We start from the raw sequence: 144,179 nt of genomic DNA on the forward strand, positions 1-144,179 counted from the left end.
TGCTGCAGTGAAGCATCTCCAGAGCATGTGAAACATCTCCAGAGCCTGCTGCAGTGAAGCATCTCCAGAGCATGTGAAACATCTCCAGAGCATGATGCAGTGAAGCATCTCCAGAGCATGATGCAGTGAAGCATCTCCAGAGCCTGCTGCAGTGAAGCATCTCCAGAGCATGTGAAACATCTCCAGAGCCTGCTGCAGTGAAGCATCTCCAGAGCCTGCTGCAGTGAAGCATCTCCAGAGCCTGCTGCAGTGAAGCATCTCCAGAGCATGTGAAACATCTCCAGAGCCTGCTGCAGTGAAGCATCTCCAGAGCCTGCTGCAGTGAAGCATCTCCAGAGCCTGCTGCAGTGAAGCATCTCCAGAGCATGATGCAGTGAAGCATCTCCAGAGCCTGCTGCAGTGTGGCATCTCCAGAGCCTGCTGCAGTGAAGCATCTCCAGAGCATGTGAAACATCTCCAGAGCCTGCTGCAGTGAAGCATCTCCAGAGCCTGCTGCAGTGAAGCATCTCCAGAGCCTGCTGCAGTGAAGCATCTCCAGAGCCTGCTGCAGTGAAGCATCTCCAGAGCATGATGCAGTGAAGCATCTCCAGAGCCTGCTGCAGTGAAGCATCTCCAGAGCATGATGCAGTGAAGCATCTCCAGAGCCTGCTGCAGTGAAGCATCTCCAGAGCATGCTGCAGTGAAGCATCTCCAGAGCCTGCTGCAGTGAGGCATCTCCAGAGCCTGCTGCAGTGAAGCATCTCCAGAGCATGTGAAACATCTCCAGAGCCTGCTGCAGTGAAGCATCTCCAGAGCATGTGAAACATCTCCAGAGCCTGATGCAATGAAGCATCTCCAGAGCCTGCTGCAGTGAAGCATCTCCAGAGCCTGCTGCAGTGAAGCATCTCCAGAGCATGATGCAGTGAAGCATCTCCAGAGCCTGCTGCAGTGAAGCATCTCCAGAGCATGATGCAGTGAAGCATCTCCAGAGCCTGCTGCAGTGAAGCATCTCCAGAGCCTGCTGCAGTGAAGCATCTCCAGAGCATGATGCAGTGAAGCATCTCCAGAGCCTGCTGCAGTGAAGCATCTCCAGAGCCTGCTGCAGTGAAGCATCTCCAGAGCATGATGCAGTGAAGCATCTCCAGAGCATGTGAAACATCTCCAGAGCCTGCTGCAGTGAAGCATCTCCAGAGCCTGCTGCAGTGAAGCATCTCCAGAGCATGATGCAGTGAAGCATTTCCAGAGCCTGCTGCAGTGAAGCATCTCCAGAGCATGCTGCAGTGAAGCATCTCCAGAGCCTGCTGCAGTGAGGCATCTCCAGAGCCTGCTGCAGTGAAGCATCTCCAGAGCATGTGAAACATCTCCAGAGCCTGCTGCAGTGAAGCATCTCCAGAGCATGTGAAACATCTCCAGAGCCTGATGCAATGAAGCATCTCCAGAGCCTGCTGCAGTGAAGCATCTCCAGAGCATGATGCAGTGAAGCATCTCCAGAGCCTGCTGCAGTGAAGCATCTCCAGAGCCTGCTGCAGTGAAGCATCTCCAGAGCCTGCTGCAGTGAAGGATCTCCAGAGCCTGCTGCAGTGAAGCAGCTCCAGAGCATGATGCAGTGAAGCATCTCCAGAGCCTGCTGCAGTGAAGCATCTCCAGAGCATGATGCAGTGAAGCATCTCCAGAGCCTGCTGCAGTGAAGCATCTCCAGAGCATGATGCAGCCACTAACATGCTTCTCGGTGTTTTTGATGTTGTGCGGTGTTTGGCTTATCCAAAACATAGCATTTAGTCTGATGGCCAAAGAACTTAATGTTGGTTTCATTAGACCATAGAACCTTCTTCTAGCTGATTCCAGAGTCTCGCACATTGGCAAACTCTAGCTGAGATTTTGTGTGAGTTTTTCTCAATAGTGTCTTTCTCTTTGCCACTTTCCAAAAAAGTTGCAACTGGAGAAGCACCTGGGCAACCTTTGTTGTATGCACAGTCTCTTCCATCTAAGCCACTGAAGCATGTAACTTCTCCAGAGTTGTCGTAAGTGTCTTGGTAGCCTCCCTCGCTAGTCCTCTTCTTGCATGGTCACTCAGTTTTTGAGGATGGCCTGTTCTAGACAGATTTACAGCTGTGCCATATTCTTTCTATTTCTTGATGATTGACTTAACTGTATTCCAAGGGATGTTCAGCAACTTGGTAATGTTCTTGTATCTATCTCCTTACTTGTACTTTTCTATTACCTTTTTGTAGAGTTAGTTGGACTGTTCTCTTGTCTTCATGGTGTAGTTTTACTACAATCAATTTAAACACCTTGACTGCACACAGTGATTTCCATTTAATTAATTAACGTAGCTTCTGAAACCAATTGGCTGCACCAGTGATGATTTGGTGTGTTGTATTAAAGGGATGTAAATACTTATGCAATCAATTATTTTCTGTTTTATTTTTGTAATTAATTTAGAGATCACTTTGCAGAGATCTGTTTTCACTTTGACACAAAAGTATCTTTTTCTGTTGATCAGTGTAAAAAAAACATTAAATCCATTATGATTCAATGTTGTAAAATAATAAAACATGAAAACTTCCAAGGGATGAGTACTTCTTATAGGCACGGTAACACTTTGAGTACTCTATTTGCTACCCTTTTTGTTCCTTTAACATCTGCCGGACGATGCTGAGGATGTTCTACGAGGCTGTGGTGGCCAGTGCTATCATGTTTGCTGTTGCGTGCTGGGGCAGCAGGCTGAGGGTTGCAGACACCAACAGAATCAACAAACTCATTCGTAAGGCCAGTGATGTTGTGGGGGTGGAACTGGACTCTGACGGTGGTGTCTGAAAAGAGGATGCTGTCCAAGTTGCATGCCATTTTGGACAATATCTCCCATCCACTCCATAATGTACTGGTTAGGAACAGGAGTACATTCAGCCAGAGACTCATTCCACCGAGATGTAACACAGAGCGGCATAGGAAGTCATTCCTGCCTGTGGCCATCAAACTTTACAACTCCTCCCTTGGAGTGTCAGACACCCTGAGCCAATAGGCTGGTCCTGAACTTATTTCTACTTGGCATGATTAAATTATTATTATTTAATTATTTATGGTTTTATATTGCTATATTTCTACACTATTCTTGATTGGTGTGACTAACGAAACCCAATTTCCCTCGCGATCAATAAAGTTTGTCTGTCTGTCTGTCAGTAATTAAGTAGATGGAATATTTGAATTTTCTGCATAAATACGTAAAGTGTATCCCAAAATGTCATCGTAAAGCTCATTTCAAAATATCCTCTGGAGTACCTGATTAATTGATGATCTATTGTGATTTGAGACTGAATTATTCCAAGCGTATTTAAGCACATGATAAAAAGATGTTCATTTTATTATAATCCCTTACGTAGGTCCTTATATCTCAGTCACAGGGTGTGAGAACATATTAATTACCACAGTGCAATAGCATGTAATTAACTGTCATTTGCCACAGATAGTTACCTATTATTTTTGAGCAGATGGTCAAAATGATGCAATTGTTCTGTTCTGATCATATTTTCATAGGATTGTTAGAATAGACCAAGGCTTACAGCTGTAAAATTCCTATATTTGTATCTTATACACAGGTAAATATTTTGAGGAGCCATCACCTGTGTGGAACCTTTCTTAAATGGAGAACAGAATTAATGATTTGGCAACAATACCAATAGCTTTTCAAGTTGCAATCCCTTTACAAATAATATTCAAAACATTCTATTTTGAAATTGAAAGTTTAATGCACTATTCCAAACTGAACTTTGAAATAAAATTATTTCTTTATCAGAGTCAGAATCAGAGGAATTTTATTGCCAACATGTGAAGCATACCAGAATTGATTGTTGTTCGGTGTCTGGCATTAGACACAAGACAATACCATAATAGACAACACAATAACAACCAACATTTTACAAGACCAATAATGCAAATAGCCATGAGCAAACATTGTTTGAAGAAACATTGCATATGATAATAAAAGGCTTTAATATAAAAGAATATGTTGAATTGCACAGTAAAAAAAATTCTTAATGCAAGCATATGAATTCTGATCTGTCAAATGTTGAAAAGAATGTGTTAATCTCCCATATTTCTGACTATAGAAGGCAAAGGTTAACCCAATTTTCACAGAACTAATCCTGCTCCCAGCAGACAGTATAGAGTAATTATAAATTAATTTGCTAATTTCTTATCAGTAAGTAGTCATTTGGGAAAGTTTTTATATGGTAAAATGTTTTATAGAATGGAAACATAATTTTGCTGTACTTAACACACAGCTGGAATTGAGATTTGAAATTTCTAGTGACTTAGAATACCTTACGACACATCAGATATTAGATTCATTTTCATAAAGTTTGTATTTGATTAAGGGTGCCTCGCCACAAACAGCAAACCCACAAAGCCAATGGACGTGGGATTAGTGTATCATTTGGAAGCAGGGGCAGACCCAAATCATTTGGTTCAGACAGAAATGCACTAACCAATTTTATCAGTAAAAGTGACATTTTACACTATATGTATGCTGGGAAATCAATTAATAATTCATATCTTTGATTTGTAATTGATTTGCATAACTAACTAAATCATGGCTCATATGGAACAAGCAGGGAAAGTATAAATTTTGTTGGAGTGAACCTAAAAGCATCTTCCATTAGTTGGACTAGCCAGTGACTATTCAATATTTTAAATGTTTTGTGCAGCAGATCACTAGAAATAAATTCCATCTGCCATGACCATCTACTGCTCTCTGTTGCCAGCTATCTTAATTTCCCTCCTCAATCCTATATTGACAAGCCTATCCTTGATCCCCTCCTCTGTCATGGTGAGGCTAAATTCAGACTGGAAGTACAGCGCTTTATAGTCTGCCTGATTAATCTACAAACCAATAGTAAAAGCATTGAATTCTCCAGTTTCAGGTAACCTGCTCCTCCTTGCTGTCTGTTTTACTCCCTAACCTCAGCCCACCATCCTGCTTCATTCCTAACCTCCACCCACTCCGTCTGTCTATCGTCCACACACTCCCTCCTCTGATTCCTTTCCCTTCACTCTTTCCAATTGCCCTTCCCACCTCTCTCCCTCAGTTCCATGATCCACCATCTATTCCTATCAGACTCCTTTGTCACTGCCACTCATCACTTCCCGGCTTCTGTCTTTGTTTCTACTTTCTCTTCATTCATCTGCTTATCATCGCTCCACAAATGGATTCATAAATCACTTTGTAGCAATGCAAAAACAAGGGATGTTGAGGCAAACATCATCAATTCATGGACTGTTCAGAAATCTAATGGCAGAGGGGAAGAAAATGTTGCTAATTTGTTGAGTGTGCATCTTCAGCTCTCGAACCTCCCCCCCCCCCCCCCCCCCCCGATGGTAGTAATGAGAAAAGGGCATATCCTAGATTGTGTAAGTCATTAATGATGAATGCTTCCTTTTTGAAGGGCTGGGTTTTGAAGACATCCTTGGTGGCATGTAGCTGGATGAGCTGCTATTATCCAACTGATTTCATTCAATTCAAACTATATTTAGTTTATGTATTAACAAGCGTGGTTAATTTAAAACTGTGATAGAATTTCTCAATCAATTTTCAAGAACAATATACTCTGTCCTTTCCCAACAGAGTATAAAGGACAAGTCTTTAATATTTGCAATAATTTCGGTGGGAGGAAACTTGATTGCCTATGCTTAATATTTATCTTGTCATTAAAACAGTGTTAAGACTGCAACACATCTGCACTTAGTTCATTTCAGGAGCTAAGCACTTCATAGATTCATGAAGTCATACAGCAGAACATTCAGCTCTTCGGCCCTCATACTATCCATCCATAATAATTGATTTTATTGACAGCTGATCCATAGGCTTCTAATCTCTTAGTGATTCAAGAGCTCAACGAAATGCTTCTTAATTGTTGTGGAAGTGCCTACCACCACCTTAATCTGAGTAAGCATGGTCCAGATTTAATTCACTTTCTGGGTAATTCTTTAGAACCATGATAAGCCTCATTCTCCTCATGGAAACATAGAAAACATAAAATTTTGCCCTCTCATGTTAGCCATTTCAACACTAGAAAAAAGCCTTTGACTATCCATACAATCAATGCTTCTCATCATCTTATTCACATTTATCAGCTCACTTCTCATCTTCCATCACTCCAAGGAGAAAAGGCCAAGTACACTTAACCTATTCTCATAAGACATGCTCTCTAATCCAGGCAAAATCCTTGTAAATCTCCTCTACACCCTTTCTATAATTTCCATATACTTTCTGTAGTGAGGTAACCAGAACTGAACACAGTGCTCTAAGTGGAGTCTGACCAGGGTCCTATATATTATCCCTCAGCTCTTGAACTCAATCCCACAGTTGATGAAGGCCAATGCACTGTATACCTTCTTAATCACAGAGTCAACCTGCGCAGCAGCTTTGAGTGTCCTATGGACTCAGACCCCAAAGCACCTCTGATCCTCCACACTGCAGCAGTCTTACTATTAATACTATATTCTGCCATCATATTTGACCTACCAAAATGAACCATCTCACACCTAGTCCTGACGAAAGGTCTCAGCCCGAAACGTCGACAGCGCTTCTCCCTATAGATGCTGCCTGGCCTGCTGTGTTCCACCAGCATTTTGTGTGTGTTGTTTGAATTTCCAGCATCTGCAGATTTCCTCATGTTTGCATCTCACACTTATCTGGGTTGAACTCCATCTGCTAATACTCAGCCCAGTTTTGTATTCTATTGATGTTCCGCTGTAAACTCTGACAGCACTCCACACTATCCACAACACCTCCAACGTTTGAGTCATCAGCAAACTTACTAACCCATTCTTCCACTTCTTCATCCAGGTCATTTATAAAAGTCATGAAGAATAGGGGTCCCAGAACAGATCCCTGATGTACATCACTGGTCACTGACCTCCATGCAGAATATGACCTATTTACAACCATTCTTTGCTTTCTGTGGGCACAAGGTCCCTTTGGATCCCATGCCTCCTTACCTTCTCAATAAGTCTTGCATGGGGTACCTTATCAAATGCCTTGCTGAAATCCATATATACTAAATCTACTACTCCACCTTCATCGATGTGTTTAGTCACATCCTCAAAAAATTCAATGTGGCTCATAAGGCACGACCTGCCTTTGACATGGCCATGTTGACTATTCCTAATCATATTATGCCTCTCCAAATGTTCAAAAATCCTGCCTCTCAGGTTCCTCTCCATCAATTCACCAATCATTGAAGTAAGGATCAATGGTCTATAATTTCCTGGGCTATCCTTACTCCCTTTATTGAATAAGGGAACAACATCCATAAACCTCCAATCTGCTGAAACCTTTCCTGTTCCCTTTGATGATAAAAAGATCATTGCCAAAGACTCAACAATCTCTTTTCTCGCCCCCCACAGTAGCCTGGGGTATAAGTCTGCTGGCCCCAGTGACTTCTCCAATTTGATGCTTTCGAAAGCTCCAGCACATCCTCTTTCTTAATCTCTATATGCTTAAGCTTTTCAGTCCGCTGTAAATCATCTCTACAATAGTCAAGGTCCTTTTCTGTAGTAAATACTGAAGCAAAGTATTATCTCCTCTATCTCCTCCGGTTCCGTACACACTTTTCCACTGTCACACTTGATTGATCCTATTCTCTCATATCTTATTGTCTTGCTCTTCGCATACTTGTAGAATGCCTTGGGGTTTTCCTCATGGCCCCTTCCGGCTCTGCTAATTTTTATTGTTAAGCTCCTTCCTGCTTGTTAAGATCTCTATCATTACCTAATTTTTTGAACCTTTCATTAGCTTTTCTTTTCTTCTTGACTAGATTTTCAACAGCCTTTGCATACCATGGGTGTCATGGTCCTGGCTGGCGTTTCCCACCTTTTCCCTTTCCTCCCTAATTGGTCGACTCTCAGAAAGAGAGGAACCTTGCTCCAAGTCTTCAACCCCGTATCTCTTCGTGAATCAAGCCTCCCTAGTCCTGACTCAGCCTGGTCTCGATTCTGTGCTCGCTACGCAGATTCTGCCTCCTGATCCCGCCTCCGTGTCAGAGTCCTGCACTTGGGTTTGTTCTTCCTGCCACGTCCTTGTAACAGAACAATCCAGCCAGCCATGAACCCAGCGGACTCGGATCCCGTACAGCAGGCCCTCGACAGCCAGGGCCAATTGCTAGGTGCCCACGACCAATTTCTCCGGGAGGTTACGGAACACCTCCATACGCTGACCACAAGTGTAGGGAAGGTCAGTGAGCGGGTGGACCGGCTGTTCGATTTCCTTGGTCCGCTTCAACTCCCGAGAACTCCGGCCAACGCATCCAGGCAACCTGGACCATCTGTGCCCCTGGAACCATCAACAAGACCCCTCGAGAGCTGTAGGTCCCCGAACCAGAACCCTACGCCGGGGACCTAGGGAAGTGCTTGGCTTTCTTACTGCAGTGCTCCCTGGTTTTTGAGCAACAGCCGCATACGTACTGCTCGGACAGATCAAAGATTGCGTACATCATAGGGCTGTTACGAGGGGATGCCTTATCATGGGCCACCGCGATCTGGGACAACAGGCTAGAGGTCTGTTCCTCCTTCTCCACCTTCGTCTCCGAAATGAGGAAGGTCTTTGAACAGCCCATTCGTGGAAGGGACACTGCTAGGCACCTTCTGACTCTCCGTCAGGGCTCGCAAAGCATAGCAAAATACTCTGTAGAGTTCCAAACTTTAGCGGCCGACTCTGGGTGGAAGGATGAAGCACTACAGGAAGTGTTTCGATGGGGTCTCTCCGACAAGATAAAAGATGAATTAGCGACTAGGGATGACGCGAACAGCCTAGACGCTTTAATTGCTCTAGCCACCAGGTTAGATAACCGACTTCGAGAACGTCGGAGAGAGAAGGCAGGTCGCCCCGCTCCTTGGGGCATCCTATGGCCCACCTTACCATCTTTGGCCAGCCTCTCTTCCCCGTCCGGTCCTAGTGTTGCCCCCACTCCAACGGTTCTGGTGAATCAGATGACACTCCCCGAACCAAATCAGTTCCCCAAACCTGGATGCAGATCCCAGCTAGGGTAACCTACAACCAACAGTCCCTGTCCTTGCCCACCTTGATAGACTCTGGTGCTGAGGGGAATCTGATGGATGACGACGTAGCCGCCTGGGCCGGAATCTCTCGAGAACCACTCACCAGCCCCGTGGAGGCCCAGGGTCTGGACAGTAGGCCGTTGGCTTGGGTAACCCACCGTACTCCGCTCTTAACACTAGTCCTGTCCGGTAACCACCAAGAGAAGGCTAAATTCAATCTAATCCACTCGCCTTGAGCCGCAGTGGTACTAAGATACCCATGGCTGGTTCACCACAACCCACAGATAGACTGGACGGCTGGTGGTGGTGTCTGGTGGTGTCTGGCATGTCACGCCCACTGTCTGCAGTCGGCCCCATCTCCCAGGGAGGCTCCGGCGACCCCGCCGGTCTCCGAAGACCTTGACCTCTCCCGGATACCCGCTGAATACCACGACCTGGGACAGGTGTTTAGCAAACATCGAGCACTTGCCCTGCCTCCGCACCACCCTTATGACTGTGCCATCGACCTCCTCTCTGGGGCCCCGCTGCCCACCAGTCGCCTGTATAATTTATCGCGACCAGAAAGGGAGGCCATGGAGAAATACCTGGGCGAGTTCCCTGCAGCAGGCCTCATCAGGCCCTCTTCCTTCCCTGTGGCTGCCGGGTTCTTCTTTGTGGAGAAGAAAGATGGATCACTTCGCCCCTGCATTGATTATCGAGGCTTGAACCATATCACCATTAAGAACAAGAGCCCCTTACCTCTCATTAGTTCAGCCTTCGACCAGCTACACGGAATGACCATCTTTTCCAAGCTGGACCTACGGAATGCTTACCACCCCAGTAGGATACGAGAAGGGGATGAGTGGAAGACAGCCTTTAACACCCCTCTGGGACATTTTGAATATCTTGCAATGCCACTTGGCCTTGCTAATACTCCCACTGTTTTCCAGGCCTTCATCAATGATGTGTTAAGGGACTTCATTAACCGTTTCGTGTTCATCTATCTAGACGACATTCTGATCTTTTCCCGCAACCTGCAAGAACATGCTTGCCATGTCTGTAGAGTCCTTCAGAGGCTGTGGGAAAACCAACTGATTGTGAAGGGGGAGAAATGTGAGTTTCATGTCCCTTCGGTCAGCTTCCTAGGATACATCATCGAAGACGGGCAGGTGAGAGCGAACCACGAGAAGAAAATGGGGTGGAGGAATGGCCTAGGACCACGACCCGCAAACAACTCCAGCGGTTCCTGGGGTTCGCAAACTTCTACCGCTGTTTTATCAGGGACTACATTTGGGTGGCCGCCCCCCTCACCCGGCTTACCTCGCCCTCCCCACCCTTTCCTTGGGATGCCGAAGCGGAAGCAGCATTCAATACCTTAAAGAGAAGCTTCACCACCTGATCCATCCAGACCCGTCCCGGCAATTCATTGTGGAGATGGACACTTCAGATTCCGGGGTAGGAGCGGTCCTGTCCCAACGGTCGGTTACGGATGAAAATTTTCACCCCATGCCTTCTTTTCCCACTGATTGTCCCCCACGGAACAGAATTATGACGCGGGAAATTGAGAATTATTGGCGGTCAGACTGGCGTTGGAAGAATGGAGGCACTGGCTGGAGGGGGCAGAGCACCCATTTGTTGTCTGGACAGATCACAAAAACCTGGGGTATATTCAGACCGCCAAGCACCTGAACTCCCGCCAGGCCCGTTGGGCATTATTCTCTGGGCGATTCAAGTTTACCATCACTTACCATCCAGGGTCCAAGAACAGAAAGCCAGACGCACTCTCCCGCCAATATGACTCCAGGGAGGACACCTCCAGTCCAGAAACGATCATCACCCCCCCCCCCCACCCATCCTGCGTGGTGGCTTCCCTCACCTGGGAGATCCAGTCCGTGGTAAAAGAAGCCCAGCGAAATGACAAAATGACCCGGACCCAGCGACCGCCTCTATGTGCCCGAACACGTCCGATCTCAGGTCCTCCAGTGGGGGCATGCGTCTCGGTTTGCCTGCCACCCCAGAAGTAATCGAACCCTGGCACTCCTGAGAAGACATTTTTGGTGGCCCTCCATGGAGGCAGACACCCGCTCCTACGCCGCGGCCTGCCCCACTTGTGCCCGGGGAATGGCCTCACATCAGCTGCCTGTGGGATTGCTTTGCCCCCTGCCTGTTCCTGGCTGCTTATGGTTGCACATTGCCTTGGACTTCATTACGGGTCTGCACAAATCCCGCGGGAATATGACCATCCCCACCGTGGTGGACAGATTTTCTAAGGCTGTGCATTTTGTAGGCCTACCTAAACTCCCCTCGGCCCAAGAGACCGCTTACCTCCTTGTCCGCCACGTCTTCCGCCTCCACAGAATCCCCGCCAACATCATCTCGGACCGAGGTCCCCAGTTCGTCTCCAAGGTGCGGAGAGCATTCTGCCGAGCCTTGGGTGCATCAGTCTGCCTATCATCCGGCTTCCACCCCCAGACTAATGGACAGACAGAGCGGGCTAACCAAGACCTGGAAGCGACGTTGCATTGTTTGACCGAAAACAACACAGCTAGCCGGAGTGACCAACTCCCGTGGGTTGAGTACGCCCATAACTCCCTCGTGAGTTCAGCCATAGGAAAGTCCCCGTTTGAGTGCTCACTGGGGTACCGGCCCCTGTTGGTCCCCGCGCAGGAAGCAGAGGTTGCTGTACCATCCATCCGCGATCATATTGACCACTGCCGCAAGATTTGGGAAGAGACACACATGGCCCTGGCCCGTTCAACAGATCGCTACAAGGAGACAGCTGACTGACACTGGACCCCGGCACTGGAGTACCAACCTGGGCAATTGGTATGGCTGTCGTCCAAAGACATTCCGCTCAAGAATGAGCATAGGAAACTCGCTCCTCGCTTCCTAGGTCCATTCAGGGTCGAACGGGTTATCAATCCTACGGTGGTCCGACTGAAGATACCAAGTTCCCTACGCACCCACCCTACCTTCCATGGTTCCCTACGCACCCACCCTACCTTCCATGGTTCCCAAGTTAAACCAGTCTCGGCCAACCCCTTGTGTCCACCGCCGGATACTTCCCCACCAGCCCGAATCATTGACAACCATCCAGCCTTCACTCTCCGACGATTATTGGATGTACGCTGAAGGGGCAAAGGGTTCCAGTACTTGGTGGATTGGGAAGGATATGGGCCAGAGGAGCGTTCCTGGGTTCCCCCCTCCTTTATCCTGGTCCGTTCTCCCATCCAGGACTTTTATCAAGACCATCCCAGCAAGCCGGGAAAGTCGCCGGGAGGCTCCCTTTGAGGAGGAGATACTGTCATGGTCCTGGCTGGCATTCCCCACCTTTTCCCTTTCCTCCCTAATTGGTCGACTCTCAGAAAGAGAGGAACCTTGCTCCAAGTCTTCAACCCCATATCTCTTCGTGAATCAAGCCTCCTTAGTCCTGATTCAGCCTGGTCTCGATTCTGCGCTCGCTACAGAGATTCTGCCTCCTGATCCTGCCTCCGCGTCAGAGTCCTGCACTTGGGTTTGTTCTTCCTGCCACGTCCTTGTAACAATGGGTCCTGTAGCCTACCATTCTTTCCCTGTCCTATTGGAATGTACCCGTGCAGAATGCCACGTAAATATCCCATGAACATTTGCCACATTTCTGCTGTACATTTCCCTGAGAACATCTGCTCCCAGTTTATGCTTCCAAGTTCCTTCCTGATTGCTTCATATTTCCCCTTACTCCAAACTCCACTTTCCTAACTTGTCTGTTCCTTACCCTCTTCAATCTTATTGAAAAGGAGAAAGCATTATGAACACTGTCTCCAAAATGCTATCCCACTGGGAGACCTAACTTCTGACCAGCTCATTTCCCAATACCAGATGACGTACAGCCTCTCCTATTGTAAGCCTATCTATGTATTGTGTCACGAAAACTTCCTGAACACACCTAATAAGCTCTAATCCATCCAAACCCTTTGGTCTAGGGACATGCCAATCAATATTTGGGAAATTAAAATCTCCCACCAAAACATCCCTGTTCTTATTGCACCTTTCCAGAATCTGTCTCCCTATCTGCTCCTCGATGTCCCTGTTACTATTGGGTAGTCTACCAAAGACACCCAGTAGAGTTATTGACCCCTTTCTGCTCCTAACTTCCACCCACAGAGATTCTGTAGACAATCTCTCCATGACTTCCTCCTTTTCTGCAGCCCTGGCACTGTCTCTGATCAGCAGTTCCATACCCCCACCTCTTTTGACTCCATCCTTATCCTTTGTGAAATATCTAAAGCCTGGTACTCTAATTATCCATCCTGCCCCTGAACCATCCACGTCTCTGTAATAGCACAGCATCATAGCTCCACATACTGATCCATGCTCTAAGCTCATCTGCTTTGTTCATGAAACTCCTTCCATTAAAATAGACACATCTCAAACCATCTGTCTGAGCGCATCCCTTCTCTAACACCTTCTCCTCCCTATCCTCCCTCTCACACTTTCTACAAGCTTTCTCGATTTGTGAGCCAACTCTCCCTTCCTCTATCTCTTCAGTTCAGTTCCCACTCCCTAGCAACTCTAGTTTAAACTTTCCCCAATAGCCTTAGCAAACCTCCCTGTCATGATATCGGTCCCCCTCGGTTTCAAGTGCAACCTGTCCTTTCTGTACAGGTCACACCTAACTAAAAGAGGTCCTAATGGTCCAGAAACCTGAATCTCTGCTCCCTGCTCCAATCCCTCAGCCAGATTTATCCTCCACTTTCAGGCTTCTGTACCTCCTTCCTGATGACATTAATGAGAACAGAGCATGTCCTGAGTGATGGGGGTCCTCAGTGATCGATGCTGTATTTTTGCGGCATCACTCCTAGAAGATGTCCTGCATACTATGGAGGCTAGTGTCCATGATGGAACTGACTAAGTACAACTCCCTTCAGCATATTTCAATCATGTGCCATCAGCCCCCACCCTCCTCATACCAGACTGTTATGCAGATTGTGACATACCAAATCTCCTCAAACTCTTAATGAGTTTTGCTACTGTTGTGCCTTTTTGTATCTACATCAATATATTGGGCCTAGGGTAGATTCTCAGAGATATTGAAATTGCTCACTCTTTCCACTTCTGATTACTCTATGAAGACTGGTATGTGTTCCCTTGTCTTACCCTTTCAAAGTCCCCAATCAATTTCTTGATCTTACTGACTTCAATTGCCTGAATTAAGGTAACAAGTCACCTTCACAAATGGAACAATAGCTGGACTAGATGAGCATGGCCAATTTCATTCCACATAGAATATTAGTGAATCAGACACATGACATGTAGGATATTATTAGTGAATTAGATGCATTTTTAACTTTATTAATTAGTTCTATGTTTACCACAGAGAAGTCCAGTGTTCTGTTTTATTTCACTGAGGGAATGCATTTAACTTGCATCAGCCCTTCACCTATTGCAGAATTTGTGCATAAATAACATTGAGTGCTATTAGTCTCACATTTTTTGACAGTAAATTATGGCTCAATAATATTGCAATCTTGCTCAGAATGAGCAGTGCCATCCTGCTGGCTCCATCCTTCATGGGGAAGACAACTCTTTGCCACCTTGATTATTCTGTCATTCACTGGACCGTATCTCGTCTGCTGCTGTCACTGCCTTTGACAGTGACATTAAGACTGACACTACAGCAGCTGCCACAGATCCCGTCTGCTACATAACAATGGTTTACTGAGTAAAGGAAGCTATGTTACCATATATTATAAGATGCATTTGTCTGAAATAAGTGGCTTGAAATATCATATGGATTTTTAAACAAGTAAATAACCAGTGAAAATTCTTTGAACAACACTCACAAAATGCTGGTGGGACGCAGCAGGCCAGGCAGCATCTATAGTGAGAAGCGCTGTTGACGTTTCGGTCCAAGACCCTTCATCAAGACTAACTGAAAGGAAAGATAGTAAGAGATTTGAAAGTAAGAGGGGGAGGGGAAAATCCAAAATGATAGGAGAAGACCAGAAGGGGTGGGGTTAAGCTGAGAGCCAGAAAGATGATTGGCAAAAGGGATACAGAGCTAGAGAAGGGAAAGGATCATGGGACAGGAGGCCTAGGGAGAAAGAAAGGGGGAGAGGAGCACCAGAGAGAGATGGAGAACAGGCAGAGTGATGGGCAGAGAGAGAAAGAAAAAAAAGGGAGGGGGCGAAAAAAACCAAAATCTATCAGGGATGGGGTTAGAAGGGGAGGAGGGGGATTAACTGAAGTTAGAGAAGTCAATGTTCATGCCATCAGGTTGGAGGCTACCCAGCCGGTATATAAGGTGTTGTTCCTCCAACCTGAGTGTGGCTTCATCTTGACAGTAGATTCTTTAATTCACCTTTTAATTTCAATAATAGCAGTACCTATATGCAATAGAAAGAGGGCGTTCAATCCTTTGAGTCAATACCAATAACTTGTAGAGCAACTTAGCCAATCACCTTCCTCCCTTTTTTCCCCTGTAGTCCACCAAAGTATTCTTTCTCAAACAGAGTCATAGATTTATACAGCATGGAATCAGGTCCTTCAGACCAACTGCTCCATGCCAATGAAAATGGCCCATACAAGCTAATGCCATTTGCTAGTAACCTTTTAATCCTTTTCAATCCATTTACCTGTCTGACTCTTTAAAGTTTTTATTGCACATACCTTAATCACTTCCTTTGCCAGCTTAGCCTGTGCTCAGTACCTTTAATGTAAAAACATTGTCCCTCAAATTCCAATTAAATTTCTACCTCTCAACTTAATCCAATGTCCTTTTGATCTTGATACCTCAACTCTGGAAAAAATTAAGTCTAAGTTCATTCACCTATCTGCTGTAGGTCTCTCAAGATTTTATATATTTCTAAATGATCACCTCAGTCTCCAACACACTAAGGAAAAAAGTCCTAATCTTTCTAGCCTTTCTCTATAACTCACTCACTCACTCAAGTCCTTGCATATCCTTGTATTTTTTTTCTGCATTCTTTCCAGTTTATTAACATCTTTTCAACAGTAGGGTGACCAAAAACTGAATGTGGTACTTTAATTATGTCATTTTCACTGTTCTGGACAAAGTGCACCATAACCTCTCAGTTTAAAGTGTAATTCCTTCATTAAAGAAGGTCAGCATGATTAAAGTCTTTTTTGCTATCCTGTTCACCATGAGAACCAGGTTCATCAAGGTCCCTTTGTTGAAGAACAGAGGGCCGACCATTTACTGAAAAAAATCCTACTCAATATTACTTTCCGAAGTGCAAAAGTTTGCAATTCTCTGAGCTGAAATCCATTTGTCATTCCTTGCTCACTTGCCTAGCTGCTCAATTTTCTCCTGTAATTTTAAACCTTCTTCACTGACCACTCTACCACCTAGTTTAGTGTTAAATTCAAATGCTATTCAACTTGCTTTTGTGAACTCCCAGATTATTTAATTTCTGGAAAAAAATATTCAGAACAACCTTATATGAAAACCATTCCAGTCCTTACTGTTCTTAATTATGGACCTCCATTTAAAGGTTTTTCCCCTGCCTCTAAAGTAACCTTCTGTTACATAGCATCTTTAACGTTATAAAATGTCTATTATAAACCTATAATAGCTTCAACATTTTAGGATAAAATTTAATATAATCCAATTGAATTCAAGTTTCATTATCATTCAACCAGACATGAATATTCATGAATACAGCCAAACGAGACAGCATTACACAGGGGCCAAGGTGCAAAACACAGTGCCAACAGTAAAGCTCCATGTAAGCATTCCCATGGAAAACTTGATGATGAGCTTGGAGTAACAGATGTTGACCAAGGGCTTGGCCAAGAAGTGGCTTTAGTAGACATGTAAAAGGGAAAAAGAGTGTCAGAAAGGAGGTTAAGTGAGGGAATTAAAATGTTAAGGCTTTGGCACTTGAAATGCATCCACCAATGGTAGATCTGGTTCATTCCAGAGGCGATCAAGAGGGTAGAATTAAAGAAGTATAGAAATTACTGTTGACTTTTCAGCTAGAAGAGGTTATTTAAGTAAGGGTGCACTATGTAAGATCATCTGTATTGAAATGTCTCGTTGGAAACCATCACAGATTAGCTGAGATTTCTGAACTGAACTCACTACAGATAGTCTTGTCTGCCAGTGCCTCAGCACTCATTTAACAACATGAGAGATAACACATTCAATTTCAGTTTTATTGTGCCATTTGTAAAAGGATCTTTTTTTGCAAAGTGCAAATAGTGTATCAGCAGCTTACACTTTCACATTTGATGTTTAAAATGATTTCCCTTCATCTCAGTTTTAAAGGGACATCACTTGATTCTGAGTCTGTGCACTCAGATCCTGAGCAATTCTACGAATGGCAGTATCTTTACTATGTCCACTCGATCCAGGCTTTTCAGTTTCCAGTAAGATTCAAAGAGTTCCCCAATTCCTTCTAAGCTCCATTGAGAACAGAGCCCAGAGACATCATACGCATTTTACTATGTGTGTTATTATGATCACTAATCCACTAAAGTTTATGTGATTCACACAGGTTAGAAACCTCACACAATATGGTGTTTAATCAGCTCAAGTTGTCATTAAGCTCATTGTGCTGTCTGTCACATCAAAATCTTTTTCTCAACTACCCCAAAGAAAACTAACTGGAAGTAACAGAGCTTGCTAAGTCAAAGACAGCAAGAACCTGCAGCGTTGTGAGCAAAGCTCAGTTCATCACACAAACTAGTCTGCTAACTTCCTGCTGCCTTGGGAAGGCTGCCAGCATAAACAAGGACCCCGCTCAACCTGGTCTTCGCTCATCTCCCAACTTCCATTGGGCAGCAGATACAAAAATCTGAGAACACCTTCAGTACTTTCTGACTCTGAAGACAGCTTCTACTCCTTTATAATCAGATATTTAAGTAAAACTCGTATAACACTAAAAGACAAATTATTGAACTCTTGATTTCTAATCCATTTCATCATGACCATTGCATTTTATTTGTCTACCCGACCTGCACTTCCTTTGTAACTGACCCATTATATTTTGAATTCTGTTTTATTTTATCACCTTGGTATAAATATATACAGCACAATCTGTCAAGATGGCTGAGGAATGAAGGCTGACCTAATTGAAACCTATTGAATGTTAAAAAGCTTTTATAGAGAAGATTTGGGGAGGATGTTTCCTATGGTGGGGGAGTATGACCAGAGGATGCAGCCTCAGAATAGAGGGTATCTATTTAGAATGGAGATGAGGAGGAATTTCTATAACCAGAGAGTGATGAATCTGTAAAATTCATGACCAAAGGTGGCTGTGGAGACCAAATCATTGGGTTTATTTAATGCAGAGGTTGATAGATTCTGGATTAGTCAGGACATGAAGGGATATAGGGAGAAGACAGGAGATTGAGGCTGAGAGGTAAATGGATCAGCCCTGATGAAATGGTGGAGCAGAGTCAATGGGCCAAATGGCCAAATTCTACTCTTGTGCCTCATGGTCTTATGATCTCCATGCTGACCATTAGTTATCCATATGTACTTCCAGCACTTGGACTGTAGCCTCTTAAGTTTTATCAAGTGTTTATTTAAGCTCATTTAAGTACTTCTTCAACGTCATCAGCATCTGTCTGGAACACTCCCCCAGGCAATGCATTGTTGATTCCATACATGCTCTGGGTTAAAGAGTTCTTTCTCAGTTACTCTATACACTTCCTGACCTTTAAACATCTGGTCTATGGTTTTAGAAACCTCAGGTGTGAAGAAGAATTTTTCTGTAATCTCTTTTAGAGTCTTATATTTCTGAGTTCATGAAAATCCAATATTACTTTGAACTTATTTCCCTTCTACCTCTCTGGAACTGGTATTTTCTGGCAGGAACATTGCTCTTGATCAGATACATCTTCTGTCATCTGTCTCAGGGAATGGGCAGTCTCCTGATTTCTTCTGAAAGCAACTGGGTCCTCTAGTCTCAGGACATGACTGCTCAGCACATCTGCCACTCCAGTCAACCACCACAACACCCAATGACAATCCTGATACCCTGATGCAGAAAGAAAAATGCAACAATCCTATCCTCCCAAAGATTCTGTTTGACCTACTGAGTTTCTCCAGCAGATTGTTTGCTGCTCCAGATTCCAGCATCATATAGTCTGTTGTGTCTCCACTGGAAAAGGAAATAACTCCACTGGCAATATTTACCCTGGAAAAGGCAAGGATCTCTAAAACGCTAATTTGGTTATTTGAGTCCTGATGAAAGGAGAGACAGCATCAGGAGTGGGAACACTTGTCTGCCCTTTTTCCGGCACAAATACTGCTATTTCCAGTAATAATCCAAAGAGTATGACTCATTACTTAGTTCAACACAAGCTATTTATTTTAATATGGGCAGTGTAATAAATAAGTCAGGCTAAAAGGATCTTTGCCATCTGCTAATTGTTTGATTACATAGTCTTCCAAGTCTCTGCGCTGCAAACCCCTATCAGTACACAGAGTAGAACATAAAAGCTGAAGTAGGACCTTCTGCCCCTTAGGCTTGTTCTGTCTTTCAAATTCAAGTTTAATTGTCATTCACTTACTTTTCTTAAGTCAAACACCTGTATTGTGCATTGGCCTCCGACAGCAGGTTGACAGTCCTCTGCACTGGGCCAGTCTTTCATGTTGTCCCTAGGTGTATCCCATCTTCCTGGTGTATCTTTCCTCTCTCAGGGTTGAGGTCTTTAGAGCTTCTGTTGGTGTTTCTGTAGCACTGTTTTTTTTTTAATGAATGGGATTGCTAGCCCCATGTCCATCCCTCCTCTTTTTGCAGCTGGGTTTGGGACCATCCATGATGAAGTTAGTTGTCATTTAACCATGCATGAATACCCAAGAATACAGCCAAGTGAAACAGTGTTATTCTGCAGCTAATGTGCCAAACACAGTATCAACAGTCATCCACGGCACATATAGCACATATAACATAGCAAGCAGATATAAGACATCAGTGAAATAGTCAGACAAAGATATATGTATTCAACACCCTGATTCCATGAATGTAAGTAGATAGATGATAGATAGTGGATAGAAGATAGAATGTAGATAGAATGTAAGTAGTTAGATAGATAGATAGATAGACAGAGCGAAAGATAGATAGATGGATAGATAGCTATGCAGGGTAAAGCACCAAGTGAATGTGTATCTTAATTGGCATATTGAAATTTCCAGGATGGGATGAAGAAAGTGATTAAGTTGCAGCCTGTCACTTAACACACTGTTAAAGGCATACTTCTTATGTCAATCAATATTGAGGGCAATTACATATCCAGATACCCATCTCAATATACTGTGATAAAAACACTATACTTTGAGTGTCTAGGGTTTTGTTCTTGGAACACTTCAGACCATCTATAATGTTAGGACGTATTCTGTCTATATAGCAAATTTTATCTTCAGCTACCAATCTTTAGACCTGAATATGGATTGTAGATTAAATTTAAGATGTAGCCCTGGATAATAGTTTCCTGGAGATATGGGCACCAGTTGATTAAAAACTAGACAATGCTGATCAACTTTCAATTTGGCTGTCTGGAGTTATGTGCAAAGAAAGAGGTGTGAAAATTAGAAGTAATTCAAAGGAAGCATTGTAGATACATTGTAATGACAGAATTGCCCTGCTGTTTGAACTTTATTATGTAAAAATGTCATGTAAACAGGCCTCTTCCTCCAAGAGTCTTTCATTTTGTTAAATAAAGCACTTCTGTATCCATTAGATTCAGTGACTCTGTGGTGAATTTGTTAATGTTATAGATTCCTGAGTATTCAGAAGTGTTATATCAGCTGAGATGTGATCCCATTATAAATGTGTAATTCTACAGTTACTTGTCTACGCCCAAACTGTTCAAGAAAAGTATGTAATTATAATATTGAAACTGTATTTAATCATTCACTGCTATATTTCTGCTTAAGGATTTAAACATACTTTGTTCAATGTGATTCTTCAGTGATCCTCCAAGAAATGCTTTCATAATCCCTGCTCATGCCTCTTACACCTACGGTTACTGTCTCCATGTTGCTCATTCAAAGTTGTAATGTATGTGTACCCACTGACGATGATCTTTTATCATCATCAAACCTGATGCCTTTATTGATATGGCCTATACCTTGTCAATTCCCTTTGATCTCACTCCTCAACTTTTCTCCTTCAGACATCTTTTTTGAAATCTCGAGCACTACATGTGCATCCTTCAACTTCTTCAACATGTTCAGAACGTTCATTAACCCAATGTGAAAAAGTGATTTGTTGCAGCAACTTACATTTAAGTCGGATGTCTGTGACTCAGACAGGATCGAAATGAGAATCAGGCTTATTGTCACTGACATATGTCACAAAATTTGTTGTTATGCAGCAGAGTGCAAGGACAGAAAATTACCATAAAGTACAGAAATAAATAAATAATGTCAGAAAAAGAATAATGATGTAGTGTTCATAGGTTTATGGGGAATTCAGAAATCTGATGGCAAAAGAGAGGAAGCTGCCTCTGAGTCAATAGGTGTTGATGTTCTGGGACCTCTACCTCCTCCCTGATGGTAGTAACAAAACAAGAGTCATTAGTGATGGGTGCCGTGTTCTGGAGTGATGACTTCTTGAGGATGTCCTTAATAGTGAGGATGGTTTTGCCTATGATGGAGCTGGCCGCCTAACAGCCTTTTATGGTCCTGTGCATTGGAGAGTTAATATGAGTCTGTAGTGCAACCAGTCATAATGCCCTTCCCTGTACATCAGTAGAAATTTGTAAAAGTCTTTGGTGATATACTAAATCTCTTCAAACTCCCAATGAAATGGTGCCACCAGCATCCTTCTTCATGATTGCATCAATGTGTGGGGCTTGGGATAGATCCTCTAAAACGTTGATGCTCAGTAACTTAAAGATGCTCACCCTTTCAACTGCTGATCCATCAATGAGGACTGGTGTGTATTCCTCTAACGTCTCATTCCTGAAGTCCACAATCTATTCCTTGATCTTGCCAACATAGCTGTGACATCACTCAATCAGCCAATCTATCTTTCTTTATACACTTCCTTGTCGCCTTCTGAGATTCTGCCAACAACAGCAGTGTCATTGGTGAATTTATACATGGCATTTAAGCTGTTTTTAGTCATTCAGTCATGTGGAAAGAGAAGAGATCAGTGGACTTAGCAAGCATCCTTGAAGTGTGCTTGCTTTGTGAGGAGAAGATGGTATTTCCAATTGGCACTGACTGTGCTCTCCTAAGATAGGAGGTCCAATTGAGAGGGAGGCACTGAGACCCAGGGTTTGAAGCTTGTTGATTCATACTGAGAGGATTATGGCATTAAATATTGAGCTATAATGGATAAACAGCTATCTAATGTGTGTTACGTTCTTGACTGGGTGCTCCGAGGTAGGGTGATGACCTGTGAGATAACATATGCTGTAGGCATTTTGTGATTGGAGGTGAATTGCAGTGAATACAGATCTCTGCACAAGCTGAGGTTAATACCAGCCATAAGCAACCTTCAGAGCAGTTCATCACAGTAGATAAGAGTGCCACCAGGCAATAGGCATTGAGACAGTTCATCATGCTCTTCTTGGGCACTGGTATGTTTGATGCCCTTTTGAAGCAGGTAGGAATCTTTGATGACAGCAATGAGGTGTTAAAGTTGTCCTTCAACTATCCACTCATTTGTTCAGAACAAATTTTCAATACCTTGCCAGGTACACAATTGGGACTGATACCTTGCAAGAGCTCACTCTCCTGAAGTGTTTTCTGACATCTTCCTCCAAAACAGAGATCACTGGGGCATCAGATGTTGTGGGGCTTCACATAGTTGTAATGTTACTTACCTTTCAAACTATCCAGAAAATATATTGAGTTTACTGGAGAGTGAAGCCTCACTGCCTTTTATGCAGTTAGGTTTTACTTTATAGCAGGGGTTCCCAACCATTTTTATGCCATGGACAAATGCCATTAAGCAAAAGGTCCATGGACCTCAGGTTGGAAATCAGTGCCTTATAGGAAGTAATGGCATGCAAACACTGCCACACTGTCATGCATTAGACTGTGTCTCCAACCTCACACAAAATTGCACTTCAAATTAATATTAACATCTGGTTAGCCTCTCGTCTCTTCTCTTCTCCTCATCTGTTCATGTCCTCTCTCTAGTGTCTCTCATCTTTTCACTCTTCTCTCCTATCAGATTCCTTCTTCTTCAGCCCTCTCTCCCTTCCACCTATCACCTCCCAGCTTCCTACTTCATCCTCACACCCCAGTCACCCACCTGGTCTCACCTATCACCTGCCAGTTTATACTCCTTCCCCTTTCCCCATCTAATTATTCTAGACTTTACCCTTTTCTTTTCCAGTTCTGATGAAAACTCTCTACCTGAAGCATCAATTGTTTCTAAACCTCCATTGAAGCTGCCCTCACCTGCATCTACTCCATTTCCCGGAAACCTCACCCCCAACATCCTGCCTCAATAGTGATCCTTCTCCATACCTACCTACCACCCCATGAACCTCCACATCCAGTACATCATTCTCCACAATTTCTACCATCTTCAGCAGGATTTTACAAATAAAGACAGTTTTCCCTCTCCCCAGACTCTACACTTTTCACAATGATGCCCTCTCTGTGACTCTGTTATTCATTCAACACTCCCCCCTGACTTTCCTCCGGGCACCCATTGCTGCAAGTGGGGTAAGAGCAATATATATACCACCTTCCTCACCACTATTCAGGACCCCAGTCTTTGCAAATGAGGCAGCACTTCACCTGTAAAGTCTGCCTGGCTCATCTACTAATCTGCTGCTGTCAGTATGGCCACCTCTACATTAGTGAGGCCTGATGGTTGGTCCCACATGTTGGTCCATGGCCTCCTTTACTACCCATGGCAAGGCCACTCTCAGGTTAGAGGGCCGACACCTCATATTCCGCCTGGGTAGTTTCCAACCTGATGGCCAGAACATTGATTTCTTGCTGATAAGCTGGCTTGTTAACTTGCAGATGTTTAGTTACCTAACTAGGCAACGTCATCAGTGCAACTTTGAATGACATGTTGGCAATTGTTCGCCTTATATGTTGTGTGTGTGTGTGTGTGTGTGTGTGTGTGTGTGTGTGTGTGCCATTTCTACTGGTTACTGATGATGTAATCTGAGGTTGGTTTATTGTGACAGTGAAGCACATCAACTTGACTGGAACAATGACACTATCCAAGGCCAAACACGTCAATGAAAAGCTCAAGAATTCATAGCAGCTTTGTTCCCCACACAGAATTCTATCAACAAGCACATTGTAATGAACCCGGTTCACATCCCAGTTCAGCATCAAGTCATCACTCCAGAGCTAAGAGCCAATTCACACCTGATTACACGTGTCAATCAATGAGGAAGACATTAATCCTACATAATGGTCGACTAACTCAGCCCAGACCACAATTACCACCTAATCGGATAATCGGATTCTAATGAACCAATCGTAAATTACATAATCCGTAACCAATAGAAATCATACACACACACACACACACACACACTAATCTCAGGGCACATATAAGATGAACAATTACCAACATGTAATTGAAGTTGCACTGATGATGTTGACTAGTTAAGTAAACTAACAAGCCAGCCTGGTGAGCTGCTTTACAATATCCTTAACCCAAGCTACAAATCTTTTCCAATAATGATGTCTTTCATGTCTAGTAATTTCATCCGCTCCCAATTCTCTCTTTTTCCATTCTTCATTTTGGCTGACATCATACACCTTCGCTGCTCCTTACCTACCCATCACTCCGTTCGTGTGTTCCTCCTCCTTCCCTTTCTCCCACGTACTCTCCTATCAGATTTCTCCTTCTTCTTCAGTGCTTTAGCTTTTCTACCTATCACCTCCCAGCTTCTTACTTTGTCCTTGCTCAAGCACCCATCCTCCCTTCCCCTTTGCCTAGCTTCACCGCTCACCCAGCAGCTTGTACTCCTTCCACCCCCTCCTCCCCCCCCACCTTCTTATTCTGGCTTTACAACCCACATTCCTTTCCAGTCCTGAGAAGGTCTCAGTCCAAAACATCGATTGTTTATTCTCCTCCATATATGCTGCCTGACCTGCTGAGTTTGTCCAATATTTTGTGTGTGTTTGTCTAGACTTCCAGCACCTGCAGAATCTCATGTGTTTTCAATTGGAGAATAATACGCAGTAGACTGAGAGATGGTAAGATGAAAGTTGTGCACATAAATTCATGAACTTGATGGTTGTAGGAAAGTAGGTGTTCCTGAACTTGGTGGTTTGGGAATTCAGGATTCCGTACCTCCTGCCCGATAGGAACAGCGAGAAGAGCGCATGACTCAGATGATGGGGGTCCTTGATGATAGATGTAGTCTTCTTGAGCTTATCAATTGAAGTTACATAAAGTTCTGAATCTGACAGTAGGGAGTTAGAATCCCAATTCAGAGCATAGCACCAAGGCTCACACAAAAAATGTTGGAGCAACTCAGCAAGCCAGGCAACATCTAAGGAAAAAGAGTACATTCAACATTTTAGGCCGAAAGCCTTCATCAGGACTGGAAAAAAAGATGAGGAGTCAGAAAATGAAAGTGCAGGAAGGAGAAGAAGCAACACCAGGTGATAGTTCTTCCTCCCCTCCCTCCATTCTGACTCCTCATGAAGGGTCTTGATCCAAAACATTAACTATACACTTTTCCATAGATGCTGCCTGGCCTGCTGAGTTCCTCCAGCATTTTGTGTGTGTTGCTTGGATTTCCAGCGTCTGCAGATTTTCTCATTTTTCTGATATCGCTACGGTTTCAAAGTTACAAAAGTTTCAAAGTGCATTTATTATCAAAGCAAATGTAAGTTATCCAACCTTAAGATTTGTTTTCTTACAAAGTAAGAAACCCAAAAGAACCCAATTTAAAAAATAAGACTAACCTCCCACCTTCCCGGTGCCCACAGAGAGAGAGAGAGAGAGAGAGAACAAATCATATATGCAATAAAAGCGAGCAACAACAGCATCTGAACCAAATAAGGTCCTTAGATCCAAATCTTCATAGAATCCATCATCATACCCAGGTTAGTTGGGCAGGTACTGGAACTCTGCTGTCCCATCTTCTCCGCACCAAAGTGTTCACTCTAATCCACAGGGCTCTAATGCCCAGCAAGGGATGCTCTTCAAATTTGTTTTGCCTTCACTCACCTCTTCATTGCTTGCGGTGATAGTTTGCCATAATTTACTTCAAAAACTGTTAATAATAAGGGTTTTAATCAAATCCCTTTGCTTTCAAACTAACAGTGAGCTGCCACACATGTTTGGTAGCGTTATCTTAAATCAGAAGTTCAATGATGTATTACAGCTGTGAGGGATTGCTGCATTTTTTGGGAGTGCTCTTGTTTGCATGATTTGCAAAACTATTGCATAAAGTTGATGCAAAATGTCCATTGGTAATATATTTGAAAAAGAGTAGGGTGCTTATCCCTCAAGAAGAATTTGCAAAAACATTACCTTGTTATTATGACATTGCTGGCCCAATGAGCAAGTTGTGCAGAAAATGGCTGCTTCCGAGTTATAACAATGACTGCACTTCATAATGCCTCTTTGTTTCCAAAGAGCTTTGGAGCACTCTGGAAGTGATGTGGAAGATACTATACATGCACTCATGGGAATTTCACTGTTCCTGGTTTAATATTATAAACAAGCTATGAAACACACACTGCTTGATTTAGTTAAAGAATATTTAAATTTCCTACTGAAATTATATTACTCATTTCTCAGCAGGCTTATAAATAGCATAGGTTTCATCCTGGCAGATGTGTAGGCCAGTTTTGGCTGCAAAAGAGGAGAGAAAGGTGAGCGACTCATAAGTTTAAATGGTATCAAGCAGGTGACTGGTGGCTCTCTATGCAAATGATCTGACCCGCTTGCAGTAAGACATTCTTCACAGGGACATATTCCTTCAAAAGTGACAGCGCAGAGTAAGGTGACAAATGAGCAAAGAATCTGCACATGTGCGGCTTTACTTACAAAGAAATACTTGGCCGTGTTCGAATTAAAATGACCTGAGTGACAAGGACATTGCAATCAAAGGAGCTCTACTAAAAAAAAACAGGGTGCAGTGATATAGTCTAGTGATTTAGTGGCTCTAATTGCTATGACAGCTCTTAATCATTCTGTCTGTTATATTCACTTCAGACCCACTGCACCAGAAGAGCTTTGTTTTGATTGAATGAGCAGTTAAATTTGTTTTATGATGCCCACCATGAAATGATTCTCATATACTGTTCAACATCTTGAGGAAGCTTGTGCTGACAGAGTAACGTGTAGCAAAGGCTCTTTTTGTTGAGCTGGATTCTGCATTGAATGGAAACCAGTCATGCATTATATTCCTGTATAGATGGCTCCTTCGTATATGTAACTACAAATGAATCAAATATGCACTTTTTTTCTTTTTTATTGTTTGTATAATTAAATTAAGGGAGGTAGTCAATGCTCTACGTGTTCTGTGTTGGAGAGTTGTTCAGTCATCATATTTTGCAGAGTGCAGGATATAATACATATGCAGCATCAACTGCTTTAGGCTGAAGTGTCTTGATTTTTTAGCACTGAATCACCAAATAGAGAAAAAAATACATGCTTGATTTTCTCTGCAAGGATTAAATGGTTTTGTAGACCAATTTGTAATGATACCAGGGTCTTGAGTCAGAAGCAAAATATCTCTGGTCTTCACTGTCTCAGTTCCCTCCCAACCACTGTCACTCCTTGCAGAACTATTGACTCATGCACCCAAATGAAGTGGGAAATATTCAAAAGCTAAGGCAGCATCTCTGGAGAATGAATAACAGAGGTAAAGTTTTGTGTTGAAAGTTATAACAAAGCTGCAGTAAATTGATATATGAAACAAAACTAGAAAATGTCATAAATATTCAGCAGGTCAAGCCAAGTTAGGTCAAAGATTTTTCAACTGGGACAGGTAACAGTGAAAGTAATGAATGACCGGTAAAAGAGTGAGTGTGTGTGTGTGTGTGTGTGTGTGTGTGTGTGTGTGTGTGTGTGTGTGTGTGTGTGTGTGTGTGTGTGTGTGTGTGTGTGTGTGTGTGTGTGTGTGTGTGTGTGTGTGAGAGGGAGATATTAAGCATTCATTTTGGATTATAGGTAAAATACTTGAATTGCATATGTCATCATGCTACCACTTGAAACGTGTGCCTGGCTTGAAGTAAATCCGCATTTACACCCACATTTCAGGCTAATGTGTCATCCTTTGAATGAGTTTTTAATGTTTTGAAGTTACAGAAAGTTACAAAATATAACAGAGGTACATCAAAGATGTAAGTAGAACAGAACGTAAAACAGTATATCATTTGGTACAGAGTATTGTGCTGATATCAATACCACTTCATGTATTACCAGTATCTCTCCATTTAGACCATAAGACCACAAGATATAGGAGCAGAATTAGTCCATCTGGCCCATTGAGCCTGTTCTGCCATTCAATCATAGCTGATCTTTTTTTTCTCCTCCTCAACCCCATTTCCTGGCTTCCTGCCTGTAACCTTTGATGCCACGTCTATTCAAGAACCTATCAATCTCTTTCTTTCATATTTATGTATCTCTCTAAAAGCCCCTAACATTCTACCAAACAGCCTACTTCCACTACTATCTCGAGTAACCTATTCCAGGTAACTATCATTCTGTATAAAAAAAAAATCTTCCCCCCCTAACTTTAAAAGGATGGGAATGAACCTTAAATTACAAGAGAAAAAAAGAAAGGGAAAATAAAATTGAATTCAGGAAATTTGAGATGAAAATATAGAATGATTGATTACATGAAATCAGTTTATTCAGCTTTGAATTCTCAAGTCTGTTGTCAGAAGATGAATTGCTGATGCTCCAGCTTACATGAGCATTTTTTCAAGCAGTGTTGGAAGCCAATGATTGAGATGTCAGATTGAAATGGAGAAAAACAGCCAATGGCAAATGGAAGTTCAAAGTAGCATTTGAGCAGTCAGCAGAGACGTTCTATGAAGTTTTCATCCAGCAAGTGTGGGTCTGCTTTCCTCAAGGCAGAAGAGACCACAACGCCAGCATGAAATTTAGTGCACTAAAGTGGGAAAGGTAAAAGAAAATTGCTGCTCCATCTGAATCTGTAGACACCAGTGTATCAGCTGAAACAATGGCATGTGGCTTTGAAATTCACTCCACCTGCCGGCACAGGAGAGCTGAATAAAAGTCTTTCTTGCCACACTGATTTCCAGGACTATTTACATCCAGATTATACTCTGGTTGAGATTAATTATTTTGTTATCCTTATCATTTCCACTTATTGATAATGCCACACTAGAACATTAGTTAGAGATCCTTGGCATTGGAATTAAAGTTAATTCCACTAAAAACAGAGACCAATTAGAATCTTTTTTATGCATCTCAGCTGTTTGATTCAACTATTAATCCAATATCACAACAAGGATCTTGTCCAGTGATTTCAATTTTCTTGTCTGACATATTATCCCACTGGACAGAAATACAATACAAAGAAAACAGAAGATATTACTTCTTTTAATATTTCACACTGTAAATTATCCTTTTCATAACATCCCAAACTTATAAAACATGTTCCTGATGAAAAGTACACATTGAGCCATTTTAGTGAAGATGAGCAGAAACTTGGAAAAGTTGGTTAACTTTGTTATTGAGACCTTAGAATTGTCATCTAAGTTAGTGGTTCAAGTTTCAGTCAGAAGGAATCATTTATGTTCAAGTTCTAAATAAGTTTCCCTCAAATAAGCAATTGGATGGCCTACAGCCCTGAGATACATCCTGAGTAAGAGAGTCCTTCAGAATAAGAAATCATTAAATGATTAGTCTTTGACATCTCATTTACCACATGAATTGGCAAGTTGGATCTGGGCCCAATGATTAAGAGACAAAGAAATCCATGATTCAGCAGTTTTGGAAAGACTGGAGATTTCATTAAAAAAAATTGCTGTTCAGAATAGAAATCATCTTGGCATAAAGCATTGGGCACACAAAACAGGTCTCTCAACTGAGTTTCTAATGTCATAAACTATCCGAAAAAGAAGCAATGATTGCACAAATTGTGAGACTTTAAAATGAACTAAACAAATACCAGACAGATTTTTGCTAGTCTGATGACAGAAAAATCATGGAGATTTCTGAGTTCATATTATTGAGGATGAAGTGGAATCAGTAAAGATATTGGACAAGGGCAGAAGGACCTTGCAAATTGACTAATCTATGTCTGAAAGTTAGAAAGCCATTTAACATAGGATAGGGAGTGTATCATACATGCAGTCGCATTAAATTTTTTGACAAGCTTGGAGAAGGAGGAACAAAAATCCTTTTACACATCAAATCAGGGTAACATGGATGAGGATATATACAGATTAAACTGTGTGCATTAATTGAATATATAAGAACAAATAAAAGGTGAGGTTCTCAACTGGTTACATATACGTTCATGGACAAAGGCATAAACTAATCAGGCTTCCATTATATTTCATCCTGCTAATGAAATAGCAAAATTTAATGCTACAGTATTGCTCCACAAGCAAGGCCATATACAAATTAAGTTCTAGGGCTGAAGAAAGGCTATTGACATGAGTGCTTTCTTTCACTTGTCTTTCTACAAATATTATCTGACCGTACTGAGTATTCTCAGCATTCTCTGTTCTCGTACCTGGGTCTATATGCAAAGTCCAATGTTTGGGACCACTGAGTTGACTGTATTTACAGGGATATATAGAGTAGTGTTCTTGGGTTTGATAAATAGACAAGGATCTATGCCAAGCTTTCTCAGTTGGTCATGCATCCAAGGACATTGTGTACAAGATATGATTGCAAGGTGCACTGTAGAATTCACTTTGTAGCTTTTAGACAGAGATATGTAGAACATCCATTGGGAAAATTGGGCTAATTCCATCTCTCACTAGGGACCAACAGGCTCTGGGACAGCTTCTTCCACCAGGCCATCTGACTGATTAATTCACGCTGATACAATTGTATTTCAATGTTATATTGACTGTCCCATTTATTACAAACTACTATAAATTTCACATTGCACGTTTAGATGGAGACATGATGTAAAGGTTTTTACTCCTCATGCATGTGAAGGATGTAAGTACTAGTCAATTCAACTCAATTCATTTCAGGTCAACACCTCTGGCTTAAACACAACAATGCCACAAGCAGTATGGATACAACAAAATTATTGATTTTAAGAACATAGAACATGGAATAACAGTGAACAGGCTCTTTTGCCCATGATAACTGCACCAAACACAATGCCAAATTAAACATATTCTCTTCAGTCTGCATATGATTCATATCCCTCCAATCCCTACATATCCCTATGCCTATCTACAAACCTCTTAAACACCACTATCATATTTGTCTCTGCCACACTCATTCACCACTCTCTGCATAAGAACCTTTCTCTGCAGATATCCTTTATACTTCCTCCCTCTTGCCTTAACTGTATGCTCTCTAGTATTTGACATATCTCTCCTGGAGAAAGAATTCTGACTGCCTAAGCGATCTATTCTTCTCATAAGTCCCAGGTTTCCATTCGATCTCTGATGATCCAGAGAAAATAATTCACGTTGTCCAATCTCTCCTTGCTGCTCATGCCCTCTAATGCAGACAGCGTCTTAAAAAAACTCTCCTGAACTCTCTCTAAATCTCCACCTCCTTTGGTCCTGGGCTTGCTAGAAATTCATGCAGTACTCTCGGTGTTGCTTAAGTTTTATGTAGCTGTAACATGACTTCTGGACTCTTCAACTCAGCAGTCTGACCAATGCCTTCAAGAAAATGATTGGTGTTTGCACCTTAGATAGAATCTGTGCCAAGAAATGGCAAAATAGGTTTTATTTTGGTCTTTCAGCAATCACCCACAAATCCTACTTGATAACAATTTTGTGCATTCATCATTGTCATATCAGAAAACTGGATCAGTGTCTCTAAACTTAAGATTTTCCAAGAGAAAATCTATATAAATTAAATGGGATTTCTGAAGGAAGTTAAGTTTCACATAGAACAATAGAAACCGATGGATCTGTTTTCTGCCCTGAACTGTTTGAACAAACACCTCATCTTGAACTGACATTGTTTCCACAAGCCATTCCATTGCAACTCATCCATATTACAGTGGGTCTGTAATCACATATCATTCAGACTAATGGAGACAGCAGACTTTCTTGAAGAAGGCTAGTGAGCCAGATGAGATTTTACACACACAAAAAAAAAAATCTGCTTCATTGCCCCCATTACTGGGAATAGTTTGCTTTCATATGACAAATTAATTAATTATCTGAATTTAAATTACACAGCTGCTCTGGTGGAAAGTTAGTCCAGCCATTAGTCAGTATCCTGTGGATCTGCTGCAATGCAATAATAGATTTGATTTTAATCTTGCAATTGGCTGGAATTGCTTAAGATGTGAGATTGTCTCAATGGCAGAATAAGGGAGTGATCATTGCTGGGTCTAAGTCAAAGAACTCTAGAACAAGCAACACTTAACAAGCTGTCAGGATATTGTTGGGACCTATTGCTTTGTTGACCCCATACTCCCAATCAATTTTTGATGGTGTGTGGAGTGAATCCAACTGGCTGGAGGATGGTTGGTGGCATGAGGTGGAGGCCAACTGCAATCATCTGCTTGGTTAAAACACAGAAAGCTGAGACTTAATCATTGTTAGTAAAACTAATACCCTGGGTGACCTATCCTGGGCCCAGCACACAAATGAAAGTCATAAGAAAAGCATTACCAGATGAACTGCACCCTAGGGTTCTGAAGGAGGTAGTGTTAGAGATTGCAGTGGCATTAGAAATGATCTTACAAAAAAATCATTAGACTCTGGCATGATGCTAGAGTACTGGAAAATTACAAATGTTGCTCCACTCTTTAAGAAAGAAGGAAGGCAGCAGAAGGGAAATTATAGACCAGTTATCCTGACCTCAGTGGATGGGATGATGTTAGAGTCAATTGTTAAGGATGAGGTGATGGAGTACTTGGTGACACAGGACTAGGTAGGAAAAGTCAGCATGGTTTCCTTTAGGGAAAATCCTGCCTGACAAATCTGTTGGAATTCTTTAAGGAGACTATAATTAGGAAAGATAAAGGGGCTGCTGTGGATGTTGTATATTTGGACTTTCAAAGCTTTTGACAAAGTGCCACACATGAGGCTGCTTACCAATTTGAGAGTCCATGGTATTACAGGAAAGTTACTAAGATGGTTAGAGCATTGACTGATTGGAAGAAGGCAGTGAGTGGAAATAAAAAGATCCTTGACTAGTTGGCTGCCAATGACTAGTGGTGTTCCGCAGGTGTCGGTGTTGGGACCACTTCTTTTTATGTTGTATATAATTGATTTAGACCTGTTGAAAAAGATGGCTTTGTTGCCAAGTTTGCAGAAGATATGGAGATTAGTGGAGGAAACATGTGGGATGCAGAAGGACTTAGACAGATTAGGAGAATGGGCAAGAAGGTGGCAAATGAAATACAATGTTGGAAAATGCATGGTTATGCACTTTGGTAGTAGAAATAAATGTGTGAATTATTTTCTAAATGGGAAGAAAATCCAAAAATTTGAGATGCAAAGAGGCTTGGGAGTCCTTGTGCAGAACACCCTACAGGTTAACTTGCAGGCTGAGTCAGTGGTGAGGAAGGCAAATGCAATGTTAGCATTCATTTCAAGAGGGCTAGAATACAAGAGCAATGATGTGATGCTCAAGCTTTATAAGGTACTGGTGAGGCTTCAGCTTGAGTATTGTGTACTGTTTTGAGCTCCTTATCTTAGAAGAGATGTGCTGGCATTGGAAAGGGTCCAGAGGAGGTGCACAAGGATAATTCCAGGGATGAAAGTGTTATCATATGAGAAACATTTGATGACTCTGGGTCTGTTCACACTGGAATTTAGAAGGATGAGGGGGGATCTCATCGAAACCTTTTGAATATTGAAAGGACTAGACAGAGTCGATGTGAAAAGGAAGTTTTCCATGGTGGGAGAGTCTATGAAAAGAGGGCACAGCCTCAGGTTAGAGGGGTGACCATTCAAAACAGAAATGTAGAGATATTTCTTTACCCAGAGGGTGGTGAATTTGTGGAACTTGTTGCCATATGCAGTTGTGTATTTAAGGCAGAGATTGATAGGTTCTTGATTGGACATGGCATTAAAGGTTACAGGGAGAAGGCTGGGAAATGGGGTTAAGGATTAGGAAAAAAGGATCAGCCGTGATGAGATGGTGGAGCAAACTTGATGGGCCAAATAGCTTAATTCTGCTCCTATATCTTACGGTCTTTTGGTCTTATCTTTGACTTTTTAGGAGGTTAAAGAGGTTTAGCTTATCATTGAACACTCTTGTATGGATGTGCTGTTGAAAGTGTCCTAACTGAATGCATCATAGTCGGGAACTCTGAATGCATAGTAAAATATGAAGCTGTAGAGAGTAATGGACTCTGCCCAATACATAATGACACATTCCTCCCCACCATGTGTAGGATCTACAGGAGGCACTGAGTGAAGATGTTTGCATCTATTATTTAAGAACCATACCATCTAAGCTATGCCATCTTTATACAACGATTATCAGCAGGAGGTACAGAAGCCTGAAGTCTCACACCACCTGGTTCAAGAACAGCTACTTCCCTTCAAACATCTTTGAACCAACTGTAAACCCTAATAACTCTAGTTTTGAAAAACGATGAACCCTTTGATCACTTTGCACTAAAATTGATGTTTAATTGTTTTTTCTAGTAATATTTATGTATATTTTATTCTTTATTTATGTTTTGTTTGTGAATGCTGCTTATATGATACTACATGCCTGTGATGTTCATGTATGTATGCTTCTTGTTGTGCCATGCATGTACAGCATGTGTGTATATGACATAAACTTGACTTGTTTTTCTGATATAGCAGTAATGTTATCTGGGAACAAAACGTCACAGGCATCACTGCATATAGCAACCAGCCTTACAGGACTAGATATCTATTGACTGTCATTAACATCTTAACAACTAACTGCAATTTGAGCACTTGAAGAAAAAAAAGAACAAAAAATGGAAATGCGACTTGCATTTAATCATCACTCCTGTGCAAGCCAAACAAGTCAATTCAAATATAGAAACTTGCCATATTTAAATCAGGATCTGCTACCCAAAACAGAGTAATACATCTGTGGAGAGATTTACTCTGCCCCCACAACACAACACGGACTCACAAGGGTACTTCATGCATCTCTGCAAAGTGACAAGATAAAGTTAATTGAAATTTTACTTGCTTATTAATACCTCCATCAGACATTTGTCTCTAAATATTTCATTGATTAATACACTTATTAGAAATCCTTCTGCACCCTTGTGTCTGAAGTGCTTTCAGTTATCTGTACAGTTATGGAAAATACTGGTAGGATGTGGTGGAGAGCAAGGTTATGACAATACCTATGTCATGTATGGGGTGGGATCCAGCTGGAACTCCTATTATAATAATGTAATCCAGATCAGCAAGACAATCGAAAGCTGTGCTGTGACACAGGAATAAACTGGAAAATCTGATTCATTATCAAAGTCTGGTGAAAAAGCTTGTTTTGGCTGCTAAGTGCTTTCTAACACCCTTTGGGAATGGCAGACACTATATAAATGCAGACCTTTATTCCTTTCTCACAAAGGACGCTTAGGGAGTAGGGTGGTGGAGGTCATGAGTGATACTTCAGATACACCAGCAATGAATCTATTGATCACAGTATGCTATTTGACATCGTGCATTGAAACATCTTTCTGTAAAGCAATAAATGAAAGAGCAAAAGTAAGAGAGGGAAATTATAAAGAAATTATTAAAAATGTACTAACAACCTCCAAAAGACACTTGAGCAGGTAATGGAAAAGAAACATTTAAAGGAATATGGGACAAATGTGGGAAAATGGGATTAGCGTAGATGTGTATTTACTCAAATGTCCACTTTGGACATCTTGAGCCAAAGTGCCTGTTTCTGTGCTCCATTACTCAGTGGCTCTGAAATTTAAAAAAAAACAAGTCTAGCATTAACATTCAGCAATAAGTTAATGACACAAATTACAATGATTTCCAGATAAACCTCATCATGATATTGATGTGCCTTGCCTGAAAGGAATTTTTTTCTGTTCCTTTGTTCTGAACCAACTTGTTTTCATTTTGTGAACCAGTTTCAGATTAAAATATCAGTTTGTGTTGAAGCCAATGTGGGAGAAATGTAACTGTAAGGTATAATTTTAAGTGCTTAGTGCAGTGGTCTTCAAAAAAGTGACAAGATGTTCTTTATATCACGCTTTACATACAGCACAAAAACACAAGACAAGAGGAGCAGGAGTAGGCCAGCAAGCACCTCAGGTCTGCCCTGTCTTTCCATATGTTCATCGCTGATCTACCCCGGGTCTCAGCTCTTCTGCCTCTCTATGATCCTTCATATGCTGATCTTGAAAATATATATACATCTTTCTCCAATTTAAATCTTTCTAATGAACTGCTCTAAGCAAATCTCTAGGTCAGAGAATTTTAGCGATTCACCAGTCCCTGAGATTAGAAACTTCAATGTACTTTTGTTTTAAGTGACTGGCTCATTACCTTGAAATTATATCATCTAATTTGAGACTCTTCCACTAGTGTCAATATGTCAGCACCTCATTCCTGCACCTAATGTTCTTCTCCCTTGCTCAAATCCCCCCCTATTTGCCTGGTTCCACCTGCCCGTCATCCGCTCCCCATCAGTTTGTGCCTATCACTTACCCAACTCTCACACATACCCCTCCCTCGTTTGCTCCCTTTGAATCAAACCCATCCTTCGTCTGTTCCTTCTGACCCATACCCCTCCCTTGTCTGCTCTCTCTGACCCATACCCCTTTCTCATCTCCTCCCTCTGACCCATACCCCTCCCTTGTCTGCTCCTTCTGACCCACATCCTTCTCTCATCTGCTTCCTCTGACCCATACCCCGCCCTCGTCTGCTCCTTCTGACCCACATCCTTCCTTCGGTCTGCTCCTTCTAAGCCAGACACCTCCCTTGTCTACTCCCTCTGTCCTACAATCCCTTCTCATCTGCTTCTGACTGTCACCTAACAACCTCTATTCTGTTCCTCCATCCCTACCTGCTGGAAATATTTCCCTTCCAATTCTGATGTAGGAACTTGAACTAAAATATTGACTTGCACCTCAACAGATATTGCCTCAACAGATGCCGCTCGTTTCACTGAGTTTTTTTTCAGCCTTCTGTTGATTGTTACAGATTCCAGCATCTGTTATTTTCTTTGTCTTCAATATCTTTCCTACTAGATACCATTTGGGTTTTATATATTTCAATAAAATCACCCCACATTCTTCTAAACTCTAAAGAATACAAACCCAATCAACTTAGCCTCTCTCGATGGAATAATCCTCTCACCCCATGTATTAGATAGAAGAATTTCCTTTGGACTGTCCCTTTTAGCAGAAGAGGATTAAAGATGCATGTAGTAAACCAGCTATGACCTCACCAACACCAAATATAGTTCTAACAAAGCTGTGCTATTTCTAAACTTCAACCCTCTTTGCAATAAAGGTCAACATGTTATATGCCTCCTGAACTACTTGCTCTACCTGCTTACTAATGTTTGTGATTTATCCACAGGAATCATTGACCCTCTCATTATATCAGTTAGATAATAATCAGCCTTTCATGCTACTATCATTAGTATTAGCATTATGAGGATGTTTGTGAATCCTAGCTGTTTCACGTACATATTGATAATCTACTTGATGGAAATGTTGGAGCTTAACTTTGCTGAAAACAGGCTTCAATTATACTGGTGCCTGAGAAGAACATGGAAATGCCTCAATGACTATTATCCAGCAGCACTTACATCCACAGTGATAAAGTGTTTTGAGAGGTTGGTGATAAAATATATCAACTCCTGCCTGAGGAGCCACTTGGATCTGTTCCAATTTGTCTTCCATCACAACAGGTCATTTCATTGGCTGTCAGTTAAACTCTGAAACATCTAGATAATGAAGATGTGTACATCTGGATGCTCTTTGTTGACTATGTCTCTGCATTCAGGTCTATCATCCCCTCAAAACTAATCAATAAGCTCCAAGTCCTAGGTCTTAATAGCTTCTTGTGCAACTGAATCCATGATTTCCTCACTTGCAGACCCCAGTCAGTTTCGATTGGTAATAACATCTTCTCTACAATCTCCATCAGCACAGGTGACCCACAAGGCCTGTGTGCTTAGTCCCCTGTTCTACTTGCTTTATACTTACGACTGGGATGCTAAGCACTGCTCCAATGCCATATTTAAGTTTGCTGATGACGCCACTGTTGTGAGCCAAATCAGCATGAAGGAGGAAGGTTGAGAATCTAAGTGAATGCTGCTGAAATAACAGCCTTTTGCTTAATGTCAGCGAAGTCAAAGGGCTGATTATTGATCACAGGAAGAGGAAACCAGAGGCAAATGGTCTTCTCCTCATCAGAGAATCAGAGTTGGAGAGAATTAGCAAGTTTAAATTCCTCAGCATTATCACTTCAGAGGATCTGTCCTGGGTCCATCGATGGCTCCTCAGTAGAGATCATAAAGAGCACCAAATTTCTTGGTTTTCACCTGACAGAGAATCTCACCTGGTCCCTCAACACCAGTTCCATAGCAAAGAAAGCCCAGTAGTGACTCTACTTTCTGCGAAGGCTAAGGAAAGTCCTTCTCCCACCCCCCATCCTCATCACATTCTACAGGGGTTGTATTGAGAGCATCCTGAGCAGCTGCATCACTGCCTGGTTCAGAAATTGCACCATCTCGGATCGCAAGACCCTGCAGCAGATAGTGAGGTCAGCTGAAAAGATCATTGGGTTCTCTCTTCCCGCCATCATGGACATCTACACTACACACTGCATCTGCAAAGGAAATAGCATTATGAAGGACCCCATGCACCCCTCATACAATCTCTTCTCCTTCCTGCCATCTGGAAAAAGGCTCCGAAGCATTCCAGCTCTCACGACCAGACTATGTAACAGTTTCTTCCCCAAAGCTATCAGACTCCTCAATACCCAAAGCCTGGACTGACACCTTGCTCTACTGTCCTGTTTATTATTTATTGTAATGCCTGAACTGTTTTTGTGCACTTTATGCAGTCCTGTGTAGGTCTGTAGTCTAGTGTAGCTTTCTCTGTGTTGTTGTTTTTTACATAGTTCAGTCTAGTTTTTGTGTCATGTAACACCATGGTCCTGAAAAACATTGTTTCATTTTTACTATGTACTGTACCAGCAGTTATGGTCGAAATGACAATAAAAGTGACTTGACTTGTTGTCTTCTGCACATTGCTTGTCTGTCTCCATCATTTGTGGTTTTTCATTAATTCTATTGTGGTTCTTTCTATTTTGTATGAATGCCTGGAAAAAAATAAATCTTAGTGTTGTATATGGTGACATGCATGTTCTTTGGTAATACATTTACTTTGAACTTTGAATTTTGAACATACCATTAGGTTACCATTGTTTAGCCTCCATGAGCAGAGGAGTAGAGAAGGAGCCTTTGAGCACATAATAGGCAACCTGACAATCTTTGGATAATATCTCCAAAGCAACACTTACACTCAGCGATCACATTATTACGTACAGCAGTGCACCTGCTCTTTAATGCAAATATCTAATCAGCCAACCACGTGGCAGCACCTCAATGCATAAAATCATGCAGGAATGGTTAAGGGTTCTAATTGTTGTTCTGACCAAATATCAAGATGGATAGGAAATGCGATCTAAGTGACTTTAATGTCAAGTGATTGTTGGTGCCAGACAGGGTGGTTGAAGTATCTCAGAAATTGCTGATCTCCTGAGATTTTCACACACTACAGTCTCTAGAGTTTACAGAGAAATATGTGAAAAACAAAAAAAGACATCCAGTGAGCAGCAGTTCTGTGGGCATGAGAATGGTCAGAGAATGGCTTGATTGTCTTAAACTGACAGGAAGATGACAGGCCTTGCAATGAATGAGGTACAGCAGCAGAAGACCATGAATGACCCTCAGTAGTCAGGAAATACATAATAGTGAGACCACTGTGTGTGTGTGTAAGGTGCGGCGTTTTTCTTCATAATCATCCATCAGTGCCCTGCACATGCCTTCTTGACCATCGAAGACTTTTGCAGTCTTCCCATTACGACAAAATGCATGTAAGGAAAATCTTATAAGATAAATGAGACTCTGAAATGTCTCATCATCAAATAAAAATGTAAAGCTTATTCAAGGTTTTAAACATTTTAAATCCTGCTCTTACCGTTTTTGCAGTGATTAACAGTGGAATTCCTGGAGATTGAAAGCAGATGGTGGTGGAGAGTTGGCACACGGAGGACAAAAAGGCACAAATCTCATTCTACATCATTCATGTTATTTCATTGCATATGTTGGAAAACCTGCCCCAATATCACTTAACATGCATGCAGTCACAAACATGGAAATTCTTAATCTGGAATAGATGGAATGGAGAAAAATAAAACAAGATGGAAACTTAACATTGGAATTAAATTGAAAATGAAGTATAAACATTGTTTTTTAGTTGACAAACATATAAGGGTTTTAACAGGAAAGAATGAATAGAATTTAATTGAATTGCTTATTACACTAAAGAGTTTATTATATGTAAATAAAACTATTGTTTAAATTGTTATGGGAGTGTATATAATAACACGACAGGTGTTAGCAATGTTAGCTAAAACAGAAAATAACTGTTTTGGGACACTTTAATAAGAAAACAGAAGTATCAAATCAGAATATTAATTTTTGTCTGCTCTGTGTGTTAACTAATGATGCTGACAACACAGTGTTAGTGCTGGTACATTATATTAGTGTCCTTTGTGGGACAGCCGTTGGTATTTAATGATTCTTTTTATTGTTTACATTTCATGTCCATATGGTTTTAGGAAAACAGAATTAGGAAGAAACTTCATGAGGAGTGATTTAAGAGTTCCAAGTCATAGATGTGTTAAATTCTTACACTGGATCCAGTAACCTTAGCATCTAGCTTTCTGAATCCATTCCATCTTTATGTTGGTTTTATGGACAGAACTCACAGTGGTGGACTCTTTGTTGAAGGTTTCAACATTTCAGCAGATTTTTCAGCTTTTGTTCTGTTATGGAAGCCATTAAATTCAATCACAGTCAGGGACTGATGTCAAAAGTATAAACAAGACATTTTCAGTTTTGAATTACAACAATAATGTTACATTTACTTCAAAGTCTTCTTTTGATTCTTGTTAAGCAGCCCTGAAGAATTGAGAATTGTTCACTTCCTTCTGCACTCAATTCAACAACTAAGAGTCATAGAGAAATACAGAACAGAAACAGGCCCTTCAGCCCATCAAGTCTCCACTGATCTTCAAGCATTACATTAATCCAGGTTTATATTATACTACTATTCTAACCATTTCCCTTCCATCACACCAGTACAGCAGGGGCAAATTATTTATTTGTTTGTTTGTTTATTGAGTTACAGCATGGAATAGGCCCTTCTAACCCTTCGAGCCAGGCTGCCCAGCAATTCCCCGATTTAATCCTAGCCTATTCACGGGGAAATTTCCAATAACCAATGGACTATGGGAGGGAACTGGAGCACTTGGATGAAACTTATGCAGTCACAGGGAGGACGTACATAACAAATTGCTTACAGGCAGCAGTGGGGATTGCACCCTTGTACCCTGTACTATGATACTGTGCCACCCCAATATGCAGTAGCTATTTAACCCACCAACCCTTCCTGCCTTTGGAATTTAGAAGGAGAGCAGTGCACCTGCAGAAAGCCCACGTGGTGACTGCAAGAACATGCAACCTCCACACCAACGGGTCAGAAGGCCATGATTAAACCTGAATCTTTGGACCTGTGAGGAAGTGGTGCTGCTAAAAGTGTGGCACTGCATCACCCTCCAGCTTTTCTTGCAGGGAAATATCTGTAGAAGTTCAATGTTCTACTAGTTATGCTTGATTTTTTTGGCAAATTATAGAGGTCCATAATCCATTAATGGGAAGGCAATTTCTACATCCAGCCGACTGCTCAGAACTTTCAAGCACAGGCCTATTCTCACCAAAGTTCGGAAGCTTGGAGTCAGGTGGCAGTTTCAGGTGGCAATGAGACATCAGGTGAGATTGTTCTAAACCACTGACAGATTTTAGGGAAGACAAAGAAAGATGTGACTCAGGTCTCAAACCTCTCATGGATTTGAACAATTGTTATGCATTTTGATATTCAATTTAAAAAAAAAACATTGAATTTAATTCAAGGGATCAAATCCTGGATTTGAGTGCTGTCTGTGTAGAGTTTGCAAGCTTTCCATATAACTGGGATGATTTTCTCCCAGATGCTACAGGCACATGATTAATTAGCCACTGTAAACTGGCTATAGAGAGCAGGTGAATGGGAGAATCTGGGGATCACTGTTAGGATACATGTAAAGGGGTTTTTGATGGGCATTGTAGATTTGAAGGGATGAGAGGGTACTTTTTCTGTGCTGTGTAGCACTAAATCTTTTTATTCAGTTTAACTTAGTAGCTGAAATACAAAAGCAATGTGATCATTCTCATAAAAACATTGAAACAAAACTAAACATTTTATCTTACTGGTTCAGCCACACAATGACTTCCTATGATTAGATGACAGAGATGCATTTGTCCACTTGTTGTCTCAACAATGTTTTGATTTGAGGAAAATAAGTGGGTGAGGAGAGGATTACTGCTAACTAATTGATGGCTGATAGTTAACACAGACTGAATGATGGACTGAATGGTTTGGTTCAGTGCTGTATCTCTCTGTGAGTCCACGACTGAGTAATTAAAATAATGTAAGACTGTAAAGAAGTTATTTAAGTTAACAGAAAGCAGAAGACACTTAGAAATAATTAATGCCACTGAAAGAAAGCTAAATAATTGAAGAAAATGCAGTTACTTTTCCCTCTTCCTCCTAATTAACACCGTGAGAATTCCCAGAAAATGTTTGGGGTCACAGGTCATGTACCAGATCTGACTGGTTTGATGGGTGCGAGTTTTGAGCTGTTGTGCTGATTAGTAGAAATATGCAGTCTCTATGAATCCACAATGATGGATCAAATGCACTGAAACAGTTTTCAAAATCTAGCAGTTACTCCTATCACACCACATGTGCATATAAGAATGGGATTTTAGCTTGAGTAGCTAGAAAGCCAGCAGTATTTAACCTGGCTGGAAAATCAACTGCATTTTGTGATAGGTAAAGTGGGCAAATACATGAACTTCAAGTTCAAGCTCAATTTTATTGTCGTTCAACCACATACATGTACACTGCCAAACAAAGCAATGTTCCTCAGGACCCTGGTATACATATTACTCAACCACAACACATAAAGTAATAAGACCATAAGACATAGGGGCAGATTTAGGCTATTCAGCCCTCTGAGTCTGCTCTGCCACTCTATCATGGCTGATACCGGATGCCACTCAACCTCATACACTTGCCTTCTCACCACTCCCTTTAACGCCCTGAACGATCAGAAAACAATCAATTTCAGCCTTAAGTATAAGCACGGACTTGGCCTCCACTGCAGTCTGTAGCAGAGTATTCCATTAATTTACTACTCTCTGGCTAAAAAAAATCCTCTTTACCTCTGTTCTAAAGGGTCACCCCTCAATTTTGAAGCTGTGCACACTAGTTCTGTATGACCCCACGATAGGAAACATCTTCTCCAGCTCCACCCTATCTAGTCCTTTCAACAATCAGTAAGTTTCAATGAGATCCCCACACATTCTCTTTGCTTAGCATTATCTCCTTGCCTTTATATTCTATTTCCCTTGAAATAAATGCCAATGTTACATTTGTCTTCTTTACCACAGACTCAACCTGCAAATTAACCTTCTGGGAGTCTTGCACGAGGACTCCAAAGTTCCTCTGCACCTCTGATGTTTGAACCTTCTCCTCATTTAGATAATAGTCCGCTCTATTGTTCCTTTTATCAAAATGCATTATCGTATATTTCCCAACACTATATTCCATCTGCCACTATTTTTTGCCTGTTCTTCCAATTTGTCTAAGTCCTGCTGCAATCACATTGCTTCCTCAGCATACCTACCCCTCCACCTATCTTCGTATCATCTGCAAACTTTGCCACAAAGCCATCAATTCCATTATCTAAATCATTGGCAAACAATGTGAAAAGCAGCGGTTGCAATACTGACCTCTGAAGAACATCACTAGTTACCAGTAGCCAAACCGAAAAGGCCCCTTTTATTCCCACTCACTGCCTCCTGCCTGTCAGCCATTCCACTATCCATTGCCACATATAATAATATATATTCTCCTATATATCTAATCCCTTTGTGAAACCAATTATAGAAAAGTTGATTATCCATTGTAAAAGGGATAAGTTTATTTTGAACTAAAGGTCTCTTTGCTAATAAAGATTTCTTTATCTCATCATCAACATTTATCTTATTCCATAAATCAATCAAATGTTTTAGTATAGGAGATTCTTTCTTTTCCCGTATCCATTTAGATTCCCATTTATATATAAACCCTTCTGGTATATTTTCTCCTATTTTGTCTAATTCTATTCTAATCCATGCCGGTTTATCTTCATCAAAAAAAAATGCAATAAATCTAAGTTGATTTGCTTTGTAATAATTCTTAAAATTTGGTAATTGTAACCCTCCTAGGTCAATTTCCATGTCAAATTTCCAATCAATTAGATATATAGGAGACTGTTTTGAAGGAGGTATATTAATGTCATTTGACCAATTAAAGAATAAATGTAAAATATCAAATAACACTGTTATTTCCAATTAAGGGCTTATTTAAGAGATAAACTGGGTCAAACAATGTTATTGCCAAAACCTAATGAAATAGAAACTTTAATTCATAAAGGAACAATTTTAAAAATTATTTCTGGTATGTATAATTTGATCCAAAAACAGGCAATTAAACAAGGAATTCATAAGTCAAGACAAAAATGGGAAACTGATTTGAATATTAAATTTGATGAAACAAGTTGGTTAAGATTATGACTTGACAGTATGACAAATACAATAAATGTTCGACTAAGATTAGTACAATATAACTTTTTACATCAAATATATATTTCACCACAAAAAATAAATAGATTAAACTCAAAACTATCTGATCAATGTTTTCCATCTAATCAAGAAATTGGTACTTTTATACACTCTACTTGGTCTTGTTCTAAAATTCAACCTTTTTGGACAAATTTAAGAGTTTTAGTGGAACAAATTATAGGAATACAACTTCCACACAATCCAATATTATTTTTACTAGATGATATTGAAGGGATAAAATCAAAATCCAAATTGAATAAATATCAGGAAGAATTCATAAAAATAGCATTGGCAGTAGCCAAAAAGGCTATTGCAGTTACTTGGAAATCGGATTCATACTTAAGTATAGATCGTTGGAAGAATGAAATTTTAGCTGTATTCCACTTGAAAAAATTACTTATAACTTAATAGATAAATATGAAATATTTCTGAAAATTTGGTGCCCTTATTTACAAAAAATAGGATTAAATATATAGGTGCTCCAAAGATAAAATTATTGGTTATCTCGGGAAAGAAATAAATATACATATTAAAGCTATTATGAACTCCATGAAGCATGTGGGGACTTCTGAAATCCATGCATTTGTTCTTTCTTTCTTTTTTCTTCTTTTTTTTTCTATAGGGATATGTTGGGGGAAGGGGTTAAGGGGAGGGGGAGGGGTTGATAATTTTATTTTTTTCTTTCTGTAACCTATTTGAAAATTCAATATAAAATATATATATATAAAGATTGACATTTAGCATGAGGTACATTTATGACACAAGTTAAAAAATAAACCATCTAACACAACTGGCAATTGATACATGATGAGACCTGGATTCTGTCCAGGAGTTCGGTAGTCTCAGAGCCTGGGGGAGGAAGCTGTTTCCCACTCTAACAGTCCTAATGCTGTAGTACCTCCCGTCTGATGGTGAGGGAAGTTGGTTCAAAGAGATTGTGGGAGGGATGGGAGGGAATCTTGGCTATGCTGAGGGCCCTGAGTATGCAACACGCCTGAGAAATATCTCAGACTGTTGGAAAAGAGACACCACGATCCTTTCAGCAGTCCTCAAAATCCTTTGTAGATTCTTGCAGTCAGATGCCTTGCCATTCCTGTCCCAGACAGTGATGTAACTGGACAGAACACAGGAACTTTTTGTTTCCGCAATAAGTAGAAACTAAATTTGCAATGGCAGTTATGCATCATTGTTTGAAGTTCTTCATTGCCACTCCCATTTTGATAATTCAAGAATTATTTCTTGAAATTGCTTGGTCAGATAGTTTGCTCTTTAGAGTCCCGGGTCCAATCCTGGCTTCTGCTACTATTGTGTGCAGAGTTTGTATGATCTCTTATGACTGAATGAGTCTCCTGTTGAGCCCCAGTTCCATCCCACAACATCAAGATAAATGAGTTGGAAGCTGAACTGGCCACAAAAATTTTTTCCCAACGCAGGAGAACCACAATGGAGCTAATGGACATGGATGAGAGAATAGGTTGCAAGGGACTAATTGGGGGGAGGGGGAGGAATGTAAGTTGATTGATGAAGTTTCTCTCAGAGTTGGCAAAGAATGGGCTTACCATGTCAAGTCAAGTTTATCATGTCAAGCCATGTATACCATCTAATGAAACAACATTTCTCTGTACCGCATTAGAACACATAACACACATATGCAATTCTAGCTTTGGCAAGCGACTTAATATAGGAGATGATAGCCCCCCTGGCCCGGCCAAACTTAACAAGTCTTGTTTGGGTGGATACTGCGCAATGTGTCCCCTGTTACAAACCAGTACCCCAAAATAACAAACAGTACACAATATGCAATTAAATGATTGAGCTCTATGTTTCTTAATTTCACTATATGGTTAGTAAAGAAAACAACAAAAGAGAAAGAGCCCATTCTTGGAGATTGCTGAGCCTCTGATGATGATCTTTGCATCAACGATGGGAACGGGAGAGATTCCGGAAGATTGGAGGGTTGCAGATATAGGGAGTAGAGATAGTCCAGGATATTATAGACCAGTGAGTCTTACTTCAGCTGTTAGTAAGTTGATGGAGAAGATCCTGAGAAGCAGGATTTATGAATATCTGGAGAGGTATAATATGACTAAGAATAGTCGGCATGGCTTTGTCAAAGTCAGGTTGTGCCTTACGAGCCTGATTGAATTTTTTGAGGATGTGACTAAACACATTGATGAAGGTAGAGCAGTAGATGTAGTTTATATAGATTTCAGTAAGGCATTTGATAAGGTACTCGATGCAAGGTTTATTGAGAAAGTAAGGAGGAATGGGATCCAAGGGGACATTGCTTTGTAGATACAGAACTGGCTTGCCTATTGAAGGCAAAGAGTGGTTGTAGATGGGTCATATGTGCATGGAGGTCAGTGACCAGTGTTGTGCCTCAGGGATCTGCTCTGGGACTCCTTCTCTTGGTGATTTTTATAAATGATCTGAATGATGAAGTGGAGGGATGGGTTAGTAAATTTGCTGATGACACAAAGGTAGGGGGTGTTGTGGGTAGTGTGGAGAGCTGTCAGAGGTTACAGCACGACATTGATAGGATGCAAAACTGGGCTGAGAAGTGGCAGATGGAGTTCAATCTGGATAAGTGTGAGCTGACTCATTTTATTAGGTCAAATATGATGGCAGAATATAGTACTAATGGTAAGATATTTGGCAGTGTGGAGTATCAGAGGGATCTTGGGTCCGAGTCCACAGGACACACAAACCTGTTGTGCATGTTGACTCTGTGATTAAGAAGGCATATGGTTCATTGGCCTTCGTCAATTGCGGATTGAGTTTAAGAGCCGAGAGGTAATGATGTAGCCTATATCGGACCATGGTCAGACCCCACTTGGAGCATTGTGCTCATTTCTGGTCGCCTCACTACTGGAGGGATGTGGAAACCATAGAAAGGGTGCAGAGGAGATTTACAAAGATGTTGCCTGTATTGGGGAGCATGCCTTATGAAAATAGGTTGTGAACTCAACCTTTTCTCCTTGAAGCGACAGAGAATGAGAGGGGTACATATGTGAGAGGTATTGATCAAGTGGATAGTCAGAGGCACTTTCCCAGGGCTGAGATGGCTAGCATGAAAGGGCACAATTTTAAGGTGCTGGGGAGTAGGTACAGAGGAGATGTCAGGGTTGTTTTTACGCAGAGAGTGGTGAGTGCGTGGAATGGGCTGCCAGAGATGGCGGTGGGGGAGGACACAATAAGAACTTTTAAGAGACTCCTGGATACATGGAGCTTAGAAAAATAGAGGACCATGGGTAATCCTAGGTAAGGACATGTTCAGCACAGCTTTGTGGGCCAAAGGGCCTGTATTGTGCTATAGGTTTTCTATGTTTCCATGTTTGTAAATAGTCTAATGCGCAACGTTGGAGCTCACTGATAAGGCTGTTCGTCCACCATCAACCTCCTCTGATGTTCACTGACCTTCAGATCCTCGCTCCAAGTCCACTCTGTCCGCTGGTCTACCAACTCTCTCCATTCACGTCCTCTCTCTCCATCACCCCCCAATGAAAGACCGTGAAATCCAGGTTCCCATACACACCAGAGAGGACAACATCTCGCTCATTGGCTAACATGCCCCGTTATCTCTAGTCATAACCCAATCATTGCAGCTACAGAGAAGCCATTACATTAGCAGTGAAACCTTACAGCGTGATACACATGTAATACACAATAATTAGGAACGTAAGAATTATATTGACAAATGAATTACACATAGGTAAACAAAGTAAAATACATATACTAAATATTGTAGGGTACAGTACAAATTATCCGGTGACATTTTGAATATGACGTGCAGGGAGTTCAGAAAGGTAATGATCTAAGGGAAGAAACTGAGTGAAGGAGGGCCAGAGTCACCTCTACTTCCTGAGGGACTGAGGTCCCATGAAGTTTGCAGGCCTCACCTTTACCTGTTCTACCAGTCTGTTGTTGCCAGTACAATCTTCTCGGTGTTGACATGCTGGGGCAATGGTATCAACATGGGTGTTGCCAACAGATGAAATAAACTGATTAGAAAGGCTGGCTCTGTTATAGGAGTCAAACTGGACACTCTGGAGGCTGTGGTAGAACATGCACCCTACAGAAAATACTGGCTATTGCAGATTGTTTTCTCACCCTCTTCATATCACCTTCACTGAATAGAGGAGCATTTTTTGTAATAGACAAAGACAACTGTGACAGACAGACAGAATACTTTATTGAACCCGAGGGAAATAGGGTTTTGTTACAATCGCACCAACCAAGAAAAGTGAAGAAATATAGCAATATAAAACCATAAATAATTAAATAATGATAAGTTCATAATGCCAAGTGGAAATAAGTCCAGGACCAGCCTCTAGGCTCAGGGTATCTGACACTCCAAGGGAGGAGTTGTAAAGTTTGATGGCCATAGGTAGAAATGACTTCCTATGAAGCTCAGTGTTACATCTCGGTGGAATGAGTCTCTGGCTGAATGTACTCCTGTGCCTAACCAGTACATTATGGAGTGAATGAGAGACATTGTCCAAGATGGCATGCAACTTGGACAGCATCCTCTTTTCAGACACCACCGTCAGAGAGTCCAGTTACACCCCCACAATATCACTGGCCTTACGAATGAGTTTGTTGATTCTGTTGGTGTCTGCTACCCTCAGACTGCTGCCCCAGCACGCAACAGCAAACATGATAGTACTGGCCACCACACACTCATAGAACATCCTCAGCATTGTCCGGCAGATGTTAAAGGACCTCAGTCTCCTCAGGAAATAGAGACGGTTCTGACCCTTCTTGTAGACAGCCTCAGTGTTCTTTGACCAGTACAGTTTATTGTCCATTTGTATCCCCAGGTATTTGTAATCCTCTATCATGTCCACACTGACCTCTTGGATGGAAACAGTGGTGACTGGTGCCTTAGCCCTCCTCAGGTCCACCACCAGCTCCTTAGTCTTTTTCACATTAAGCTGTAGATGATTCTGCTCACACCATGTGACAAAGTTTCCCACCGTAGCCCTGTACTCAGCCTCATCTCGCTTGTTGATGTATCCAACTATGGCAGAGTCAACAGAAAACTTCTGAAGATGGCAAGACTCTGTGCAGTAGTTGAAGTCCGAGGTGTAAATTGTGAAGAGAAAGGAAGACAGGACAGTCCCCTGTGGAGCCACAGTGCTGCTGACCACTCTGTCTGACACACAGTGTTGCAAGCACATGTACTGTGGTCTGCCAGTCAGGTAATCAATAATCCATGACACTAGGGAAGCATCCATCTGCATCACTGTCAGTTTCTCACCCAGCAGAGCAGGGCGGATGGTGTTGAACGCACTGGAGAAGTCAAAAAACATGACCCTCACAGTGCTCGCCGGCTTGTCCAGGTGGGCGTAGACACGGTTCAGCAGGTAGACGATGGCATCCTCAACTCCTAGTTGGGGCAGGTAGGCAAACTGGAGGGGGTCTAAGTGTGGCCTAACCGTAGGCCGGAGCTGCTCTAGAACAACTCTCTCCACGGTCTTCATGATGTGGGAGGTCAATGCCACCTGTGCTGCTCCAAAGAGTTCTATATGAGGTTATTCTTACCCTCAGCCATTAAGCTCTATAATGAGTCAACCTATAGTTGGGGAAGTGATGACTCCTTCCTGTTAGAATGCTTGAGGTAACTTATTTTTTATTCTTTCTTACTTCTTTTCTAATATGTGCATAAATTTGTGCTTATAATGCTATTATAACACTGTAATTTCCTTTGGGATCAATAAACTATCTATCCTTCTATCCATGAATCTTTCTATCTTGATCACTCTTGCCTTTTTGCATTGGAGTCTCCTGCCTGATTGTAGAATGTCAAAGAGGATGCTGGATTGGTGGGTGGGATCCTTGTTAACACATAAAACCTGTTATCATTCTATGTCAAATAGTGACAAAATAATCTGTTCATTTTGGTAATACTGACTGAAAGGTAGTTATTAACTGGATTATATGAGCTAATTCTGCATTTCCCCTTTATAAATTTGTCTTTCAACTTTTAACATTCACCAGCAGCAACAGACAGGGCCTTGACATAGCTTCATCCAAAAGATAGTGCTCTTGCAAGAAACGCTTCCTCACTATCGCCTTGGATTGGCAGGGCTCTGGAGTAAGTCTTGAAACCACAATCAGATATAAATGAAACATCAGCTGAACCACACTGACACATGAACTCAACTAAACTGCATCTAGACCCACATAACCTGATCAACATTAAAATTGCACACAAAATGATTCTTATGTGGCCTCAAATCTTCAATTTATATTACAATATAATGGAAAATATTCTTTTGCTAGATTTCTCTTTATAGTGAAAATATAGAAAATGTATTTTCAGTTTGCTACATATTAGTCTTTGTTGGTATGAATTATTGAAATGAGCCCTTATCAATGGAAGATAAATGGACATATTAGTGATTTACCATAAAATTGAAATAATATTCAGTTGCTGCAGGGCCTTACTAAAGGTAAGGGAAAGGTCAAAGGGAGCTGAAAAATGAGAACAAAATGAGCAAAGATATCCAGACTATCACCTAAAAGCTCTAGTTACTCTTCAAAATTACTTCAACAGCCTATCAAAATCCCATGACTTCTAAAATGGACAAGGACATTGTGAAAAAGGAATACCTCGACCTGCAAATTCCCCTTCAAATTACTTATCATGGCATTGTGGAAACTATGACCATTCCTCGATTGTCATTTTGCCTATATCTCGGAATATCTAACCCAGATGAATTGTGGATGCACTTTCACCAGGAAGAATACAAGGAGGAGGCTCAACACACTTTCTTAAGGGGGGAAAGCAATTGCTAATATTTCTGATCTAGATCCTGCAGCAAGACTGAAAGAAGAGAGGGAATCGAATCATTATAGAGAGGGAAAGGGATAAGTAAGGGCCATGAAGGTGATTAGTGAACTGGAGAGGGGTGATTGACAATGAATAGATAGAGCCAGGTAGAGGAAGGGGAGAGCTAGAGACAGGAGATAAAGGCAATTGATATAGATGGATCCAGGTAGGGTGAACGTGGAGATAGTTCAGAAGGTGATAAGCAGGAATATGAAGACTATTTATACTCCAATCTTATAAGTTAAAAAAAGTACTAATAAGTGTGTAATGAGTGCTGATCCTTCCAGTGACTGACACATTCAGTGAAAAAATATACAAAATAGAGGAGGGCATGGTCTATAGTTGGAAGTCTTCATTACATTGATTGCTAGAATGACCTGGGGATACGAATTGACAATAAACTGAACTGGTCATAGAAGACTGAGGCTGTCTACAAGAAGGGTCAGAGCCGTCTTTATTTCCTAAGGAGACTGAGGTCCTTTAACATCTGCTGGACGATGCTAAGGATGTTCTACGAGGCTGTGATGGGCAGTGCTATCATGTTTGCTGTTGTGTGCTGGGGCAGCAGGCTGAGGGTTGCAGACACTAACAGAATCAACAAACTCATTCGTAAGGCCAGTGATGTTGTTGGGGTGGAACTGGACTCTCTGATGGTGGTATCTGAAAAGAGAATGCTGTCGGAGTTCCATGCCATTTTGGACAATGTCTCCCATTCACTCCCTAATGTTCTGGTTAGGCACAGGAGTACATTCAGCCAGAGACTCATTCTACCGAGATGTAACACTGAGCGTCATAGGAAGTCATTCCTGCCTGTGGCCATCAAAGTTTACAACTCCTCCCTCAGAGTGTCAGACACCCTGAGCCAATAGGCTGGTCCTGGACTTATTTCCACTTGGCATGATTAACTTACTATTATTTAATTATTTTTGTTTTTATATTGCTATATTTCTACACTATTCTTGGTTAGTGCGGCTGTAACAAAACCCAATTTCCCCCGGGATCACTAAAGTATGTCTGTCTGTCTGTCTGTCTGTATGTTGTCCAATGAGGAGTGAGGCGCCATATATAGATCCATACTATCTAGAGTTTGGCAAAATAATTCCTAAACTCTTATGGGGTTTGGTATGGCAGATTTAAGGATTTTTTTATAACTTTGGCTAGGTTAAGTAGAACCAGGGATCATAATCCTAAAATAAGGGAAGTCTTCAACCAGAATCCCCAAGAAGGACTACAGAGGATCAAGTAATGAGTATATGCAAGGCAGAGATCAAATATTTTTTGAATTTCTAAGGAATTGACGGATATGACATTGGTATTGAATAATGACACAACGTTAGTTCAGTTGCATACTATTGGATTGGGTACAGTTGCCAAATCCTGCTTTTTTCTTATCTTCTGAAATTATTATCACTAAAATAAAATTATAATAGAACTGCATTCATCTTGAATTATGGTGAGAATCTCCACTGGAATAATAAATTGAGAAGTAATAAATGAATGTAATAAAATAAAGCATAGCAAGTTAAAGAAAGCTCATAAACATAAGAATTGCAAACAGAGATTGAACTGAATGAAATAAGACAACAATGTTTGTTAGAGTAATGTGATTAAATGAATAAGTCCTATTGAAAAGGCAGTCAGTTCATATAAAGGACATTTCCTAATTTAGTAATATTGCAGTAAGTATTCATTAATTAGCCAAGTTGGGTGCTGAAAATGCCATTAAGTGCCATCTTAACTTACTGCTCATGATAAATTAAAGTACCCAATCAGATGTTAATTGAAGTCATTCAGATTTACTGCCTTATAGGCTGGAGGAAAGTAATTACTCGAGTGTAATGGATGTGGTGATATGCAGTAGCTGCAACTCCCCGCTGCAAGGGAAATGCAAAGAGAGGTGACAATTGTGTTCCAAGGGCTGAATTATTTACTGTTATTGAGCAATACCTCAGACATATGGAAAAAAAAATTCTCCAGTTTCAGACAGGTGCAAAGGACCCTATCTCCCATTAAAACAGCAACAACATGTCATTTTGAAGTACACATAATGGTTCCTGCAATTAGCTTAGGAGGTGAAAATGCAAGAAAATTACAAGAGGAAATTCCTCACATCAGAATAAACACTGGGGAGATCCAAGGGAGGGATTAGCTTCAGCCTATCTATTATTTTTAATAACTTGCAATCCCACTGAATATGTTTTTTGCGGAATAATTTCATTCTTCTAGCAACTCAAGAGTTCAAAGGTTTCAAAGATACATTTAATGTCACAGAAATGTATACAATATTCATCTTGAAATGCTTTTTCTTCGCAAACATCCATGAAATCAGAGGAGTGCCCTATAGAATGAACAACAGACAAATGTTGGTACTCCAAAGTACACCCCCCCCAGCTCCCCCTCCCACGTGAGGAGAGTTGCCAGTCAGAGTTAACTTCTTTAAAGTGGTTAAGCAATAGTTAGCTCGTTACTAATAAAGGTAATTTATTTAGCTAGGAATACTCAGAATGCACCCTGAGAGCTATTGTTCAGTCAGACTGGACAAATTGGGCTAAATAGTTCTACCCGGGTCATAAATCTTGATGAAGGCTTTGTTAAAGAAGTTCTGCCAAGTAACCAATTAATTAGTAAAACCAAAAGTAATGACATTTGTTGTTGCATCTTTTGCTTTCCTAGGGTGCTGTTCATTGCTCGGATTTCATCTGTGCTGATGTCCTTTCAATATTTAGCTTACTCTGTGCAGTATTCTAGAGGACTAGAACATAAAAGCAAGGAAGTAATGTTAAGACTTTCTAAGGCACTGGTGAGGCCTCACTTGGAATATTGTGAGCAGTTTGGGCCCCTTATCTTAGAAAAGACGTACTGAAACTAGAGAGGGGTCAAAGGAGATTCCCAAATTGATTCCAGGATTAAACAATTTGTTATCTAAAGAATGTTTTATGGTTTTGGGCCTGTGTTCACTGGAATTCAGAAGAATGACGGGTGAGCGCATTGAAACCTATCAAATAGTGAAAGATTTGACCGAGTGGATCTGGAGAGGATGTTTCCTATGATGAGAGAGTCTAAGTCCAGAGGACACAGCCTCAGAATAAAGACGTGTCCTTTTAAAATAGAGATGATGAGGAATTTCTTTAGCAACAGAATGGTGAATCTGTAAAATTCTTTTGTCATGGGCCAGTGTGAAGGCTGATTATTTTTGTATATTTAAGGCAGAGGTTGATAAATTCTTGATTGGTCACGGCATAAAGGGATACAGGGAGAAGGCAGGGGATTTGGTTTGAAAGGGAACAAGAGCAGACTCGATGGGCCAAATGGCCTAATACTGCTCTTGTATCTTTTGGTCTTTCGATCTTATGGTATATCCAATGTACTCAGGTCATATTGATTTGAAGCAATGGGAAGCCTCAAAGGTCTGGTAAACAAGACAATCCTGTTCTGATTTTGATGGCAAAATCAAAGTGGAAATACCTGTTCCATATTTTAGTTTTCAGCTCTCTTTTGAATCATGCTAATTTAGTCTACACAAGTTGCCATTAGGTCATATGATTTCAGGTCACGATGGAGTAATTGCAACTCCAGTGATACTAATTCATCACAATGTGTCTTTGCTCTCACGGAATTGACAACAATTTAGAGGCTCTACTACCATGTGAGATCAGCAGTATGTTGTCCACACAGATTTCATCCAAAGTTTGTGTACTTGCTGGAGAATAAAATAAACATTGCACATAGAAGTTTAATTAAATTTCTTAAACTGACAATTGGGGTGGATCTAGTTTTTTTTTATTGTGTGTCTTCCATATAATATTTCCTATGAAATTCTATCGAAGTGATCTAGTCTCTAATATGCTAGCCTTGTGAAATTAGTTTCTATATTCAGAGGTGACAGGAGAACATGGTTAACATCTACATACTCTCTCGGAAGAGGATTTCCATTGTTAAACATGAGTTGTTACTATGAGGCAGGCTAAACTGTACCTTGCATACAAAAATCTTTCAGTTCATTTGGGATGTGGCCTATTTATAAAACTATCACCTACTTTTGAATGCAATGCTAGGAGAAATCCCAAACTGTAGAAATTCTTCAGGCAATTAACTTACAACACCATATTAGCCCTTAGCAAGTAAAAGTGGTAGGGGCTATAATGAGTGCAGGAGTAGCAGTGACAGAGCATTAATATTTTCTACCTATCTCCCACTAAAGTCAAAGTAGCAGGATAACAGAACTTAGCATAAATTCTACCCCTAAAGATTGTATGATATTTTACCAGTTTAGATATTTTTAAAGAATAGAAAGCCTGGAATAAAATTGAAATAAATAAGACAGGCAGTTTATGTTCAAAACCCAGTCAGGGGCAGACTTAACGCACACCACTTTTGTTGAGTACCGTTAAGGAAACAGACCGGCCACATGAGATAGACAGATGATTGCAAAACATTTCAAGCATCTTCCTATGACAACCAGCAGTTCCCACAGAGTCATTGTTGTCTGATGAGCATCCAATGCAGCTTTATTCAGAATCTGTAGAAATAACAAGCAAACAATTAGTTGGATAAATGACTGGATAACCAGTGTAGGAGATTTTCATTCCCAGTTTGGAAGCAAAACAAAAAGCACACTATCTGCCTTGTCTTTGTAGATGTACTTGTTCCAATCTCAAAATTCTAACCATTAGGCAATGATGAAGCCTGATTAGATGAGCCAGTTTTGGAAAGGAACAAGGGAAGGTTGACTGCTCCATGTTATATAAATGGCACTGCTTTCAAAAAGCCTTCATGAACAGAGAAGTAAGGGTCTTTATGTGCATAAGTGAAAGTGACAGGGCTTTTTGAGAAAGCACTTAGCAAAGCATATTGGATCCTGGGCTTCATAAATAGACAGAGGGAACACAAAACAAGAAGGTTACACTGAGCCTTTATGAAAGCCAGTTGATATGATGAATGGTCCATCACATCAAATTCTGATCACCATACTTTTTGAAATAATGCACAGGTGCTTGACAGATTGTAGGAAAGATTTCCAAAGAAGAAGAATTTCAAGCATGAGTTTAGACTTTTTTTGAGTAAAGGTTTTTGAGGAGATTTGAATATGTGTCTATCAGGGCTAAATAGAGAATGATGTGCCTGCTGACAGATGGATCAGGAAATGCACAGGTCTTGAGCAAACAATACAAGAGGCATGTGAATAGAAACAAAGGTATCTGTGATGTTGTGTCCATGAACCTATGAACACTATCTCACTATTTAGCTCTGTTTTTGCACAATGCATTTATTTTTTAAACTTTTGCCACAAAACAACAAATTTCATGACATTCGACAATTGCAATAAATCCAAATCTGATTTTGAATTCACTGTACAAAATTGTATTGGAAACAACATCAACCAGTGTCTTAAGAGGGAAAATAAATTGGAAGATTATGATGAAAGGAGCGTGATACTGACAGGATTATTCTATGAGGAATCACCAAGAGCTCATTGGTTTGAATTACCTCCTTCTATGCCATTACAATTCTATCTTTCTATGTCTTCTTTATGGTGCATTGTCCTAAACATGATGAATGAAATTGGACTCTGGCATTTTAGGAACTCAGATTTGCAAAAATATTAAACTAATAAGCAAGAAAGATTGGCATCACTCTCACCATTGCAGTAAAATCACATCAAAATTGTTCCCCAATAACTCTCATGAAACATTTTGACATCTATCCTGTCATGCCCTTAGGATTTTATGTTTCAATAGAATCACCCCTTATGATTCTATGCTCAAAAGAATATAGACCCAAATTGCTTACCTCTGTTGATACAGTAATTGTCTTATTCTATGAATTAAATTTGCTTATTATTAGAAACACACACAATATGCTGAATGAACACAACAATTCAGGCAGCATCTATGGAGAGGAATAAAGAGTCAATGTTTTAGGTTGAGACCCTACATCAGGCCTGGAAAGGAAAGGAAGGGGGCAGAAGCAAAATTAATGTTGGAGGGGGGCAAGGAGCACTGGCTGTTGATTATTGAAATCAGATGAGGGGGAAGATAGGTGGGTGGGGAAAGGTGATGAAGTAAAAAGCCAGGAGGTGGTAGGTGGACGAAGAAAGCTGAAGAAGGAGCAATCTGAAAGGAGAGGACAGTGGACCATAGAAAAAAGGAAAGGAAGAGAGGCAACAGCAGGAGGTAATGGGTAGGTGAGGAGAAGGAATGGGTGGTGAGCCAGAATGGGGAATGAAGAAAAAGAAAAGGGGGAGAAATTACCAGAAGTTAGAGTAACTGATGCTCATTTTATTAGGTTGAGCCTACACAGATAGAACATGAGATTTTGCTCATCCAAGCTGAGTAAAGCCTCATCGTTAAAGTAGAAAAGGCTACGTGCCAACATGATGGAATGGGAATGGGAGGTTAAATTAAAATGGGTGGTAACTGGGAAATACTGCATTCTATGGTGGATTCAGCAAAGGTGCTCATCAAAATGGCCCTCTAATCTATATCAAGTCTCACCGATGTAGAGGAGGCTGCATGATAAGCACCAGATACAGCAGATGATTTCATCAGACTTGCAGCTGTCTGTCACCTTACCTGGTAGAACTATTTCGGGCCTTAAATGGTGAGGAGAGAGGAAGTGTTCAGGTAGCTGTAGCACTTGTCCCGCCTGTAGGCATAAGTGCAATTAGGGATTTCAGTAGGGAGGAACAAGTGGACTAGGGAGTCATGTAGCGAGTGATCCCTATGGAAAACAGAGAATAGGGGGTAGGAGAAAGATATGCTTAGTGATAGGATCTCATTGTGTGGTGAATATTCACGGTTCAGGGCCAGGGGACATTTTTGCCTATTTCAGCTTTCTATGCAATAGGTAAAACTTTTAGATATCGAAGAGTCGTTTTTGAGCCCCTTCGGTACCGGGTTCAGTGATTCAGATCAATGGGTTTACTATACACCGTCAGGATAGGTCTATAGAGTCTCTCATAAGCAGAGCTGGAGGATTCTTTTCGGTGCACAAATATATCAGTGCAGGCTGAATTCTGCTCACCAGACCTGGAACATCTTGTAGTAAAGTGCTGTCCATTATACCTACCACAGGAGATTTCTGTGATTAATTTGACAGTGGCATACATTCCACCTCAAGCCAATGTCAATCAGGCTTTTGAGCAATGGGATCAACATGCATAAAATAGCTCACCTTAATGCATTCACCATCATTTTGGGGGATGTTAACCAGGCCAGTCTGAAAAACTCACGAAGCAATTAAAATCAACAGTTCACTTGCAATACCAGAGGAAGCAACACACTGGACCATTGTTACATCAGCATCAAGAATGCCTATCGTGCTGTTCCACGCCCTCACTTTGGGAAGTCTGATCAAGTGGCTACACTTCTACTCTTTGAGTCTAGGCAGAGACTGAAGCCTGCAGCACCAGTAGTGAGGACTAAGAATGCATGGACAAGGGAAGCACAGGAGCACCTATAAGACTGTGTTGAGTTGGTGGACTGAACATATTCATATTCAAATCTGGATGACTATGTTGCAGTTGTTATGGATTTCATTAAAACCTGCGTGGATGACAGTGTGCCTACAAAGTCTGTACATCCCCAAACCAAAAGCTGTGGATGAACCAGGAGGTATGTAATCTGCTGAAGGCTAGATCTGTGGCATTCAAGGCTGGTGACCTAGGACTGTACCAGAAAACCAGGTATGACTTGTAGTGGGCTATTTCAAGGGTGGAGAGACAATTTAGAATGAGGTTGCAGGTGATGTCAGATGTACAACCACTCTGGCAGGTTTTGCAACTACAAAGAGAAACCCAATAACATGAGTGGCAGAGATGCTTCACTACCAGATGAACTCAATGCCTTCTATGCCTGCTTTGAAAGAAAGAACACAACTAAAGCTATGAAGATACCTGCTGCACCTAATGACCCTGTGATCAACGTCTCAGAGGCTGATGTTAGGCTTTCTATAAAGCGAGTGAACCTTCGCAAGGCAGAAGGTCCCAACTGAGTACCTAGTAAGGCTCTGAACACCTGTGCCAACCAACTGGTGGGATTATTCAAGGACATTTTCAACCTCTCACTGCTACAGGTAGAAGTTCCCACTTACTTCAGAAAAGCAACAGTCATACCAGTGCCTAAGAAGAATAATGTGAGCTGCCTTAATCACTATTGCCTAGTAGCACTCACATCTACAGTGATGTGCTTTGAGAGGTTGGTCATGACTACACTGAACTCTTGCCTCAGCAAGGACCTGGAGCCACTGAAATTTGCCTATCGCCAAAATAGACCAATGACACTTGCAATCTAAATAGCTCTTCACACAGCGTTAGATCACCTGGGCAATACAGACACATATGTCAGGATGCTGTTCATCAATTATAACTCAGCGTGTAATACTGTCATTCTCACAATCCTGATTGAAAAGTTACAGAACCTGGGCCTCTGTCCCTCCCTCTGCAATTGGATCCTTTACTTCCTAACCGGAAGACCACAATCTGTGTTGATTGGTGATAATATCTCCTCCTTGCTGACTATACATCTCAGGGGTGTGTGCTTAGCCCACTACTCTATTCTCTCTATACCCATGACTGTGTGACAAGGCATTGCTCAAATACCATCTGTAAGTTTGCTGATGATACACCCATTGTCAGTAGAATCTCAGATGGAGAGGAGAGGATGTACAGGAGCAATGCCAACTTCAATATGCCAACTAATGGAGTGGTTTTACAGCAACAACCTTGCATTCAATTTCAGTAAGACAAAAGAACTGATTGTGGACATCAGGAAGGGTAAGATGCAGGAACACATACCAATCTTTATAGAGGGATCAGAAGTGGAGAGAGTGAGTGGTTTCAAGTTCCTGTGTGTCAAGATCTCTGAGGATCTAACCTGGTCCCAACATATCAATGTAGTTATAAAGAAGGCAAGACAGTGACTATATTCATTAGGAGTCTGAAGAGATTTGTTACGTCGACAAAAATACTCAAAAACCTCAATAGGTGTGCCTTAGAGAGCATTCTGACAGGCTGCATCACTGGCTGGTGTGGGGGGACTACTGCACAGGACCAAAAGAAGTTGCAGAGGGTTGTAAACTTAGTCAGCTCCATCTTGGGTACTAGCCTATGATGTACTCCATCTTCAAGGAGCATTGTTTCAGAAAGGCAGTATCCATTATTAAGGACCTCCAGCATCCAGGGCATGCCCTTTTCTCACTGCTACCATCATGTAGGAGGTACAGAAGCCTGAAGGCACACACTCAGCAATTCAGGAACAGTTTCTTCCCCTCTACCATCCTGGCTCCTGAATTGACATTGAACCTGTGAACCCTACCTCATATAAAAAATATACATTATTTCTGTTTTTGTATGATTTTTAATCTATCCAATATACAGATACTGTAATTGATTTACTTAATTATTTTTCTCTTCTATATTATGTATTGCATTGAACTGCTGCTGCTAAGTTAACAAATTTCATGACGTATGCTGGTGATAATAAACCTGATTCTGATTCTGATTCTGAATAAGTTAAACTTCCAACCAATATTCTTTGTTTAGGTTCTTGTCATAAACAGGAGCCAGTCTTCAATTCCTAATGTCTGAATCGGTCGGAAGTTAAAAGGCAGCTTTGCAAACAAACAGCACAGACACTTGGCCCACAGAACATGGCTGGCTCTTACAGAGGTGCTGTGTAAGACAATAGGGTTATGTTAATTGGCTTGCATCAACCTGAGGCCATTGGCAAAGTTATTTATTTCAGGGATTCTTTCAGACCAGATCAGTGCTATCATTTAGTATATTAAATAGCTTGTCTATCAATAGTTGGAAGATTTGTGTACTTGGAGGGTCAGAATTTATAATGTTAACTTTGCTCCGTCTTCCCACTGCCTTGACAGTGATAGAATTCCTCTTGTCCTTACCTACTACCCCATCAGCTTCCACATCTAATGCATCATCGTCATCAATTTCTGCCTTCTCAAAAGGGATTCTACAACGAATATCTCAACCTACTCCTCTTCCTTGCTCACAACAGGGATCGCACTCTCCATGATTCCATCATCCATTCCTCCATCCCCACGAATCCCAATCCTAGCACTTTCTCTGCAAGCAGCCAAAGGGCTACAATTGCCCTTACATGTCCTCCCTCAACTCCATTCAGTGCTCCAAACAGTTCTGACAGGTGAGGCAGAAATTCACCTGTAAATCTGCTGGGGTCATCTATTCTGACCAGTGCTCCTGATGCAACTTCCTCCACATTGTTGAGACCCATAGTAAATTTAACGAGCACTTCCACTCCATCTGTCAAAAGCAGAAATTTCCTGTGGCTAAACTTTTTAATTCCCATTCCCATTTCCGTTCTGACATTTTATCCATGGCCTTCTCTTGTGCCAAGATCAGGCCACCCCTCAGGTGGAGGAGTAACACCATATGTTCTGTCTGAGTAGTGTCCATACTGAGGGCATGAATATTGATTTCTCTTTCCAGTTAAAAATAATTCCCTCCCCCTTCCCTCTACCTCTATTCCCCTGTCTGGCCTTTTACCTCTTCTCATCTGCCTATCACTTACCATAGATACCTTCCTCCTGCTCTTTCTCCTATGGTCCACTCTCCCCTCCTATCTGATTCCTACTTCTCCGGTCCTTTCTTTACCTTTGCTAACTACCTGGCTTCACCTATCACCCTCCGGCTAGTCTCCTTCCTTTTTTCCCACTTTTTATTCTGGTGTCTTCCACCTTCCTTCTCAGTACTGAAAAAGTTCAAAACATCCACGGATTATTCATTTCTTAAATGTTGCTAAAACTGTTGAGTTCCTCCAGCATTTTGTGTGGGTTGTTTTGGATTTCCAGCATCTGCAGACTTTCCTGTGGTTGTTATTAACTTTGGGTCTTTGGGAACTCTGTCAGCAGATGCCTTTAGACTATTTGTGTGAAAAGATATCTGAAAATATATTACATATGTATGAATATGTATGTGGCAAGACAAAAAAAATACAAATGTAAGAGAGCAGTCAACCTTGTTAGGAATGATCAATTAACATCAAAAAGAATGCCAGGAAGATGGGGTGATTAGAATCCATTCCTCTGCTCTTGATTCTCTCTCAGACGACTTGTTCATCGGTAACTCAATGGGATGACCTTTTAGCTTATAGGAATTTTAACTGTGTTTTGGAAATCATTTATGACAGAGAAATCATTTGTAATTAGGAAATTCTTTATAAGATAGAAATCCTGTGTGAGTTTTAAATGTGTTGTAAGAATTTTATTTAAATTTAAATCTGTATTGCTAAAAATAAATGAACTGTATTTAAACTACTTTATTAGCTGGAAATATATCCTCCCTGGTAGGAATGGGAATCTAACACTCAAATAGTGGGCAATGGTAGCTGAACGTTATAGAGGATAAACAGGATAGATCTTCAGGGATGTTGACACCCTGGAACTTGAAATTGCTCTTTCCACTCCTGATCCTTCAGTGAGGATTGGTGTGGGGTCCTCGCCTTACCTTTTCTGAAGTCTACAATAAAATCCTTGATCTTACTGATATTGAGTGTATTGCGACACCACTCAACAACCTGATCTATCTCACTCCTGTGTGTCTTCTGTTACCTTAATACCAAAAGCCCATAAGATATAGGAGCAGAATTAGGCTATGTGGCTCATCGAGTCTGCTCTGCCATTTCATCATGGCTAATCCAATTTTCCTCTCAGCTCCAATCTCCTGCCTTTCCCCTTCATGCATTGACCAATCAAGAATCTATCAGCCTCTACCTTAAATATACAAAAGACCTGGCCTCCTCAACTATCTGTGGTAAAGAATTCTACAGATTCAGCACTCTGGCTAAAGAGATTCCTCCTTATCTCTGTTCTAACAGGATTCCCCTCCATTCTGAAACTGCGTTCTCTAGTCATAGACTCTCCGACCATAAGAAGTATCCTCTCCACATCCACTCTATCAAGGTTTTTCACCATCAAATAGGTTTCAGTGAGGTCAATCATCATTCTTCTGAATTCCAGCGAATACATGCCCAGAATCATCTAACTCTCATCAGATGACAAGCCATTCAATCCTGGAATAATTTTTGTGAACCTCCTATGAATTCTCTTCAGTCTCAACACATCCTTTCTAAGAGAAGAGAACCAAAACTGCTCATAGTACTTCAAGTAAAGTGCTTTATAAAGTTTCAACATTACACCCGTGCTTTTGTGTTCTAATCCTCTTGAAATGAATGCTAACATTGCATTTGCCTTCCTCACCACAGAACTAATCTGCATATTAACCTTTTTCCTGACACTTTTCCATCTGCTATTCCTTTGCCTAACATGTCCAAACATGTCAAACTTCTTCTGTAGCCTCTCTCCTTCCTCAAACTACCTGCCCTCCACCTATCTTCATATAACAGTTATGTCCTAAGCCACCTCCTTTACTCTCTACACACCCATGATTGTGTTACCATCCATAGCTCCAATCTGCTAATTAGCTTTGCAGATGATAATACATTGATTGACCTTATCTCAAATAATAACAAGGCAGCCTGCAGAGGAGAAGTCATCACCCTGACACAGAGGTGTCAAGAAAATAATGTCTCCCTCAATGTTGCAAAAACAAAGGAGCTGATTGAGGAATGGAGACAAGCTCACACCTATTGACATTTATGGATCTGGGGGAGCAGCTTTGAGTTCCTTGGTAACACATCATCGAGGTCCTCACTTGGTCTGCTCGTATTGGCTGCGTAGTGAAAAAAGCACAACAGTGCCTCCTTCACCTGAGACGATGGAAGAAGTTCAGCATGAATCCCCAAATCCTAAGGACTTTCTACAAGGGCATTATTGAGAGCATCCTGACTGGCTGCATCACTGCCTGGTATGGGAACTGTACCTACCTCAATCACAGGACTCTGCAGAGAGTGATGTGGGGAGCCCAGCCCAGGAAATGGTACTGCAGCATTAAAACCAGGATCAACAGGTTCCAGGACAGTTTCCTCCACCAGGCCATCAGATGATTAATTCGAAATACACAATTGTATTTCTAAGCTATGTTGTCTTTTCTGTTGTATGCCTTATTGTACATAGTGTTTATAACAAATTGCTATAATTTGCACATTTCAAATTAAGACAGAGACATAATGTGAGTATTTTTACTCCTCATGTATGTGAAGGATGTAAAAAATAAAGTCAATTCAATATCATCTGCAAACTTTGCAACAAAGTCATCAATTCCATCATCCAAATCATTGACACATAATGTAAAAAGAATTGGGCCCAACACAGACCACCAATTCACCAGCAGCCAATCAGAAAAGGCTCCATTTATTCCCATGCTTTGCCTCCTGTCAATCTGCCACTACTTTATATATATAAGAATCTTTCCTGTAATACCATTGGCTCATAGCTTGTTTAGCAGCCTCTTGTTTCAATAGGTACACTTAATGTCAGAGAAATGTATACAATATATATCCTGAAATTCTTTTTCTTCACAAACATCCATGAAAACAGAAAAGTGCCCCAAAGAATGAATGACAGTTAAATGTTAGAACCCCAAAGCCCTCTTTCCAAGCATAAGTAACAACAAAAGCAACAGCTTGTATGGCTGAAATTCTGCCAACATTATTTGTATTTGCAGCAAAGTTATAGATGTTGTTTGTGCTGTGGCTAGCCAAGCAGTCATCAACGTAGAACGAGTAGCGTTGTAGGCTAAGCATGCATCCTTGAGTGTTGATTGTAAGTAAGGAGATATTTTTTTGAACCCCATACTGACTGTGTTTTCTGGATGATAAACTCATGGATTCAGTTGTAGAGGGAGGTACAGAGGCCCAGGTTTTGGAACTTGTTGTTTAGTGCTGAGAATATGATGGTGTTGAATGTTTATGTAATCATAAATAGTAGCCTGATTATTGTCCAGGTGGATGAAGACCAAGTGGAGAGCCAGTGTGATTGCACCCACAGTAGACTTACTGTGGTGATAGGCAAATAGCATGAGGTCTAGGCTTTTGCTTAGGCAGGAGTTGATTCTTGCAAAGGACCACCTTCTCAAAGCATTTCATCGCAGTAAATGAGAGTGCAACTTGATGACAGCCATTGAGGCAGCTCACTCTGCTCTTCTCCAGAACCGGTATGACTGTTGCCCATTTGAAGCAGGTGGGAAGCTTTGACTGCAGCAGTGAGAGCTTGAATGTGTCCTCAAGCACTCCTGCCAGTTGGTTGGCAGAAGCAAAATCCTATTGAATATATAGAGCATTTTCTGTATTTGTTCAGTTCTCTAGTTTGCTTTTGTTTTGTTTGATGTATGAGTCAAAACCTCAGCTTTCCAATTCTGTGCTTGTATAGAATGATTGAAATCTCATTAGAGATTTGCCATGCTATCTTCTCAACTTAAATTTAAGATCATTCAAGATTGACCATTGACAATCAATTGTTTATGAACATTGTTGTGTGCTTCAGAGTAAAGCTAACACCACAGACAGAATCATGGAAACACAGGGGAATGCAATATGGAATTTGGCTCACCAAGTCAGCAATGATCATCAACCAGCCATTACTCTAATCCTATGTTAACTCTTCAAAAATAAAATCTCTCCCAGCTTCTGCACCAAAAGGAAAACCTGTAGTGGTCAATTAACTTTCCACCTTGCATGTCTTAGGAACATTTGGGAAGACTGGAGCACTGAGGAAAACCAATTAATCACAATGAGAATGAGAAGACTCCACATCATCAGCAGTTCAGGTTAGAAATGAACCTGGTGAACAGAATATTTCCTAGAGAATCTCAGGTTTCTCAAAGTGTCTCTGGTGCTGTAAGGGTTTGGTTCTACTAGATATGTCACTGTACCTCTATCTATTTTCTTGGCTTTACATACACCATAGACACAGCAAATGAATGGTGACACAACTGTGAAGGCCTTTTCCAAATGAGATGCTTTGCAGAATGTAATACAAATCTGTTGCTTTTCTGAGCACAGTTGCAGCTATTTACTGCACAAAATCCCTTGGTAATCCTGGGCAAAGAAGTTCCTGCTTGAAGACTTCAAGATGATTGCCCTTTCAAACCTTCTGTGATGAATGATAAATGTGTGCATCAGTCCTGTTACTCTTCATTATTCAGTGATAAAATGTGAATTGCAAATTATGGGGCTTGAAAAAGAAAATCACAGATTCTTGTAAATTCAGTCAGTGAGAGCAAATAAGGAGAAAGAGAGAAAAATTATAGTCAGTGCTCTCCAGATGATCTGAAAGATAGAGGGTGTAAAAGAGCACACAGCAGATGCTAGATTATTTACACAAGTGAGAGAAAAAACAACAATTACAGAAGTTCAAAAGGGAAATGCAAAATAAATTTGAGGCAGAGAGAATGTCATGAAAAGATTGGCACTAGGCATGAAAGAGAATGCAAAAATATCTGCAGGTAAGTGAACAGGAAAGGGGATGAAAGAGGAGAGGTGAGATTGATTGAGACCACAAAAACATTATTCATTATAAGGGAACTGTGGACAGAATTAGCAGTCACGTGGATGAGTGTGAATTAGAGAACACAGTTTATGTGACACAGTGTCATAGCCAGTGGTACACCTCTCTCAAAGTTACAGCCATTTGGCTTCAATCTGGACCTCCAGTGTTGTATCTGTGGAATATGCACTTTCTCCATGAAAACACACAGGTTTCTTTCAGGAGATCCCATTTCCTCCCATATCCTAACAATGTAAGGGTTATTAAATAAATAAGCTACTGTAAATTGCCCATAGTGTGCAGATTAATGGTAGAGTTTGTGTGGGGTAATGCTGATAGGAATGTTGGAGTGGGGGTGGTGTGGATGGCTGAAAAGGGATTTGTGTCTATGGACGGTTGACAACTGCTCTGGATTCAGTAGGCTGAGGTGCTATTTTCAGTGTTGTGAATGGGACAGAAGGTATGACTCAGAGGTTAATTGAATACTTTATATACTGTATATTTTCATTGAACAGAAGGTGATGCTGGAGTCTCACTAAAGTAAGATGTAAGTAAGATTCTGGATGGACTAAATATTGATAAAGAGGAAGGTGTTCCAGATGCAGTGTCTTAAACATAGAACATAGAACAAGAAGAGTACAGCACGGTACGGGCCCTTCAGCCCATAATGTTATGTTGACCCTTAAACCCTGCCTCCCATATAACACCCCAACTTAAATTCCTCCATATACCTGTCTAATAGCCTATTCAATTTCACTAGTGTATCTGCCTCCACCACTGACTCAGGCAGTGCATTCCATGCACCAACCACTCTCTGAGTAAAAAAAAACTTTCCTCTAATATCCCCCTTGAACTTCCCTCCCCTTACCTTAAAGCCAGGTCTTCTTGTATTGAGCAGTGGTGCCCTGGGGAAGAGGCACTGGCTGTCCACTCTATCTATTCCTCTTAATATCTTGTATACCTCTATCATATCTCCTCTCACCCTCCTTCTCTCCAAAGAGTAAAGCCCTAGCTCCATTCATCTCTGATCATAATCCATACTCTCTAAACCAGGCAGCATCCTGGTAAAGCTCCTGAAAGGTTGATTGTTCACTTTCCGGCATACATGCTGCCTGACATGTTGAGTTCCTGCAGCTGCTGGTTTTCGGTTCAGATTCAGAATCCACAATCCCTTGTGTCCCAAAGGTTTTATTCACTAAAAATGAAAAAATCACCAGTTCAGAGGAAATGCCTTCTAGGTATTGCTGAGGGAAGAAAGTGGGGGAAATTGCAGAGCTCCTGACCTTATTTTTGTAAATATCAATAGACTCAGGGATGCTGCCCAAGGACTCGAAATCTGTGCGCATTACGCATTGTTTGAAAACAAATGATGAAAATAGTAACTAGACACCAGAGAGGTTTACCCTAGTTATTCTGTAACTATTCTTAATAGTTCTGGAAACAATAATTAGAGTCAAAATTAGCAGTAACCCCAACGAGTGTGAATAAACCAGAGAAAGCCAGCATGGGCATGTTAAAATCAGAATCAGAATTAGAATCAGGTATGATATCACTACAATATGTCATGAAATCTGTTGTTTTGTGGTAGTAGTATATTGCAATTCATAACAAGAAAAATGAATTACAGTATATATAAAAATATAATTCACTGAAGTGGTGCAAAAAGAGAAGGGAAGTATTCTGAGGTGGTCTTCTTGAGTTCAGTGTCCATTCTGAAATCTGATGGCAGAGGTGAAGAAGCTGTTCCTGAGACACTGAGTGTGTGCCTTTGGGCTCTTGTACCTCCTCCCTGATGGTAGCAATGAGAAGAGGGTATGTCCTGGCTGATGCGGGTCTTTAATGATGGAGGCTGCCTTTTTGAGGCATCACTTTTTGAAGGTGTCCTGGATGCTGGAGAGGCTAATGCTCATGATGGAGCTGCCTGAGTTTACACCTTTTTGCAGGTTTATCCACTCTCGTGAGTGGCCCATCCACACCACGCCTGTAATAAATATGAAACCCGTGTAACTAACTTGAGAAACTTATTTGTTATAAAGCAGACCAAGTTGTTGAGGGAAATGCAGGAAGCTAAAGGACGAGATAGGCTGGAATTATTTTCCCTAGAGCTAAGTAAGCTGAGAGGTGGCAATATATAGGTTTATAAATTTATGACAGGCATCAATAAGGTCTTTTTCCCAGGATACAGGAATCTAAAACTAGAAGGCATGCATTTGCTAGGACAGAGGAAAGATTTAAAGGAGACAGAAAGGGCAGGGTTTTCAAACAGAACGTGGTGTGTAATTAGAACCAGACAACGGAGGAAGTGATAGAAGTGACAAAATTAACCCAATCCTGATGAGCAGACCCAATACAAAGCTTCAACTCTATGTTTCCCTCAAAAATGCTTCCTGACCTATTGCGTTCTTCCAGCTCTTTCAGGGGTTGATCCAGGTGATAATGAGTGTTTGTTATTTAGGGAACTGCACAGTAGATTTTGCGTGGGTTTCCGTCATTTTTCTGAATATGCAGTACTTTATTGATTTGGTCTTCTATATATTCTGTGCACCAGTTCCAAATTTGCTGATGGTGGAAAGCTCGAGGCATAGTGAACTTTAAAGAGGATTGCAATCTTTGAGAAGAGATTGACAGGTTTGTGGAATGCTTGGTATTTACTGAGAAATAGGTAGTGCCACAGGTACATTTTGGGAGAACAAAGGAGAGGAAACAATGTTTAATTATTAACATGGTTTCAGAAAAAGTAAATGGGAGATCTCGTGTTAATTGTGTATTGAAAGTGATAGGATATGTTGAAGGTTAAAGGACCATGTGGAATCATGAGTTTCATAGCCTTTATAAATAGAGGAAGAGAGTACAAAAGCATGAAATCATGATAGATCCTTACAAAACTTCTGATTGTTCTCTCTTAGGATATTGCTGGCATACTTTGGAAAAGATATGAAGATTTGGAAATGGTGTGAAAGAGGTTCATCAAACTTATTCCAGGGACATGAGATTTTATTGTGTGAATAGCGTGTGGTTGTTATGCTTGGCACAGGAAAAGTTGTGAGGAGACCTGACAGAAGCACTTCAAATCATTCATGAAAGGGATAGAACACATTGAGAGATTGGCAAGACCTGGGTCAAAGAGTGAGGAACAAGTCGATGTTTGGTCAATTAAGTACCAAGCCAAGGTCAGGGTGTCAGAGCTGAAGGCAAGGGTTGGACCAGTGCTCAGAAAAGTTGACTTGTCTCTGTGCTGAACGGAGGCTATAACCTGCTATTAACGGGCTCCTGGACCGTCTACAGTGATGACTGGCTTTGTAGCTGTGAACTCATTTTCATGAGCTTTAGTTCAGAATGTTATTTGCTTACTTTTTGTTGTTTTGCTAGAATTGTTCCTTTTTTTTGCACATTAGGTGTTGGACACTTTTTAAAAAATGTGTTCCATTGAGTTTTTTTTTTGTGGCTGCTATAAGGAGATGAATCTCAGGCTGGAGGGTAAATATAGTATACATACTTTAATAGTAAATGTAATTGTAACTTTGAAGTTGTCCCAAATAATTGAGAAATCAAGAACTAGAGAATGAACAAGATTGGCCAAAAAAAAAAGACTAATGTAACATGAGGGATAATTGTTTATACCGCGAGTGATTAGGGTCTGTGATGCAGAGTCAACTGTAGCACTCAAATATGAGTTGAGTAATTATCTGAGAAAATAAAGAATTAGCTAACTATAGACAGAAGTGGGATGAGTGGGTCAGTACAGTCTCAAGGGCCAAATGGATTCCCTCTGTGCAGCAAGAAGCTTAATGGTTAAATATAGGTTTAATGATATGTGGTCAACTAGACAATTCCTTGTTTTAAATGTTCCAACACACAAGTGGCATATTTCCATCTGTAATGACCTGTCAGTTTTATTTTTAACATTAAGCTTACAGTTTGAAGTGTGGTAGTTGAGCCATTAACCCCTCGTTCTACTTCAGGCATCTGGCCCTTCCATAATTCTCCCTTTTGCTTGCGATGTCCAAATAATGAATCAGTTCATGCCATTACTGTATCATTAACAGACATGAAAGCATACACCCACACATTTCATCATAGTTCGGCTCCCACACTCCTTTACTGGCAGAGGAAGAAGAGGAATCAAATTGAACTACCTGAAGCGTCATGTTATATTTGCTTGGACTGATGGGGTGGGAGCAAACAGAATATTAACCTATTACTGAAGAGGCAATTGATGCAATTGAAACAAATGTGTTTCAGCATATTGACTTCATGGACTGTAGTGTGTAGCAGTTGGCCTGGGCTCCAGTTCACTAATGCACAAACATTTGAGAGTCATCTGCAGTTGATGGTGCAGTGTCTCACAAAGGTTGTTTCTCTCCCCTGTTGTCTATAGGGCTCACAAACCAGGATGAAATAGTGAAAAATGGGAACACAGATGGACCATTCCACTACATAGTATGATTATAGATGATTGTCCAATTCAGAACCTGTTTCTGCTTTCTTCTCACTTCTCTTGATTTTTTTTAGCTGCATTCCATCTCCAGTGCCAGGCAGTAGTAATACATGTGGCATCATAGAAGGGATATACTACTATCATGGCTGAAAAGCCTGGATGGACAACATGGAACAAGGAATCTTACCAATAGTGGGAGAGTCTTGGACCAGAGGGCACAGCTCAGAATAGAAAGATGAGTCTTCAGAACAGAGCTGAGGAGGAATTTCTTTAGCCAGAGGGCTGTGAATCTGTGGAATTTATTGCTCTAGGTGGCTATGGAGGTCAAGTAATTGTGCATATTCGAAGCAAAGATTGATAAGTTCTTGATCAGTAACAGCATCAAAGATCATGTGTAGGAAGCAGGAGAATGGAGTTGAAAGGGAACATAACTCAGCCATGAGGCAGAGCAGATTCAATGGGCCGAATAGCCTTATTTTTGCTCCTGTGTCTTATTGTCATGGTCTAAAAGTTGAGTTGCCATTCACTTATTCTGTAGTTGATATCAGGGTCTACGAGTATTAAGCAATAAATAGAATGATATACAGAAACATCCTGTGAATGAATAAAAGCAAAAAAAAACCTCATTTTCAATTGTCATTTTCATTAATTTTGTGGCTCATTTTGTGAGATTACTTTTCATCCAAAGCATATATGATTGCACTGGCAGTAACAGTGGTAAAGAAACAGATTTCAACATGCCTTCCCTGAATGATGGACCACAATTGACTGATATAATATCATTGCTGTTTATTCTCAAAACAAAGCTGTGCAGAATACTTGATGCTTTATTTCGTAAATTCATTTACTGACATGGACAACATTTAATACCTATGTCTAACTGTCCTTCAGAAGACAATGAACCACAGCACTGTGTTAGTGAAATTACTCCCAAGGTGATGTGAGATAGACAGCTCCAGGTCTTTTAACCCAGCAACAATGAACGATGTCCAAGCCAGGATGGAGGTTGGCTAGCATGACATTAACTCGTCACAAAGTATCATTATATTCCATGTTCAGATGCTGTTTGAGTAGCAGAGGCACACAAAGGTAGACAGACTGTGGAAAGTAATTAGAAATAATGGCAAAATATTGATTTGAAGTGATAGTCTGGAATGAAAAAAACAGCATTAAAACAGATTTTAATTGTAATTCATGTTAATTTTGTAGCTCTGTTTTGAGATTACTTTTCAACTTTACTGTAAAAACATATAATTGTATTAGCCATAATATTGGTAAAGAAGTCACATCTCAGGGTATATTGCTTGAATAATAGAACACAAGAGTCTTATAAAGCGTTGTGACTTTATATTCTTACAATAAGGTCAAAGTTCCCTAAGCCATCAAATTTCTGAGTTGCCCATGAGCACTACCTCATTATTTGTCATTGGTATTATTTATTTCTTTTTGTAACTGATAGTAATCTTTATGTCTTGTGCTGTACTGAGGGCACCGTGATGTTTAGCCAACCTTGTGATGAACTGAGGCTGAGGCGGTGGCCTGCTCCGGGTTACGAGTCTATGGATGCACTTTTGCTCTGAGTGCTGTCTGCTTACTTCAGTTATTTGCATGACCAGTTTTTTTGTTTTCTCTCTCTGCATATTGGGTGTTTGTTAGACTTCTTATTTTGATGGGTTCTTTTGGATTTCTTTGTTTTGTGGTTGCTTGTAAGGAGACAAATCTCAATTGTATAACGTATGCATACTTCGATATTAAATGTACTTTCAATGTTTTACTGCTTTTGCAAATCAATACCACAAGACATAGGAGCAGAACTAGGCCATTTAGCCCATTGAGTCTGCTCTACTATTTCGTCATGGCTGATCCAGTTTTGCTTTCAGCACCAATTTTCTGTCTTCTCTCCCATATCCCTTCATGCCATGACCAATATATAATCTATGAACCACTGCCTTTAAGTATACATACAGACTTAGCCTCCACGGACACCTGTGACAAAGAATTCCACAGATTCTTCATTTTCTGGCCAGAGGAGTTCTTCCTCATCTCTGTTCTAAAAGGATGTCCCTCTATCCTGAGGCTATGTTCTCTGGTCTTAGACTCTCTCACAAGAGGAAACATCCTCTCCACATCCACCCTATCCAAGTCTTTCACCATTTGATAGGTTTCAACAAAGTCACCCCTTATTCCTCTGAATTCTACTGAATACCAGCCCAAAACCATCAAGCGCTCTTCTTATGATAATACATTTGACAACATCTCAGTGATATTAAATCTGATGCTGATTTTGAAGTCAAGTTTATTGTTATATGCCTGGCTGCAATATAAAATTTACTTGCAACAATATCACAGGCAGACAGCATTAGAGACAATATTCAGCTGAAAAGAAAATATAAATGAAACATATACTATACAAGAAAGGAAATGATTATTAAAAAAAAACAAATTCTATTATGGTGCTAAGTACATAAGTGGTGATGGTTTTGCTACACACAGGTAGTGATTAGGGTTATGGCAGTTGGCTCCAGAACCAAATTGTTGAAGAGAATTAGTCATATTTGAACTTGGTAGTGTTGGACTTCAGCCTCAGAACCTCCTGCCTGATGGTATCTGTGATAAGATGCCTTGGTACATAAGGTGGGTTACTTTGATGATAGAATTTGCCTTCTTGAGTTTTAATGAAGGGGGTGTTGTATCTATTGACTTTTTATACCCATCTCTGCAGCTTTTTTTTTCATCCCATGAAATTTTTCACAGCTGAAACTGGTATATTCTTATTTCTCCCTAGATCATCACCGGGTATTCATGATCAATGCGTTAAAGTGCCTGTAACTTTTGCACATATGCATAATTGGCCAAGTCTTTCATAACTGGAGCTATACTGTACATCCAAATGTTAGAACTGTAAATGAATCAACTGTAGTGGTTCCTACAACATAATTCAATTGCCATCAAAATAATTAACTACTACTCCAGTAATGAACACATTGGCTGCAATTTAGATTGAAGGGTCTCAAAAGAGTCGGCATCTGTTGTTTCACATGTCCCAGACAATTACATGAGATCCCGCCAAAAGAACACTCTTACTTATTCAGCAAACACGAGGAAATCTGCAGGTGCTGGAAATTCAAACAACAACACACGCAAAATGCTGGTGGAACACAACAGGCCAGGCAGCATCTATAGGGAGAAGCGCTGTCGACGTTTCGGGCCGAGACCCTTCGTCAGGACTAACCGAAAGGAAAGATAGTAAGAAATTTGAATGTAGTGGGGGGAGGGGGAAATGCGAAATTATAGGAGAAGACCAGAGGGGGTGAAATGAAGCTAAGAGCTGGAAAGGTGATTGGTGTGGTATACTGCATCCGGTGCTCTCAGTGTGGTCTTTTATATATTGGCGAGACTCGACGCAGACTGGGAGACAGTTTCGTGGAATACCTACCCTTGGTCAGCCAGAAAAAGCAGGATCTCCCAGTGGCCACACATATTAATTACACATCCCATTCCCATTCTGATATCTCTATCCATGGCCTCCTCTACTGTCAAAATGAATCCAAACTCAGACTGGAGGAACCCCTTATATACCGGCTGGGGAGCCTCCAACCTGATGGCATGAACATTGACTTCTCTAACTTCTGTTAATACCCTTCCTCTCCTTCTTACCCCATCACTGACATATTTAGTTGTTTGCCTGTTCTTCATCTCCCTCTGGTGCTACCCCTCCCCTCCTTTCTTTCTCCTGAGGTCTCCCTTCTCCAGCTCTGTATCACTTTCACCAATCACCCTTCCAGCTCTTAGCTTCACCCCACCCCCTCTGGTCTTCTCCTATCATTTCACATTTCCCCCTCCCCCCACTACTTTCAAATCTCTTACTATCTTTCCTTTTGGTTAGTCCTGACGAAGGGTCTCGGCCCGAAAAGTCGACAGCGCTTCTCCCTATAGATGCTGCCTGGCCTGCTGTGTTCCACCAGCATTTTGTGTGTGTTGTTCTTACTTATTCAGTTGGATTTCTAGATATGCCCTGCATATTTTTGTGCCTGCTTTTATAATTCATAGGCCTGAATTGCTGCTGATTTCCACTGATAGATGCCACTGCAAATGAAGAAGCTGAAATAACATGAGGCTACTTTCATATAACGTAGTTATGTAAACACTCATTAACTTATTAATTGTAGCCTCCTTCAGCCGTACAGTGTCTTAAGACTGCTGTAATACCCAGATTGATAATGCACAAGGGTTCAGTTTTCAACAGTCCTTTCTTGACAACTGTACATTCAATCTCCTGGGTCATACCTCTAAATTCTGTATCTTCTCAAACAATGTTTGTTCTCCCTCCATAGTTGCTGCCTGATCTGCTGAGTTTCTCCAGAATTCTGTGTGTGACCCTCAATGTCCTACAAGATGCTCCTAATATTTCAACTTTAATAATGCTTTTAGGTTGAAGTTTCAATTGGTTTGGTATACATTTTGTTTCTTAAATATTGTTTGCATTGAAATTCGGAGTGATTTTTCTCACTTTTTAATTTGTTGTTGTAAATGGCACATTCAGCACTGATTAAGCAGAGGAAGGTTGAAGTAAGAAGGTAAACTAGTCAATTTTCCATACAAGGCCATTGGTGTTTCCATACCAGGCTGTGATGCCTGGTTCTTTAAGTTAGGCTTAAAGAATTCAATGAGCGAACTGTGAGGAGATTTGTATGGAGCAGAAGCAACATTATTGTCTAGTTGGGTTGTGTTCTATTTGAGCATCTCTATATTGTATTTCATTCATGATGAGTGTTATCTTTCAGTGTTAATTCAGTACAAACACACTTTTCATTGCCTCTTCACTCAACCCTGAAATATGTTGACAGCAAAGATGCATATATCAGGAGGCTCTTTATCGACCACAGCTTGGCATTCAAAGTCATCATCCCTTCAAAACCAAGCAATAAGCTTCGAGACCTTGGCCTCAATACCTCCTTGTGGAATTGTGCAAGGGATCCTCAACTTCCTCACTTTCAAACCCCAGTCAGTTCAGATTGGCAACAATATCTCCTCCACAATCTTCATCAGCATCTATTACTGTGTGGTTAAGCATTGTTCAATGACATTTTTAAGTTTGCTGATGACATCACTGTAATAGGCCGAATCAAAGGTGGTGACAACTCACCAAAAAGGAGGGAGATTGAAAATCTGACTGAGTGGTGTCATAATTACAACTTTTTACTCAATGCCAGCATGACCAAGGAACTCATTATTGACTTTAAGAGGAGGAAACTGCAGGTCCAATAGTCAGTATTCATTGAGGTATCAGAGATAAAGAGGGTCAGCAACTTTAAATTCTTCAGTCATATCATTTCAGAGGAACCTCCTGGACCCAGCGCCTAAGTGCAATTATGAAAAATGCACAGCAGTGTCTCCACTTCCTTAGGAGTTTGCAAAGATTAAACATGACATCTAATAGTTTGACAAACTTCTACAGATGTGTAATGGAGAGTATATTGACTGGCTGCATCACAACCTGATATGGAAACGCCAATGCCCTTGAATGGAAAATCCTGCAGAAATTAGTGGATATAGCCCAGTCCATCAGGGGTAAAACCATCCCCATCACTGAGCACATCTACAGTTGTTGCAGGAAAGCAGCATCCCCCATCAGGGAAGCCCTCACCCCAGCACTTAGCTCTCTTCTTACTCCTGCCAACAGAAAGATGTTACAAAAGCCTCAGAACTCATAGCACTAGGTTCAGGAACAGCTATTACCCCTCAACCATCAGGCTTCTGAATAAAGGAGATAACTTCACTCAACTTCACTTGTCCCAACGTTCAACAGTTCCCATAACCTATGGACTCATTTTCAAAAAATTTTCATATCATGTTCTTGATATTTATTGCTCATTTCTTTTTTGTCTCTTTTTGTATTTGCACAGTTTGTTGTCTTTTGCAATCTGGTTTTCCACCCTGTTCTTTCATTGATTATATTTTGGTTATTGGATTTATTACTATGCCCACAAGAATTACTGATTTTATATGGTGACGCATATGTACTTTGATAATAAATTTACTTTGAAATTAAATCAATAGACAATAGACAATAGGTGCAGAAGTAGACCATTCGGCCCCTCGAGTCTGCACCGCCATTCTGAGATCATGGCTGATCATTCACTATCCATACCCAGTCCCTGCCTTGTCCCCATATCCCTTGATTCCCCTATCGATCAGATATCTATCTAGCTCCTTCTTGAAAGCATCCAGAGAATTGGCCTCCACCGTCTTCCGAGGTAGTGCATTCCACACCTCCAGAACTCTCTGGGAGAAGAAGCTCTTCCTCAACTCTGTTTTAAATAACTGACCTCTTATTCTCAATCCATGCCCTCTGGTACTGGACTCTCCCAACATCTGGAACATATTTCCTGCCTCAATCCTATCAAATCCTTTAATTATCTTAAACGTTTCAATCAGATCCCCTCTCAATCTCCTCAATTCCAGCGTGTACAAGCCCAATCTCTCCAATCTCTCTGCGTAAGACAGCCCTGCCATCCCAGGAATCAACCTAGTGAATCTACGCTGCACTTCCTCAACTGCCAGAATGTCCTTCCTCAAACCTGAAGACCAAAACTGTACACAATATTCCAGGTGTGGTCTCACCAGGGCCCTGTACAAATGCAAAAGGACATCCTTGCTCTTGTATTCAATTCTCCTTGTAACAAAGGCCAACATTCCATTTGCCCTCTTCACTGCCTGTTGCACTTGCTCATTCACCTTCATTGACTGGTGAACTAAGGCTCCTAGGTCTCTTTGCATTTCTCCCTTACCTAACTCTACACCGTTCAGACAATACTCTGCCCTCTTGTTCCAGCTTCCAAAGTGGATAACTTCACATTTATTCACATTGAATGACATCTGCCAAGTATCTGCCCACTCACTCAGCCTATCCAAGTCTCCCTGTATTCTCCTAACGTCCTCTTCGCATGTCACACTGCCACCCAGTTTAGTATCGTCAGCAAACTTGCCGATATAGTTTTCAATGCCCTCATCTAAATCATTGACATAAATCGTAAAGAGCTGTGGTCCCAATACAGAGCCCTGTGGTACCCCACTAGTCACCGCCAGCCAGTCTGAGAAACACCCATTCACTGCTACCCTTTGCTTTCTATCTGCCAACCAGTTTTCTATCCATGTTGAAACCCTGCCCCCAATGCCATGAGCTCTGATTTTACTCACCAATCTCCTATGTGGCACCTTATCGAATGCCTTCTGAAAATCTAGGTATACAACATCCACTGGCTTACCCTCGTCTAACATCCTTGTTACACCCTCAAAAAACTCCAACAGATTAGTCAAGCATGATTTGCCCTTGGTAAATCCATGCTGGCTCGGCCTAATCCTATTTCTGCCATCTAGATGTGCCACTATTTCGTCCTTAATAATGGACTCAAGCATCTTCCCCACGACTGACGTTAGGCTAACAGGGCGATAGTTCTCCGTTTTCTCCTTCCCTCCCTTCTTGAAAAGTGGGATAACATTAGCCACTCTCCAACCTTCAGGAACTGATCCTGAATCTAAGGAACATTGGAAAATGATTACCAATGCATCCGCAGTTTTCTGAGCCACTTCTTTTAGAACCCTCGGATGCAGACCATCTGGACCCAGGGATTTATTAGCCTTCAGTCCTACCAGTCTACTCATCACAGTTTCTTTCTGTCTCAATTCCTCTGATATCTTATGACCCTGGCCCATCCATACATCTGGGAGATTGCTTGTGTCCTCGCTGGTGAAGACAAATCTAAAGTACGCATTAAATTCTGTTGCCATTTCCCTGTTTCCCATAACAATTTCTCCCAATTCATTCTTCAAGGGGCCAACATTGTTCTTAACTATCTTCTTTCTCTTCACATAGCTAAAAAAGCTTTTGCTATCCCCTTTTATATTCCTGGCTAGACAGAGCTCATACCTGATTTTTTCTCTCCGTATTGCTTTTTTAGTTAAGATCTGCTGCTCCTTAAAACTTTCCCAATCATCTGTATTCCCACTCATCTTAGCCCTGTCATACCTCTTTTTCTTTAATGCTATACAATCTCTGACTTCCTTTGTCAACCACTGTGCCCCCTTCCCCCTCTTTGAATCCTTCCTTCTCATTGGATTGAACTGCTTTTGCATCTTTTGTATTATGCCCAAGAATATCTGCCACTGCTGATCCACTGTCTTTCCTGCCAGGGCATCCGCCCATTTAACTTTGGCCAGCTCTTCCCTCATAGCTCCGTAGTCTCCTTTATTTAATTGCAACACTGACACCTCTGATCTGCCCTTATCCCTCTCAAATTGTAGATAAAAACTTATCATGTTATGATCACTACTTCCTAATGGCTCCTTTACTTCAAGATCACTTATCAATTCCTGTTCATTACACATCACCAAGTCCAAAATAGCCTCGTTCCTGGTTGGCTCAAGCACAAGCTGTTCCAAAAATACATCCCTTAGACACTCCACAAACTCCCTATCCTGGGGTCCAGCACCTACCTGATTCTCCCAGTTCACCTGCATGTTGAAATCTCCCATAACGACTACATTACCTTTAGCACATGCCAATGTCAACTTGTACCCAATATCCACGCTACTGTTTGGGGGCCTGTACACAACACCCATTAGGGTCTTTTTACCCTTGCTGTTCCTCAGCTCAATCCACACAGACTCTACTTCCCCTGTTCCCAAGTCACCTCTTGCTAAGGACTGAATCTCATTCCTTACCAACAGGGCCACCCCACCCCCTCTTCCCATATTTCTGTCTCTACGATAGCACGTATACCCTGGTACACTCAATTCCCAGGCCTGATCCCCTTGCAGCCATGTCTCCGTTATCCCAACAATATCGTAGTTCCCCATTTTCATCTGAGCTTCAAGCTCATCTGCCTTATTTCTGACACTACGTGCATTCAAGTATAGAATTCTTAGCCCATTCCTCCTCTCTTTGCTTAAAAGAATGTCTACTGTACCTAACCCAGCTCCTTGAACTTCCATCGGGCTAATTGCACCCTGAATTTTGATGACCTTCTCAAGATCACCCAAACCTTGTACACATTTAACCCCATGCTCCTTCTGACCAACCCTCTGGATCTGGATCCCTGCCCCCTGCACATCTAGTTTAAAATCCCCTGAGCAGCACTGGCAAACACTCCTGCAAGAATGCTAGTACCCCTCCGGTTCAGATGTAGACCGTCCCTTCGAAACAGATCCCAATGTCCCTGGAACAAAGACCAATTATTCAAAAACCTGAACCCTTCCTTCCTGCACCATGCTTTCAGCCTCGTATTAATGTGCATAATCATTCTATTCTTAGCCTCACTCGCACGTGGCACAGGTAGCAATCCCGAGATTGTCACCCTGGAGGTCCTGCCTTTCAGCTTCACTCCTAACTCCCTGAACTCTCTAAGCAGGACCCCCTCACTCACCTTACCTACATCGTTGGTCCCTACATGGACCACTACATCTGGGTTCATGCCCTCGTTCTCAAGAATAGCCTGCACCCGATCTGAGATGTCCCGGACCCTGGCACCAGGGAGGCAACATACCATCCGAGACTCCCAATCTGCCCCACAAAATCTCCTATCTGCCCCCCTAACTATAGAATCCCCTAAAACTATCGCTCTCTTCTCTTCCCTCCTCCCCTTTCTAGTTGAGGGTTCAACCTCTGTGCCAGAGGCAGGACCACTGCAACTCATTCCTGGTAGGTCATCCCCATCAACAGTATCCAGTACGGTATACTTATTGTTAATGGGAATGGCCGCAGGGGTGCTCTGCTCTCTCTGCCTGCTCCCCCTGCCTCTCTGGACCATCACCCGTCTGCCTAAATCTTGGTTCTTTGGTATGACTACCTCCTGATAACTCCTATCTATCTCTGCCTCTGCCTCCCGAATGATCCGTAGTTCATCCAGCTCCTGCTCCAACTCCCTAACTCGGGCTGATAGGAGCTGCAGCTGGACGCACCTCTTGCAGGTGTGGTCATCAGGGACAACTGTGTTGACCCCGACTTCTCACATACTGCATACGGAGCACACCACTGCTCTGACTGTCTCCCCCATACCGGAACTGGATTAATAAAATAAGTCTAAAAAGCACCTAGCGACCTTACCTTCTTCCCCTCAGCGAGCAATCACACAGCCTTACCGAAGTCCCCTTACGCCGAAGCCCACTTAGCCAAAGCCCAGGACTCTGCTTCCACGGACTCCGCTGCCCGCTCTGACAAGAAGTCCTGCCTTTTAAAGTGCGCGCTCGACGCTGACGTCACTCGCGCCTGTGCAGTTCCCCCTCCTCCACAGGTATTGATCAGGTAGGCTTAAATCCTACGTACACGGTCGAATTCTCTGAGTTCCCAGCTGAATCACAAGCTGTAACTTGCTCCCAATTCAAATGTATTTCAAATGCAAATGCAAATCATTGGTCTTTAGTTTGGTTACTATTTAGCTGTGCAGTGCTTTGTCTTGCCAAAGGTCACAACTAGTAGGTAATATGATTAAAAGTTGTTTTCCTTTTAGCTTTCTTTGGTTATCTCATAGAATAAATATGAATTACAGAACCCTAGAAATCAATGAACCAGAAGCAATTGAGTGCAATTGGAAAAGAAAAAGTAAACAAATTCTATCACCATGAAGTCAACCTTGAATTACTTTCCCAATATGCAGTTCCCTTCATAAGTTCTTAATTTATCCCGTTCTTCCTTTGCAATATTCCCTGAGTTATAACAAATATAAAATTGATCTTCTTTTTGGAATCTTTCTTTTACTTTGTTGCATTAATAAATTGGAAACAATGGCAATCTTGTGGTCAACAACAACTTAAATTAATGTTGTACTGCAAAAAGTAGTGGACACAGACTGGCCAGTCTTGAAAGCAGCCTGGTTCATCATGGGAACAGCCATTCTTTCCCTCCCCTCCATTGATAACATTTACAGTAGGCGATGCCTCAAGATGACAGCATCTGATATCAAGGATCCTCACCATTTGGGTTATGCCCTCTTCTCACTTCTCCAATCAGGCAGGAGGTACAGAAGCCTGAAGTCCCATACAAAAGGGATTCAGCAGCACACCAGGGACAATCCCTTATACTACCATAGTGAATACAAGAGATTCTGCACATGGAAGAAATTTTGAGAAACACACACAAAATGCTGGAAGATTTAACATGCTGAGTCCTTCAACATTTAGTGTGTGAGTCTCCATTTGTGTCTTGTTTTGCATTTTTGCTTTGTATTTGAATAGTCTTTTCCCTCCCCTCTCTTCACTGCTTGCATCATTTATGTATAACTTATATTTCAGATATTGTCTATACATACTCTATTTGTTTTTGATGCTGATAAAAACAAGTTTGTTTTTATCTCACCTCCACCTCATCATTCTTGTGCATTTGACAATAAACTTGATTTGATTTGAAGACAAATCACAAAAGTGTGCCCAAGCGATATTTAATACCAATCCAGTTTAGGAGACATTTGAGGAGGCAACCGTAAGCTTTTAGATATGTAGGTTTTAAGGAACACCGTACAGGATGAAACAGAGATAGAGTGGTGAATTGCCAGGGAAGGGAATTCTCGCACTTTGATCTTTAGCAGCTGAAGGAATGTTCTCCAATGATTATGTAAGAATAATTGAAGAAATCCTACATGCCAAGAGATACATGGAGATCTCTGAAGGGTGTAAGGGGCATTACAGATAAGAATGAGCTGTCTACCTGGGAGATGCCCACTGACTCCAAATGTCTCAACATCCTGGCTCTTCATATTGAGAAACATCTTATGGAATAACCCTCCAGATCATCGCCAAACTCCCTGTTCCATTCACAGAAACATTTTAGGCTGCAGGACCCTCATGACAAAGTCCTCCAGAACACATGTAGTTAGGGAGAGCTCCCTTAACTCCCTTGAGCACAACCATTGATGGAGAAAAAACTTGTGCACCTGCTGAGGAGCAGCTGACCACCTGTGTATTAAATGCCCACTGCTCATGGGAAAAAGAACCTCCAGTTTGAGACAAGGGGCTTGATAAGCTTTCCTTGGCCCCTTGTTTCGGCGCCATAGCAAGTCTCACTCTCTCCATCCTTCTCCTCACTTTGCTGGCTCCATGTGCACAGGAGGCTCTAGTGGATTTCAGCACCATAGATGATTTTCTGGAGTGGACCCTGTGTGTGCAGCTTGGAATCCTTGACAAAACCATCTCTCTCCCCTTCAACATCACGACCATTGACAAACGTCCCTTGGGATCTGGGAAAGTAAGAGAGCCTACGTGCCTGTGGACATGAGTGTCGGAGAGCACCACAAACCCATCTAATTCCTCCTAATCAACCCACCCCAATACTCCTCTCAGCTTGAGTTACCTCTGGCTCTCCACTCACAACCCTCACTTTGCTTGGTCATCTGGTTCATTGCTGAATTGGGGACCCACCTGTCTACAACTTCAGATGGCTTCACCTTGGTCTAAGTTCCCAGTGCCCATTGAATTAATTATTTTCAAGATGGTCTCTTGCTAGCTATAAAGGTTTACATGTGGCACAGGCAGCTGTGCTGCTCTCCCACACCTCAAACAACTCAGGTTCGAACCTGACCTCTGGTGTTGGTGGTATAGTGTTTCTGTGTCACCAGTGCAAGTGCATTGATTTTTATTGGGTGCTTGGGTACCCTCTCACATTCCAAAGAGGGTCTGTTTGCTGGGTTAATAGTAAACTGCAATTTACCTCTATTGTTAGATGGCAGGAGAATCTAGAGATGATGGGTGTGTGAGTAAGAAAAGGTTAGAGGGAGCTATCTCAGTGGGCTGAATGGCCTCCCTTTAGTCATTGGATAGTGACATAAAATGAACTAAAATTACATCTCAAAGCTACTGCAGAAACAGATGGGCATTAATTTTTCAGATGTTTTCATCTACCTCAGCAACATAGAGTCATAGGGAATATAGCATGGATTGTATAGACTGGAGACATAGTTGCCCTGACAAGTACTTACAAATACAGAGGCTACAGCATGATGGCATGTCAGCCACACTTCCCAGGGTGCTGAATCAGAACCTGTCTCTGGAGTCAAACAGGACTGTGGTATTGTACAGACCCTTTTTGTCATCTTCATTATAACCATACTTCACCTCACTGGCCAGGACCCTGCGCAAGAAATCCCAATCATGTATAGAATGGACAACAAGCTTTTCAACCTCAACTGATTCATGGCTGAGTTCAAGGTCGACACCACCACCATCATGGAGGTACAGGATCAGATGACAACACCATCATAGCACACTATGAAGAAGACCTCCAATGTGTCTTGAAAGCCTTTGCAAAGGCACAGAGGGTTTTGTTTTGAACATAGAAATGACACAGGTCCTATATCAGCGACTGCCTCTCCATCTGTTTATCTGGTCCTCTATAAAAGTTGACAATATTGTCCTTGAAAATGTAGACCACTTTCCCTACCTTAGCAACAGTCTCCCCAAATGCAGCAATTGCCTCAGAGATCAACCACCACCTGAGTGGAGCAAGTGGAGCTCATGCAAGATTAAGGAAATGAATTTTTGAAGACGACGTTCTACAGATCCAGACCAAACTTTTGGTCAATAGAACAGTTGTCCTTTTTAATGTATGCACCTAAACTATTGACCACCTACAGTAGACACCTGAAATTCCTGGAAAATAAAAACACCAAACAACCTTACAAAAGATCTTGAGGATCAGGCACACTAACATGTGTATACTGGAGGCCAACATGAACAGTGTTTCTACCACGATAATGCAACACCAACTCCAATGTATAGATCATGTCATCTGTATGCTTAACTGCCGTTTCCCTGAACAAGTAATTTATTTCCAGTTGAAAGAAGTTCAGTGAGCCACCGGTGGGCAAAGGAAATGCTTCAATGATAAACATCAAAATCAGCCTGATTGAATACAACATTGCATCTAAAAACTGGGAATATGCTGCACTCAATAGATACACCTGAAGGAGATATGTTCATGAAGCAGCTGTGCTACATGAGAGTGACCTCAACTGTGCCGCAGAGAACAAAGGGCAACTGTGAAAGGAGAGACTGAATAACCAAAATACCCAACTGTTAACCATGGCTATCACTTGCTCTTGCCTACATTGCTCCAGAATAAATGGATCCCATATCAGCCTCTACAGCCACCTGAGGATCCACCAATAGACAACCCCTTAGGAGAATATCATACTCAAAAAACTCGAGTTATTGCACTATTATTAAGGACACAGGCCCTTCAGCCCAATGCAGGGGCATATCTACAGAAAATAGCGCCTATGGCAAGCACTGAAATTGCATCCCTGTCCAAACAGCTGACACCCATCTTTTAGGTAACTTTACTATATCAACTCAAAAATACAAGTTAAGCTTGTTAATCTTTTAATTAACAAATTATGGCACCCTCCTTGCTTTCACTGATACAAATTGGTCTATGATGTGATCAAAGTCAGTTTTTTCAGTTTCTTCTCTTTCTACACTCAGCAAAGCAAGATCACAGAGTCTGCCTTGACCCATGGAGGCTCTCAAATATCAAAGTTTTAACTTGCTGACTGATCGCTCACAGCTGGCGATGGGAACTGAGATGGTTAGTATTATCTGAATAGCAATGCGAAGATTGGGGAAGACACTCTCATTTCTATACTAAACAACAAATTCAAGAAGCTCTTCATGTCTTGATATTTTCATGTTGACCCACCTTGATAGAAACAATCTACAATCCAAAATAGCTGCTGTCCATCAACATCAGAGCTGTACAATTTGCCCAAATTTTCACACTTCTTCTTTAGGTCATTACTGTCAGCGCCGTAACACAGTTCCTCAACATTGAGAAGGAACCCAAACTTGGTGTCAGTGTTGTGCAAACAAGTGAACCTTTCATCCATTTCTCTGTGAAGATGGTCGAGTGTTCCCTTCATGACTTTCCATTTCCTCCTTAGCTGTTAACCCAACGTCTCTCGAGCTCTCATCAGCCGTTCGTTTCTTTCATTTCTGATGGCTTTCTACTTCAATATTCCATTCTTGACAGAGACCGACTCCTTCTTCGAGTGATTCACTGACCAACACTTGTCTTTTATCATAAAAATGATCTCAAGAGGGCTTTCAAATCCAGGGCAGCATCATGGAAGTTCATGCTAGGATCCTGCAACCTCTTTTGAATACCGTCAATTCGAATGAGTACTTTGTTCCAAAATCCTAGCAAAATCAGAAAATCGTAACTCAACATGCAGTTGTACAGCTGCCTTGCGTCACATCTTGTTTTCATTGTCTATCATGTCCTGTAGAACTTGAATTATCTCCTTAAGGTACTTGTTGATGGGTTTCACTGCTTCTGTCCTTGCACTCTACCTGATTTCGGACTCTGACTTAACAACCACAGGGATGGCGTTTTTGAGTTTTTCTCAGGACTGTGTTGAATGAGAGAAAAACACGTTGAGAGCTTCAATGGTTCCAAAAAATGTGACCATCATTGTATCCTGCTTGGCTGCATGTACACCCACCAAGTTGAGTGAGTGATTGTCACAATTCACAAACACTGCCAGGTTGTTTTTCTTACTTATTCTTTGATGAACACCAGTTCTGTGTCCAGTCATCACAGCAGTGTTGTCATAGCACTATGACCGACAATCTTGTAGCTCCATTTCTTCCTTCTTTAGCTGTTTCAAGATGTCTTCAACCAAGCTCTCAGCATCCTTCTGACTTATCTGGATAAAACCAAGGAAGGACTCTCTAACACGGATGTTTTCCTCTCACAATCAATTTCCACGTATGTCACTACTTCTGCACTACATCTGCTCACGGTGTGCCTGATCAGGAGTCGAGTTGAACATGAGACCATAGTACTTCGTAAACTAGAGTTTGCTTCTCAATAAACTCTGGCGAACAGTGGATGCCATTATGTGGATGAATTCGTTCTGGACACCAGTGAAAGATAAGACGTGGATCCAAGATGATTCTCCAAATGAGGGAGGTGTTCTTTTATGACAGGGTCAAAGATGGCCAGTAGTTTCAGTAAGCCAAGGAAATTTCCCGCATTGGAGTCATCCTCTAGCTGAAGTGACTCCCTCGCAAAGCCAGGTTCTGAGTCACAAGGAATTTTATGCAGTGAAGGATTCTCGTTAAGATATCATGCCACTTCTGTTTTACCTTTTCAATCTGTGACTGAAATACCATGTCAATAACTCCTCTGGTTCCAGCTACAAACATGAGGAAATCTGCAGATGCTGGAAATTCAAGCAACGCTCACAAATGCTGGTGGAACACAGCAGGCCAGGCAGCATCTATAAGAAGAAGCACTGTCGACAGTGCTTCTCCTTATAAATGCTGCCTGGCCTGCTGTGTTCAACCAACATTTTGTGTGTGTTGATCTGTTTCCAGCTAAATTTCTTTCCATTTCTTTCCACTGTGTGAAGCATTCCCGATGATTCTTGGCATTTTCATGAACACTAATCCTTTCAGGTGCTTTTCACTGGTTGAATCCACTTTCCTGCTCCAATGAGGATTAATGGTCTAACTGGGATTAGAGAAGACAACAGATACAAAATACAGACTTTTTAGAAGGGGAATAGACCAGCCATGATCGAGTCATTTCCTCACCATGACCATTTCCCAATTTCCTCTTGACCCAAGTTTTGTTCATTGAGCGGTTATTTGTTGGTAGGAAAGGCCTGTCACTGTTCTGGAAATACTTTGAACACAGCTTTATTATTTCTGTTCTCAACGCATCAGGCAGAATTGCTTTTCCAATATCCTTGTCGAACTTCAGAGGTCCAATGTCATGCTGTTCAATTACTTCTGGTATGACAGTTCAAGGCTCTTTGACACCATCCAGTTCACTAGATTCAGTGTCATCAAGGTAAAATCTCGTCAATAAACTCTACATCATCACCACCACCATCGTCTTCCCCTCCTGTCATGTCCACATTCTCTGTGGCAGCCTCACTCTTAATCTCATCGTACTCGGATTTATCTGACTTGACTTCCTCCTTGGCTTGTGATGCATTTGTACTTGATCCATCTTCGGATTCTAACAAACTTGTAGCAAGTGCAGGCGACTCCATGGAACATGCCGAACTACTTGTTCCATGCTCTTCAAAGAAGGGCCTGAAGAACTTGCTTGACTTCTTGGCTTCCTCCGCCTCCAACTTCTGTCTCTTCCGTCCTTCAGTTCCACTTTCCTTCTTCTTTGTAGAGAAACGTTTCATGGTCTTCTTGCACAATGCTCTGAAATAAGGCCATCCTAGTGCTTCTCACCCTTGATAATCAAAGACAGATCATACATCTGAAGAAAATTCTTTTTTCACGAACCGAGGATGGCTTGTCTGACTAATAGAAACTGCTCAGTGGCGCCCCCCCCTTCAAGTGGTGCCCAGGGAATGTGCCATACCTGCCATACCTTAGATATGCCACTGGCCCAATGAGCTGAATATCCATGCCGACCACGTTGTCCACCTGGTCAGCCCTAACTTTCTGTGTTTGGCCCTTGTCGCTCCAGGCCCTGCCCCTGTATGCACCTATCCAGTGCTTCATATATGATACTATTAGAGCTACCTCAACCACCTCCTCTCGCAACTTATTCCATAGCTCAAGCATGAGAAAATACGCAGATGCTGGAAATCCAAGCAACACATATAAAATGATGGCGGTCAGGCAGTGTCTATGAAAAAGAATAAATAGTTGCTGAAACCCTTCTTCAGGACTCAATTTTAATGAGTGAACACGTTGTCTGTGTTATTCTGTATCTATTGTTTCCTTCCGATATCAAGTATAGTTATCTTGTAGCGGTGTGCTACACGCAGCGCTGCAATAACGACACGGAGTCGGTGAGCTGCAGTTACAAAAAGAGGTTTATTCAAACGTCGCGGCCTCGCTTTAAAGCCTTCCTAATCCGGCCCTCCCCGGGCGGGAATGCTGTAGGGGGCGCGTATTCACAGTCCCGTCCTGCAAGCGGGCTTTTCCCTTTGCTGGTGAAGCAGGCTTGGCGCCCTCTTTGGGGCTGCCGGGACGACGGGGCCGGGTTGGCCGATAGTGACATCACAGAGTTGGGTCCACTCACCTGGGCCTACAGGGAGGTCCTGGAGCTGTAAACCGGAGACTGCGGTCCTGTAACTAGGGATCTTCTTGTCTGCCTGCTGCACCTCCGCCAGTGCTTCATAGTCTACCCCCGGGACAGGGCTTGGATGTTAGGGCGGGAGAGGGCATCCGCCACAACATTGTCCTTTCCCGAGACATGCCAGACATCCGTCGTGTATTCAGAGATGTAGGACAGATGTCGCTGCTGGCGGGACGACCAGGGGTCGGATGCTTTCGTGAACGCAAAGGTAAGCGGTTTGTGGTCCGTGAACGCGGTTAAGGGGCTACCTTCTAAGAAGTACCTGAAATGCTGGATTGCCAGGTATAGTGCCAAAAGTTCCCGGTCAAAAGCACTGTATTTGAGCTCGGGTGGTCATAGATGTTTGCTGAAAAACACCAGGGGTTGCCAGCGACCCTCGATAAGTTGTTCCAGCACTCCACCGACTGCCATGTTAGATGCATCCACTGTGAGGGCGGTAGGGACATCCGTTCTGGGGTGCACTAGCATCATGGCATTTGCCAAGGCTTCTTTGGTTTTAATGAAAGCAGCGATGGACTCCTTGTCCCAGGTAATGTACTTGCCCTTACCCAACATCAGGGCGAACAGATGATTTGGGCAGCTGAAGGCAGGAAGTGGTAGTAGAAATTCACCATACCCACGAATTCCTGAAGGCCTTTGACTGTGCTGGGTCAGGGGAAATGGCGGACCGCATCTACCTTGGCGGGCAGAGGGCTTGCCCCGTCTTTAGTAAACCTGTGGCCCAGGAAGTTGATGGTGTCAAGCCCGAACTGGCATTTCGCCAGGTTGATTGTCAGGCTGTATTCTCTCAGTCGGGCATAGAGTTGACGGAGGTGGGACAGATGCTCCTGATGACTGTTGCTGGCTATGAGGATGTCATCCAAATAGATGAAAGCGAAGTCCAGGTTGCGTCCCACCGCGTCCATTAACCGTTGGAACATCTGTGTGGCATTCTTTAAGCTGAAGGGCATGCGGAGGAACTTGAAAAGGACAAAAGGGGTGATGAGTGCCGTTTTAGGGACATCGTCTGGATGTATCGGGGTTTGATGGTATCCCCAGATGAGGTCTACCTTGGAGAAGATCCGTGCGCCATGCAGGTTTGCTACAAAGTCCTGAATGTGCGGCACAGCGTAGCGGTCCGGTGTTGTAGCTTCGTTCAGCCTGCAGTAGTCACCGCATGGTCTCCAGCCCCCTGTTGCTTTGGGCACCATGTGCGGGGGGGGGAGGCCCATGGGCTGTTGGACAATCGTATGATCCCCAATTCCTCCATCATCCTTCGCCAGCCGGAGCTTGTCCGGAGGAAGCCTTCGAGCACGGGCGTGGAGGGGTGGTCCTTGTATCGGGATGTGGTGCTGTACCCCGTGTCGGGGCATGGCTGCCGTGAACTGCGGTGCCAGAACCGATGGGAAATCTGCCAGGACTCTGGTGAAGTCGTTGTTGGACAGTGTGATGGAGTCTAGATGTGGGGCTGGCAACTGGGCTTCACCCCAGGGAGAACGTTTGAAAGTTCTCGGCGTGGACCAGTCTCTTCCTGGGCAGGTCGACCAGTAGGCTGTGAGCTTGCAAAAAATCCACTCCCAGGAGCGGTTGGGCTACGGCGGCCAGTGTCAAGTCCCACGTGAACCAGCTGGAGCTGAACTGTAGCAGCACCGTATGGGTGCCGTCGTTCCTTACTGTGCTGCCGTTCACGGACCTCAGGGTGGGACCCGGTCCTCTGTTGCGGGTGTTGTAACTCGTCAGAGGTAAGACGCTGATCTTGGCTCCGGTGTCGACCAAAAAGAGGCATCCCTACTGCTTGTCCCAGACATACAGGAGGCTATCCCGATGGCCAGCCGCCGTAGCCATCAGCGGTGGCTGGTCCTGGTGTTTCCCGGGAACTTGCAGGGCGGGCTACAGCGGCGGGCTTCTGCGCCCCAGTAGAAGCGCCAATGTTCATTGGTCTCCTCACCCCTGCCTCTGGGGTTAGTGGGCTCTGCAGCCAGGCCTGGTCTGGTTTGCTGCTGGGAGCGTGGCCTGGTGATCTGTGCGACGGATGCCCCACTCTCCTTCTTGGCATTCCATAGCATATCCGCCCGGGCCGCCACCTTCCGGGGCTCACTGAAATCCGCGTCGGACAGCAGCAGGCATATGTCCTCGGGCAGCTGCTCCGGGAACACCTGCTCAAACATGAGACAGGGCTTGTGACCTCTGGCCAGGGACAACATCTCGTTCTTCAAAGCCGATGGTGCCTGTCCCCCAAACAACCCAGGTGCAGTAAGCGGGCAGCTCGCTCGCACTGTGAGAGTCCGAAAGTCCTTATGAGCAAGGCTTTGAATTCTGTGTATTTGCCATCCACTGGGGGCGATTGTATGAACTCCTCAACCTGGGCGGCTGTCTCCTGGTCAAGGGAGCTCAGCATGAAATAGTAACGTGTGGCATCCGAAGTTATCTGCCGAATGTGGAATTGGAGTTCTGCTTGCTGGAACCATAGGTGAGGTCGTAGTGTCCAGAAGCTTGGCAGTTTTATTGAAACTGCATGAACAGATGCGGCGCCGTTCATCTCTGGTTCAAATATCGTTTGGGCCGTCGGGGTCACCAATTGTAGCGGTGTGCTACGCGCAGCGCTGCAATAACCACACGGAGTCGGTGAGCTGCAGTTACAAAAAGAGGTTTGTTCAAACTTCGCGGCCTCGCTTTAAAGCCTTCCTGATCCTGCCCTCCCCGGGCGCGGATGCTGTAGGGGGCCCGTATTCACAGTCCCGTCCTGCGCGCGGGCTTTTCCCCTTGCTGGGGAAGCAGGCTTGGCACCCTCTTTGGCCTCAATGCCAGCGCACGCCGCTTTGTGAGCCGGTTCAAGTACGCTGGGAAGTGGGTCGCCACAATCTCCCCTTTCCATTCTTTTGGCTACAGCATCCCTCTGCTAGAACATTTGTGACTTTAAGGGAGTTAAGTGATCATTATTTCCAGGTACTGACTGGATGATTCTCCTTGGTGTCGGCGAGATTTTGAGCACCATTTCAATAAACGAATCCTCTTGCAAGTATTCAGACTTCCCATTGTTCAATGCTACAGGTCGAAACATTGTTTCTATTATAGAACTATTATTTAGTTATTCCATCATTCATTATCTTTATCAAAACAGATGCAAAAAACTGATTTCCCCATTAATTAAATTAATATCGCTGAGCCTTTCAAATTAATGTGATACTGTGTTTGCATGTGTGGTTTATAGGAAGAGCAATAGTAAAGAAGCAGCAAAATTGAATGCAAGATTCTTCTAATGTGGTATACGTTATCTACTGTGTTAATTTCATACATTAACAGTTCAACCATGACTATTGCTAGAAAATTAATTCATCTGTTGATTGGTGGTAAACAGATCTCAAGGTTCAAAATTCATACTCAAATCTCCTGTGGCATTAGTTCACAGTTGTACATGGACCTGCACTTGTGCAATTTCCATCAGTAAAATCCTCCATGGACTACATTCCTGCAGTCTTGACTAGAATCTGTAGTAAATGCATTCAGTGAGAGGAAGGAAGGTTAAGGACAAGGCAATTAGATTACTAGTGTGATACTTCAAGGATTTGTCACAAAGAATGGGGAATATATATTTAACTTCATTGTCCAACAGACCATATCAATTGTGAAACAGTTCATTTAGTAGAATCTGATCCAAGTAATCAGCAAAATAGTACCATATAATTTCTTCCAAATGACAGCAAACCATTTGTCCCTTACTCAGAATTCAGTTACAGGAGTTCATATCCAGTGAGACTCTATTCATGATGTAAAATTAAATTGGCATGGAATTTCTGCAGGGAATTCTTCCATTTGTCTGATGTGACTTTGGCTGAAGAGCAGTGGAAGTCCTAGGAAGATTGTGTGAATACACCTCCAGGACATGTCAGCTACTGAACTGCAAGGAATATAATCAGTTTCTGAAGTTAGACTCAGAAACAAAAGATTACATAGCATATTTTGTGAGCCCTGTACAACCTTTGGGGCTCGCAATGAGCCACTAAGAACCATGTAACCAGCTACTGTAGGTGAATTATTGTCATACCAATTGAGATTGCAAGACAAAAGCATACTGTTATATATATATTTTGATAGCAGGCTATAATTGTCAGGCCTGGTCTGCAGACTCCATCTATGTGTTTATTGTTTGAGGGCTCAGTAATATTTTCCCTTTCTATGAAGGTCATAATTCGCAGTGAAAGACTTTCCCCTGACACTCCATTATTTGAACTCATTCATTACTCTGCTGCTGTTATCCAAACTATGGCAAATATTCCTTCACTGATCAGCACTCTGTTTGCAGATACATGCATCACCAGCCAACACCTCCTCTGTTTTAAAGGTGTGTTTGAACACCTTCAAGGGAATGATTTAAACTATTAAGTTACAATTCTGGCAATCGTGAATTATTCCTAAATAAATTTTAAAAATTAGATTTCAATATGTGTCCTGTCTTTTCTTAATATAGTATTTTCTTTGTCTATTGTTTTTTTTAACTTTCCCTATTGCTTTCTCAGTGCCTTTCAACTATTTGTTCAGAGGGTCATTTTCTTTGAGCTTGCCGACTTGAGGACAAATATTGGGAGTGACACAACAGTGTGGAAATTTTCAGCCCATAATAGTCATGCTGATCAGCGAGGACTCATCTTCCAACACTTGGCCTGTAGCCTTCTATTCAAAGGTGATTCAAATGTTCATCTGGGTACCTTTTTGAAGCTGTCAGTGACATGGCTTCTAGCACTCCTTCGGGCAGTGTACCCCTAGAGCTGTAGAACATTACAGCACAGTACAGGCCTTTCAGCACTCCATGTTGTGCCAACCCATATAATCCTTAAAAAAAAGTACTAAACCCACACTACCCCATAACCCTCTATTTTTCTTTCATCCACGTGCCTGTCCAAGAAGTTTTTAAATACCCCTAATGTTTTAGCCTCCACCACCATCCCTGGCAAGTCATTCCAGGCACTCACAACCCTCTGTGTAACAAACTTACCCCTGATGTCTCCCCTAAACTTCCCTCCCTTAATTTTGTGCATATGCCCTCTGGTGTTTTCTATTGGTGCCCTGGGAAACAGGTACTGACTATCCACCCTATCTATGTCTCTCATAATCTAATCAAGACTCTGTCATGTCCCCTCTCATTCTTCTATGCTCGAAAGAGCAAAGTCCCAGCTCTGCTAACCTTGATTCATATGACTTGTTCTCCAAACCAGGCAACATCCTGGTAAATCTCCTCTGCTCCCTCTCCATAGCTTCCACATCCTTCCTATAATGAGGTGACCAGAATTGAACACAATACTCTAAGTGTGGTCTCACCAGAGATTTGTAGAGTTGCAACATGACCTCACTACTCTTGAACTCAATCCCCCTGTTAATGAAGCCTAGCATCCCATAGGCCTTCTTAACTACCCTATCAACCTGCGCAGCGACTTTGAGGGATGTATGGATTTGAACCCCCAAGGACCCTTTGTTCATCCACACTCTTAAGTAACTGACCATTAATCCTGTACTCAGTCTTCTGGTTTGTCCTTCCAAAATGCATCACCTCACACTTATCCAGATTGAACTCCATCTGCCATTTTTTCTGCCCAACTCTGCAGCCTGTCTATATCCTCTTGTAACCTTCGACAATCTGCAGCTCCATCCACAACTCTTCCAATCTTCGTGTCATCCGCAAACTTACTCACCCATCCTTCCGCCTCTACGTCCAGGTCATTTATAAAAATCACAAATAGCAGGGTTCACAGGACAGATCCCTATGGCACTCCACTAGTCACCAACCTCCAGGCAGAATACTTCCTTCCACAACTACCCTCTGCTTTCTTCCTTTAAGCCGATGTTTTATCCAAACAGCCGAGGTTCCACTTATCCCATGCCTCATGACTTTCTGGATGAGTCTCTCATGAGGGATCTTGTCAAATGCCTTGCTAAGGTCCATGTAGACCACATCCACTGCCCTACTCTCATCAATTTCTTTTGTTACCTCTTCAAAAAACTCAATCAGGCTTATGAGGCACAATCTTCTTTTCACAAAGCCATGTTGACTGACAATGAGTAGACTGTACTTATCCAAATGCACGTAAATTCTATCTTTAAGAATCTTTTCCAGTAGTTTGTAGACCACTGACATAAGGCTCACCAGTCTATAGTTCCCAGGTTTCTCCCTATTACCCTTTTTAAACAAGGGAACTACATTTGCTATTCTCCAGTCCTCTGGCACTTCCCCTGTAGCCAAAGAGGATTCAAAGATCATAGCTAATGCTCCAGTGTTCTCTTCTCTCAATTCCCACAGCAGCCTGAGGTGTATCATAGCCGGCCCGGGGGATTTATCAATATTGATGTTTTTAAGAAGGTTCAGCACTATTTCTTCCATAATCTCCACATTGTCCAGCACACAGGCCTGCTTTGTTTCAACCTCACCCTGATCAAGATCCTTTTCACTTGTGAATACTGAAGCAAAGTATTCATTTAGGACCTCCCCAACCTTCTCCGCCTCCAGGCACATGTTGCCCTCTTTATCCTTTAGCAGTCCCACCTTCGTTCTCATCATCCTCCTGTTCTTCACATATGCATAGAACGCCTTGCGGTTCTCCTTAATCCTACGCGCCAAGGCCTTCTCATGCCCCCTTCGAACTCTGCTAAGTCCTTTCTTTAGCTCCTTCCCTACCCTATATTTTTCATGAGCCTCTCCTACTTCCTGCTACTTATATATGCTTCCTTTTTCCTCTTGATGAGTTGCCTCATGTGTTTTGTCAGCGACAGTTCCCTTTTCCTACCATTTTTTCCTTGCCTCAGTGGGACAAACCTATCCTGAACCCAGCTCAAATGGTCCCTAAACTTCTCCCACATTACTTCTGTGCTTTCCCCTTTGAACATGTTTCCAATTTACTCTAATTAGTTCCTGCCTCATCCCTTCAAAGTTTGCCCTTCCCCAGTTGAGCACTTTACCATTTCATCTGATTTTATCCCTTTCCATAGCTATGCTGAAGCTAAGGGAGTTGTGGTCACTCTCACCAAAATGCTCCCCCACCAAGAGGTCTGTCACCTGACCAGGTTCCTTACCCAGAACTATACCCAGCATAGCCTCTCCTCTCCTTGGCTGGTCCACATACTGTGTCAGGAATCCTTCTTCAACACACCTGACAAATTCAGCACCATCTATCCCCCTTGCACTCAGGAGGTGCCAGTCAATATGAGGGAAGTTGAAATCACCCATAATTACTACCCTGTATTTTATGCACCATTCTAAAATCTGCCTGCTTATCTGCTCCGCAGTGATCCGAGGGCCAAAATCTGCCTGCTTATCTGCTCCTCGGTGATCCGAGGGCCAAAATCTGCCTGCTTATCTGCTCCTCGGTGTCCTGAGGTTCTCCTGGTTCTTCCCGCTCTCTGGTGAGAATATTCTGCCTCCACACCACCATATCCCCATGGAATATTTTACCCCTTTCCCTATGTCTGCATTATCATAATTTATTCACTTCTGAGGAGGAGAAAGCAGAGAACATAGAACACAGCACAGGACAGACCTCTTGACTCATGATGTTATACTGACCTTTTATCCAACTCCAAGATCAATCTAATCCTTACTTCCCATATATCCCTTCTTTTTTTTTATTTCATCCATTTACCTATCTAAGAGTCTCTTAAATATCCTCTGTATAGCTGCCTGTACAACCATTCATGGCTGCAGGTTTCATACACATCCCTGTGTGAAACCTACCTCTGATGGTTCTTTTCCTGTTTTCTCCAATGATCTTAAAATTGTTCCCCTTCACATTAGCTATTTCTACCCCAGGGAAAATTCACCACCTGTCCACTCTATTTATGCATCTGATCATCTTGCACATCTCTGTTAAGTCACCTCTCATCCTCCTTCGCTACAAAGAGATAAGCCTTAGCTTGCTCAACCTGTCCTCATAGACATGCTGCCTAATCCAAGCAGCATCCTGGTAAATCTCCCCTGCACCCTTAACAAAGCATCCCAGGTCAGTTCTGAATCCTATCAATGTCCCATCATAACCTACAACAACCTTCTGCACTGTCTACAACACCATCAACCATCATATCAGCTGAAAACTTACTAACCCATCCCTGCACTCCAAGTCATTTATAAAAAATCACAAAGTGCAGTGTTCCAGAACAGTGCTTTGTGCAATACAACCAGTCACTGATCTCACAACAAAATATGTTCTGTCTTCTACAACCCTCTGCCTTCGATGGTCAAGCCAAGTATGAATTGACATACACACATTTTTCTGGATCCCATGTCTCCTGACTTTCTGAAGGAGACTGCAGTGGGGATTCTTGTCAAATACCTTACTAAAATCCATATAACCCACATCCACTGTTCAACCTCCATCAATTTGTTTTGTCACTTCCTCAAGGAATTCAGTCAGGCTCGTGAGGCAACACCCATACCTCACAAAAGCATGGTGACTGTCCCCAATCCTACTAGGCTTCTCCAACTGCTCATAATTCCTGCCTCTACAAATCCTCTCCAATAGTTTACCTATCATGCAAGTAAGACAGCTGCTTGTGTTTTCCCAGGAATAACATTTGCCACCCTCCAGTCTTCTGGTACTGCACCAGTGGACAGTGAGGAAGAAAATATGATCACCAATAGCATTGCAAACTCTTCTCTCACTTTCTGTAGTAACCTGAGATATACCCTGTCTGTCTCTGGGACATATCTATCCTAATAATCATATAACCATATAACAATTACAGCATGGAAACAGGCCATCTTGGCCCTTCTAGTCCATGCCAAATGCTTACCCTCACCTAGTCCCACCTACCTGCACTCAGCCCATAATCCTCCATTCCTTTCCTGTCCATATACCTATCCAATTTTTTTTTTAAATGACAAAATTGAACCTGCCTCTCTTACTTCTACTGGAAGCTCATTCCACACATCTACCACTCTGTGAGTAAAGAAGTTCCCTCTCATGAACTTTTGCCCCTTAACTCTCAACCCATGTCCTCATGTTTTTAAAAGGTCCAGCACTTCCTATTACTTACTGTTAGCATGCACCAGCATATTAGCCTGTTAGGTGCTATTCTCACCTTCATCAATGTTCCCTTCACTGGTGAATACTGAAGGAAAGTATTCATTAAGGACATCCCTACCTCTTCTGACTACATCCACATTTTTCCTCTTTTATCCCTGATCTGTCCTATCTTCACTCTGGCTATCCCCCTGTTCTTCTCATATGTGTGTAATGCCTTGGTATTTTCCGTAATCCTACTCACCAAGGCCTACTCATGTTTCCTTCCAGCTCTCTTAAGTCCCTCTTAAGCTCCTTCATGGCCATCTTGCATCTCTTTGGAGCCCAACCCTATCATGCTTTCCCTGCTTTAATGGGACTAATCAATCCAAAAACCCATGCAAGTGTTCCTGAAGCAACCTGCACATTTTTATTGTTCATTTTCCTGAGTACTTTCGTTCCTTATTTATCCTCCCAAGTTCCTTCCTGCTAGCACCTGTGCAGTGAAGGGGAGAATGTGCAGACTGCTTTGCAGACACTGGTTGAATATGAACCCTGATCACTGATTGGTGGCACAGTAAGTTGTTGCACTAACAGCGATGCTACAGTACTGGTCTTACTCTTTGTGTATCATGCCCTATTCACTACCTATCCTTCTTCACGTTGTCTCTACACACTGCATGCAAGCACCCCCCCCCCACCCACCCCCACAACCCATCACTCTGGTTCTAATACCCTGTCAAGCTAGTTTAAATGCACTCTAAGAATTCTTTCAAAACAGCCCATGAGGGTATTGGTCCCCCTTGAGATCATGGGTAACCCACTCCTTTTGTACGGGTCATATCTTCGCCAGAAGAGATCCCAGTGATCCACAAATCTAAAATCCTGCCCCTTGTGCCAATTCTTCAGTCACGTGTCCTTTTGCCAAATCCTCTCTGACACATGGCCCAGGTGCAATCCAGAAGTTACTACCCTTGAGGTCCTGCTTTTCAGTTTCCTACCTAGATAACTATATTACCTCTATAGGACCTCTTCTCTTTAGCTACCTATATTCTTGGTAACAATATATACTACACCTTCTACCCCTTAAGGCCTGATGGAGACAACATCCCATCCAGGAGCTTCCTTAACATCCACGAATCACCTATCACCACCTGGACTGAGAGGCCTGTTTCTGTGCTGTATTCTACTACTGTTCTCCCCTACCCCACCCCCCACCACTTCCCTTTTGTGCCATAGCAGCAGACTTGGTGTAGAAGCCTGGTTGCAACATCTTTCAACACACACAAAATGCTGGTGGAACACAGCAGGTCAGGCAGCATCTATAGGGAGAAGCACTGTCAACGTTTCAGGCCGAGACTCTTCGTCAGGACACATTCATCAGGACAGGTTCCTGACAAAGGGTCTTGGCCCGAAACGTCGAAAGTGCTTCTCCCTATAGAAGCTGCCTGACCTGCTGTGTTCCACCAGCATTTTGTGTGTGTTGTTTGAATTTCCAGCATCTGCAGATTTCCTCGTGTTTGCAGCATCTTTCCCTGGTTTCCCTCTGTCTGCTCTACCATCCATGATTTTTAATATCTCAGTCATGTTCCCTCTAAACCTCCTCCACTCCAAGGAAAACAGAACCACCCTTTCCATTCTCTCTTTAACTCATTGCTCTTTTCCAGGCAACATACTGGTGAATCTCCTCTGCATCCTCTCCAGTGTCATCACATCTTCTTAATAGTGCGGTGATTAGAATTGAATAACCTAACTGAGATATGAACAAACTTTTATAAAGTCGGAGCACAATCTACCTGCTTTTATAGTTATTGCCCTGAGTAATGAGGTGAGTAATAAGCCCCATGACAAAGGTCTTTTGACTTGCACACAAGATCCCTTGTTCACCAATCCTTAGGACCTTACCATTCCATCTTCTACTTCTCAGCCCATTTCGCCAACAATTCGCAGCCAAAGACTAGTCTCCGCTCTGTCAACAGTGCCATCTGTCTTCATGTCATCTGCTAAGATATTTATCATACTGCCTACATCAACATCCAAAGCATTCTCATATATTACAAACAGCAAGGATTGTAGTACTGATTCATACACAACACCACTATTAACAGGCATCAAATTACAAAAATAGCCCTCTACCTTCAAACTCTTTATTGTACAAAAGGTAATGTATTTGGCCAAGTACATCATGTGTCAAGCTCTACCAAGCATTGACCACATCTACATGACATGCTGCCGTAGTAATACAGCATCCATCATCAGAGATCCCCATCACCCTCGCTGCTGCCATCACATAGATGGTACAAGAGCCTCAGGACTCACACCACCAGGTTTAAGAACAGTTACTATTCCTCAACCATCAGGTTCCTGAATAGAAGGGGATAAGGACACTCACTTGCTCTATCATTGAAATGTTCCCGCAATCAATGATCCCACTTTAAGGACTCTTTATCTCATTATCTCATATTCTCATTACTTATTGTGATTTATTTATATTTGTATTTCCACAGTTTGTTGTTTTCTGCACTCTGGTTGATCTTTCATTGATCCTGTTATAATTACTACTCTATAGATTTGCTGAGTATGCCCACATATATGTACTTTGATAATAAAACTTACTTTGACTTTTATAGCCAAGTCAATTTTGGATCTAATTTGCCAAATTGCTGTGGGCCCCATGGGCACTAACCTTTTGGACCAGTCTTCCATGAGTGATCTTGCTGGAGACTTTAAGTTAATCCTCATGTAATTTAACTGGTAATTGGTAATTGGCCCTGTATTGTCACATGTACTGAGATATAGTGAAAATATTGTCTTGCATTGCATCTCTACAAAAAATGTTGCATTGAGATAGTACAAATATAAAAACAATAATAGAGAACAGAATATAGTGTTGCAGTTACAGCTACAGCGAAAGTCCAGTGTGGGTAGACAATGAGGTGTAAGGGCCAAGATCAGGTAGATTGTGAGGTGAAGTGTTCAACTTTTTCATAAGACGCACATCAGGGTATTGCGTTACCTCTTCAAGGGTGGGCTACAATGTCAGAAATGGTGATTTTAGAACCTGAGCTTCATCTGCTCTCTCAAACAGACAGAGAAGATTCCACAACCACAACTTTTCAAACACACTAATAGTAGGAATCAGATTTGAAAGAAATGAAACAAAGGAACCCTTAGCGTGCATTGTAAACAGCATAAATTAGCATTTATTTAAGCTACAGTGACAAGAATCTCTTCATTATCAAACTTCCAAAGTTCAAAGTAAAGTCATTATCAAAGTACATATATGTCATCATATACTATCCTAAGTTTCATTTTCTTGTGGGCATTTACAGTAGATACAAAGAAACATGGTAGAATCAAATAAAAACTGCATACTACAAAGACAGACAACCAATGTGCAAAAGTTAACAAACTGTGCAAATACAAAACAAAAATAAATAAACAAATAAATAAATAAATAAATGAAAGAATGAATATATATATTAAGAACATGAGTGTAGTGTCCTTAAGAGTAAGTCCATGCGTAATGTAATTGGTTCAATGATGGGGTGAGTGAAGTTATCTCCTTTGGTTCAAGAGCCTCATGGTTGAGGGGTACTAACTGTTCCTGAACCTGGTGGTGTGGGACATGGGGCTCCTATACCTCCTTCTTGATAGAAGCAATGAGAAGAGAGTATATCCTGGATGATGGATACAACTTTCCTGTGACAGCACTCCTTGTAAATGTGTGCTCACTGATGGGAGTGCTTTACCTGTGTTGAACTGGGCTGTATCCATTACTTTTTGTCAGCTTTTCTGTTCAAGGGCATTGGTGTTTCCCTACCAGGCAGTGATGGAACCAGTCTCCACTGTGCATCTATTGAAGTTTATCAAAATTTTAGATGATGCTGGTTTTGAGCAAGTTTCTAAGAAAGTAGTGGTGCTGTTGTTCTTTCTTTGTAATGGCAGTTACATGCTGGGCCCAGAACAGATGGTCTAAAATGCTAACACTGATCCACCTCTGATCCCTTGATGATCCATTGATTGACATTTTGAAAACACTTTGTATTTGGAAAATACACAAGAGATTTTGTAGATACTCAAAATCCAGCAAAACACATATTTTCTCCTGGAGGAACTCAGCAGATCAGGCAGTATCAATGGTTTCCATTTGGAATGCTGTCTCAGAAACTTGAACAGAATGACTAATTCAAACAATGAAGAAAAAGATTTATTTAAACTTTTTTTAAATGAAAAAGATTCAGAAATTTCTGTCTTATTATACTGAACATTGAATCAACATTTGCAAGAGATATACAAGCTTTCTTTCAAAGATTAAATGTTTTCTAACAATTATTGATCAAAACAAACCATTAGAAATTCTTTTTTTGAGTTTCTTAGATAAAGGTGTCTTCAAAGAATATTTGAAACTAATTCTTCATATCAAATAAGGCAAAAATGCTTTCTTCTCTTGAAGGCTAAATAAATTATGAATAGCTTTATTGTTTTTAATGAGTAATGCAGAATTTTCAACCTCAAATGTTATGCTGAAATTTGACTGTGACGGAGACCACTTGGTAAACACGTTCCTTACATACACCCACAGTGCCTTGTCATTCTGCTCTCATTGCACTGAGTGCACAAGATTCAACTTCTTCCCCAGTATATTCTTATAATGGGCCTTAAACCGAGTTGATGCATAGATGGGGTTATGGTGCCTTTCCTCCTATACACGGTAGAGCGTTCCATTTCTTTAGTAATGTTTTTGGTAGTGTTGTTTGTATACTAAATTTAAGATAGAAACTTCTGTTTATTTTGTAATATGATTGTGAGGTGCATCATATTCTAATTGTGGTGTAGTTAAATAGTTCACGAGGTGCAGGACAGATATGTCCCACAGAGGAAGAAGTTCTCAAATGGCAGGAGTAGGCAACCATGGCTGACAAAGGAGGACTGCATAAAAGCCAAGGAAAGGACATATAAGATAGCAAAAGTTGGATAATTGCGAAGATTTTAAAATCCAACAAAAAGCAACTGAAAAAGCTATAAGAAGGGAAAATATGAAATATGAGGGCAGACTAGCCAATAATATAATGTATGATACCAAAAGATTTTCAGTTATATAATGAGTAAAAGGGAGGTGAGAGTTGATATTGGACCACCGTAAAATGATACTGCAGAGGAGTAATAGACAAAGAAATGGCAGATAAACTTCATGGGTACTTTGCATCTGTCTTCACTGTAGAAGACACAAGCAGTGTGCCAGAGGTCCGTGAGTGTCAACAAGCATGAGTGAGTGCCATTCCTATTACACAGGAAAAAAGGTACGAGGCAAACTCAAAGGCCTTAAGGTGGATAACCCACCTGGACCAGATGGACTCCATCCAAGAGTCCTGAGAGAGGTTGCTGAAGAGATAACGGATGCACTGGTCATGAATCGCTTGATTTTGGAATGTCCTAGAAGGCTGGAAGATTGCAAATGTCACTCTGCTCCTTAAGAAGGGAGGAAGGCAAAGGAAAGGAAATTATAGGCCAGTTAGCCTAACCTTGGGAAGGTGTTGGAGTCTATTATCAAGGATGAGGTTTCAAGTTACTTAGAGACTAATGATAAAATAAGTCTGCTTTCTGTAAAGGGAAACCTTGCCTGACAAATCTATTAGAGTTCCTTGAGGAAGTAAACAGCAGGGTGGACAAAAGAGAGACAGTGAATGTCATTTACTTGGATTTTCAGAAAGCATTTCATAAGGTGTCACACATGAGCCTGCTTAACAAGATAAGACCCTCCGGTGTTACAGGAAGCATACTGGCATGGATAGCGGAATGGCTGACAAGCAGGAGGCAAAGAGTGGGAATAAAAGGGGTCTTTTCTGGTTGGCTGCTGGTGGCTAGTGATGTTCCTCAGGGATCAGCATTGAGACTGCTGCTTTTCACATTGTTTGTCAGAGATTTAAATAATAGACTTGATGTCTTTGTGGCAAAGTTTACAGATGATATGAAGAAAGGTAAAGGGGTAGGTAGTGCTGAGGACGTAATGTGATTGCAGCAGAACTTAGATGAATTGGAAGAATGGGCAAAAAAGTGGCAGATGGAATACAGTATTGGTAAATTATGATAATGTATTTTGGTAGAAAGAACTATAGTGTGGACTGTTATGTAGATATTTCAAACATCAGAGGTGAGGAGGGAATTAGGATTCTTTGTGTAAGACTCCCAGCTTGAGTCTGTGGTAAAGAAGGAAATGCATTTATTTCGAGGGGAATAGAGTATAAAAGCAAGGAGATGTTGCTGAATCTTTATAAGATACTAGTCAGACCGTACTTGGAGTATTATTAACAGTTTTGGGCCCCATATCTCAGAAAGGATTTGTTGTCATTGGAGAAAGTCCAGAGGAGTTTCAAGAAGATGATTCCAGGAATGAAGGGGTTAATATCTGAGGAGGGTTTGGCACCCTTGAGCCTGTACTCACTGGAGTTTAGAAGACTGTGTGGGGATCTCATTGAAACCTACCTAATGTTGAAAGGACTAGGTAGGGTGGATGTGGAGAGGATGTTTCCTATGTTGGCGGAATCCAGAACAGGAGGGCATAGCCTGAAACTTGAGGGGCAACCCTTTAGAACAGAGGTAAGGAGGAATTGTTTTAGCTGGAGAGTGGTAAATCAGTGCAATCTGTGTAAATCAGTAAATCTGGCACAGACTGCAGTGGAGGCCAAGTCCATTCCTATATTTAAGATGGAAGTTGATCATTTTCTGATTGGTCAGGGCAATAAAGGATATGGTGAGAAGGCAGTTATACTGAGTAGAGTGGGATCCAGGATCAGCCATGATGGAATGGCTGATTTGTGGTATTTGATTCTCCTAATAAACATCCTTGTACAAAAAGTGCTGAGAGATTTCAGCCATTTTTCCTTTGGTCAAAACCCGCATATCTAATACTGCCAAATTCAAGAACAATTGGATAATATAATTTTTATGTTTGGTTGATGTGTAGGCAATTACAAAATGTAAAAACAGTCATCAAACTGCTCAATTCATTAATGGACAACAGTATAAACTGCACCAAAGTAAAGTGAGTGTATTTCCAGTTTGCAACAGTAAATCTGCCAGGGAATTTCAGAGTTGAGCAGCATCTATAGGGTTAAAAGGACTGTTGATATTTCAATTCAAAATCTGCATCTGCTTGAGTTAGGTCATGCTTATACAGATTTTTCAGTGCACCAATTTGTCAGATATATAGCAGATCAATCCAGAGTACAGAATTGAGAAATGGTAGCAAGCGGGGCTGGATATTTTGTGGCCTTCCCCATTTCTTAATTCATGGTTCGTAATAAGTATAGAACAAATGGCTTAGAGCAGTAATTGTTAGGATAAGCAAAAGTTATTCCTAAGGGATTTATGTTCAATTATGTCATGAATTTTTGTTGTAATATTCACTCCTGAGATGAAGACATCAGTGGCAGGGCTGACATTTAATTCCTAAATCTAATTGCTCTTGTAAAGGTTGTGCTGTGGTCTAGGGACTTCCCTCCATCTGGCTTGATGGAGCATTGGGTAGAGCAGAGAGGCTGGCAAGGCCATTTCAGGAGGCGGTCAAGAGTCAATCATACAACTGTTCCTCGAGCCCAAATCAGGTTAAAACTGGCGAGGTTTCTCTTAAAGCAAAGAGCAAAATTTTACACAGAACACAGGTTGTGACATCAGGTGTTGGAATTTACTCAGAACGAAATATACATGAAAGGTTTCAACCCTCAATCAGCATAATGATGCTGCAGAGGAAAGCCTGGAATTTTGATTGATATTAAAAGACTCTTCACAGCAGAAAGAAGTCAGTGATTCACTTTGACTAACATCATTCACCATTCACCTGATAAAACCTCAACCCTGTTGAACAGGCTCTTAATGAAGAGGCTCACTTGATGCACAAGGGCTTGCAGGCTATGTCAGATCCTCTCCACTGCAGTAGCCATGCAGTGAAGTACTCCTTATCCTCAATGTGTATGTCAGTGGCACCTTCTGAAAAGGCTGCAGGTACTTCATGGAACCATGAGTACATCAGTCCTCAACTGCCACACATATTCTTCCTCACCACCATTCATGGTCCCAAACAGTCCTCCCAGGAGAGAAGACAATTCATCTGCATGTCTGTTGCAGTCAGCTACTGTATCAAGTGTCAATGGTGTGACATCCACTGCACTGATAAGACGCATCGCGGATTCTGAGCACCTTCACTCTGCTGTAAAAGGCAGAATTTTCCATTGGCTACCTATTTCAATTTAACTTCCCATTTGTGGTTCAGAATTCCCAGAAATTCTGATGTGCTTGTCCACAGACATGATGAGGCCAAACTCAGGTTGGAGGAGCGACAGCTCATATTCCGTCCGGGTAGCCTCCAACCTAGTGGTGTGATCTTCTATTTCTATAATTTCTGGTAATTTGTCCTCCCGCTCTCATTTGCTCTTTTCTGTTTTCCAGTCTGATTACACTCCCATTCCTCCTCTTTCTCTCACCTGCTCATCACCTCCCAATGCTTCCTCTCCTGCTTCCCTTTGTTCAATGATCCACTGAACTCACCTGCTAGAGTTCTGCTTCAGCCCGTTACCTCTTCCGCCTCTGTCTCCAAGCTTCTTACTTCACCCTCCTCCCCCAGATGCCCACCACCCCCCTCATCTGGTCTCGTCTATCACCTGTCAGTCTCTACTCCTTCCCTACCTATCACCTCCTTATTCCAGCTTTTCCCCCCACCTGTCCAGTCCTGATGAACGGTCTCAGTCCAAACCATTGACTGTTTTCTCTCCATAGATACTTCCTGACTTCCAGCATTCACTTCCAGTGAGGCCTACCCTGAAGAAAGTTAAATCTTCCCTTTGTCAGAAGCTCAGTGAAATCCACTCTCACTGCTCTTTCTTTGTGATCTCTTCTGCCCTCCGACTCTTCAATCACATGATTAACCAGAGCCACTTCTACAGCCACGCATTCTTCCTGGGAGCATGTCAACAGATTGTCTCTTTACTTCATCCCTCCCCCTCTCGGTTTCACCTATCACCTTGTATTTCTCACAAAATGCTGGTGGAACACAGCAGGCCAGGCAGCATCTATAGGGAGAAGCACTGTTGATGTTTGGGGCTGAGACCCTTCACCCGGACTAACTGAAAGAAAAGATGGTAAGAGATTTGAAAGTAGGAGGGGGAGGGGGAAATCCAAAATAATAGGAGAAGACAGGAGCGGGTGGGGTGAATCTAAGAGCCGGAAAGTTGATCAGCAAAAGGGATACAGAGCTGGAGAAGGGAAAAGATCACCACCATTCAGGGCCCTAGACAGTCCATCCAGGTGAGGCGACACTTCACCTGTGAGTCAGCTGGTGTGGTATACTGCGTCCGGTGCTCCCGGTGTGGCCTTTTATATATTGGTGAGACCCGACGCAGACTGGGAGACCGTTTCGCTGAACACCTACGCTCTGTCCACCACAGAAAACAGGATCTCCCAGTGGCCACACATTTTAATTCCACGTACCATTCCCATTCTGATATGTCTATCCATGGCCTCCTCTACTGTCAAGACGAACCCACACTCAGGCTGGAGGAACAACACCTTATATACCAGCTGGGTAGACTCCAACCTGATGGCATGAACATTGACTTCTCTAACTTCCATTAATACCCCTCCTCCCCTTCTTACCCCATCCCTGATTTATTTATTTCCCCCCTCCTTTTTTTCTCTCTTTGCCCATCACTCTTTGCCTGTTCTCCATCTCCCGTTGGTGCTCCCCTCCTCCTTTCTTTCTCCCGAGGCCTCCCATCCCATGATCCTTGCCCTTCTCCAGCTTTGCAGCCCTTTTGCCAATCACCTTTCCAGCTCTTAGCTTCACCCCTGCCCCTCCTGTACTGTCCTATCATTTAGGATTTCCCCCTTCCCCTCCTACTTTCAAATCTCTTACTATCTTTTCTTTCAGTTAGTCCTGACGAAGGGTCTCAGCCTGAAACGTCGACAGTGTTTCTCCCTATAGATGCTGCCTGGCCTGCTGAGCTCCACCAGCATTTTGTGTGTGTGGTTTGAACTTCCAGCACCTGCAGATTTCCTTGTGTTTACCTTGTATCTCTCTTTCCCCTCCCCCCACTTCTAAATTTACTCCTCACCTTTTATTCTCCATCCTGCCGAAGGGTTTCAGTCCGAAACATTGACTGTACTTTTTTCCATAGATACTGCCTGACCTGCTGAGTTGCTCCAGCAATTTGTGTGTGTTTTTTTTTTGGGTCTCCAGCATCTGAAGAATCTCTTGTATTTATCATTTTGTTTTATCATGTACCCATCGCAACTATTTCCAAGCAATTTACCACAGATGATGTAGAATCTCAGAGAGCTTTTTCCATCTTGGTAGTATTGCCCATCCATTACTGTTACAGTGCAAACATTTCAAAGGTACTTCACTGGTCGTAAAACAACTTGGAATGTGAATGAGTGAAAGTCTGAATAGCGAGGAGTGCCTAACAGTTCATCTCCAGCAGTAGAGCTGAGGGATGTACTAGCACTGGTTGGACAAACTACACTGGATTTTAAAGGTACTCCATTTAATCTAAAGATATTAGGAGAAGTAATAAATAACTTGCTTAATAAGAAGAATCTGGACAGGTCTTATAGGAGGCAAGGGATTCTTATGGTTATACAGCAGCCAAACTGGCACTTAGATCCATCTGTTCCATGCTCACCAAGACTTCCATCTGTGCTTGTGCTATTTGTTCATATCCCTTAAAATATTACTTACCCATGTACGAACACGAGAAAGTTTGCAGATGCTGGAAATCTAAGCAACAGACACAAAGTGCTGGAGGAACTCAGTAGACCAGGCCACATCAATGGAACAGAGTAAACAGTCAATGTATCGGACTGAGTCCCTTCATCAAGACAATTGACTCTTCATTGGGATTCAAGAAGGTCCTGATGAAGGGTCTTGGTCAAAAACGTTGACTGTTTACTCTTTTCCATGGATGCTGCCTGACCTGCTGCGTTCCTCCAGCATTTTGTGTGTGATGCTCCTACCCATTTATCTGTCCGAGTACCTTTCAAATGCTGCTAATGTAACTCCGTCAACCACTTTATATACTGACCACACACTGGGAGAAAATTTGCCCCTCAGGAGGTAGAGAGTAGAGAGATTCAGGATTGCAGAATATTGATTAATAGCAAAAAGACTAACTATTGACTGAGTGAGGAAGAAAGGAGGTACCATACTAAGCCTAGAAGAAGATTCAGATGCAGTGAGCAGTGAGGTCTTGAACCGATTAAAATCAATAATGAGAGTTTTGAATACAGGCTGTTTTATTATTGTCACATTGGCTAAGCTGCAAAGAAAACATTGTCTAGCATGCTCTCCATACCAAACATTTCATTGCAACAGTGCATTGTTTGTCGGCTTATCCTTACTGAATGCAGTGTGATGTTCACAAAGTCAAGGATACAATTGCAGATGGAGGTGTTGATTCCCAGTGTCTAGAGTTTGATGATGTGTTTGCTTGAATTATATTATTGGAATTATAGAGAAATGGTTGAGTAGACAAAGCCTATACTCCTGTACTTAATGAGTTGGAAGAAAAAGGGATTGAAATGTCAGATTCTAGGGAGGGGATGGGAGGGTGTGTGGGTGCTGGTATTGACAGGTTGGGTGTTAGTAGGTTAAACTATCATCCAGAACTATAGGGTTCACATTAATGATAAGGCATCAGCAGTGAAAAACAGAAGATGGAATGAATGGTCATTTCTCCTTTCAGAATATTGTAAATCACTGGAATTCTCTTCAGCACAAAAACTGTAGATATTGAGTCATTAAGTATATTCAATAGAGATAGGTACATTTTTGAATTATAGTTGAAAAGTTTTGTCTGAGCCTGATAAAAAAAAAGTTGAGTTGATGGCAATGCTCAGATCAGCTATGATCTTATTGGTCAACCGGATAAGCTCAATGAACCAAATGTTATGGTCATACTCGTGTTTCTTAGCTTTCTTTGTTCATCTTGAAGGACACCATAAACTGAAACCTCAATTATAAACTATTAATGTCAAAAAACTCTCAGATGATGAGTTTAATGGAAAGATGATGCATTTCACTGCCAACGTTAACCCAACTAGACCGGATGAAGGGCATCAATCCAGTGTTGGCTGTCCATTTTGTTTGATAGTTATTTCCTCTCTTTTTGTTTGCCCCAGGTTCCAGCATCAGTGATCTCTTGTGTCTCTAAGATTAAACCATACCATTCCTGGAGTTATAGAAGGGAATGATGACAGTGGAGGGTCACAGGAGGAACAATCAGCATATAGATCAGAACAGATGTATTCAGTGAATTCATTTTTAAGGGGCTAAGCTAACAGCTCAAATATTCAAGCAAAAAGATCCAGTGTCTTGTAACTCAAGTATTGGCTATCACTTTTTATTCAATCATTAGTTCTTTGGCTTCCGAGCTAGAAGGCAGTGGATTCACATTCCAACCCTTACCTGTTAACCTCCAATCCGGGATTGACCTTCCAATGACATGCGGCGGGAGTTGCAGACTTTTAAATAAAAAGTTAAGCTGAACTCCTCTCTCCTTCCTCAAGTGGATATAAAAATTGCATGAAAGTATTTTGAAAAAAGGACAAAGGCAGCTATCTAAAAATATCTTGGAAGATTGTTATTGTTCACTTAACTGTACTGTAAACAAAGTATTTGGCTCTCACAATTTGTTGGAGTTGAATGTATCAAATTGGTTTAGAATTTTGGTTTTGCTTTATTATTGTCACATATACAGTACCAAATTATAGTAAAATGTTTGTCTTGCATACTGTTTATACAGATCAAATCATTACACAGTGCATTAAGCTGGAACTGAGATTCAAATTCAGATCCATTTATTTATCAATGCATTAAAACATACAGTGAAATTTGCCATGGCAGTAACAACAAACTCAGCCTAAAGACGTGCTGAGTGCTGCAAGTATCATCACAAATCTCAGCGCCAACACAGCATGCCCAAAATATTCAGAAGAATAATACAAGTAACAACAACATAACAAAGCAAAACGGCAAGGGAAGCCCACCCATTCACCCACACAGACAGGCATCCAAACCCAGGGCAGTCAACCTCTGGACCTCTGACCTCCAGTCCTTGGTCCTGGACTCTCCAATTCTCAATATAATGATCGTCATCATGGCTATCCCTCGAGGTCGAGGATGATGGACTTCGTTCCGTTGATTTATTTATGGGCTCTCAAGTGGCTTACGAGTCCAATCTTGGCTTTGAAAGTTCTTCTGCAGTCAGGACAGGTAGTTCCAGATGGCAGATCAGGTGTTGGTTGTTGCTGCCTCTCTTTCCATTTTCTTCTCTTTTCTTCTAATTCTGCACATCTGTTGGTTTTGAAAGTTGCTGTTCCTTCTCGGATGATGGTTTGCCAGAGTTTCCTGACCTTGGCGTTGGTTTACCAATTGTTGATGGTGATGTTATATCTCTTCATGTTGACTTTTAAGATGTCTTTGAAACTCTTCTGATGTCCACCTCTTTTATGTTTGCCTTCTTTAATCTGGAAGTAGAAGGTTTGTTTCGGCAGACGTTCGTCATTCACCCGATCAACATGACCGCTCCATCTTAGTTGGTTCTTGGTGACGTAGGCTTCAATGCTCGTTGTTTTTGCTTCATTTAGCACACTGACGTTGGTTCTTCTGTCTTCCCAGTTGATACTTAAGATGTTTCAAAGACAACGTTAATATAACTTTTCAGTTGCCTTCAGATGTCGTCGGTATGTTGTCCAGGTTTCTGATGCATACAGGAACGTTGGGATTACCACTGCTTTGCACATTAACATTTTGGTGTCTGTTTGGATGTCACGATCATGAAAGACTCTTGTTCGGAGACTGTTTCAGTGCATTTAAGACGATGTTGGATCTCATCATTAAGGTCAACATTGGAGGAGGGATGACTTCCAAGATACAGAAAGCGGTCCACATTTTTGAGGGTTATTTTGCCAAGTTGAATTGATGGTTCAATCCGATTTGTCTCAGTTGGTGACGGTTGGTAGGTGATCTGAGTCTTCTTGGAATTGATGGCAAGTCCAGGTTTTGTGTATGCACGGTTGAAGGCAGTCAGAATCTGTCCTAGGTGGTTTTCTGAAAGAGCTGCAACACCATTACCATCTGCATATTGGAACTCAATGATAATGATAACAATGCAGAATGAAGTATAAATCCTGCTAAGAAAGTGCAGTGCAAGAAAACAAAGTTCAAGGTCATAACAGGATAGATTGTATGGCCAATTACAAACAAGAGAAAACCTGCAGATGCTGGAAATCCAAGCAGCACACACACAATGCTGGAGGAGCTCAGCAGGCCAGGCAGCATCTACGGAAAAGCGTACAGTCAAAGTTTTGGGCTGAGTCCCTTTGCTCTTTCTGCCAGAAAAAGCGGGATCTCGCTGTGGCCGCCCATTTTAATTCCACTTCCTATTCCTATTCCAACAGTTCAGCCCATGGCTTCCTCTACTGATGCTATGAGGCTACACTCTGCTTGGAGGAGCAACACTTTATATTACACCTGGGTGTCCTCCAAACTGATGGCATCAATGTAATTTTCTTGAATTTCTCATAATGACCCTCCCTCCTTTATCCTTCACCATTCCCCATTCCTATTTCCCTCTGTCACTCTATCTCCTTACCTGCTTATCACCTCCCTCTAGTGCTCCTCCCCCTTTTCTTTCTTCCATGGCCTTCTGTCCTCTCCTATCAGATTTGCCCTTCTCCAGCCCTGTATGTCTTTCACTAATTAACTTCCCAGATCTTTTTTTTCAACCTTCCCCCCCTCCCAGTTTCACCTATCATCTCACCTCCTCCTTACCTTCCCCCAATTTCTTACTCAGACTCCTCATCTTTTTTTCTCCAGTCCTGATGAAGTGTCTCAACCCGGAACGGTGACTGTACTCTTTTCCATGGATGCTGCTCAGCCTGCTGAGTTCCTCCAGCATTTTGTGTGTGTTGTTGAGATTCTGAGGCCAAGAATTTGTACAAAAGGTCCATTCAGTGTGATAGAACCTGTTCTTGAAATTGCATGGTTTCAGGATTTTGTTTATTCTACTTGGTAAGAGAGGGGGAGTGGGAGTGGTCTTTGATTATACTGGCTGTAGCAAGAAATGTAGACAGAGTCCATGAAGGGAAGAGCTATGTCCAAAATATAGGGTAGTTGTCATACTGACCCATTTTGCATCCAGACAGAATGTTTTCTATGTCGCAACTATGTTTTATATTATAGTGGTAATACACTTTAAATACACGTAATCAGGTGTAAGTTACAATGGGGTTTCCTGTGGCTGTAAGAGAGAATAAAGCTCTGTCTATTTAGGTCTTGCTTCACGTAACAATAGCGATGCAGATTCCCAACAACATCCTGGAACCAGGAATGAAATACTGGGATGAGCTGATATTTAATTATGCTATGTTGTTTTAATTGGGATTAGGTGGTCGCTGCTCCAGTGCAGTCAATACTGGTGCACGATCAGATCCTGAAATAGGAGACATCCCTTTCAAATTTCAAAGTAAACTTTATATTGTCAAAATACATTCATGTCACCATATACTACCGGGAGATCTGTTTCCTTGCAGCCTTTCACAATAGAACAAAAAAAAACGAAAGAATCAATAAAAAAACTACACACAAAGAATGACACATAATCAAGAAGACAAACTGTTCAAATACTAAAAAAACATTATACATGTTCTGAGACCATGAGTTGTAGAGTCCTTGAAAACAAGGCAACAGCTGAGGTGAGTGATGCTATCCATGTTGGTTCAGTTCCTTGTCCCTTTGTCTTCATAGATGCTGCTTGACACAGTGAATTCAGCCAGTAGTTTGTTTCTTGTTTCTGACTCCACCATGTATAGTCCCTTAGGTCTCCAAAGCAGCCAGTTATTGGCCTGGAACACTAGCTTGGTTTCCTTCTGGCATGCAGAGTATCCACAGGACTTCATCTCTTTGATTCTTTATATCCCACCTCAGTCAGAAATGTCCGGTTGTACAGTTGCAACATAAAGCTACTTCTTCACCTATCCTGTTGTCTCAGTGCTGGTAAAGGTGTCCTTATGCAAGTTGTCACATTCATTATCTCCTGGTTGTATTTGTTGTTGCTTAGCCTCTGGGGGAAGAATTCATTATTATTTGTTTACGTTGTAATTTACCAAAGGAAGAGACATCATGGGGATTCCCAAGAGAACGTATCAATGAAATGCTGTATATTTTTGTAAGGGACTATCAATTTGAGGCAGTTTGTGTGGTACTAGTAAGTAGGCAATTGATAGTACTCTTCCTTCTGAAGATTATGGAGTAACAGAATTGTAATTGTGCAGAGCTGGATAGTGCTGCCTGGGGCTGGGAATTCCAAAGGGAACAGCAGGTGATCAGTCACTCGAACAGATGTGAGTCCCAGACTTAATGCACATACGCTGAGTCCTGGACAGACTGTAAAGCAGACAGTGCTGCACCTGTATCTATTCCATATTGCAAGGTTCTCTGTGGAGTCCAATGACAAGTGTCAGTCTAGCTAGGACTCACAGCATTATTCATGGAAGTTGCCTTCCAAATTTGTTAATAGGCCACATTTGGCACAGGATTGAAGCAAATGATCCCAATAAGACCATAATACATAGAAAAATAATTAGATCATTCGGCCCACTTAATCATAGCTGATTAAGTTCTTCATTCTCCCACTTCTCCCTATAGTCTTTAACCCCCCCCCCCCACCACATTACCAATCAAGAAGCTATCAGTTTCATCCTCTGAACTCGCTTGAATGCTGGACCAGAGACATCCCATGCTCTTTGAGGGGTGAACCCTTTCATTCCTGGGTTCACTCTTGTGAACTTCCTCTGGACCTCTCCTACCAGGCGCATCCTTTCCTTAGATGTGGGACCCAAAGCTGTTCACAATCTCCCAAAAGTGGTGTGACTGACACCTTTTAAATCCTCAGCAGTGTATCTTTACTTTTGTACTCTTGTCCTGTTGAAATGATATAATATTACATTACTACCAAAACTGGTGAAAAATAGGTTTGCAGATTGGGAGGAAGTATATGCATTTTAATTGTTTATTAGAGTCTAAACTTACAAATTTATGTTTCAATTATTTTTATGCTTCAAAAATGTAAGATTTTCAGTTAATCATTTGCTTCATTTTAATATGTTTATTCTGTCTAAATGTCAGAGGTATCAAAGATACAGTATTGAGAATCAGCTATGTTCAGAGAGAGTTTTGACAGAAGGAAAAGCCAGACTTCCATCTTTGCCTCCTTTTGGGAATGTTGGAGATACGGCCCCTGAATTACATTGCCTGACACCTACTCTCTGCTGTACTTCACTGCTAATCTCTAGGATATGAACATCCAACAATTATCAACCTTTCACCCGTCCTGAGGAAGAGAAATGCATGCAGAGACCAAAGACAAAGATTCATGAAAAAGGAATTGTTCCAAAACAGTTTGTGTGTAGTTTATTTTCATTGGTTCTATTATGTTTCTTTGTAAATAGCCAAAAGAAAATGAATCTTAGGGTAGTATATGATGACGTACAGTATATATACTTTGATAATAAATTGACTCTGAACCTTGACCATTGATCAGTCCAGATCATGGTAACTGTTACAGAAAATCCAAAAATATATATTGGCAATTCACGAGCAACTGGATCAGGTCACTATGACATGGACTCTCCAAGAATCCATTTTGGCTAAGTCAACCCTAAAATAATTAGAACATCACCAGATTGGATATCATCCATTCAAATAATCAAATAAAAGTGGGTGCACTTCTTTTCTTACAGATAGTACAGCCTCAAAATACGAACATTTTTAATACACAAAAGCGATTCAGCCAGATATTGGTCACGTCCTGAACAATCCACAATTGTTCAGCAACCTAGAAGAACCAGATAGAAGAAGGTAAGTTTATGAATGATATTTCCATTGGAATACAAAATACTAAATTATGTATGCTCGGTATTTTGAAGAGTTAAATTCAAATCCTTTCAACAGCATCTTAAGTTGCAGTCTTGTGTGACGTGTGATTTTTCATACTTCCTGCAGATTTTAGAGATTTTTTTAAATGACCAACCTATTTTACAGAGAAAATATCCCGAAGGATTGGAGTTCAGTTCTTTAAATTGGTTTTCTAAGTCATCTATAAGGTGTCACTGTGTATTTTTGTCAGGTTTTATCCAACGAATGTAGCATATCATCCTCAGACATATTATCACTACACACATTCAGTTTGTTAAGCGTCTTCAAAGCATTCTTTGTTGTCTTTGATGAATTGAGGGTTCAAAAAAGAAAGGTGGAATATAATGCAATAATTCACCTACCAGGCACACCATGGTGTGGTAATCTTACAGATATTACCGTAAAGCAAATTATATCTATCAAGAAGCACAATTCAGTGGATAAATTAGCTCAAAGTTATAAAAAATCACGTCATCAGCATGCACTCTTTAAAATCTTTGGATCCTTTCGAGTCAGACAGCCCCGGTACATATAAACGTGAAAATCATGCCTGTTAATTCTGTGGTGTACTAGGGGAGAGCTCAAGTCCCAGAGGTGCCATCATAGCAGTGATAAGGTATATTGATTTCTCCCTGTTTGCAAAGTATGTTTTGAAGGGGGAGGAGGTGGAAGCTCTTATGCCCTGTTTGATACATTCATCACACCCGATATTACATGCAGTTCTGGTCGCCCCACTATAAGAAGGATGTGGATGCTTTGGAGAGGGTGCAGAAGAGGTTTGCCAAGGTGCAGCCTGGTTTAGATGGCGTGTGGTATCATGGGAGAAAGGATAAACTTTTTTTTCTCTGGAGCTTTGAAGGCTGAAGGGACATCTGATAGAGGTTTATTAGATTATGAGAGGCATAGATAGAGGAGTCTATTGATCCGAGTGTAAAAATTTCTAATATCACAGGGGATAGGTTCCAGAAGGACATGAGGGGTGAGTTTTTTACTCAGAGAGTGGTGGATGTCTGGAATGCACTGCCTGGTATGATAATAGAGGCAAATACATTGCAATTTTTAAGAGACATTTGGATTGGCACATGAATGTAAGGAAGATGGAAGGATATAGATGTTTTGTAGGTAGGAGGGATTGGTGTTTGGGTGTTGTTGATATGATTTTTAGTTGGTCTGGCACAATATTGTGGGCCATATTGCTTATTCCTGTGCTGCACTGTTCTATGTTCTATTACTGAACAGATTATCTGGGCATTATTACATTGTTTTCTTTGGGAGATTTGTGAATACCATTTGGCCAACTTGTTCTTTACACTGTATTAGTGATTATGACACAGCACTAGTTCATTGACTATAAAATGTTTATGGGAACATAAATAGTGCTGTAGAAATAAGGTTTTTCATAGAACATAAGACATAGGAGCAGAATTAGGCTACTTTTTTCTTTGAATGTGCTCTGCCATTTAATCATGGCTGATTTATTTTCCCACTCAACCTCATTCTCCTACCCTTCTCCTCAAAGCTTTTGATGACCTACTAATCAAGAACCTTGCAAACTCTACTTTAAATATACCCAATGGTCTGGCCTACACGGCCAACCGTGGCAATGATTCACAACTCTCTGCCTAAAGAAATTAAACTTAATCTCTGTTCTAAAAGGATGTCCTTCTATTCTGAGATGGTGCTCTCTGGTATTACACACACCCAATATTGGAAACATCTCTCTATTGACTCTATCTACCTTCAAGCTACACAAACTTTCAATCCAATACCACCTCATGCTTCTAAATTCAGGTGAGGTCAAGCCCAGAGCCATCAAAAGTTCACTCAACTCAATACTGAACTGATTCCACAACCCATGATTCACTTTCAAGGATTTTACAACTTATGTTCTCAGTACTTTTTATATTTATTATCATTTTATTTTTATTTTTTCTCAGGCACGGGCATAGTCTAGCACATTCATTCTTAACTTTCAGACTATTCCAGTGGTGTTAGTATTGTGGCATTCTGGTGATTTACATGAATATTACTGTGTAGGTCCAATTTATTAACCCTATTGTGTAATGACTTTGGGATGCTACCAATTGTAGATATTACTATTGAAACCCTGTTCATGTTCTATAGTCTTTCAATTTTCTTTTTTAATTCTGCATTTTTCTGGTGTTTTTACTTCTTGATTTCTATAAGCTATGTGTAATTGGGTTGGCTATATCAATTAAGGAAGTTGTTTTTGATTGTTTATCCTGTATTATTACATCCATCTGGATATAATGGATTGCCCTATCTGTAATAGTCGATCAGTGGTAATATAATTTGTAGAATTCTGACTCTAAATCTGCGTTAAGGTTTGTATTTATAGCAGGGTATGGTGTCTTTTATGAGTTTGTATTTTAAAACAATAAATGAAGTTTGCCACTTGATAGTGCCTGTGTAAATAATCAGATTGAGTTAAACTGTTGCAGGATCCTGTAATGCAGTGGATTGTTTCTGGTTTCTCTTGGCATTTTCTGATTTTATCATCTTGAATTTGTTTGTCTTTCATTATGTACTTGTGATATTTTGATGTGTCAGCCACCGGTTCCCATATTGCCTCAGGGAACCCTTCTGTTTCAGGGAAGGGGTCTCCAACTCTGAGCCAGTGATTCAACTCTTCCTTTGAAGGAGGTATATTAATGTCATTTGATCAATTAAAAAATATAAAGTATCAAATAACACTTTATTTTTGTTACTTTCAATTAAGGGCTTATTTAAGAGAAAAATTAGGTCAAACAATGTTATTGCCGAAATCGAATGAAATAGAAATTTTAATTCAAAAAGGAAATATTTAAAAATGTATATCTTGTATGTATAATTTGATTCAAAAACAGGCGATTAAACAAGAAGTCCATAAGTCAAGACAAAAATGGGAAAGTGATTTGAATATTAAAATTGAAGAAACAAATTGGTTAAGACTATGTTTTGATATTATGACAAATATAATAAATGTTTGGTTAAGATTAGTGCAGTATAATTTTCTACATCAATTATATATTACACCACAAAAAAAAAATAAATTAAATCCAAATTTATCGGATCAGTGTTTCCGATGTAACCAGAAAACGTACTTTTTTACATTCTACATGGTCTTGCTCTAAAATTCAACCTTTTTGGACAAATTTAAGACTTTGACTGGAACAAATTACAGGAACACAATTTCCTCATAACCCAATACTACTCTTATTAGGTGATATTGAAGGGATAAAACCAAAACTCAAACTAAATAAATATCAGAAAGAATTCATATCCTGTTTCTATTGATGAAAGCATATTCTTAGATGTTTCACCTGACTATTTTCTAGATATTTTAATCTGCTATTCCTCTTCCTCCTTCCTCCCTAAGTAACATTAATCTAAATGTGTTCGAGTGTACATAATGTTTTCAAGGGGCCACTGGTTTGAATCACTACCCTCAGATGATTCAAGTCGCTTCCCTCAAAGGGCTGCTGCTTCGAGTTGATGCCGTCAGAGAGGCCATCGGGTCCTGATGCTCTTGGAGCTGCGATCAAAATTCTGAGATTCATGGATTAGAATGGAGTTCAAACTAACGGAAATACATATCAACCTCTTTCGGTTCTGTAGTTTTATTTCATGTCCTCGCTCACTCTTTCTTGTTGCCAAATGGCGGGCTGGATGTTTGAGGTTTGATGTTCTGGTTGTTGTTTATCCACATGGGTGATCTGTAAGCTTTTGTGCATGGAAGTAGTTGGGCAGGTCTGGGTTTGCTAGATTTTGTTTCTTTTTTCTTTTTATGCGGTGGGGTGGTGGCATTGATGGTGTTCTTTCAAGTACTTCTATGGTTTCCTCTAACTTATACCGATCTGGAGAAGACAAATCTCAGACTTTAGATTCCGCATTCATATTTTGATAAATAATGAATGTTTGAACTTTGAATTTTTTTTTGCATCAGCAGTTTAGTACAGATGAAGGCCCTTCATGATGGATGGTACTATCTTGAGGCAACACCTTTTGAAGATGTCCTCAGTGGTGGGAAGAGCTGTGTTTGTGATGGATCTGGCTGGGTCTACACAATCCTCTAGAACTTCTTATGATTTTGAGTATTGGACCCTCTGTACAATCAATCAGAATACTATCCTCCATATATCTATAAAACAATTGTATTGAAAGAACCTTTCTCCAGTGAAAGAAAATAATCATGAGGTGCTATTGGTAAAAATCATTACCAAACATTTAGTTAAGTTCTTCATTATTTGTTTTGATAGCAGTGAGTCATAAAAGTGAGTCCATTTTACTATAATAAGAGGGATAGTTACCATTTCTGTGGGGGTCTGTGGAAGAGATGCTTAGACAGATTTCAAGGAAATTTGTGTAATGTTCACTTTATTACAAATGGCAATAATAATTTTTATGAGTCTTTGTTGACATATTAAATCTCCTCAGATTCCTAAAAAATAGAACACTGGCATGAAAGTATTATGTGCTGGAAATGTTATCTGAGAAGAATATGCATACCTGCAACTTAGGATATATTTTTCTGCTACCTACTGTGATCTGTAATACATTAGGTTCTAGAGAAGCAACTAAAGGTCTGTACACATAAGGTCATTAAAACTATGAGCAGGAGTGAGCTATCTGGCCCTTTGATCTTGCTTGTTCAACTCTTGAAAGAACCTCTTGTAGGTTAAGGATGGACTGCTGTTCTCTCCTAAGAAGCCTCCCTCTTATTCTGAGACCGTGACTCTCATTCTGAACATCTCTGTTATGCGAAACACCCATTCTGCATTCAACGAATCAAGCCCCATAAATTTAAATGAGATTCCTCTCATTCTTCTAAAATGTAGAGAATATGCATCCAACTTACTCAGGCTGTCATCAAGTGGCATTCAGTTTCTCCAGAGGCAGTCAGTGAATCTTCACCGCATTCGATCCATATCCTTTATTAAGTTGATTGACAATACTTGTAGTAGTGTGCATTTGTTAGTGTTGCATGTCTTCTAATATCTTTAGTAGTCAAAATTACTTAATCTTAACTAAGATTATCAGTGTAATAAATTTTTCACAGATCTATATTGAACTCCATGAAGCTTTAAATGCATTCTGTATCCAGAATACTGCCCAATGTATTGTTTCTCTCACTCCTCTGAACCATAAGTATAACCATCCAATTATAACATACATGGTTCCAAATATAATTGGCTTGCAGCTTTTTAACAAGATACTTAAAAGGAAAATATATACACACTTTCCAAAACATCTTCAAATATTGATGATTCTCTTCCCGCTGGGCCTGATGTTCAACTTGATAAACATATCACTCAGTATCAGAAAATTTAAATGTCAGAATGAACTCTCAGTTGAACATTCCTAAACAATAATTACATCATTTTCATCAATGAGTTATCCAGCTGGCTACTTGAGGGGGTCAGAACACACTTGGAATGCAGCTTCATAAATGACAAGATGTTGCCAAAGTATTTTCACACCAGAAGTAACGTCCAGTATTGAACAGACATATTAGAAGGAACAAAATCCCAATTTTTCCATTCAGAGTATATCAGGAATACATAGACTGGTGTGACACAAACAGAAAGAAGGATCTCTGTTGTCTCTCATTGAAATTATAACAGGACAGGCATCCATCATTTGATACTATAACCATTTCACAATTTACCTGACCTATCAAATAGGGCTAAAATGATAATTTCTCTGGAGCGCTTTTAAGTGTTGTTTTCCCAGTGTCTGGTTATGGAATACTACAGACAATTAAAATACATGCTAATTCACTACTCAGAAATATATAATCACCATTCTGGTTCTGGAAACACCTTGCATTTTCAAAGTGGTAAAACTTCCAAATATTCTTTATGGAAACCCAGGGAGATAAATTTAGAAAGGAGTTCTGGTGGATGAATGTATGGATAGCCAATAGTGGAACATTTCCGCCTGCTATGGATAGCTGTGTGAAAGTAGGGAAGTAAAGAGATCAAAGAACTGCATGGTTGAAGGATACTTCAAACCATAAACACTATCTTGTTACTTTGCTTCTGTTTGCACAATCTTATGTATTTTTGTATGTTATGGCAATCTTGAGTCTTTTCACCACATTGCTGCTGCAGAACAACAAATTTCACACCATGCAAGTCAGTAAATAAACCTGAATTCATAAACCTGAATCTGGTTAAATGGATGCCACAGTGGTGTAGCAGATAGTGTGACGCAATTGCAGCTCATGGTGTTTGGAGTTCAATCCTGGAGTCCTCTGTAAGGAGATTGTAGATTCACCCCATGGAATGTATGCATTTCCTCTGGGTGCTCCGATTTCCGTCTACAGTCCAAAGACATATGGGTTACCAGGTTAATTGGTAATTGTAAATTGTCCCCTGATTTGGCTAGGGTTAAATTAAGAGCTGTCTGGGGTTGCTGGGCGGCATGACTCGAAGGACTGGAAGGGCCTATTCCACACTGTGTCTCCAAATAAGTAAAAAAAAAACAAATAAAATTGCCCTTAGAATGTAAGTAGTTTGTAAAATATGAGTGTGGGAAGGACAGATATAGATGGGTATTTAAAGATTTTATATATATATATATATATATATATAAATAAATTATGGTAGGATTACTGTAGAAAAATGAGTCCTTGGTGCTTTGCCTGGACTCTGTGGGCTGAAGGGCCTGTTGCCCATGCTCTACATTTCTATGACGATGAGGACCAATTTTTAAGATGAACCCTGTTGCAATGACACAATGAAGGTTAGTGAGCCAAAGGGTTAATGAAGTTAGAAGTTTGCACAAGTACAGGTTTGTAGAAAATGTTTGGTAGGAAGTGGTTCAGAGAACATCATGTGAAGTGTTGTGATATAACCAATGGATTCAAGCGCCACAGAGCTCTTGCAGATCCTAGAACTATTCTGCAGGTGAAAAAGCACCGGATAGTTTTGCTGATAAGGGAGAGAGAATGAAAGGCTTCATTTCATGCCAATTACAGCATAAAGTTTGCGAAGGAACTGCTCTGACTTCAACACTGACCATGGAAGGATATGTGAAAATGTTTCAGGAAATGCAAAAGAATGGGTGGATTATAACATCATACAATACAGAAAAAAGCATTTATTTTATTCTTCCCATCCCTAGCTGCAAAATTCACTTTCACATATATGGAAATTCACAGTGGCCAGTTAACCTACCAACCCCCCACAACTTTGGGATGTAGAAGGAAACATTCAAAAGAAGAATATTTACCCGAGGTCAGGATCAAGCACATGACTCTGGCACTGTGAGGTAACTACACCACTGTTCTCCATTTGATCCCATGAGCCACTCTTACCTTTGTGTCTGCATGGTTCCCGGTGACTTTGCGGCCTCTGCTGTGAGCCCCGTATGTTTTAAAACAAGTGGATTTCAATGTTCAGTGGCTTTTGGTTAATTGGGCCGTTGGTAAATTGGGCCAGTGCTTCTTTGACTCAACTTATGAATAGCAAAGATTCAAAAAATAGCCAAGTTTCCCTCATTTATAAAGCACTCTTTGTCACTAAAGTGGGACAGGAGACTGCTGCTGAACAGTTTCTAACTAGTGTCAGTCATTTAGACTTGCGTGGCTGTTAGACACTAAACTGTGCATGTACCATAGAACCATAGAACACTACAGCGCAGTACAGGCCCTTCAATCCTCCATGTTGTGCCGACCGATATAATCCTTAAAAATAAGTAATAAAACCACACTACCCCATAACCCTCTATTTTTCTTACATCCATGTGCCTGTCCAAGAGGCTCTTAAATACCCCTAATGTTTTAGCTTCCACCACCATCCCTGGCAAGTCATTCCAGGCACTCACAACCCTCCGTGTAAAAAACTTTCCCCTGATGTCTCCCCCTAAACTTCCCCCCCTTAATTTTGTGCATATGCCCTCTGGTGTTTGCTATTGGTGCCCTGGGAAACAGGTACTGACTATCCACCCTATCTATGCCTTGTCTTGTACACCTCTATCAAGTCCCCTCTCATTCTTCTACGCTCCAAAGAGAAAAGTCCCAGCTCTGCTAACCTTGCTTCATATGACTTGTTCTCCAAACCAGGCAACATCCTGGTAAATCTCCTCTGCACCCTCTCCATAGCTTCCACATCCTTCCTATAATGAGGTGACCAGAATTGAACACAATACTGTAAGTGCAGTATCACCAGAGATTTGCAGAGTTGCAACATGACCTCTCTACTCTTCAACTCAATCCCCCTGTTAATGAAGCCTAGCATCCCATAGGCCTTCTTAACTACCCTATCAACCTGTTCAGTGACCTTGAGGGATGTATGGATTCGAACCCCAAGGTCCCTTTGTTCATCCACACTCTTAAGTAACTGACCATTAGTCCTGTACTCAGTCTTCTGGTTTGTCCTTTCAAAATGCATCACCTCACACTCATCCGGATTGAACTCCATCTGCTATTTTTTTGCCCAACTCTGCAGCCTGTCTATATCCTCTTGTAACCTTCGACAATCTGCAGCTCCATCCACAACTCCTCCAATCTTCATGTCATCTGCAAACTTATTCACCCATCCTTCCGCCTCTGTAGTGTAGTTTGACACCACACCGAATATTTTTCAAATAGCATCAGCTCTGGGTGTTTATATTCAAAATGCAGTAACCTTTGTCACTGGTAGTTGGTGAGAAATAAGAAGTAAGACAGCTCAGAGCAGTTATGCTCACTGCGTTTTTAAGCATTCAGGCTTGGAGACATCAGAAACAGCCGGGACTGAAAATGAAACTATTGCACTACTTAAACAAGTAAGAAACAACAACAAATTTGAGGGTATCAACAATCATCTTGAATGTTACAATGAAAATGAAGATTTGGAGGATGAAATTATTGAAAGCATTCTATAAAGGCGGTTCAATAAGCATTCTATAAAGGCAGTTCAATTTCTGCACTACCTGACTGTGTTGATTTTGTTAATTCACAGTCAATCAAAAGAACTACAATGTACTCTGGATAAATTCCTATATCGGTAACTCTTAGGACCTAATAGCCAATTTTATAGTACCATAATGGTATTGGTAGTTCAGGAGTTCAAAGGTAAATTTATGATCAAAGTGTATATGCAATATACAAATCTGAGGTTCTTCTTCTCCAGATAGTGTTTTAATTTATTGTTTTTCCCTTAAGTACATAATTTGTGACTCAGTTAAATGGTATGTAGTTTGGTTTTTTATACCTTTCCAGGAAACCAGCTGATTAGGGCAGCTGCTCAATTGGGCCAAAATGCAATGGTCCTGATATGTTCCAATTAATAGGGATCCACTGTTGTTAGACCCATTTAGATGGATAACACTCTGATTCTGAGAACCTAGAAAGAGTGTTTATTTGACACTTCTAAAAAATATGGAGATATTTGATTTTTTTAAAAAATTCCTTCTACCTCTGAAAAGAGTGTGGTGGAATATGGTTTGCTATTGTCATATGTACTGAAGTATAGTGAAAAAAACTTTGTTTTACATGCCATTCATCCAGATCACTTCATCACATCAGAGCATTGAAGTTGTTAAAACATAAAGCAACAACAGAATGCAGAATAAAGTGCTACAGTTACAGAGAAAGTGCATTGAAGACAGACTTAAGGAGTAAGGGCCATGATATCCCAGATTGGAGGTCATGAGTTTTTGTTATTGTACAAGGGCATTCTGCATTACTCTTACAACAAGGGGATAGAATCTGTCCCTGAACCAGGTGGTATATGCTTTTCAGGCTCTTGTGTCTTTTGCCTGATGAAAGGGGAAGAACAGAGACTGTTGGTGGTGAGAGATATCTTTGATTATGTTGATTGCTCTACTTGAGGCAGCAAGAAATGTTGACAGATTCCATGGCAGGTGGGGGGGAGGGCGGTGGGGGTAGGCTGGTTTCTGTGATGTGTCCAAACTCTTCGCAGTTTCTTGCATAGTATTTGCTACACTAAGCCAAGATGAAGCCAGATAAGATTTTTCAAAGGTGCATTGTAAAAATTGGTAACAATCCATTCAGAGTTGCCAAATGAAACACTAAACTGTGGCGACCCATTTCCTGGCACATCCGAACCGGCTCACAATTAGCTAGCATTCCGGCTAAGGGAGATAGCCTACGGGGGTTTGTGAGTATGTGTCTTTTGGAGCATCCGCGCCCACGGGGGGCGGGTTGAGGGAGGCTTAAAAGCAAGGCTGTTTAGTTCGAATAAAGTTATCTTTGATTGCAGTTTACTGACTCCGTGTCGTTATTTTAGTGCTGCGTGTAGCACACCGCTACAATTGGTGACCCCGACGGTCCAAACGATTTTTGGACCAGAGATGACCGACGCCGCCTCTGTTCATGCAGTTTCGTTGAAACTGCCGGGTTTCTGGACACCACAACCTCACCTATGGTTCCAGCAAGCAGAAGCCCAATTCCACGTTCGGCAGATAACCTCAGAGGACACCCGTTACTACTACGTGGTGAGCTCCCTCGACCCGGACACAGCGGCCCAGGTTGCTAAACATCCATTAATACCAGTTCCATCTTAATGAACTAAATACAAAATATAAGCTGCAGCTAAAATGGGTACACATAAATGTTCAAAGATTTCAGTAGACCTTTGCTTTAAATTGGTCTGATGCATTGGTAGTTTTCCTTTAAAAAAAATAGGCTCAATCAGGTTCTATTTTAAAAATAAAAATATTAGGCTAATCAAGGATCATGATGCAAACAAATTATTATCTTTGAAAAGTTAATTTTATTAAAATTTTCTTTATTTCCGTTCAATCAGGTTCTTGAACCAGAGTAGACAACCTCACTCACCTTAACAATGAGCTAATTCCACAACCAATGATATCACTTTCAAGCACTCTACAATTCATGTTCTCAGTATTATTTATTCGTTTACTGAATTTGCACAGTTTGTGTTCCATTGCCCACTGGCTGTTTGTCATTCTTTGTCTATGCATAGTTTTTCATTGATTCTATTGAATTTCTTTGTTCTGCTGGGAATGCACACACAACAAAATGGAATCCCAGGATAGTGTATGGTGACATATGTATACATTGATATTAAATTTACTTTGAACTTTGAATCTTGACTTAACTGATCACAGCCTCAAATCACATATGGCATTATTGTGCTTACTCTGTCCAACAATGTAAGATGGAATTTCAAAAAACAATTATATTGCCTCCTTTAAAACAAATTATGAGGAGGAGGTAAGTGAATAGACCTCTTTCAAATGCACCACTTACTTATTGATCACAACGCATGAATGTGAAATTGAAAAAAAAAGGTATCATGTTTTATTAACACCACTAGCATATTTTTGCAGGCTGAATTAAAGTATGAAATGCTGAAAATCAATAATAATTGTGTTCCACAATTGAACATGCTGTTTATTATTGTTGAAACATTTTCACAGTCTTACCGGTGTTTACCAATGTACTATTTATCATGGAAGACTTTCATGGATATAGCAACTTTCTCAGCAATATGACCCCAAATGTTTTATAGGTGTAACAGAATATTGGTAAGGTGTTTCCTAATGAGAAACATCGATGGATGAGCAAAAATCCAAAAGCAACCAAATGGTGGAGCAACTCATCTATGGAGGAGTGGGAATGGAAGAGTGTTTATGGCTGAGACCTTCATGAACCTAGTTTAAGGGTTTCATCCTGAAATGCGGACTGTTCACTGCCCTCCATAGATGCTGCCTGACCTGCTGAGTTCCTCCAGAACTTTCTGTATTGCTCCAGATTCCAGCATCTGCAGGCTCCTGTGTCTCAAAAATATCCAAGAGCTTGATTTATAGATTGTTGTGAAGGAGTAGTGAATAGCAAGGAAGGAGAATGTTCTAAGAGGGAATTTCAGACTCCAAACTCTCGGCAGCTGAAGGCTTGGTTGTCAATGTCACTACCTTAACAATACATAAACTCTATAACTTAACAAGGATTTTATTGTTGATGATATTGTGGTTGACCTGAAGATAATTTTAAAAGGTTTCTGTCCATTGTGAAAAGTTCAGTTCCTGGGAACATTGAAGAGTCTGTTCAATTAGATATTAGTTGACATCTTGTTGCAATTTTAATACTAGTTTTGAGAAGTTTCCAAAGTACATGGTATTCAAAACGTCGTTTCCACTCTGCACTATACTCTATATATCAGGATCCAAGTACTTTGCTCTGCTTCCAAAATTCACTTTGTTTGAAGTCAGCAAAACTGAATTTTGAAATAAAATAGACTACTATACATTAATAAGTTGTGTATGTTATGTGATTGAATGAGCATGAAATTCTGGGCACTATTTTTCCACCTTGTTTTGTAGGGAGGATGGTGATGAGGTGATAGAGAAAAGCATCAGAAACAAAGGGCAAAAAAGGTTGTTCCATCGTGTCCTAGTCAACCAACACTGGACTGCTGCTTAATAGCATTCCTTAATACTTTGTCTTTAGCCCTGAGTGAAAGACACCAACTTTCACTCGGTGCAGTCAGTTTTTCCTCAATCAAAACAAGTTTATAATTTCCAGTTCATTGTTGTTTGCACAAGTACAGTGAAGAACCTGAACACAGAAATTATACATGATTTATACAAGACAGTGAAGAGGAAAACAGGGTATGCAAAACAAGATATTAGGACAAAAGAGAAACACAATCAAAGACAAGTCTGAGGTAGTGCAAGAGGTCTATAATGTTCCATTACTGAGGTAGGTTACAGGTTCAAGAGGCTAATGGCTATAGGAAAGTAACTGCTCTTGAACCTGGTGATGGGGGTCTTCAGGCTTCTGCACCTTCTGCCTGATGCTGACAGCCTGAAGAGGGCATGATCCTGATACTGAGAATACCTGACAATTGATGCCATCTTCTTGAAGTAGTGCCTTCTGTAGAGGCTTCTCAACAGCTCTCAAATCTTACCACAAGTATTATTAATTCTTTGCCCTCCCAGTTACTGACCTCTCTCTGAAGAGAAGCACACCCAGTTTGGGCTTTCCAAAATTTCACTTCCCTTTCTTAGGTCTTTTCCATCACACTCTGTTTTCTCCTTTTTATCCTTGCACACAATCTTCTGGAATTAATCTCCACCCTTTGTGATCCCTCACACACTCACAAGCACTAAGTAAACTCTGGGGAAAAAACATTGTAAGCTGAAGAACTTTTGCTGCAAGGCATTTGTTCCCTAAATACCCTTACTGTATCCTGGTAGGATCTCCCAAAGTGCCATGCTCCACATTTACTGGAATGCAAATTTCATGACCTACACCAGTGATATTAAATCTGATTCTGATTCTAATTGGCTCGGCTTCAACCATAGATTCAGCATAGATAACATGATGGATCAAACACCTTCCTTCCAGCCATTCTGTGACATTATAAGGAATAAATGATCTTGTACTAGCTGAAGGGACAGTAGCACTTTTGGCTGTCACTATCTTACAGTGTCTGAGACCCAGTTTCGGTCCTGACCCTGCAATGATATCTGCATGAAACTTGTATATTCTCTTGGAGATTGCATGGGTTTGCACCGGCTGTTCCAGTTTCCTTCTATATCTCAATGATTAGTTTTCTTGGTCACTGTAACAATTAAAAATAAATCAAATTCAGAAAGATAGTAGAGTAACATCCAATAATCTGAAAAACCTGGTGATCTAGCATTATCAAACTAGTGCAGCAGACCAACATTTTTTGAGAATGTTTTGCAATATCCTCCCAGTAGCCCCTTTATTAGGTACACCTGTACCCCTTCTCATTGATGTAAATTTCTAATTGGCCAATCATGTGGCAGCAACTCAATGCATAACAGCAAGCAGACATGGTCAAGTGGTTCAGTTGCTGTTCAGACCAAACATCTCAATGGGGAAGAAATGGGTTATAGAGTAAACACGAGGAAATCTGCAGATGCTGGAAATTTAAACAACAACACACACAAAATGCTGGTGGAACACAGCAGGCTAGGCAGCATCTATAGGGAGAAGCGCTGTTGACATTTCAGTCTGAGATCCTTCGACAGGACTAACTGAAAGGAAAGATAGCAAGAGATTTGAAAGTAGTGGGGGGAGGGGGAAATGCAAAATGATAGGAGAAGACATAAAATGTGTGACCGACGCAGACTGGGAGACCGTTTCGAGGAACACCTACGCTCGGTCCACCAGAAAAAGCAGGATCTCCCAATAGCCACACATTTTAATTCCACGTCCCATTCCCATTCTGATATGTCTATCCATGGGGTCCTCTATTGTCAAAATGAATCCAAACTCAGGTTGGAGGAACAACACCTTATATACCGGCTGGGTAGACTCCAACCTGATGGCATGAACATTGACTTCTCTAACTTCTGTTAATGTCCCTCCTCCCCTTCTTACCCCATCCCTGACATATTTAGTTGTTTGCCTGTTCTCCATCTCCCCCTGGTGCTCCCCTCCCTCCTTTCTTTCTCCCGAGGCTTCCCGTCCCATGATCCTTTCCCTTCTCCAGCTCTGTATCACCTTCGCCAATCATCTTTCCAGCTCTTAGCTTCATCCCACCCCCTCTGGTCTTCTCCTATCATTTTGCATTTCCCCCTCCCCCCACTACTTTCAAATCTCTTACTATCTTTCCTTTTGGTTTGTCCTGACGAAGGGTCTCGGCCCGAAACGTTGACAGCGCTTCTCCCTATAGATGCTGCCTAGCCTGCTGTGTTCCACCAGCATTTTGTGTGTGTTGTGGCTTATAGAGTACTGCGCAAAAAACTTAAACACATGTAAAAAAAATATGTAAAGCAAAGATGCTTTCAAAAATAATGAAATGAAAAGTTCCTAAGTATCAAAAAAATTATAAGGAGCAGTAAACAGAAAAAAATACAAATCAAATTACTATTTGGTGTGACCACTCTTTGCCTTTAAAACTGCATCAATATTCTTAGGTACCCTGTTGTGCAGTTTTATAAGAACATTATTTGGTAGGTTTTTTCAAACATCCTGAATACCTTGCCACAGTTCTTCTTCAGACTTTGGCTGTGGAATGATTGTTGGTGCCAGATAGGGTGGTTCGAGTACCTCAGAAACTGCCAATCTCCTGGGATTTTCATGCACAACAGTATGTAGAGTTCACAGAGAATGGCGTGAAAACCAAAAAAAAATCCAGTGAGTGACAGTTCCATGGGCAAAAATTCCTTGTTAATCAGAGGTCAGAGGAGAATAATCAAACTGGTTGAACCTGTCAGGCAGACAACAGTAACTCAAATAACCATATATTTCAACAGTGATCTGCAGAAGAGCATCTCTGAATGGTAACACATCGAACCTAGAAGTGGATGGGTTACAGCTGTATAAGACTGTGAATGTACACTCAACGGCCACTTTATTTGATATGGGAGGTACCTAATAAAGTGGCTGCTGAGTGTACACAGATAAAATTAGTTCACAATGCTCAAAGTACCACTTAACACATTGAACTTCATAAAATCCGATGTAGTTTTTGGGAATCAGTTCATACATAGCTTAAATACACTATCAGTTCATCCATTGTTGAAACCTAGTTGAAAACAGAAAGACCTTAGGAGGTGTGAAATGTTGACAACTGTATGCTTGCCGCATTATCCTATTCACGCACCAAAATCCAACATTCTCTGTCAATTTCGCAATATAATAACAAATGGCAATCGTTTCACCATCAGAACTGCCACAAATCCAGAATGCAATAACAGAAAGCCAACTTTTTAAATTTAGTCAATTACAAGCAGACTGTCATATACGTTGCAGACCTTCACCTTGTCATTTATGTCAATTTGTAGACACAGGTGAAATAAGCTCTTGCTGTTTAGCCTTACAGGCTGTTTGGAGTGACTCTACATGTATTTGCCTTCAGAAAGACATTCATTATTGTTACAGCAAATATCACACTATGGCAATGTGAAACATTTTCAATGTTATCATCTAATGAATAATTCACTAGAAAAGGATTCTAAAGTAAATAAAACAAAAATATGTAGGGACTGCTCACAATTGCCTTTACTTCGGAGCAGAAAGGCTGCGAGTGAATGGCCGATTTCCAGAGCAAAGAGATTTTTTTTTAGGACTTGGGTAAAAGAGAGGCAAGACTGCGCAAGTGCGTGACGTCAGCCAGTAGAGCGCAAAAGGTTTAAAAAGAGAGCCATATCCAGCGGACAGCAGAGTGATAGGGCTTTGGCTCAACGGGCTTAAATGGTAACGGGACGAGAGCGCAAAAGGTTTAAAAAGAGAGCCATATCCAGCGGACAGCAGAGTGATAGGGCTTTGGCTCAACGGGCTTAAATGGTAACGGGACGAGAGCGCAAAAGGTTTAAAAAGAGAGCCATATCCAGCGGACAGCAGAGTGATAGGGCTTTGGCTCAACGGGCTTAAATGGTAACGGGACGAGAGCGCAAAAGGTTTAAAAAGAGAGCCATATCCAGCGGACAGCAGAGTGATAGGGCTTTGGCTCAACGGGCTTAAATGGTAACGGGACGAGAGCGCAAAAGGTTTAAAAAGAGAGCCATATCCAGCGGACAGCAGAGTGATAGGGCTTTGGCTCAACGGGCTTAAATGGTAACGGGACGAGAGCGCAAAAGGTTTAAAAAGAGAGCCATATCCAGCGGACAGCAGAGTGATAGGGCTTTGGCTCAATGGGCTTAAATGGTAACGGGACGAGAGCGCAAAAGGTTTAAAAAGAGAGCCATATCCAGCGGACAGCAGAGTGATAGGGCTTTGGCTCAATGGGCTTAAATGGTAACGGGACGAGGCGAGTTAAGTTTATCTGTGCTACTTGCAGAAAGAAGGAAATAATGTGTGTGAGGCCAGTTTTCTGTGCTCGTGTCAGATGTGGGAAGTCCTGGAGTCTCCCAGTTTCCTGGACGGATATATCTGCACCAGGTGTGTCGAGTGACAGCTCCTAAGGGACCAAGTTAGGGAACTGGAGATGCAGCTCTATGACCTTCGCCTGGTCAGGGAGAGTGAGGAGGTGATAGAAAGGAGTGATAGGCAGGTGGTCACACTGGGGTTATGGGAGACAAGCAAGTGGGTTACAGTCAGGAGAGAGAAGGAGAAGAGTCAGGTACTAGAGAGTACCCCTGTGGCTGTACCCCTTGACAATAAGCACTCCTGTTTGAGTACTGTTGGGGGGGACAACAAAACTGGGGGAAGCAACAGTGGCCGTGCATCTGGCACAGAGTCCGGGCCTGTGGCTCTGAGGGGTAGGGAAATGAAGAGGAAGGCAGTAGTGATAGCGGACTCTATAGTTAGGGGGTCAGACAGGTGATTCTGTGGATGCAGGAAGGAAACTCAGACAGTAGTTTGCCTCCCAGGTGCCGGGGTCTAGGATGTTTCAGATCACATCCAGGATATCCTGCAGTGGGGTGGAGGGAGAACAGCCAGAGGTCGTGGTACTTACTGGTGCCAATGACATAAATAGGAAAAGGGAAGAGGTCCTGAAAGGAGAGTACAGGAAGTTATGAAGGAAGTTGAGAAGCAGGACCACAAAGGTAGTAATCTCGGGATTACTGCCTGTGCCATGCAACAGTGAGATTAAGAATAAAATGAGGTGGAGGATAAATGAGTGGCGGAGGGATTGGAGCAGGGAGCAGGGATTCAGATTCCTAGATCATTGGGACCTCTTTTGGAGCAGGTGTGACCTGTTCAAAAAGGATGGGTTGCACTTGAATCCTAGCGGGACCAATATCATTGCTGGGAATTATGCTAAGGCTACTGGGGGGAGTTTAAACTAGAGTTGTTGGGTGTGAAAACTGACTGAAGAGACTGGGGAAGAGGAGGTTGGCTCCCAAATTGAGAAAGATTGTAGACAGAGCAAGAGGTGATAGAGAAGGGATGTGCTCAGACTGAAGACTTGAGTTGCGTCTATTTTAACACAAGGAGTGTTGTGAACAAAGCAGATGAGCTTAGAGTGTGGATCAATACTTGGAGATATAATGTGGTGGCCATTACAGAGACTTAGCTCAGGGACAGGAATGGTTGCTTCAAGTGCCGGGTTTTAGATGTTTCAGAAAGGACAGGGAAGGAGACAAAAGAGGTGGGGGTGTGGCACTGTTGATCAGAGATAGTGTCACGGCTGCAGAAAAGGTGGACAACATGGAGGGATTTTCTATAGAGTCTCTGTGGGTGGAGGTTAGGAACAGGAATGTGTCAGTAACTTTACTGGGTGCTCTTTATAGGCCGCCCAATATTAACAGCGATATCAAGGAGTAGGTAGGGAAACAGATCCTGGAAAGGTATAATAATAATGGCGTTGTTGTGATGGAAGATTTTAATTTCCCAAATATCGATCGGCATCTCCCTATATCAAGGGGTTTAGGTGGGGTGGAGTTTGTTAGGTGTGTTCAGGAAGGTTTCTTGACACAATATGTAGATAAGCCTACAAGAGGAGAGGCTGTACTTCATTTGGTATTGGGAAATGAACCTAGTCAAGTGCCAGATCTCTCAGTGGGAGAGCATTTTGGAGATAGTGAACATAATTCTATCTCCTTTACCATAGCATTGGAGAGAGATAGGAACAGGCAAGTTAGAGAAGTGTTTAATTGGAGTAAAGGGAATTATGAGGTTATCAGGCAGGAAATTGGAAGCTTAAACTGGAAACAGATGTTCTCAGGGAAACATTTGGAAGAAATGTGGCAAATGTTCAGGGGATATTTTTGTGGAGTTTTTCATAGGTACGTTCCAATGAGACAAGGAAGTTACGGTAGGGTACAGGTACCATGGTGTACAAAGGCTATAATAAATCTAGTCAGGACGAAAAAGAAAGTTTACAAAAGGATCAGAGAGCTAGATAATGTTAGAGATCTAGAAGATTATAAGGCTAATAGGAAGGAGCTTAAGAAGGAAATTAGGAAGGGGCCATGAGAAGGTCTTGGCGGGCAGAATTAAGAAAAACCCCAAGGGATTCTACAAGTATGTGAAGAGCAAGAGGATAAGATGTGAAAGAATAGGATCTATCAAGTGTGACAGTGGGAAAGTGTGCATGGAACTGGAGGAAATAGTAGAGGTATTTAATGAATACTTTACTTCAGTACTCACTATGGAAAAGGATCTTGGTGATCGTAGTGATGACTTGCAACAAATTGAAAAGATTGAGCATGTAGATATTAAGAAAGAGGATCTGCTGGAGCTTTTGGAAAGCATCAAGTGGGATAAGTTGCCAGGACTGTATCAGGTGTACCCCAGGCTACTGTGGGAGGTGAGGGAGGAGATTGCTGAGCCTCTGGTGATGAACTTCGCATCATCAATGGGGACAGGAGAGGTTCCGGAGGATTGGAGGGTTGAAGATTTTGTTCCTTTATTCAAGAAAGGGAGAAGAGATAGCCCAGTAAATTATAGACTAGCGAGTCTTACCTCAGTGGTTGGTAAGTTGATGGAGAAAATCCTGAGAGGCAGGATTTATGAATATTTGGAAAGGCATAATATGATTAGGAATAGTCAGCATGGCTTTGTCAAAGGCAGGTTGTGCCTTATGAGCCTGATTGAATTTTTTCAAGATGTGACTGAACACATAGATGAAGGAAGAGCAGTAGATGCAGTGCACATGGATTTCTGTAAGGCATTTGATAAGATACCCCATGCAAGGCTTATTGAGAAAGTAAGGAGACAGGTGATCCAAGGGGACATTGCTTTGTGGATCCAGAACTGGCTTGCCCACAGAAGGCAAAGAGTGGTTGTAGATGGGTCATATGTGCATGGGGGTCAGTCAGCACCGAGTGCCTCAGGGATCTGTTCTGGGATCCCTACCCTTCGTAATTTTTATAAATGGCTTGGATGAGGAAGTGGATCTTGGGGTCCAGGTCCATAAGACACTCAAAGCAGCAGTGCAGGTTGACTCTGTGGTAAAGAAGGCCTAAAGTGTATTAGCCTTCATCAATTGTGGAATTGAATTTAGGAGCCGAGAGGTAATGTTGCAGATATAGGACCCTGGTCAGACCCCAATTAGAGTACAGTGCTCAGTTCTGGTCGCTTTACTACAGGAAGGATGTAGAAGCCATAGAAATGGTACAGAGGAGATTTACAAGGATATTGCCAGGATTGGGGAGCATGCCTTATGAGAATAGGTTGAGTGAACTCGGCCTTTTCTCCTTGGAGCGACAGAGGATGAGAGGTGACCTGATAGAGGTGTATAAGATGATGAGAGGCATTGATCATATGGATGGTCAGAGGCTTTTTCCCAGGGCTGAAACATTTGCTGCAAGAGGACACAGGTTTAAAGTGCTGGGGGTAGGTACAGAGGAGATGTCAGGGGTAAGTTTTTTACTCAGGGAGTGGTGAGTGTGTGGAATGGGCTGCCGGCAACCATGTGGAGGTTGTCAGAGGTGGATGTGGAGACAAATGTGTTTGGGCCTTTAGGGAATTCCTTCAGTGGGCACGTGGGTGTGCAGAGAATGGAAAGTTACGGACAATATCCATATGGCAGAAGGGATTAGATTTGTTTGGCATTTAATTCCCAGCTTAATTAGCTTAGCACAACATAGTGGGCTGAAGGGCCTTTTCTTGTGCTGTAATCTTCTAGGCTGAGTGCAAAACTTCAAGACCATGTGATTGCTGCAATTAATTAATACATAAATTCACATAATTTTATCTTTTGCTTGAAGTTTTGCCAGGGAAATATTATAATCAGCAAACAGATTCAGCAGACCCATATCGGGGAATTTAATTTCAGTTCTACAGGAACCCTTCTCTTCTCAGAAACTCAGAGGATGTATCCACATTGGTTTCCAAAGAATACAAGGGGAAATTATATTCCAGCAAGTTCCAGAGAGATGAATAAAAGATGGGCCCAAAGTAATATACACATGTCTTTGTAGTGAATTCTAGAGAATCAATGTCTCAACATCTAAATATTAGGAAACAGCATGACTTTTGGAACACACACAAAATGCCGACGGAATGTAGCAGATGAGGCAGCATCTATAGGAAGGAGCACTGTCGACATTTCAGGCCGAGACTCTCTGTCAGGACTAACTGAAAGAAAAGATAGTAAGAGATTTGAAAGTTGGAGGGGGGGGGGGAATCCTAAATGATAGGATATAACAAGGGGGGGGTGGGGTGAAGTTAAGAGCTGGAAAGGTGATTGGCAAAAGGGATATAGAGCTGGAGAAGGAGGCCATGGATAGACATATCAGAATTGGAATGGGATGTGGAATTAAAATGTGTGGCGTCCCTAATGTGTGGCCTCCCAGTGGCCACACGTTTTAATTCCACATTCCTTTCCCATGTCTGTCCGTGACCTCCTCTACTGTCAAGATGAAGCCACGCTCAGGTTGGAGGAACAATACCTTATATTCCGTCTGGGTAGCCTCCAACATGATGGCACGAACATTCTCTCTAACTTCCGTTAATGCCCCTCCTCCCCTTCTTACCCCATCCCTGATTTATTTACTTCCCCCCTCCTTTTTTTTTTCTCTCTCTGCTCATCACTCTTTGCCTGTTCTCCATTTCCCTCTGATGCTTCCCTCCCACTTTCTTTCTCCAGAGGCCTCCCATCCCATTATCCTTTCCCTTCTCCAGCTCTGTATCCCTTTTGCCAATTATCTTTCCAGCTTTTAGCTTCACCCCACCCCCTCTGGTCTTCTCCTATCATTTCAGATTTCCCCCTCCCCCTTCTACTTTCAAATCTCTTACTATCTTTTCTTTCCGTAAGCCCTGATAAAGGGTCTCGGCCTGAAACATCAATAATGCTTCTTCCTATAGATACTGCCTGGCCTGCTGCATTCCACCAGCATTTTGTATGATTTGCTTGAATTTCCAGCATCTGCAAATTTCCTCGCGATGACCTTGGGAATGTTCCTTTCGCATATTTTATATAATTAAGGAATTTTCTTGAAATAAATTGAAATAACAATTTCTAACACCAGTCAGGCAGACAAGTAAGCTAAAGAGAAGATAAGAAAAGATGGCACTTTGATTCCTCAGTTTGTTTGCCCGGTACAATAAAACCAAGATCCTTAATAAACACATTCTGCTGGATATATCACTTATTTCCCCAGACTCCAAAGCTACCATATCTGGTACTCACAGGTAGTATAGTATCTAGTGTATCTGTATTAATATAGTATCTATAGTAATAGAGTGCCTGAAAATTTCCCTCACACTGCTCCCCTCTTCTATTCCCTGCTTTGGCCTCTTACCCCTTCTCTCCTACCTATTACCATCCCCTGGGTTCTCTTTCACCTCCTTTTCTCCTATGGTCCACTCTCATCTCCTATCAGTTCTCTTTCTCTCCATTCCTTTATTGCTCCCACCCACCTATCACATTCTAGCTATCCTGCTTCCCCTCCCTGGGTGTCTTCCTCCTTCCTTCTCAGTCCTGAAGAAAGGTCATAGTCCAAAACGTTAATAGTTTATTCATTTCCATAGATGCTGCCTAACCTACTGAGTTTCTTGAGCATTTTGTGTGCTTTGCTTTGGATTTCCAGCATCTGCAGACGTTAGCCTGTACATAGTATTCAATCTTATCTAACTACCTGGCCAAACACTCACAGAATGCATGACACAAGCACTGATGCACTGTTACTCTTGCATTGGGTCAATACCTAGAATTTATTGGTTAGAAACAGGTTCAATAACTTTTAAAAATGATGCAGACTGCAAGAGGGTGTGTATACAGAGTAATGGGTATCTTACTACATATCTATAACACTTTGGCAGGGTCACACTGGCATTTCTGTTGCTTTTTTATTCTCAGTAAATAAGAAGTGTTGCACCCGAAAATGTGATAGCCCAGCAAAGAATTCACTGGACAGTTTCCTGGGATATACAGTTGACATAGATCCTCTCGAATCCTTGCAGAATATCTGTCACTCCGTGTTCAGCACCTGAAGTCTCTTGTGCCTCTTTGTCATATAAGAAGAGAGTAACTCAACAGAGACTGGATTCAATGGGCTTAGAGGAATGCGGGCGGATCTGAATGATACAGAGAATACTGCCAGGGCTTGGCAAAATTGGCCATTCGTTCTGCTCCAACATTCAATCACAGATCATCTTATTTTTCTTCTCAACCTCATTATCCCACCTTACAGTCATAGAACATAACAGAAACAGACCCTTCTGCCTATCTAATCTGTGCCAAACTATCAATCTGCCTGGTCCCATCAACCTGCACCTGGAGGATAATCCTCCATATCCTCCCGTTCATGTACCTATCCAATTTTTTCTTAAATATTGAAATCAAACCCACAGCTACCGCTTCCACAGGCAGCTCATTTCACATTCACACCACCCTATAAGTGAAGAAGTCTGCTTTTAACATTTCATCTTCCACATTTAATCACTGACCTTTAGTTCCAATCTCAATCAACCTCAGTGGAAAAATCTTGTTTGTGTTTACCCCTCATAATTTTGTATATCTCAGTAAAATCTCCTTTCCTTCGCTTACCCCTAAGGAATAAAATCCTAACATACTCAGCCTTTCCCTATAACTCAGGTCCTCTTGTCCCGGCAGCACCCTTGTAATTTTTCTCTACACTCATTCAATCTCATTGGACTGCTTCCTAGAGGCAGGAGACCAAAACTGTATGCAATACTCCATTGTCTTGAACTACTTCAATGTAACACCCAAACTCCTGTACTCCATACTTTGACTTATGAAGGCCAATGTGCCAAAAGCTCTCTTTACAACATTATCTGTCTGTGACGTCGTTTTCAATGAATTATGTATTCCCAGATACCTCTCTTCTACCACACTCCTCAGTGTCCTACCACCCACTGGTCCTCCCAAAATGCAACACCTCACACTTGTCTACATTAAATTCCAACTGCCGTTTTCCCGGCAGGTTTACGTCCCACTACAAGCCATGATAGTCTTTGTTGCTGTCTATTACATCCAGAGTTGCAGATCCAGTTTACTACATAATTATCCAGATCATTGATATAGATGAAAAAACAACAATAGACCCAGAACTAATCTCTGCTGAATGCCCGCAAAATGCTGGTGAAATGCAGCAGGCCAGGCAGCATCTATAGGAAGAAGCACCGTTGACGTTTCGGGCCAAGAACCTTCATCAGGACTGAAACGTCGACAGTGCTTCTTCCTATAGATGCTGCCTGGCCTGTTGCGTTCCACCAGCATTTTGAGTGTGTTGCTTGAATTTCCAGTATCTGCAGATTTCCTCATCTTTGCAGAATGCCACTAGCCATAGGTGTCCAGGTAGAGAGGCAACCATCTACTATCGCTCTCTGGTATCTTCCATGAAACCAATGTCCAATCCCACTTACCACCTCATCTTGAATGCCAAATGACTAAACCTTCTTTACCAACCTCCCATGTGGGACTTTGTCAAAGGCTTTGCTAAAGACCATGTAGAAAACATCCATTGACTTGCCTTTACCAATTTTCCTGATAACTTCTCTGAAAAACTCTATCATTTCTCCACATAAACTCGGATGCCACTTCTCATCAAAAAACAAACAATTTTTGCTTTAACGATACCCAATGAGCTGGCCTCCACAGCCATCTTCGACAATTAATACCACAGATGCACCAACCTCGGGCTAAACAAATTGAGGGAAAGTCATTAGACTTTATTTAGATGAGGGATGAGGAGAAATTCTTCTCTCATAGTGGGTGCTTGGGATCCTATAACCCAAAGGACTATGCAGGTCTAATCACTGAGTACGTTCAAGTCCTTGGTTCTTTTGGAAAGGGCCCAAATTCAAAACCTGCTCCTAATCTATGTCAATACCCAGAAACATTTCATTTCTGGAAATTACTAGTTGGCGCATTGTCTCCAAGCTACAGTGAGCTGGGTTTAATCCTGATTTCTGGGGGTACCTTCTTGGGGTTTGCATGTTCTCCCTGACTGTGTGTGTTTCCATCGGGTGCTCTGATTTCCTCCCACATTCCAAATAATGTGCAGGGAGATAGGTGAATTGGTCACTTTAAATTTCTTGATTGTGTAGTAGACCATAAGGATGGTTGATGGAAATGCAAGGGTATTAAAATGTGCCAGGATAAATTAGCATAAAGATGGGGTAGATGAATTGTTATATTTTTGTCACATGCAGCAAGGTACAATAAACTGTTCATTTTCCATGCCATTCATACAGATCATTTAATCACATCAGTATTTTTGGACATCTCAGTAGAATCAAAGTATTCAGAAAGTGGTGTTGAGGTAAAAGATCAGAGCAAATGTGAGACACTCACTGGCCCTTCTTCCTTATACCACCAATTTATCTTTGACTGCCTTATCAGGAGTGAAATTTGATTTCTCATTCTTGGTTTGTGCTGGATAGGGTGCTTCAATTTGAGCAAGACTGTTGTCTGCTTAAGAAGAATGAACCAATCTTAGAGGGAAGAGGCGGCCTCTTCCACAATCTTTGCCACTTTATGTTGGGCCCTCTGTTAAATGACTCTGCCTTACCACACGTCTTCCCAAACCCAAACAGACACCAATAGGGCATTTAAGTACACCATGCTCCAAAGGTTACCCTGTTAGTGACACCTTTGGTTCTTGTGGTGAGGACACAAATTCAAAACCTACTCCCGATCTCTATCAATAAGGCAATACTGAGAAAACATTTCACTTCTGGAGATTATTAAGCAGCACACTGTCCCACATCTCCAATGAGCTGATTCAAACCTGGTCTCAGGTGTTACCTATGCTTTGCTTGCATGCTCTCCCTGCCTGAGTGGCTTTCCTCTGGGTGGTCCAATTTCCTTCTACATCCAAAATGCCTTACAGGCTGATAGATAAATTGGTCACTGTAAATATTCCTGAGTGTGTATTAGACCTGAAGGGAGTTGATGAAAATGTAGAGAGATTAATACTTAATTAACTAAAATAAAATATAAGGAGATTTTTTTTTAAATAAGTTCTGTGTGTTTCTCCAAATCTTTCTTGTTGTTTTTGTGTATGGGGGAGGGGGAGGGGCATTTGATGGTTAATGTGCCTGTTCGATTTTGTTTGCTTTAGTGCAGGGAGGAGGGACTTGGTCAGTGATGGCTGTGCTGCTGTTCTTTTCCTCTTGGATTTCTGGCTATCTGGAGAAGAAGAATTTAGTATAAGGATGGTGTTGATAAATCGGTAAATTGTTTTACAGTATCTTTGTCATGTGCAACAAGACAAAACAAAACATTTGTTTTTCATGCCATCCAGACTGATCAGTTATTCACGTTAGAAAGTTTAGATAGAATGAGAAAAACAATAACAGGATATAGAATAAAATTATGCTGTTATGTGGAAAGTACAGTGGAGTCAGACACTAAGGCACAAAGACCACGATGAGTTAGATTTTGAGATCAAGAGTCCATCTTATGCTTGATTCATACCCAGCAGGCCAGTGGGTCTGTTTCCATGTTATATCCCCCCATGAATCCACATTAAATTGAGGTACTTTTATTACTCACAGGATGGATGCAAAAAGTCCGATTCAACTCTACTGAAGAGAAGAGTGGAATTCTCTCTGGTGACAGAGTCCAGTATTCACATCTGAGTCAGCAATTTCTTGGTCACATTTCTCCTTGTAGGATCTTTCAGTGCACATGTTGTCTGCTGTATTGACTACACTTGGCCAGTGGCAAAGTGTGCTGAGGTGATATGAAAGGTGCTCTATAAGTATAAGTTGTACAGTCCCCCACAAACCAAAATATCCTTAGATGCTGGACCTCCGAAATCAGAACAGAAAATATCTGATGTTCTCACGAGATCTGACAGCTCCTGTGGAGGGAGAAACAAATGTTGATTCACTCTGCAGATGCTGCTGGAGACTTTGTTTTTATTTTTTAGTTCCTTCCCACCATCTCTTGGATCAGTTTGAGCTTTTCCTTTGCCAGAGAATGGACAGTAGCAATGCTCCATGTAAGTGTACTCAATGGTGCGGAGGGTTTCACCTGCGATAGACTGGGCTGTATCCATCACTTCCTGAGGCCTTTTCTGTTCCTAGGCACTGGTGTTTACCTGGCTATGATGCAAGTAGTTGGGATACTTTCCACTATACATCTATAGAAACCTCTTTAAGTCTTGGTATGAACTATAAACATATATTCTGATATATGCTCTGTTCTGCTCCTCTACAGCACACATAATCCTTTCCATTTATTCGATAATTCATTGCCTATCTCCATTACAGCATCTTAAACCTGTCTGGATTAAATTCCACATCTTTTCCTGGTCATGAATATTTAGATCATCCTGCTGTCTGAAGTTTCTCTCCTCACAATCAACCAACAGAATGTTGGAACGGCTTTAAAATCCTCTATTATACCCTCAACAATATGTGGTACAGAAAGACTGCATCCTAAAGATCCCATCAGTCGTAAAAGCACCCACAAACCGTTAAAATGTCCTCTCATTGTGCTTCTGTAGACATTAGCAGATGTAAGCACTATTGGTTGGGACATACTCAGTCTTAAGACCAGATAACTCACTCAGTGGACATTCAAAGGATTACCCTCAGCATAGGGAAGCCTTAAATGTTTACTGCGGCCCAGAGCAAAACATGACCTACTGACCACTCCTGATGGATGAAATAAACTT

The sequence above is a fragment of the Hypanus sabinus genome, chromosome 5 (genome assembly GCF_030144855.1).
Source record: "Hypanus sabinus isolate sHypSab1 chromosome 5, sHypSab1.hap1, whole genome shotgun sequence".
Classification (NCBI taxonomy): Eukaryota; Metazoa; Chordata; class Chondrichthyes; order Myliobatiformes; family Dasyatidae; genus Hypanus; species Hypanus sabinus.